The 105,379-nt window shown below is 37.0% G+C and overlaps 2 protein-coding genes, 1 long non-coding RNA gene and 1 other non-coding gene across 14 annotated transcripts; 2 read left to right on the top strand and 2 right to left on the bottom strand.

The window, feature by feature from the left end:
* Positions 1-2,869: 2,869 nt before the first annotated feature.
* MFSD8 (major facilitator superfamily domain containing 8) lies at positions 2,870-44,438 on the bottom strand. 9 transcript variants are annotated; one of them, XM_019927908.3, is made up of 13 exons: positions 44,283-44,435; positions 34,985-35,076; positions 30,598-30,641; positions 25,068-25,308; positions 24,132-24,245; positions 21,894-21,965; positions 21,673-21,817; positions 20,897-20,952; positions 17,306-17,414; positions 9,706-9,840; positions 6,430-6,533; positions 6,095-6,342; positions 2,870-4,324 (listed from the first exon to the last, which is right to left on the bottom strand). In XM_019927908.3, exons 1-13 carry the CDS (start codon positions 44,345-44,347, stop codon positions 4,118-4,120), a joined length of 1,632 nt encoding a protein of 543 aa, XP_019783467.1. In that variant the 5' UTR covers positions 44,348-44,435; the 3' UTR covers positions 2,870-4,117. The 9 variants fall into 9 exon arrangements, with proteins under 9 accessions (XP_019783467.1, XP_073660946.1, XP_019783472.1 ...); XM_073804845.1 differs by lacking the exon at positions 44,283-44,435 and adding an exon at positions 30,094-30,183 and having other exon boundaries at positions 25,068-29,009; XM_019927913.3 differs by lacking the exon at positions 44,283-44,435 and adding an exon at positions 30,094-30,183.
* Positions 44,439-44,561: 123 nt separating this feature from the next.
* Positions 44,562-79,462, top strand: ABHD18 (abhydrolase domain containing 18). Of its 3 annotated transcripts, XM_073804848.1 has the most exons (13): positions 44,562-44,835; positions 54,075-54,183; positions 54,827-54,911; positions 58,664-58,764; positions 60,339-60,417; positions 60,774-60,860; positions 62,410-62,435; positions 66,083-66,221; positions 68,350-68,439; positions 69,112-69,213; positions 73,214-73,592; positions 74,049-74,211; positions 77,072-79,462. In XM_073804848.1, exons 2-13 carry the CDS (start codon positions 54,092-54,094, stop codon positions 77,121-77,123), a joined length of 1,395 nt encoding a protein of 464 aa, XP_073660949.1. In that variant the 5' UTR covers positions 44,562-44,835; positions 54,075-54,091; the 3' UTR covers positions 77,124-79,462. The 3 variants fall into 3 exon arrangements, with proteins under 3 accessions (XP_073660949.1, XP_073660951.1, XP_073660950.1); XM_073804850.1 differs by lacking the exon at positions 54,827-54,911; XM_073804849.1 differs by lacking the exon at positions 69,112-69,213.
* On the top strand, positions 66,285-66,421 carry LOC117312485 (small nucleolar RNA SNORA42/SNORA80 family). The gene has a single exon (XR_004526813.1). It is a non-coding gene; the product is annotated as a small nucleolar RNA SNORA42/SNORA80 family (small nucleolar RNA).
* A 10,097-nt stretch (positions 79,463-89,559) lies between the features above and the next one.
* On the bottom strand, positions 89,560-105,158 carry LOC141278744 (uncharacterized). The gene is made up of 3 exons (XR_012331869.1): positions 101,924-105,158; positions 94,803-96,365; positions 89,560-94,679 (listed from the first exon to the last, which is right to left on the bottom strand). It is a non-coding gene; the product is annotated as an uncharacterized lncRNA (long non-coding RNA).
* Between the last annotated feature and the right edge of the window lie 221 nt (positions 105,159-105,379).

Below are 105,379 nucleotides of genomic sequence, written 5' to 3'. Positions count from 1 at the left end.
CAGGGTTTTTACTTGCAAACATCAAAATCTAACCTAGTTAGTTTACACAGAGAATATATTTATTAAAGGATATCAGCTCACAGACCCTCGAGGAGGGAAAGAGATTCAGGCTTTGCAGCTAAAAACACTGGCTGAATCATAATGTAGGAGCTTCCCCAGAAGAAGACATCCTAACAACGCTGCTCAGCACAGATCCCACAGCCATGCTGATGAAGCTAGGGGACTAGGTTCTGGGAGCTCTGACGGCTTTCTCGAGAATTTAGCCACTGACCTTGCTCCCTCACTAAAGTAAGTTTTGCTTACGTTGCTCACTTCCTCTTTTTGCTCAGTTCCTTAACGAAGTTTCACATTGGAGGAGTGTACTGGCAGAGCCAGAAACACAAGCTCATGGCCTGGCTGCAAAGGTAGAGAGAACGAATGCATTTTGGCTTCTATCTAAAAGGAGAGGCTCAATGTGAGAAATTCTCCAAATGTAGAAGGGTCTGCAGGAAGTGAAGAGTGGTCACATACATGATAAATGTCCTCCACATCCATTCCAATTCATACTTCACACTGCAGCCAGCTCATTCTAAAATACACAGCTGATTATGTTATTAACTTACGTTAAATTAATTGTGGAAATTTAAAAACAGAAGTACAGATATACCAGGATAAGGAACCTCCATGTGTCTCCCACCCAACTTCAACAAATATTTTGCCAATCCTGTTACATCTCTTTTACTGATATCCTTCCCCCACTGGAGTATTTTGAGGCAAATCCCAGAAATCATATAATTTCTATCATAAACTCTTTAGTACCTTTAACAGATAAGGAGCTTTTTAAAAGCATAACCAATAACACACATCTCAGAATTTACAGTAATTCCTTAATATTTAATGGTGAGTCCAGTTTCAAATTTCTCCAGTTACCTCAAAAATACCCTTTTACATTTGACTTAAAACAAGATCCAAAATAAGATCTATATAATGCATTTGACTTATATATCTGAAGTTTCTTTTCATCTATGACTGCTGATCTCTCAACTTTTATTTTTTCCACGGCATTTTTTTTTTTAATTTTAAGAAACTGGACCATTTGTCTATAGAATATATTATCTTCTGGGCTTAGATGATTACTTCCTAGAGGTGGCTTTTAGTTGTATCTTTCGTATTTCCTATAAACTGGTAGTTTACATCTACAGGCTTGATTAGATTCTGACTCAATGTTTTTTGGCAGGAACACTTACATAGGTGGTACTGAGTACTTGCTGCATCAAATCAGGAGGCACGTAACGCTTACCCACTTTTAATGATGTTAAGAGTGATCAGTGCGTTCAGGTGTTGGCTTCATCCAGCCTTTGGAAAGTTCCTCAATAATCTTCCACCTCACTAGTTTTATCATTCACTGATGAATGGTGCCCATATCTATAATATTATTTCACTAAAGGATGCTAGATGGGGGTTTTTCTAATTCTATTAGTCCCTTGTATTTATTAGCTTGGATTATTCTATAGGAGATAACTTTCCCTCATCAATAGTTTATTACCCTGAAGTTTAGATACAGGAAAGGCAGAAGAGAAGCTTAAGTCTTTATTTCCTGGTTTTTAGAGTAAAGAGTTAAAGCCCTAGCAACCTCCAAAGGTGACCAGTGTGTTTCTTACTTTTAGTATCATTATGAACTCACAGATTTTCACACATTTGATGTGTTTAAATTGGCTGCAGATATTATTCTTCTCAATGCTTTAATTGTCCCATTTTTGGCTAGTATAAGTCCCTTTATTTGATTCCTGGGTCCTTTTGGCAAGACAAGCCACAAAATGGAGAATGCCTAAAAATAAAGTCAAACAGAGGTACACGATGAAATATATCACCTCACGCTTGTTAAAATGGCTATCAAAAAGATACAAATAACAACTGTTTGCAAGTATGTAGAGAAAGGGAACCCTCATGTCCTGTTGATAGGAATGTAAATTGGTGTAGCCACCATGGAAAACAGTATAGAGGGTCCTCAAAAAATTAAGAACTACCATGTGATCCAGGAATTCCACTTCTGGGTATATATCCAAAGAAGATGAAGGCAGGATCTCAAAGAGATATCTGCACTCTCATGTTCATTGCAGCATTATTCACAACAGCCAAGATACGATGCACAACCTAGATGTCCATCAACAGATGAATGGATAAGGAAAATGTAAGTAAGTGTGTGTGTATGAATATTATTCAGCCATAAGAAAGGAGACCCTGCCATTTGTGACAAGATGGATGGACCCTGAGGGCATTATGCTAAGTGAAGTAAGTCAGAAAGAAAGGGACAAATACTATATGATATGACTTGTATGTGGAATCTAAAAGAGACAAACTATTAGAGGCAGAGAGTGGAATGACAGTTGCCAGTGGCTAGGCCGTGAAGGAAATGGGGAGATGTTGGTCAAAGAGTATAAACTTCCTGTTATAAGATGAATAAGTTCTAGGGATCTATTGTACAGCATGGTGACTATAGTTAATAACACTGTATTATATACTTAAAAGTTGCTAAGAGAGTAGATAGATCTTAAATGTTTGCACCACGAAAAAAGAAACAGTAATTATGTGATATGATGGAGGTGTTACCTAATGCTATGGTGGTAATCATTTTGCAATACGTAAGTATCAAATCAATATGTTGTACACCTTAAACGTATACAATGTCATATGTCAATTATATGTCGATAAAGCTGGAAAAAAACAAATGACAAAGGGAAAAGATAACCATCTACAAACCAAGGAGAGGCCTCAGAAAAAAACCAACCCTGCTGACAACTTGATCTCAAGCCTTCTAGCTTCCAGAACTATGAAAAATAAATTTTTGTTATTCAAGCCACCCCCCCAAAAAAAGGTACAACAAACAACATAAAGTGCAAATTATAGTGTTTACTCTTAGATTTGAAATATTTATAACTTAGAGTAGGAAACATTTGGAAAAGTATTTAGAAATATTTTTGCATTTTTGGATAATACTGATTATCCATATAGATAGTTCTGTACTAGTCCCTTTTAGCAGCATTCAACTTATGTGAGGTAGTAAAGTGTACATGATGTGATTTAGCCAATTTCTAGTAAACTCGGTAAACTGTTAGATTACAGCTATTTTACCTCAGATTTATTAGCCTGCCTATATTGGGGCTGTCGGGCTTATCCAAATTTAAAATTCTGCAGTTCTGAGTAGCTATGCAGACACAGATTGAAAACCGTTGGGTCTTCCCTACCACTACTGAGAGAGAAAAAATAAATAAGGTAATAGTTTTTCTCTAGAATTTAAGGGAATTAGAAAATGCCAATAATTTTAACAGTTTGCTGTTCAGTATATGTATACAATAACACATATCTGGCTTATGTTTCTAAAGTGAATTATTTATTAGGACTTGGAAAAAAAAGTAGTTATCTGTACTACAGGTAGCAAAATCCATCTTAATCTCTTAATCCTCTTTATTGCTCAAATATGAGCATTATTCATACACATCCATTAACTTAGGGGTTAATTAGTAAGATCCTGAACTAAAATAAGACGGAAAGTGTAGTATTAAAAATCATGACTTATAGAAGCTAAGGGAGGATGGCAGGCATGGTAAGTATAAAATTTAAGTCATGATTTTACTTCATAAGGAAAACTTTATAATAACAGAAAATGCATTTTTTAATAAATAAAAAGGAGATAGCTGTGAATAAAAGTACCTCTATTAGGTAAAAGATTTCTATAATTTCATTCTATTACAGGTAATTCATACAGAACTCTCCTTATGATTTCACTGCATATTCTCTTGTTATTTTAATGACGCCTCTGCAGTTTGACTTAAGAGTATAACTTCACATTTATAGACCACTGTCTATTCACTCATGACTTTATGCCACCCCCCAAAAAATGTCATATGAAGACTATTTCTTTTTTGAGATAAGGAAACTATGATCCAGAATTTTTATATTATCTTGCTATTCATAATTACACACAGAATTCCCTATTTTATTCAATATATGTTCTTGTTATTCAACATATGCAATATCTACAACCTGACTTTAGGAAACTGACTCTTAGCAATCATCTAGAAGCCTTAAAAGAGAAAGTTCCACACAGCAAGTACTTTCCACCACAGTCTTAGCTAGGTTATTCTTGAATCCTTCCATGCCTTACAGAAAAAGCAATGAGTCTTCTGTAAACCACACCCAGGAGTGTGATAGTGAGCACCACGATTCCACACACAAGGCTGAAAGCCCATCGTGGACCCCAGGCAGCGTACACTTGACTGATGAAGACAGGTCCAAGAATCCGTGCTGCACTTCCAGACGCTGTTAACCAGCCCATGTACATACCCTGTTGGGGGAGAAGCAAACTGATACTCAGGTGTAGTTATTTTAAAAGCAAGGATGATGCTAATATTACCAAACTATGACAAACACGAGAATCACTTCCTCCGTTATTTTTAAATTAAAGTACCTCTCTATAAATACAGCAAATAATGAGCAATAAACTTATTTGATATACTGTTTAGGAAAATAAAAGTGTAAAAGAACGAACACTGTCTGCTGAAACGATTTATAAATTTACTTTTTAAGGCTACCATTTATTCTGTACTTGCTATTTTCCAGACACTGTGTCAGGTGCTCTACATATATTGTTTCCAACGTTCACAAATTTCTATGATTGGTATTATCCCCACTTAACAAATGTGGAAGCTAAAGCTCAGAAAATTCAAGTAACTTATCCAAGAGATATGAAGCCCTGTTTGGCTGATTCCACTGTATTAATTTCCACTATACCACAATGTCACTGCTCCAACTACTGTATCCAAAACTATAGCCCATACAATATACCCAAGAACGTGCAATGCAGCATTACTTTTAATATCCTCCAATTGTAAATAACCTGTCAAGCGTGGATTAAGTAAATAAACTATGGTACATTTAATAAATGGAATGCTAAACAGGTGCTTAAAAGAATATGGTCTTATACAGAATAAAATCTTATAACAAGAATAACATCTCTATACACATTGACATGGAAAGAAGGCCACGGTATATTAAGGGGAAAAAAAATCCAAGATGTAAAAAAGGTTTATATACATGAGATATAATTCATTTTATCTTTTTTTAAAAAGGCATGAGGGTGGATATGTTTGAAAAGGCATAAAAAATATCATGACGTGTACAAATGAAGTAAACAGTGGTTGACTTTAGTGTGATGGAGGTAAGGAGAGCCTTCCTTTTCTGCTATATACATTTCAAATTACTTGAATTTTGTTACAACCATCATGTATTGTTTTTGTAATTAATATGCTTTTATTTTTGATTTTGAAAATGTGAAAATATAACTTTATAGATTAAAAAACCCAGAAATTACCAAAATGTTTTACCTATTATTATAGCTTTAATACACTGACGTTAAAATTTTTTCTTTGCTTTATTTCAATAAACATTAATTTCTACCTTGAAAATGTAAAACTATCAATTTAATTTTTATAAAGAACAAGATACTATTTTCATTTTGTTGTCATTTAAATAACTGCTACTAAAAAGAAAAGTCAGAAGTAAAACCTGGAAATAAGCTAAATATATAATAATAGGAAAATGACTAAATAAATGATGATACATACATAAGATGGAATATGTCTCCATTAAAAATAATTTCCTAAAAGAAAATTAAATGTCATGGGAGAATATTTACAGCGTATTGTTATATTTCTTTAAAAAAGCAGATTACAGGGACTTCCCTGGTAGCACAGTGGTTAAGAATCTGCCTGCCAATGCAGGGGACACGGGTTCGAGCCCTGGTCCCGGAAGATACTACGTGCCGCGGAGCAACTAAGCCCATGCGCTGCAACTACTGAGCCTGCGCTCTAAAGCCTGTGAGCCACAACTACTGAGCCCACGTGCCTAGATCCCGTGCTCCACAACAGGAGAAGCCACCCAGTGAGAAGCCTGCACACCACAACCAAGAGTAGCCCCCACTCTCAGCAACCAGAGAAAGCCCATGCAACAAAGACCCAACACAGCCAAAAACAAAACAAATACAGAATGGTCACAAAAAATGTGAGTGCTTACAAGTATACCTCACGCAATTGCAGTGTCATGCTAGCTGACTCACCTGAGGTTTTGGCCCCAGAATTTTTGAATATAATGTATATGACATAACATTGCAGGATGGATAGCCTATTCCAATTAGCACAGCTGATGTGAGGAACTGGGCCAGATGGATCATGGGGGTGTAGAGGCACCAGGCTTGTTCAACTGGGCAACCAGTTGGTCCTTCATTGTGATCTTCTCTTGGAATCTTCCAAAGAGTAATAATTATTTCTCCAAATGTGGTATTAGGGATTGAATTATTATGTAAATCTGTAAGAACAAAATCAGTACAGTGTATTACTTGTTAATTTAAATGAATAACAGGGGCTAACATTATAGAATTATGTATAGCTATACCTTCCCACTGTATTTTGGGAAACTGATGTCCCCAGGGTAACAAGATAAAGAAGCCAACCCATATAACAATGAGTCCTCCCAGCAGAATAGCACGCTCGCCAACCCTGTTAAAGGAGAGAAACTGTAATTAAAAAATGAAACATTGTATTATAACATAGCTTCCTTACTTTTAGAATTTTTAAGACTATAAATAAAATAATATCTTGATACTTTTAGTGATATACTAATTAAAATGAGTGCAAAATATAATTTCCCACTAAAAGGAACCAGGACTCCTCTGAAAACTGGCTGATGTCAGGTCTGGGACAGAAAATATATAAGATGAGCCTGGACACCTTATCATAACAGGAAGAACAGAAATTACCAGTGACTACTAGGTTATGATTACAAGGACTCAGAGGGAATTCCCTGGAGGTCCAGTGGTTAGGGCTGTGAGCTTCTACTGTAGGGGGCACGGGTTCAATCCCTGGTCGGGGAACTAAGATCCTGCAGACCTCACGGCCTGGCCCCCCACCAAAAAAAAGGCCTCAGAGCCAATTTGAGGAAGCTGGCTAAGAATATGACAACGTGAACACCAAAAAGAACAGTAATGACAATGGCTTGAAACACATCAAAATGTTATTTATAAATTCATACTATACTAAAATAAAATACTCTTGGTCATTTTTAGAGGATGTTAGGGAACCCACTCAGTATTTTAAAAATCAGTTAATAAAAGAAAAGGATCACCCTGTCTCTCCTACAAAAACTGTACCTCAGGATAACCAAATAGGTAGTGATGGAAAAGTTCTCTTTATAGAAAGTGTTCCAGCAAATAAATAAAGGAATGATAGAATTAAAATACCAGCATTTTGCACTGATCTATTAATAAATTAATGGATCTAAGGAATGGTCAATGGCCACTTACATCGTAAAAAGAGATAAACAAAACTTTACATTTCTCCTGATGTAAGCACATACCACCACCTATAAAACATTCTTGCCAAAAAACTGAACTCAAGTCTCATCAAGCTTCTAGATCTAAGTACCAATTTTCAAGAAATATAGTAAACACAGGAAAATATTAAAAAACAAACAAAGACACCACAGGGATTTATTCAACAAGATCCAAAATGTGGGAAACTATAGGGCAAACATCTTGGTTGCTTCAATTTGTAAGGGAGAAAAAGAGAGAGATGGAAGAGATGGTAAAGAAACTTATAGATTAAAAGAGACTTAAGAAACGTAAGAGCCTGAGTCAAGTGAGTAAGCTGTGAAATAAAACAATATAAAACAAAACAAATTTTTTTAAAAATTTGAGACAGTGGAGAAAATTTGAATACTCCCTGGATATCTGATGATATTTAGAAATCACTGTTAATTTTTTTAGATGTGATAAATGCTGTCATCATTAACTTTTAGAGATACATACTGAAATATTTATGGAAGACATGAAATGATGTCTAACATCAGCTTCAAAATAATCCAGATGTAGGGGATAGGCAGTGTGGAGTAGGCGGCGGTATAGATGAATCAAGATTGTCCAAGGTTATAATTGTTGAAGCTAGGCAATAGATACTAAACATTCAGTACATGATTCTCTCTGTACCTTTGTATATGTTTGAAATTTTCCATAACAAACAATGAAATATACAGGGACTTCCCTGGTGGCGCAGTGGTTGGGAATCCGCCTGCCAATGCAGGGGACGCAGGTTCAATCCCTGGTCCAGGAGGATCCCACATGATGTGGAGCAGCTGAACCCGTGAGCCACAACTGCTGAGCCTGCGTGCCACAACTACTGGAGCCCATGCGCCTGGAGCCCTTGCTCCGCAACGGGAGAGGCCACTGCAATGAGAGGACTACACACCATGGCAAGGAGTGGCCCCCACTCGCTGCAACTGGAGAGAGCCTGCATGCAGTGATGAGGACCCAACGCAGCCAAGAATGAATGGATTAATTAATAAATTAATTTTTAAAATAAAATATGCAAACAAGATCAAAGATTCCTAAAACAAAACAAACAAACCCAACACCTCCCATTACCCTCAGAATACCTACAAGGCTTCACATCTTTCCAACCTGATCTTCTCCCATTTGCCATTTCTCTCATTCTTCTCTGGCCAAAACGGCCTTTCTGCTTGTTCCTTAAACGTACGAAGCACAGTCTTCTGGGGCAAGAGAGTTCCAGGCCACTGCATGGCTGTTCTCTGACTTCACTGAGGTCTCTGCTTGGATGTAACTTCCGTTTGAGCTGCCCTCCATGAGCAGTCAATCAAAACAACACTTCCCCTCTCTCCCAACCCTGCCTTGCCACTTTTTATTCTCTTCCTCTGCTCTATTCTTCATAGTACTTCCCATGACCTGATTTCACATTTGTGTTTATTAGCTTTCCCCCCAGTAGAATACAAGCTCTTTGAAGGACATGAAATTGGATCATCTGTAAGAATGCCTATCAGCAGGACCACTCTACTTCTGTAGCAAGATGTAATGCATGTACTATTATTTAACTTTGAATATGAATCTATGTCTATGTCTATATCTTGGCCCCTCTACTTGGCTCTATAAGGATAGGAATCTTCGTAGTATTCCCCATAACACCTAACCCTACGCACTGACTCAATATTTGTTAATTGATTGTAGAACTTTATTAAAGTTCTAAAGTATTGTTAAAATATTTTAGGAATAATTAAATCATTAGAACTGTCTAAATTTATCAACTAATGTTCCACTCCAGACTATATGAATGAACTTAATTTTATACAAGTATTTTTTTTAGTGTGCTCTTTACAGTTATACTTTTACAAAATGCTTCTTTAAAAAAGTGTTCTGTGATCAAAGTTACAAAAAACTTTGCGAAATGCTACGTACTCTTGTCATGAAGGTGATATAGTATATATACTGAAGATTTAGAAGTTTTAGAGTAAAGAAGTTTGGTGATTTTAACCAGAATTTTCCACACTTAACCATTAATCTTTCACAGCAGAACAATGTTTTATGAAATACGCTTATAGAAATACTTTAAATAAAACATAATATACAAAAGATACATTAAAAGACAATTATTCACTTTGTAAAATATCTTGCTTTACCAAAGAATATACTACATGGTACAGAAATATGCTCCCTTAATAAATTTTAAATCTGTTTGCAAACATTCAAGGACTAAAACTCATGCATAATGACAGAAAAGCTTTATATTACTTTACTAATATATTCATTTACATCATTAGCTCTGTTTCATGTTTCACTTTAAAAAAAAAAAAGACTTGAAATAAAACCAAAGACAAATAACCTACTTTTTGGAAAGTAATTTTATCCCCATGAAAATAATAACTGCCTCAACTCCAAGAGCAGCAAGTATTATGCCATCATATAACACAGCTTGTTCTCTGGTCCAGGCATACATATCCATTGTTAATGGAGTAACAATGCTAAGAAAAATAAAAAAGAAATTATTCTTCTTTTATTTCAATCATAGGCATTGTTATTTAAAGTTGAAATAGTAAGATTTAATAATGATACCAACACATTCAAGAATCTGCATCCCTTTTAACAATGACACCAGATCTACAGAAACAGAAATTTTAAGACATTTTAAGTACATTTTGTTGTAACATGCACAAGCTACTAAGTTTGGCTGTTTGCATTTTTATTTTTTAATATTTACTGTAATTATATAAGTAACATGTCCAACACTGCAAAAAGTTTGAAAAACAGGAAAAGGAAACAAACCAACCATAATTCCTACCATTCTAATATAATTAAAAAATCATGGTTGTGTTTTGATTTAAACTGGTCTCTTTTCAATGAAATAATGTTATTATGATTAAGTTATTAACTTACTATGATTAAGTTATTAGAAACTTCTGGGATTTTTTTTCTCTTCCTCTGTCTCTTTCATACCTATCTTTGAATGTACATATTTTTCTCCCTACCTCCGAATGCTGCTCTTCCTTTATATGACTATCTGTCTCCTTCCTTGCCAAGCATCCTTTCCTACTTTCTGTCTCCTTCTGTTAACTGGCTAAAAAAGGAATTTAAAAATATTCAAAATATTCATTCTTTTAAAAAAAATCACCATCTTTAATTTTAAAAATCAGATGAGCTGCTTTGGAAGATAGTTCACTCATTTCTCAATAAGTGAAACATAGAATTATCATATGATCCACTTCCTGGTATATACCCAAAAGAACTGAAAGCAGGGACTCAGATACTTGTACACTAATGTTCATAGTAGCATTATTTACAATAGCCAAAAGATGGAAATAACCCACATTTCCACTGACGGATGAATGGATAAACAAAATTGGTATATAAATAACAGTGGAATATTATTCAGCCATAAAAAGGTATAAAATTCTGACACATGCTACAACATGGATGAACCTTGAAAACATCATGCCAAGTGAAACATACAAGACAAAAAATGACAAAAGATGCATGATTCCACTCATATGAAGTACCTAAAATAGGCAAATTCATAAAGAAAGAAAGGCGAATAGAGGAAACCAGGGTCTGGGTGAGGGGGAATGGGACTTAGTGATAAATGGGTGTAGCACTTCTGTTTGGGATGATAAAAAGGTTCTGGAAACGGGTGGTGGTAATGGTTGCACAACACTGTGAATGTATTTAATGCCACTGAATTGTGCAATTAAAAGTAATTAAAATGGTACACCTGAAACAAATACATTATTATATACAAATCTGGCCTCAATAAAAACAAAAGAAAATATGGCAGAAAAGCTCTAAGAATCATAGCAGACTACAAGTTTAATACATGTCCAATAACATGGTTCAAAAATGGGAAATAAATATACAAGAGAATAAATTATATCCTTTAAATTGAAAAAAGAAGTTAAAATAGTAAGTTTATGTTATGTATATTTACCATAATAAAATAAATACCCCCAAAATCAGATGAGCTAAAAATTCCATGTATCTCAATAATTAAAAAAAAAAAAAATCAAGTATATCTGGCATAAAATGTACTGGCATAAAAATGTTACAATATATCAAAAAGTGAAAAAAACAAGTTGTCAAATGATAATATCACATATTCTTGTTGGTTTAAAGACACACACACACACACACACACACCCCTTAATACTTACAGTTGTATAGAAAAAAATGTTTCAAAACAACACACACTGAAGTATTAGCAGTGGTTACCTCCAGGGAAAGAAGTGGATGTGGAAATACAGTTGTAGTGTTTGGAATATTTACAAGAATATACTATTTTAATAATGGAAAGGTATTTGAAAACTTAAAAAGCCATATGACAAGGGACGTCCCTGGTGGTCCAGTGGGTAGAACTCTGCATACCCAACGCAGGGGGCCCGGGTTCAATCCCTGGTTAGGGAACTAGATCCCACATGCATGCTGCAACTTTTAAGAGTTCGCATGCTGCAACTAAGAGTGCACATGTCGCAACTAAGAAGTCCGCATGCTGCATCTAAAAAGATCCCACATGCTGCAACTAAGACCCAGTATGACCAAAATAAATAAATAAATATTTAAAATAAATATATTTTTTTAAAAGCCATATGGTAACTAACAGTCAACAAAGCCTACATGAGGCAGAGATTTTGTAATATACTAGCTTTCTTCAGGATCAGAGCTTAAACAGTTAAAATTTCTAGACTGAACCCAACATATATAAGTAGGGTGCTGCAGGACAGAAGGGAGTGGCAGGATATATTTAAAGTGATGAAAGGGAAAAACTTACAACCAAGATTACTCTACCCAGCAAGGATCTCATTCAGATTCAACAGAGAAATCAAAAGCTTTACAGACAAGCAAAAGCTAAGAGAATTCAACACCACCAAACCAGCTCTACAACAAATTCTAAAGAAACTTCTCTAGGAGGGAAACACAAAAGGAGAAAAAGACCCACAAAAACAAACCCAAAACAATTAAGAAAATGGTAATAGGAGCATACATATCGATAATTACCTTGAATGTAAATGGATTAAATGCTCCAACCAAAAGACAAAGACTGGCTGAATGGATACAAAAACAAGACCCATATATAAGCTGTCTACAAGAGGCCCACTTCAGGTATTTTCCTGGTGGCACAATGGTTAAGAATCTGCCTGCCAACACAGGGGACAGGGGTTCGATCCCTGGTCTGGGAAGATCCCACATATTGCTAAGCAACTAAGCCCGTGACCCACAACTACTGAGCCTGCACTCTAAAGCCCGCAAGCCACAACTACTGAGCCCGCATGCCACAACTACTGAGGCCCGTGTGCCTAGAGCCCGTGCTCCACAACAAGAGAAGCCACTGCAATGAGAAGCCCACACACCACAATGAAGAATAGCCCTCACTCGCCACAACTAGAGAAAGCCCACGCGCAGCAACAAAGACCCAACACAGCCAAAAATAAATTAATTAATTAAAATAATAAAAAAGAGGAGACCCACTTCAGACCTAGGGACACATACAGACTGAAAATGAGGAGATAGAAAAAGATGTGCCATGCAAATGGAAATCAAAAGAAAGCTAGAGTAGCAATACTCATATCAGATAAAATAGACTTTAAAATAAAGACTGTTAAAGAGATAAGGAAGGACACTACATAATGATCAATGGATCAATCCAAGAAGAGGATATAACAATTAAAAATATTTATGCACCCAGCATAGGAGCACCTCAATACATAAGGCAAATGCTAACAGCCATAAAAGGGGAAATCGACAGTAACACAATAATAGTGGGGGACTTTAACACCCCACTTACACCAATAGACAGATCATCCAGACAGAAAATAAATAAGGAAATACAAGCTTTAAATGACACAACAGACCAGATAGATTTAATTGATATTTATAGGACAGTACACCCGAAAGTGGCAGAATACACTTTCTTCTCAAGTGCACATGGAACATTCTCCAGGATAGATCACATCTTGGATCACAAATCAAGCCTCGGAAAATTTAAGAAAACTGAAATCATATCAAGCATCTTTTCCAACCACAACGCTATGTGATTAGAAATCAATTACAGGAAAAAAAACTGTAAAAAACACAAACACATGGAGGGTAAACAATACACTACTAAATGACCAAGAGATCACTGAATAAATCAAAGAGGAAATTTTAAAAAATACATAGAAACAAATGACAATGAAAACATGACAACCCAAACCTCATGGGATGCAGCAAATGCAGTTCTAAGAGGGAAGTTTATAGTAATTCAATCTCACCTCAGGAAACAAGAAATATCTCAAATACACAATCTAAACTTACACCTAAAGCAACTAGAGAAAGAAGAACAAAAAACACCAAAGTTAGTAGAAAGAAAGAAATCATAAAGATCAGAATAGAAATAAATGAAATAGAAATGAAGAAAACAATAGCAAAGATCAATAAAACTAAAAGTTGGTTCTTTGAGAACAGAAACAAAATTGATAAACCTTTAGCCGGACTCAGCAAGAAAAAAGGGAGAGTATTCAAATCAGTAACATTAGAAATGAAAAAGGAGAAATTACAACTGACACCGCAGAAATACAACGGCTCAGAAGAGACTACTTCAAGCAACTATATGCCAATAAAATGGACAACCTGGAAGAAATGGACAAATTCATAGAAAGGTACAACATTCCAAGACTGATTCAAGAAGAATTAAAAAATATAAACAGATGAATCACAAATAATGAAATTCAAACTGTAATTATAAAGCTTGCAGCAAATAAAAGTCCAGAACCAGGAATCTTCACAGGCAAATTCTATCAAACATTTAGAGAAGAGCTAACACCTATCCTTCTCAAACTCTTCCAAAAAATTGCAGAGGAAGGAACACTCCCAAACTCGTTCTACAAGGCCACAATCACCCTGATACTGAAACCAGACAAAGATAACACCAAAAAAGGAAATTACAGACCAATATCACTGATGAACATAGACGCAAAAATCCTAAACAAAATTCTAGCAAACAGAAACCAACAACACATTAAAAGGATCACACACCATGATCAAGTGGGATTTACCCCAGGGATGCAGGGATTCTTCAATATATGAACTCAATCAATGTGATACACCATATTAACAAATTAAAGAATAAAAACCATATGATCATATCTCAATAGATGCAGAAAAAGCTTCTGACGAAATTCAACACCGATTTATGATAAAAACTCTCCAGAAAGTGGGCATAGAGGGAACCTACCTCAACATAATAAAGGCCATATATGACAAACCCACAGCAAACATCATTCTCAATGGTGAAAAACAAAGCATTTCCTCTAAGATCAGGAACAAGACAAGGATGTCCACTCTCACCACTAATATTCATCATAGTTTTGGAAGTCCTAGCCACGGCAATCAGAGAACAAAAAGAAATAAAAGCAATACAGATTGGAAAAGAAGTAAAACTGTCACCGTTTGCAGATGACATGATACTATACATAGGTAATCCTAAAGATTCCACCAGAAAACTACTAGAGCTAATCAATGAATTTGGTAAAGTTGCAGGATAAAAATTAAAGCAGAGAAATCTCTTACATTCCTATACACTAAGAACGAAAAATCAGAAAGAGAAATTAAGTAAACAATCTCATTTACCATTGCAACAAAAAAGAATAAGATACCGAGGAATCAACCTACCTAAGGAGGCAAAAGACCTGTACTCAGAAAACTATAAAACACTGATGAAAGAAATCAAAGATGACACAACAGATGGAGAGATATACCATGTTCTTGGATGTGAAGAATCAACCCTGTAAAAATGACTATACTACCCAAAGCAATCTACAGATTCAACACATTCCCTATCAAATTACCAATGGCATTTTTCAAAGAATTAGAACAAAAAATTTTACAATTTATATGGAAACATAAAAGACCCCGAATAGCCAAAGCAATCTTGAGAAAGAAAAATGGAGCTGGAGGAATCAGGCTCCCTGACTTCAGACTATACTACAAAGCGACAGTAATCAAGACAGTATGGTACTGGCACAAAAACAGAAAAATAGATCAATGGAACAGGATAGAAAGCCCAGAGATAAACCCACACACCTATGGTCACCTAATCTATGACAAATGAGGCAAGAATATACAAGGGTGAAAAGACAGTCTCTTCAATAAGTGGTGCTGGGTAAACGGGATCTCTACAAGTAAAAGAACAAAATTAGAACATTCTCTGACACTATACACAAAAATAAACTCAAAATGGATTAAAAACCTAAATATAAGACCAGACACTATAAAATTGTTAGAGGAAAACACAGAACACTCTCTGACATAAATCACAGCAATATCTTTTTGGATCCACCTCCTAGGGTAATGAAAATAAAAACAAAAATAAACAAATGAGACCTAATTAAATTTAAAAGGTTTTGCACAGCAAAGGAAACCATAAACAAAATGAAAAGACAACCCACGGAATGGGAGAAAATATTTGCAAACGAAGTGATGACCAACAAGGGATTAGTCTCCAAAATATACAAACAGCTCATGCAGCTCAATATCAAAAAAAAAAAAAAACCCAATCCAAAAATGGGAAGAAGATCTAAATAGACATTTCTCCAAAGAAGACATACAGATGGCCAAGAGGCACTTGAAAAGATGCTCAACATCACTAATCATTAGAGAAATGTATATCAAAACTACAATGAGGTATCACCTCACACTGGTCAGAATGGCCATCATCAAAAAATCTACAAACAATAAATGCTGGAGAGGGTGTGGAGAAAAGGGAACCCTCTTGCACTGTTGGTGGGAATGTAAATTGATACAGCCACTATGGAGAACAGTATGGACGTTCATTAAAAAACTAAAAATAGAGCTACCATATGACACTGCAGTCCCACTCCTGGGCATATATCTGGAGAAAACCATAATTCAAAGAGACACATGTACCCCAGTGTTCACTGCAGCACTATTTACAATAGCCAGGACATGGAAACAACCTAAATGTCCATCAACAGATGAAAGGATAAAGAAGATGTGGTACATATATACAATGGAATATTACTCAGCCATAAAAAATTGGGTCATTTGTAGAGATGTGGTTGGACCCAGAGTATGTCATACAGAGTAAAGTAAGTCAGAAAGGTAAAAACAAATAGAGTATATTAACGCATATATGTGGAATCTAGAAAAATGGTACAGATGAACGTATCTTCAGGGCAGGAATTGAGACGCAGATGTAGAGAACGGATATGTGGACACGGTGGGGAAGGGGAGGGTGGGATGAATTGGGAGATTAGGATTGACATATATATGCTACCGTGTGTAAAACAGATAGTTAGTGGAACCTGCTGTATATAGCACAGGGAGCTCAGCTCAATGCTCTGTGATGATCTAGGTGGGTGGGATCATGGGGGAAGTGGGAGGGACGCCCCAGAGGGAGGGGATGTATGCATACATACAGCTGATTCACTTCGTTATACAGCAAAAACTAACACAATACTGTAAAGCAACTATACTCCAATTAAAAAACAAAAAAAGCCATATGATAACTAATGGTCAACAAAGCCTACACAAGGCAGAGATTCTGCAATATACTAAGTTTTTTCAGGATCAGGGCTTAAACAGAGTTAAAATTTCTAGACTGAACCCAACATACATATGTAGGGAGCTATATAGCTTAAAGTAAATTAAATTAATACACAGAGTTTTATAAGCATATTTATTATAAAACTCAGAAGAAAGGGAGAAAGACTAGTGAAACAGACTCCCTTATAAGGAAGGAAGATAAGGCAGTAAGATTACAGGCAGAGAATTAACTACATTCAAGTTAAAGGCAAAAACTTTGTATATGCTTTTTACATCATGATAAGAAAAATATGCCTTACATAAGGATTTTGAGAACATCTATATTCCTGATTAATATTGCATTAAGAAATACAGGTTATTTACACAATCAGATTTAGATGAAAACAGAAAATAACTTACGTTTCAAAAAGGGCAAAGATAAACAGAATCACAAAAAACAGAACATTGGTGGCCACAACAGCAACTTGATCAATATTTCCTTGGGGAACCTGAACTTCATCTGTACTTGCTGTAGTAAACAGAAGAAAAATTATATTACCTACACAACTAATTTTTCTTATGACACTAAAACAGTGTAAAATTATACGTAGCAAATTCAATGACTAAACATTTAAAATCATTTTTTTAGGCTTTCAAAGCAATTTAAAAATTAACAATTTACATAACAGAAATAACTTTTAAATGACATTTAAAATTAAAGTGAATTTTCTTCCCAGGACATACACTTCAATTCTGTTACCTACAGGAAATACTCAGATTTTCTATTCGGCGTCTCTCAATCAAAAACAGAAATGAATGTCCATAGAATTCTATAAAATGATCTCATACTAAATACTAAATTTGCTTTAAATTTCAGTTGCAGATTTTTTTCTACCTTACCTAAATTTTAAAGTTACACAGATTTCATGAAGACCTCAAATAGTTTATTAAATAAGTTCTCAGTTCTATGATTCACCTCAATGGATATATATTTTGAATTTCAACAGTACGTAGAATTACTATTAGTAAATATCCTTATTTTTTAACCACAATTTTTTTTAAGTTCTTACGTTATCATTTATATGTTTTGCAAAGAACTACCAAGATTTGATGGTGGTTTTATAAATTAGGAAGGCAAATGAGTTAAGATGTTCACTTATCTTGAACTATATAGTTAAGTAACACACTCAATATAAGCTATATCTGATGTAATTGAGAAATGTGAAGCCATATATATTGATACATGTATGTATACACATCCATCATGCTACTTTATAATTTACCCACTTATTCAGAGTAAACCAGGTAAGTAATACAAGAATGTATTTATGTTATCTTTAAGTGTATGTGTGGCAGAAGTGGGGGCAGGGGGTGATTTTCCTAAGACACATAAATTTCTATAATTTTTTCATAATAGTGCCTGACTTTATATCTCAGGATTCCTGAGGAGGAGTTCTTCCTCCAATAATAAGTGAGATTTGAAAATAGTCTGCTATACTTGGGGGCAATTAAGCACCTTGGACACTTGACATAGGGTTATGACCTCCCTTTCACACAAAGAAAAGCAGTCACACCTTTGTCCAGTTCCTTTTCTGGGGTAGACTCTGGTCCCTGTGGGCCTCAAATTATTTTGGATAGACCTCCCTGATTCTCAATCACCATCTAGAAGCCAGTCTTTACTCCTTTGAATCAAATATCAACATTGCCCCAAGTTAGACTGGAGTTTACTTTTCTGCAGCCTCCAACCAGTGCTAGCTTTAGTGGGGAGACTCAGAAATGTTGCATCCTAAACTGTGGGAACTGACTAGGTATCCTAATTATAAGAATTTTAAGAAAACACTGCATATTGATTAAAAAACTGTAATTGGAAATTAAATCCTATCCCATGATAACATCTTTAATAATAGGAACAACTTGATGTTTTATCTAAACATTTATTGAAATTTAAAAACGATCTTTGTTTTATAAAAATTATTTTGAAGGACCTAGAAATCTTATGAAAGAAAATAGATCTCTCCTTTTTAAACTCCGATTTGTGCTTTAGAGCTGTGTTGTCCAATAGAACTCTGACGTGATGGAAATGTTCTTTCTCTCTACTGTCCAGTACAGCTGGCTGTTAGTCACATATACCCATTAACTAAGCACTTGACATGTAGCTAGTGTGGGAGTTCCCTGGAGGTCCGGTGGGTAGGACTCGGCGCTTTCACTGATGTGGCCCGGGTTCAATCCCTGGTTAGGGAACTAAGATCCTGCAAGCCATGCCACAGAGCCAAAAAAAAAAAAAAAAAAAAAAAATGTAGCTAGTGAGATAGTGAGAATGAAGAATTCCTTAAATGTAATTAAGTTTAAACAGCCAAATATGACTAGTGGCTACCACATCTGACAATGTACCTGTATGTCTTTGCTACTCAAAGTGTGGTTCATAGACCAGCAGCATCAGTTCCCATAGGAGCTTGTTATAAATGTAGATTCTTCCTCTCCAGGCCTACTGAAACAGACTCTGCATTTTAACAAGGTTCCCAGGTGTTTTCTAAGCATATTAAAGTCAATAAAGCAAGGATCTATATGGTTATCCCCTTCAACTTATGAAAGATTTCTTGTGCATCTTCCCTTTCTCAGCCCCTCAACCTCAACCTCTTTAACTTGCTCATTCTCTTTACCTTTAAAGAGGTAGAGAGATAGGTCCTTTAAGTTAGCATCCTATCTTACACCTTTTCAAAACAGTAGCTTAAACCCACTGCCGGCACTTCCTCACCACTCATTGTTTCTTTTTTTCTTTCTTTTTATTTTGAAAACTTTCAAACACATCCTTATCCATCTATGTCCTCGATTCAACAATATTTTGCCACACTTGATTCATCTACCTCTTCCTTTCCTCCTTTCTCTCACTCTCTCTTTGTTGCTGTAGTGTTTTTCACTAGATGATTCCCAAATTTCTATCTCTAGCTTTGATCTCTACTGCCAGAATTACAGATGCCTCTGGAATTTTTTAGTTGTTCTAGGGTAGCATTATATTTGGTTTGAACCAAATTGAAATCACCTTATCTTTTCAGTCAGTGTCCCTTCTTAAATTCTCCTTCTCTCATTCTTTCAATTATCTAGAATCAAAACCCAGCAGACATCTTCAACAACCCCCTCCATTCCTTAATATTCCCTATCCAACCTGTCAATCTTTTTTTTTTCTTCAAAAGCTCATATCTCATCCCTTCTCCATTCTCAGTTACTGTTGTAGTTCAGGCCTTTACATATCTGGATTAGCCTCACTTGCAATCTATCGTCATACTTCTCCTTTGTTCAAAATTTGCTATAGCTCCTCACCACTCTGCTCTCCACCCGACTACTTTTAACTTTATCTTCCACCAGTTTTGTTGTAAAAATTAAATAAAATGTCTATCAAAGAACTTGGTAAAATTAACAGGGTCTTTTCCAAAACTTTATAAACTCCTTGAGGACAAGGACTAAATTGCATTCTTTTGCATGGGGGGGACAATCCTCAAGGAGGACATAACTAGGAGTACTTAAACAATGGTTTATTTAGTAAAATATACCTACTTATCAGACTGGGTACCTATTTATAAGTCAGAGAAAGATATGAAGGATGAAAATGGGTATTTGTAGAGTATACCAAAAGAATAAAAATACAAAAGAGAAACCATACTTATTCCCATGATTAAGTGAATAAAGAAATACTTGAAACAGAAAGATACATTTGGTAGCAATAATACTGAAATCATTCCAAAGATCTCAAGGATTTTAGGATATTGGCTTTTTGAAAACAAGATGAAGTGATTTTTAGCAATGGTCTTAACCTTACCAATTGTGCACACCAAGTCACTGACATAGGCATGCCTTTAAAAAAAATCAACTTAGCTAACTTTCAACTTTGAAGATCTTCCCCAATTACCCATTGTACTGTCCTCAGAGACAAAATTCAAGTGAATATCAAAGAGACAGAATCATTAGGAACACTTTGTAATATTATAGTAATTTAGTCAAACAGGTCAATAGTACCTTCTTCAAAATTAATATTTTTACACTGTCGTCCTGAGTCATCCACACGATGTTCTCTTAAAAGAAAAACATAAATATTGTATCCATGAAAGGCTTAGTATAATAGATAATAATTTAAATTTATTACTAGCTTTCTATTTTTTCACATTCTGGTATAGTTTCTTTTACTGTCTTCTGAGTAATGAAATTATTATGACATATAACTGATAAAATTTTTAAAATACAAGGTACAATTATTATTATATTATCATATAAAATGAAAAAAACCCTCAATTCATCCAAAAGCACACATGAGCTGCCTTAATCAGTATTTGAAGTTTTCCAATGATTTTTAACATGAGTTATAAACATTTTGGACTCTTGGATAAAACACTCCAAAGAAATATAAAGTAACAAAACTTCTGCAGTTTTATAAAATTTTTTCTAATATATAAAAGATAAGAGATACACATTATGAGTAACTTTTGTATCTAAGGTTGAACCTAATCATTAATCTACTTAAAATGTTGCTTTCATGCCATTTCCCCTACTTAGAATCTATCATTAGTAGACCAAGACCAAACCTTGAATCTTTAAAGACCTTATAATCTGTTCTTATTCATCATCTATTATTTTAGTTGTCAGTACCACATGCGTTAGCTGATAAGAAAATATGAACACAACTAAACATCAAAAACCAAATAAAGACATCATAGAAATAATAATTCTCCAACAATGATAATGCTAATTTAATTTCACAATCTACAAGAGTAGTTTTATCATTTCTATCTAATTACCTTAATACAGTAAGAATCAGAATAATATTTAAAATTCCCAGGAAGGCGCCAAGTAAAACTGGTGCTGTGTACATGTTTATCTGCAGCTTAATGGTATCCCATGTCACGCCCTTTTCTCCAATGAGTGCGAAACAAGTCTGAAAAACTTATTAAAATAAAATGTATACAGATTAATTATTATATGGGAGGCACAGGCTAAAATAAATGTGAGAAATATTTACCATAGAATTGGAAGTAATATATGGAATCATCCATCTGCATCAGACATCTCAGCAGGGGCAAGAAAATTGGTTCTTGGTGGGGAGAGGCAAAACATTTACTCTTTTTCTGTATAAAGCACAGATATGCATACAGTACATAAAACACATACAATATAGGTCTGTGGTATTAAAATTTCATGGGATGGAGTGATTAGGAAAGAAATGTCTAAAAAGCCTCCTTAGGGAGACAATAACATAAAAAATGGGTGAGAAGCACTGATGTACAGGCATTCACAAGGGATTATACCTAACATAACTTGTCAGTATTTTCTTTTTTTAAAATACATCTCTGTATGAAATTTAAGTTATACAATTTCTTCCATAAGTAAATTATTAAAGTTTAATCAATTTCATTATAAGAAACTGTCACTTTTTTTTTTTTTTTTGCGGTACGCGGGCCTCTTACTGTTGTGGCCTCTCCCGTTGCGGAGCACAGGCTCCAGACACGCAGGCTCAGCAACCATGGCTCACGGGCCCAGCCGCTCCACGGCATGTGGGATCTTCTCAGACCGGGGCACGAACCCGTGTCCCCTGCATTGGCAGGCGGACTCTCAACCACTGCGCCATCAGGGAAGCCCGAAACTGTCACATTTTAACTCAATATTTTAAAATATTACTGTGTATATGGTACTTAAATTATATATATTTAATACCACTTTCAATTTGGATCTGTGGCAAAAATCAGATTGGGTAAGTATTGGTTTGCTCTCCTGATTTAGATTCTATATCTCGTTCTGCCAGGACTTTACATGTAACCTTAGAGTGAGGATTAAGTAAAATACTGCACCTAAAGCACTTAGAACAGCATCTAGCATATGGTTAGCACTCAATGTTTGTGCTTATTGATGTGGTTATTATTGGAAAAGTCATCTAATCTTTTCAGGCCTACATTTACTCATCTTTAATATAAAATGTTTTAGTGATAATCTTTTTTTAAAAATTTTATTTACTTATTTATTTATTTTTGGCTGCGTTGGGTCTTCATTGCTGCCAGCGGGCTTTCTCTAATTGAGGCGAGTGTGGGCTTCTCATTGCGGTGGCTTCTCTTGTTGAGGAGCACGGGCTCCAGGGGCGCAGGCTTCAGTAGTTGTAGCACACGGGCTTAGTTGCTCTGCAGCATGTGGGATCTTCCCAGACCAGGGCTCAAACCCGTGTCCCCTGCATTGGCAGGCAGATTCTTAACCACTGCACCACCAGGGAAGCCCCGTGAATAATCTTTAAAATAGATGGCCAAAATATTTACTGAGAACCTAAGCCTATACCAGGTACTGTGCTAGAAACTGAGGGTGGAGTGGTAAGCTTAAAAAGACCCAGACTATGCCCTCATGCATATAGTAAGGCAATAGGTTCAATTGTTCTAGATTTCTGCTTATATTTTATTCCAGAACACTGAACTAAAATACCAGATTCTGGTGAATGACGAATTAGGCTTTCTTCTGTTGAAGCAAAGTAATGGAAACTGGAGGTTGGGGTGTTAATGATGAAGTATACTGAGCTGGATTCAAATTGATTCTATTTATAACTGCAATATTAAAAGCATGGGCCAATTATATGGCTTTTCAAAGTTATGCTAGGCATAAAAAATTAATTTCTCTACTCATTTAGCAGAAAATTAATTGGGCTTAGGGAAATATTAAATCTCATTAATATATTTTTATATTCATTAAACTATGAAAGTTTTGGAAAGAAGAAGAGACTAGTAAATCTTTTTTGAACTCTTTCATTTTCTTCAACCTTAGAAAAGTCTTAAAGGTATGGGCAAAAAGGGGAAAAAAACTCCTATAACTTTCCTCAAATCCTTCAATTAAAAGAATTTTGTTTCTCATAAACAGGAAAAAAAAAGCAAACTCTTGCTGAGATGTCAAGCTAAATGATTATCTGACAGAATGTATACTTTGGAATCAGACAGTGAGGTTTGAATCTCATATTTCCCATTTAATATCAGGGTGACCCTGGATAAGTTACTTAGATTCTCTATGCCTTGGTGTCCTAATCTGTACAGTGGGACTAATAACATTTAATTTAGGGAACATGAGTTAACACATATAAAGAGCCTAGCCTCACTGCTAGATCAAAAAATATCAGTTTCCCTCCCTTTGCCTTCAGCTATGAGGTTTTATACTTGAATTGCATCTAACATTTGAACCTCAAAAGTTTTCCCAATTCAAATCCAAGTAATGATAAGTGAAGAACACCTACCTGGACCTAGAATAAAACCTAATGCTTGACATGCACTTGTGTTTGCCATGGAACTTGTTCTTTCCTGAAGAGAGGTAGCACCAGCAATATATGATCTAATAACAGCTACATTTCCTAAGAAAAGACACAATAATACAAAGTAAAAGAAAATATTCTCCAGTTTATAAAAATTCGACTTCATTTGGCTCTATACAGAAGAAGAAATATTAACCTACAACATAGTTACTGCTTCCTCTTTATGATTATACAAGGCATGTATAGTGAACAAATGTATCAATTAATGAAAATATTACTTTTAGTATTGTGAAAACACAGTTAAAGATGTGAATGAATGAGTGAAAAAATGGCATACAGGAAACTTAAACTTTTTTCATCATTAAATACCAAGAAAGCATTGAGTGAATGGAGTCCTACTAATTGCTACATTGTTTTAAAAGAAATATGCTACACACTCTGCATGTTTATAAAAAAAAATCCTAAAAATTTGAGTCAAAAAAATTTGCTGAGCATTTATGTTGAAGAGACTCTGCTAGGGGCTAGAGAATATTTTCAAAAGTCATAGATTGTCTCTAATTACACTAACTTTACTAGCTAGTTGATGATAAGGGATGAAAACAGTGCAAAACAGTATATAAGCAAATGCCAGAGACATGTTGGAGAAGCAGTAGTGTAGCCTAAGAAAGCTTCATGGAAGAGGTGGAACTTGAACTGAATCTTGAAGGATGAAGAATCATGGGAACAGAAGAGAGAAACTATAGGTAATGGGAACATCATGAGCAAAGGCAAAATGATAGGAAAGATATTTGCAATGAGACATCTGTATGTTGAATGTCGTATAGGAGATTGAGAAGAGGTGACCCTAGATGAGAGAAGGCCATAAATGTCAGGATGAATGTGAGTCCAACACAACCAAAAATATACATGCATGCATATTACCTGCTCCAAATCCCACCAATCCACGAGCAACCAACATGTAGTATTTATTATGAGAAGCTGGAACCTGGACATATGCATAGAGGCAGTTGGCTGCCACCGAAATGAAAATGGAAACAGTAAGAGGCTCTTTTCTTGGTCGATAGTTAGACCACAAACCAAATATAGGTGAAGCTACCATTTGGCCAAGGCTAAAAGAAGCAATAACCCAGCCCAAAAAACTTGCATCGGCAGTCTGATCAATCTGCAGAAAAAAGTACAATGCTTTAAGAATTGTTATCCAAGAAAAGTAAAGTTAAAAATCCAAATACATTTTTTCTGACCATGTAACATTTCTTATTAAAAAAATAAAAACAATAATTCTAACACATAAGTTTTATAACACCATTACTTACAGTAAGGAATTCAAACTTCTGACATTACAATTAAATGTGTTAACAATTCACTATACACAAGGAAAAATGTTTAGGAAACTTCATCTTTTAGAACAATTATAGAAATTCTGTCATAAAAATCTTGTTAAAAAAATCACATTATATACCTAACAATAACATCATAAAAATAATATGCCATTCTTTAATTCTTGTAAAGTAAATACAATTATTTACCTTATGCTACTCTATAAACTAAACAACCATTAGCACTGTGAATCTATTTTTTTTAACTGGGCACAATAATCAAATGCTTAAAGACAATAATAAAATTTCTCTCATTAAACCTACTACTAATTCTTCCTTTCAGCATAGACAATCCAGGATTCTACCAAAGAGGATTTATATATCATTAATACTGAGGTTAAAACCAAATGATTACAACTCAGAAAATACTTTCAGAAAACAGAAAATTTTAGCTTACAAAAGGGACTATGGAATAAATCAACAGATGGGGTTTTTAAAAATATGGTAGGTTATATAATAATTTGGAAAAATAAGAGCCATTAAATTTTAGGACATAAGTTTAAACATATATAGGTTAAGTGGTAGAACAACTTAATAAGGAAAACCATGGCCTTTTCTCTTCCAAAGATATTTTTAAAAAGCTTAAAATGAAGTTATTTAGGTACATTTCTGTTTGTGTGGCATGAGAAATAAGAGTGAATAAGTATAATGACTTCATGTCATATAAATTTAAAAATTAATTTTCAAAAAAGCAATGAAAACAATTTTAATATTAAATGTCTAGTGGTTTGAAAGCAAAAGGATAAAAGTGTCTTCTCAGGATATCAATTGATCATAATAGTCAAGTGTCCATTTCATGGACAGAAGTGAGCTGACTCTTGAAGATGGCTCTAACAATTTTAACATTTGCTATTTTTATTGGATACTATTCTTTACAATGACTGGAAAACTGGAATCTGCTAGAATTCTGCTAGAATTGTAACAGGAAAGTAAAATGGTTTGGAAGATACAGGTTCTATACTACAACAGAAGGTATCAGTTCAGTAATTGAACTGTTATCTGTGCTCCTGTGTGTTTCTCTCTCCCTTATAGTAATAACAGCATGTTGTTTCCAATCCTCTGGCCATCTCTTACTCCGTGGCCCAGACTGCCCCTTCTGGTGACCAGTTTCTGTAGGCCTTCCAAACTCAGCTCAGATATAACTGCTTTTGGGAAATCTTCCAGGATCTCTTTAGTCTGGATCAGCAACATCTCCCTAACCCCCATGTCTGTCTGTCTGTGTCAGTCTGTGTGTATGTCCCTCTCTCCCCCAGCCCCCACTCCTTCTGTCTCTCTCTGCCTCTCTGCCTCTCTCCCTCTCCCTCTAGCTCCCTCTCCCCTGTGAACACGCACACACACTCACACATCAAGCTCTTAAGACTTTTACCCACTCATATTGTATGGTAATTATCTGTAAACTTGCTTGGTTTTGCACACTTCAGTGAAAGTTAGATGCATCTCTTCTCTTAAAAAAAAGCCCACAGTGCGTAGTACTGAATTTCAAAACATTCTTCTCTAAACATGTTAATAATATTGACAAAGTCAAAGTTCTAGAACTCGTAATGCTTCGCTACGGGAGCTGAGATGTGTTCCAAGCCTCCTCAACTATTTACTTACAGATTATTGCTTATTCATCCAATTAACAGTCACTAAGGCCTTCTCTGTGACAAAACCTGTGCGAGGCTATATGAATACAAATTGAATAAACACAGTTCTTGCCATCAAGGAGTTTCCAAACCAGGTTCTACTTAACTGATTCTGAAAAATCCTACATTTTTGAGTAGCTGAGGAAAAAAACCAGCATGCTTTAATTCTTTATCTGTCAAATGGGGGTAACTTCACAGAGTTGTTATGAGAATTATTTAAGCCAAGACATGTATAGTGCCTAGGGACATGTCTGCCTATAGTATGCACTAAATGAATGTTACCTATATATAAAAAATTAATATTTCTTGGTATTTTGTTTTTACTGATATGTCAGTTTTATTATTATATTTTATTGTAACATGCATGAGTAGTCCCACTATGTCCCTGGGCCTACAGATAACCTATCATTCCAATTCAAAATCTGGGTTTAAGAATATGAGTTTTCCTGGAAATCAATCACAACTCTGGGCAACACAGGCTACGGAATCACTGGGCTGATAGCTGTCTATCAGCCAGGGTCAGAAGCACAAGTCAGCGATTCACAGCAGTGCCAAATTCCTTTCGGACAGATAACTTACTGTTTGGGGGTTTTAGAGGGGTGGTTGGGCCTAGCTTTTTATCTTTCTCACAGATGACTTTTAAGCTAAGTAATATTTGGTAACACATTATCGTAAAAGAGATAGTAGCCTTCAATTAAAAATGAAAATTTTGATAAACAGCAATGACCTACTGTATAGCACAGGGAACTATATTCAGTAGCTTGTAAAAACCTATAATGGAAACGAATCAGAAAAAGAATGTGTGTGTGTGTGTGTGTGTGTGTGTGTGTGTGTGTGTGTGTGCATAATTGAATCACTTTACTATACACCTGAAACATTGTAAATCAACTATACTTCAATAAAATAAATAAACAAATAACATTTTAAAAAAAGAATGAAAAATCTTAAGACAGTAGGTAACATAGCACTGTAGAGTCAGATTTTGGTTTCGGATAGGCTTGATTCTACCATTTTCTAGCTGTGTGATCTTGGGCAAGTTACCTAACTTCTCTAGTCTGAGTTTCTTTATCTGTTAAACAGGAGTGATAATGACCACCTCACAGAGTTGTTATGAAGATTAAAAGATGATTTAGATGAAAGATTTAGTATTGTGCCTGGCACACAATGAGCTATAATATTATTATGAAATAACTTGAGAAAATTAACTCACAAGGTTTTTGGTGAAAATGTTATGCTTGTATTGCCAAAGAACTACTGATATGTTCATGTGCTCTCAATAAATTTACCTTTGAAGAGATTACAAATATCTGGAGAAAGGAGTGTACCTTTTCAAAATTCAACTTATTATGCTGAGTAGACCTAATTTTGTAAATACCTTTCTTTTGAGAATTTTGAGGTTAAACAAACTAGATACAGGGACCATAGAAATCAAGTGTTTTTATACATGGAAATACATATTTTAGCACAGAAGATATTGCTCCAGAATTGTTAAATATTCTGTTCCAATTCTAATAATTCTGCCAGTATGGAAAGAATTTTTAGTGTCATGAGTAATGACTTCATGTAAAATAAATTTTTAATTACTTTAAATTAATTTTCAAAATGGCAGTGAAAATGTGGCACTAAATCACTAAAAAGTAAAATGTGTATTTTTTTCCTATATTTCTTTTAAAAGATAGCATAAGAAAATAGGATTTTTAAGTTAAAAATTATAAAAACTGGGCTTCCCTGGTGGCGCAGTGGTTGAGAGTCTGCCTGCCGATGCGGGGGACACGAGTTCGTGCCCCGGTCCGGGAAGATCCCACATGCCGCGGAGCAGCTGGGCCCATGAGCCATGGCCACTGAGCCTGTGCATCCGGAGCCTGTGCTCCGCAACGGGAGAGGCCACAACGGTGAGAGGCCCGCGTACCGCAAAAAAAAAAAAAAGAAAAAAAATTATAAAAACTAAAAAATCTATAATGAAATATAAGATATCAATAAATTTCTTATATAATAGGTATAATTTTTAAACGCTGTTACAACACTCAATGATAAGTATTAATGATAAAGGGATATGGAAGCACATAGGAAAACCTTCTAATGCAAACTGGGGTGAGGGACAGTAAGAAAAGGCTTTTCAGAGGAGGTGACATTGGATCAAAGCCTTGAAGAATTAATAAAAAATAGTGGAGAAGAAGGGGAGGAAGGGAATGGCAGAGGAAAGGAGAGATGGAGGGAAGGCAAGCACTCCAGAAAAAAAAGGAGGAAAAAGTGTAAAGATCTGAGGACCTTAGGTTCATCCAAGTACATGATATAATAAATTACTGGCTATAGATCTAATATTGGCCAAGGCTCAGGATCTAGGCTGAAACACACACACACACACACACACACACACACACACACACACACACACACTCTCTCTCTCTCACTCTCTCTCTCTCTCTCTTTCTCTCTGTCTCTTTCTCTCTCTCCTCTGGAGAAAACCAAAATATAAGGGGCAAGTTGATAAAGAAAAATACACAAAATAATTTAAGAATAAAGAGTTAAGAGTAATGTCATGGAAGCTAAGAGAGAGTTTCAAGAAGCAAAGAGAGGACAACAATGTCAAACACTACCCAAATGTCACCTAAAGTAAGGACTGAAAAGTATCTACTATTTGGTGAGCGATTAAGTCCTTGGAGACCTCATCAAGAGCAGTTGCAGGGTAGCAGAGGAGTTAATCAGATTGTAGCAGGTTAAGGAGTGAAGAGGAGTTAGGAAGCACAGAGGAACTCCTTCAAGAACCTTAACTGAAATATTATTATAGATTAATTATGTCTCTACCTTAAATACTGATTTTTAATAAATTCATTACTGGAATTTTAAGACAGAACTGACAGTTATATGTCACATATATTTTTTAAAAAGGTAGAATTGACAGGACTTGATCATCAACTGATGATCAACTGATGTTAGAGTACCCACCAAACTTGCATCTTCTTGTCACTCCCTCCTTCCCATGTAGTAACCACAGCATCAAAACACATGTATTGTCTATTCTTTTCACAATGTCACCTGACAACCCAAATTATTCTATCAGAAAGCACCAAGTTATTCCATAGCAATATCATTTATACATTATAGGAATTCAGACTATGTCTAGCTTAGTTTCCTTTTTATTAGGGAAGGGGTACGGATGGGATGGGAAAGTGGCTAATAAGTAGGTGACCATACATCTACATTTGCCTGTGATTGTCTGGATATAATCCTATTTTCCTGCTAAAGCACTCTTTTCACTTCAAGAGTGCTCTGGTTTGCACAATCAAGCATACAGTCACCTTACTTATAAGCCTCTTTTGAAGAATTATTATCTCAAGTTATTTTAGAAAAGATTAACTCTGAATACCAAAGAGATTCTCTAGAAAACTCTTAACTACATAAGAGTTATTACTACTACAGCTACATAAGAGATGAATAAAGTGCACAAACCTTTTGGAGATATGGCCATATTGACATTAACACAATAGAAAATCCTGTGAAGAGGCAAATTCTGTTATTTATACTTATAATAATTTCATCACTATAGATACAAATTTTTGAACTATAGCATGGATTTTAAAACATCATTATGAATTTACAAATTTATAACCACAATGTCTAATTTATTAAGCAATGGAGTTTTATTTATCAGAAGGAAAATAAATATTAAAGGCTGGAAAACATATATATAATTATAGCCCCTCACCACAATTAACATACTAAAAGCAGAGGACCTATTTCTCCTCATTCACGTGTCTTTACTGTAAATGAAAATTACTGGAACTTCCCTGGTGGCAGAGTGTTTAAGAATCTGCCTGCCAATGCAGGGGACACGGGTTTGCGTCCTGGTCTGGAAGGATCCCACATGCTGTGGAGCAACTAAGCCCGTGCGCCACAACTACTGAGCCTGCGCTCTAGAGCCCACGAGCCACAACTACTGAAACCTGTGCACCTAGAGCCCATGCTCTGCAGCAAGAGAAGCCACCGCAATGAGAAGCCCGCGCACTGCAACAAAGAGTAGCCCCTGCTCACCGCAACTAGAGAAAACCCATGCACAGAAACGAAGAACCAACGCAGCCAAAAATAAATAAATTTATTTTTTAAAAAAAAGAAAAGAAAATTACTGAGAGTTTTGTTAAGTTTTTATAGCAGAAATGAATGGAGGTAAGGCTACTTTGTTATAGAGGAATTGCTAGACTTCTAATCTGTGTTGTTTGGGAGAGATAATTCACTGTAGGGAGGACTAAGAAGAAGGAAAATTATCTTTAAAGGGGGCAGTGGCTATAAAGAACCAGAATTTCTCAAGATGGGCATACCTTAAAAGAAAATTATCTCTGCTAGCTTTTATTGCTTGAGAACTGTAATGATAAACTCCAATGTTATTTGTCGATTTTAAATATTAGGCACATCCAATCACAATTCTATCAAGGCTATTTTTTTAAAAAACAGCTCTATTAAGATATAATTCACAATGAATTCACCCATTTAAAGTGTACAATTCAATGGTTCTTAGCGTGCCAGATATGTGCAACCATGACTACAGTCAATTTTAGAATATTTTAGTCACCTCAAAAAGAAACCCTGGACCCTTTAGCTATACTCTTCTATCCTCTATCATTTCCCCAACAGCCCTAAGCAACCACTAATCTACTTTCTGTCTCTATAGATTTTCCTATTCTGGACTTTCATATGAATAGAACCACACAATACGTGGTCTTTTGTGTCTGGCTTCTTTCTTTGCATAATGCTTTCAAGGTTCATCTATGTTGTTGCAGTATCAGTACTACATCCCTTTTTAAAAGTCTGTTTTAAAAAATAATTTAATTATTAGTTTCATCTTAGTGTATTTTGAATTAACACATTGACTTGATGAAAAGAATCAACTAATGTTTGAAAATAAGACTACTATCTCACAATCAAGAAACTTGTAAACAGGTAAAATGTTTCACATGCCAATTAAAATCTAAAGTTAAAAAATTTTTTGCTGTTAAATTTGAAATTATTACTTATATTTTAGATAAATGAGTATAAAAATTAGAAATGCTTTAAATAAAAAAACAATCTGTTGCAGAGATTGTTACCTACACAACATTCATTTGCCCCCTTCCTCCTCTCCGATAGAATCCTGGTTGTATTGAGGTATGCATCACTCCTCCACAAAGCCACAGGCTTTAGAGGACACTGTGTCCACTCCAAATTCCAGAGGGTAGATCCTGATTAGATCTCACTATCCCAGCTGATGATGGGTTTAGAAATTAACAGGTAACCCAATTCTAACCAGTGAGAAATAAGGGGAGGTCTACTTTGGGACCTCCAAGAAAGGACTCCTTGTCTCTTTGGAGGTTTAAAAAATAAGTCCCTTTCAATCAATAAAAATTACTGTGGAAGGATGTGACACGTGGAACTGCTGCTGCATCCCTCCTATAGCCTAAGAATGAAGGCAATATGCAGAAGAGAGCAAAACCAAAAAACTTATTCAGAAGCAGAGCCAGTGAACTTCACCTGGAGTTGTCCCACTATGGATATCTTATAAGAAAATACAAATTACTGTTCAAGCCAATTTGAATCAACATTTTTTCCTGATATTTGTGGAAAGCATAATAATGGATATACAATCCAAAAAACTGTTGAAAATATCCTTTATTTTGTACTTTTCTTTAGTTTTAGCTTTATTTAAAGTCTATTTTTGCTCAATGTTGAATCATAAAGAAGACTGGCAAGAGAGAGAGAACAAGAGGGTGACCTGGGATAAATGGAAAGGATATGGAAAACAACTTAGTCAAATGACCTTCACTAAATCCATCTCAGGAAAGAAACCGTTTGTAAAATTATTGCCTATGGACTTAGAGTCCACGATTGGAAAAAAAATTGATTCCCTAAAACATTCCTTTATAAACTATCACAGTATTGAGAATTCCTATATATTTTCATTCCTTACCATTTTTAATATAATTACAGTTCTTAATATTAAAAATTTTTTTCCTCATAAAGGTTAACTTTTTCAGTAAATATATTTTCAGAAATAATGTTAATAGGTTAAAATAATCAAGCTATACAGATTAATATTCTTGGACTTTACTATTGGTATGTGTCAATATAAAAGTTAAATGAGGTTCACAGGCAACAAAAGTAAAAAGCAAATACATTAAACTACATCAAAATTTAAAACTTCTGTGAATAAAAGGGCACAATCAGCAGAGTGAATAAGAGTCACGGAATGGTTGAAAATATTTGCAAATCATATATCTGATCAGGGATTAATATTCAGAATATATAAAGAACTCCTACAACTCAACAACAAAAAACAACCTTATTTAAAAAATGGGCAAAGGACTTGAACAGACATTTCTTCAAAGAAAATATACAAATGGTCAATATGCATGTGAAAAGATGCCTAACGTGAGTAAGGAGAGTAAGTAAGTGAGTAAGGAGATACAAACCAAAGTCACAATAAGCTACTACCCGATTAGAATGACTAATGTCAAATAAACATAAAATAAGAGTTGGTGAGGATGTGGAAAAATCTGAACCCTGACTGTTGATTAGAATGTAAAATGCAGCAGCAGCTATGGAAAAAAGTATAGCAGTTCCTCAAAAAGTTAAAAATAGAATTATCATATGATATAGCAATTCCACTTCTGGATATATACCCAAAAGAACTGAAAGCAGGATGTTAAAGAGATATTTGCACACCCATGTTCACAGCAGCTATTTGTAAGAAACAAGATATGGAATCAACCCAAATGTTCATCAACCAATAAATGGATAAACAAAATGTGGTATATACTGAAGGGGATCAGAACATTCTACCCCAAAATATGCTGCTTTGGCATATTGATTATTTTGAGCTGAAGGCAACTAACAAACAGCAGACACAGAGGGCTTTCTGTCTTCCCCCTTTCTGCCTAAAAACTGGGCATAAATTTCCCCTGAGAAATGTGCTCTTCCAGTACCAGGAAGAAGAAAATATTCTTATCACTGCAGATGGAGCATCAATGCTGAGATGAGTCTGCACAAACAAACCTTACTCAAATAACCCTCATCCTCCATTAGTTTCCCCCATGTATTTCCTAGTCACTTTCCCACAATTTACCATCCCTAGAAAGCTAACCCCTTTTCTTTGTCTAGTCACCTCTCCACAATTAGAGACCCTTGTTAAAATAGTATATAAGTCCCTGAGTCTAACCCTTTCTTTGGGGTTTTCACTTTTCTATGAAGCCCCGTATCTCACATAAAAATATTAACATCAAATAAATTTTTATGCTTTTCTCCTGTTGATCTGCCTTTTGTCAGTTTAATTTGCAGGCCCCAAATTAAAAACCTTTCCTTTACTTTCTTAGCTATAAAATCTAAGAAAGTAAAGAAAAAGTTTTCCCTCTCCTACAATTTATACAACAGACTATTACTCAACCTTAAAAAGGAAGGAAATTCTGACACATGCTACAACATGGATGAACCTTGAGGACATTACGCTAAATGAAATAAATTAATCACAAAATTAAAAATACTGTATGATTTCATTTATATGAACTATCTAGAGTAGCCAGGTTCATAGAAACAGAAAGCAAAATGATGGTTAATGGTGGTTGAGGGAAGGGGAAATGAGTTGTTGTTTAATGGCTATAGAGTTTCAATTTTGCAAGATAAAAAAGTTCTGGAGATTGGTTATACAACCATGTAGGGATATTTAACAACTCTGATCTTAGAAATGGTTAAGATGGTACATTTTATGTTATGTGGTTTTTACCATAATAAAAAAATAATTTTTAATTAAATGACATTAAAATATGATATTTTATCTAAATTTTTTAAATTATGTATAATTTCAAATACTTACCTACACTGCTAAGAAACATAGTAAGATACAGAATCCTAATTGATCTCCATCGGCTCTTATAATGCTCCTCAGTTTCTATAATATCCCATTCTCTAGGTATAAAGAAGAAAAATGTAGTATAAAGTTATCTCAGTACATGCAAATCTTTCTGTGGCATAATTTTATTTTCTCTCTCCTAAAGTCATGAAAATGATATGATAGAGGTATAGTTTACTAATATTGGTTTTTACTATACTAATTCATCTATAAATAAGTATTATATCTTTTAATTTCCATGGATTATATTTATGGATCACTGTGCATAGGAAGTTGGGAGACATGAGGCAGCTTAAAAAGGCAAAACATTTTGTGATCCAATTATTTTGCTATTGTTGGCATGCTATAAACTTATGAATCAAGCATGTTTAAATTTGCTAAACTGACAAAATGAATAAAGTATATCAAAATAAACAAAATAAACTAGCTACAACCATTAGATCTCCTACAGGTGGGATATACAACTAGTAACTATTAAACGATAATAACTGTCATCATTATGACATGCTCTACTTGATGACAGCAAATTAACTTTGCTGTAGGAAGCTATTTTAGTTGTGTACTTTCAGCAAAATTAATATAAAAGTGACACCAGGAAGGTTTGATATGACCTAAGACATTCGTAGCCCTGGAACCTCCTGAAACATTTGCCTTTGCTCCAACACAGGTTACCAGACAAGCTCTGTTAGTGGACCAAAGAGAGACCAAGGCCCCTCCAGACTGGGTTGACCTTTCATTATCACCCTTGACCTGGATTAAGGGCAAGTATGTTAACCACGTAGCCTACCTGTCAGGTGATAACGTTAGCATGTGTACCCATTACATTTTCACATATGCACACAAAAAGAGTTAACAAATTTACCCTAATATAAGCATTATATGTTTTCAAATAATTAAAACAAGCACAACAGAAAAAATGCCACCTTATGTTCCAACATTATTTTCTAAAATAGACTTAGTACTGTTAGTCTTCAAAAAAGAAAGTATGTTTTTTTAAATGTGACATGACTGGGAATGTTAGAGAGGGAATGAAGAAGAGAAATAACATTTATTAGATCTATTATGTGCCAGATATATCAGTTCCTGATATAATATATATGAAGTGCTTAACACTGTATATGCTGTTCCACAAAAATACTTTAATGTCGCATACCTGAAAAATAGCAGGACCCCAGATGCTCGTATTTGCAAATCAATATATTGAAATTTGGAATACATAATGCAGATACAGGAAGTCCCCTACACACGAACCTTCAAGTTGCAAACTTTCAAAGATGCGAATACGCGTTCGCATGTCCAATCACATAAGTTAGTTCACGTGTCTGGCAAACATTGTCACATGTGTGCATCCTCTAAAAGTGGTTGTGCTTTTGTGTACTTTACTGTACAGTACTGTATAGAGTACAGTAGAACAGTATCTTTATTTCAAGCCCAGGATGTCCAGAAGCAAGCATAAAAGCAGCGGTGATGTGTCTGGTACCACTAAGAAGTGCCAAGTGATAACGACAGAAACAGAAGTGAATATAATTGAGAGAGTGGAGCGAGGCAAAAAGATGGTTGACGTCGCTCATTCTTATAACATGAATCGTTCAACCATCAGCACGATTCTAAGAACATGGATGAGATCATGGAATACATGAAGTCTGATGTGCCAATGATGTCGACAATAATATCAAAGAAGTGTGGGAAAATGACGGAGATGGAGAAAGTTCTCAGGGTGTAGATGCAGGATCAGTATCAGTGTTGAGTCCCACTCAGATTAATGCTGATTCAAGTGGAAGCCAAAAGACTTTATGAAGACTTGAAGAAGAAATACGGTGAAGAATCAAAGGGCGCATCTTTTAATGCCAGTCATGGCTGGTTTCATCAGTTCAATGCTACAGCCAACCTTGACAACGTAAAAGTAAGCGGCGAGGCAGCGAGTGCAGATACGGTAGCTGCCTGGTAATTTCCTGAAATGCTTTGAGAAATTATTGATGAAGGCACGTACTCACCCAAGCAGGTTTTTAATGTGGATGAGACAGGACTGTACTGGAAGAGGATGCCAGACCAAAGTTACATCAGTAAGGAGGAAAAGTCAATGGCAGGTTATAGAGCAGCAAAGGATAAGCTAACTCTGTTGTCTGGTGGCAATGCTTCCGGCGATATGAAGCTGAAGCCTCTCTTAGTTTATCATTCAGAGAACCCAAGAGCCCTTAAAAACATAGCCAAGGGCTCTCTTCCTGTTGTGTGGAAGAGTAACCCCAAAGCCTGGGTTACACAGGCCATTTTCCAGGATTGGTTTTTCCACCGCTTTATCCCGGAGGTAGAGAACTATTGCTTGGAACATTCTTTTGCTGCTCGATAATGCTCCAGACCACCCCCCATTCATGAACGACTTTCATCCCAACATCAAAGTAGCGCATCTGCCACCAAGTACTATGTTCCTCACCCAACTTATGGACCAGGGAGTTACAGCCACTTTCAAGAAATATTATTCACGTTACACTTTTAGTCAGGCAGTAAAGGTGACTGATGAATCAGGAACAACCTTGCAACAGTTTTGGAAGGACTAGAACATCTACAAGGCCACAAAAAACACTGACTGCTTGGCGTGAGGTTATGGCCACCACCATCAATGGGGTTTGGAAGAAACTTTGCCTGCAGTTTGTTCACGATTTTCATGGATTTGAGAACGTGGATGAGGAGTCCAAAGAGGTCTTCAGCAACTTAGTGACCCTCAGCGAGAAGCCGGAGCTAGATCTGCAAGAGGACGACTTCATCGAACTCCTTGCTGTGCAACACGAGGAGCTAACTAATGAAGACCTGATGAAACTGGAGACCCAGAGAAAGGACAAAGAGAGACAAGAGGAAGGAGAAGTAACTGAAGAACCGAAGAGATTCACGTAGCAGGAAATGGCAAGGGGATTCTCTTTATTTGAGGCGGCACTGTTAGCTTGTGAGGCACAGGGCCTGAACGTAGAACATTACATGAAGGTTGCAGCAGCCATTCAGAATGCAATCCAGTGCTACCGTGTCATCCATGACGAGAAAAAAAGAGCTACTATCCGAACATCATTGGATCGTTTTTTCCAAGGGGGTAGATAGAATTGAATCCAGCAAGGAACCAGAACCTGTGCCACCAACGTCACGCATGAGTGAAACTGCAGCTTGCCCTCTGTCTCCTATTGCTGTCGATCCTTCAGCTCTGCCATCTCCCACCTCCTCTCCCTCCTCCAGTCAGTAACTCTTCTGGCCTGTTCACTCGATGCCATTCCCTGTATGCCAGCTGTTGTACTGTACTACTGTACTTTTCAAGGTACTGTACTGTAAGATTAAAAATGTTGTATTTTTTTGTGTTTGTTTGTTTTTTATGTGTTATTTGTGTGAAAAGTATTATAAACCTATTACAGTACAGTACTACATAGCCGATTGTGTTATTGGGTACCTAGGGACTTACGAATGCGCTCTCAGAATGGAACTTGTTCGTATGTAGGGGACTTGCTATTATTACATATCAGCAAAAGGTATACACCATTCAATCCCACAGCACTGAATTCTTGTATCAGTTTAAAGTACTGGGTTACTATTATAGTTTTAATGAACTCATTATTATTTTCTGGAGATCAGAAATCTAACTGATAATCATGAATAAGAACTATCCCTAAAATAAGCCTGAACATTTTCAAATAACCAATTTGCTCATATCTTATCTAAGTTATGGAACTAAGAGAAGTAAATAATCTGATTCTGAAAAAAAAATGTAATAAAATTGTTTGTTTGAGTGACTTTGACTTGAAGGTCAGTCAAAAATCTTTCTTCTTTTAATGACAGCTATTAAATATTGAAGGGATGATAGAAAATCACCATTTACTCTCCATGTAATAATGGATGAAAGCAAAGATCATCAGTGAATCCTAAAATAACTGGTTGGAAGGTCAAAAGTCCTCAAAGTATCACTCTTTTGTCGATCCACTAATCAGAAAATGGAAAATGAGCCTTTATAATTGAGAGATATAACAGTCACCCTCTTAACCAAGTAGTCAAGCGTGGCATCCCCGACAGTGGGATGGCCTGGCATCCAATGCTTCCTGACAGAATACACTGGGATGTTCTCAACATAAGCCATGGGATTTTCTTGCCAGAAATGTTTGACCAGGATCTACCCAGAAATGGTTCACAAATTCAGAACGTGAGATGTTCCAAAGAAAACAGAAAACTAATCTAGACTTACCAGAGGATTCAATGTTAGTAAGAACAAAAGAGAAGGTCAGGGGATAGTTTTAGGTTGGAGGAGTCTAAAAATACATAAGGATCAATGCTTGAACATTAATCAGATCCTGTTTAAAAAAGAATAGCTGTAGAGTACATTTTTGGAACAACTGGAAAAATATGAGTATAGTCTGTATAGTACGTGATATTTTGAATTAGTAGTGTATTTCTAGCTCTGGTAACAGTGACATAGCTGTGTAAAAGAATGTCTATGTTTTGGGGAGATGGAGGCTGCAGACTAAAATGTTTAGGATAAAGTGCCATAGTGTCTGCAACCTACTTTTGGGTAGTCTGGCAAAAGAGGGGTGGTTGTGTGTGTGTGTGTAGAAAGATTTGAGCAGTGTGGAAAAGGCTAACAATGACAGGGTAATCAGGTATTTATTGCACTGTTTTTTCAATTTTTCTACGGATTTAAAATGTTTCAAAATAAAAATTTTACTTTTCCTTATTTTTTAAAATAAATTTATTTATCTATTCATGTATTTATTTATTTTTGGCTGTGTTGGGTCTTTGTTGCTGTGTGCGGGCTTTCTCTAGTTGCGGTGAGGGGGGGTTACTCTTTGTTGCAGTGCACGGGCTTCTCATTGTCGTGGCTTCTCTTGTTGCGGAGCACGGGCTCTAGGCATGCAGGCTTCAGTAGTTGTGGCACATGGGCTCAGTAGTTTTGGCTTGTGGGCTCTAGAGCTCAGGCTCAGTAGTTGTGGCACACAGGCTTAGTTGCTCCACGGCATGTGGGATCTTCCCAGGCCAGGGATCGAACCTGTGGAGGCTTCCCTGGTGGTGCAGTGGTTAAGAATCCACCTGCCAATGAAGGGGACACAGGTTCGATCCCTGGCCCGGGAAGATCCCACATGCCGTGGAGCAACCAAGCCCGTGCGCCACAACTACTGAGCCTGCATGCTGCAACTACTGAAGCCCGCGTGCCTAGAGCCCATGCTCTGCAACAAGAGAAGCCACTGCAATAAGAAGCCTGCACACTGCAATGAAGAGTAGCCCACGCTCTCCACAACTAGAGAAAGCCCATGCACAGCAATGAAGATCCAACGCAGCCAAAAAAAAATAAAAATTAAAAAAAAAAGTATAACTTTGGTGAAGAAATGTATCTTTCTTCCTTGTTGGAGATAGTAGGAACATAGGAGAATATAACTGTCCTTCAATCAAGTTACCATTTTTATTACATTCCAACGTGATTTGTTTAACATTTTGATTCCTTTCTATTATCATTGCTGTATTCTGGTATTAGTTCTCCATTTGAGATTCTCCTTCAAGTAAAGTTGCAATGCTAAAGGGTTTTGTCCTGTCCAAAATTTTCATTACAAACTATACCTCAAATGATAGCATGGGGCTTCCCTGGTGGCGCAGTGGTTGAGAATCTGCCTGCTAATGCAGGGGACACGGGTTCAAGCCCTGGTCTGGGAAGATCCCACATGCCGCAGAGCAACTAGGCCCGTGAGCCACAACTACTGAGCCTGCGCGTCTGGAGCCTGTGCTCCGCAACAAGAGAGGCCGCGATAGTGAGAGGCCCGCGCACCGCGATGAAGAGTGGCCCCCACTTGCCACAACTAGAGAAAGCCCTCGCACAGAAACGAAGACCCAACACAGCCAAAAATAAAATAAATAAATAAATAATAATTTTAAAAAAAATGATAGCATGTTTATCAAAGTTGCGACTCAAAAACTATGAGGAATACACATGGATTTACTGAGGGGAAAAATAAAATTGTACTTTTACCAGAGAGAGCATCTGTGAACTACTGAACAGCAAAAAAGAACCCATATTGAAAGAGGAAAAAGAAAGCAGTGTGTGGTCACTGACAAAATAGTGCAATGGTATAAAAGTTATAGAAATTAAAAGAAATAAATTGAGAATGTTCTATAAAAGTATCTTGTATACAACCATAAGTTCTAGTAATATTTGTTTTACAGAGACTAGGCTAACGTTGCAAAGAAAAATTTTAAGCACCTATAATACTTTAAGATATTCTAAGAGAGGGATCAGCAAACTACAGTCTAATAGGCCAAATCTGGTCTACCACATGTTTTTGTGTAGCCCATGAGCTAAGAATGGTTTTTACAGTTGAATATTTGTGATCAATTTCATGACAGAAAACATTAACTTTGACAATAACATTGACAATGAACAATAACATTCATTATTAGACTTGTATTACAAAAAATTGTACTCATTTATTATTACATTTTAAATTTCATTACTACAAAATTTTGTGGAAATTTATTTTCTTTCTTGTTATCTAAGTACCTATATAATAACTTTGATTTTGCCTCCTGGCCTGCAAAGCCTAAAATATTTACCATATGGGCCTTTACAGGAAAAGTCTGCCAACCCTGGTCTCTTAAATTCTATGGATAAGGTCAGTGGGGATTCCTGAGGACTTGATAAAAGGCTGAGGTTGGTGGTGAATTAGGCTCATCTTTTTGCAATTTACTCAAAGTGAACAGGGCTTGCCAGTTAGTTTTACATATGTTCCCTTTACTAGGGAATCTACGTTTTTAAAGACAGTACACTTATTGAATTATTCTCAAAATACCCTTTTTATTTTAAAAATGCTAAATCTAGAAATTAAATTCAGATAGGCAGAACATCTGAATTTAAATGGACCCTAATGAGCATCAATTACTTGAACAAAAGAGAAAGAAAAAAAAAATCCCCTTTTAAAGTAGGTTTATTTGGACAAAGTGACAGAATGTACCATAAGAATACATCTAACCATAACTCAAGGATCCTGAAATCTATCTGGAAAACAACCAAGAATTAGGAGGAAGCAAAAACAATGCTGAAAAATCCAGAAATCACAAAGTCCATGTACTCAAGCTCATGCACTTGATTAATACGAGAGACCTTTAGCTTTCAGTCAGAGCTTCCATGTTCTAACTCCCTACAATTCTATTAAGCTTAGATACATGATTTTCAAAGCCACAGCAAACTAGAAGTCCCAAAGAAAAGTTGGGAGAAGTTTGCAGACAGCAACAAAAACAGAGGTTGCCAACAGATAACAAAAACATGATGAGGAATAGTCTGCCAGAAACAGAATAGGCTGAAAAATGAAAAATAGATGTGAAAAGTATAGCACTGTAGAACAAATCAGTATAGCAGCACATAGTCCCAAATGCCTTATTAGGCCCGGAGGATGTCACTCTATCACAATATATTTCAGCAGTGACATTCATTTTAATGATCTCAAGATAAAATGTAAACAAAATTACATTCCATATATTCCATTTAGTAAATCAGGGACCTGACAAATACATTTTCCAAAGGGTTTCAAACAAAGTGATTTTTAAAAAAGGTTTGGTGCTCATACACAGAAATAAACTCAAAGGATTAAGGACCTAAATGTAAGGTTGGATACTATTGTATAAAACTCTTAGAGGAAAATATAGGCAGAATACTCTCTGACATAAATCACAGCAAGATCTTTTTCTACCATCTCCTAGAGTAATGAAAATAAAAACAAAAATAAACAAATGAGACCTAATTAACTTAAAAACTTTTGCACAACAAAAGAAACCATAAACAAAATGAAAAGACAGCCCTCAGAATGGGAGAAAATATTTGCAAACGAAGCATCTGACAAGGGAATAATCTCCAAAATATACCAACTGCACATGCAGCTCAATATCAAAAAACCCACAAACAACCCAATCAAAACCTGGGCAGAAGACCTAAACAGACATTTCTCCAAAGAAAACATACAGATGGCCAACAAATACATGAAAAGATGGTCAACATCATTAATTATTAGAGAAACTACAATGAGCTATCACCTCACACTGGTCAGAATGGCCATCAACAAAAATTCTACAAACGATAAATGCTGGAGAGAGCGTGGAGAAAAGAGAACCCTCCTACACGGTTGGTGGGAATGTAAATTGGTACAGCCATTATGGAGAACAGTATGGAGGTTCCTTAAAAAACTAAAAATAGAGCTACTACATGATCCAGCAATCCCACTCCTAGGCATACATCCAGAGAAAACCATAATTCGAAATGATGCATGCACTCCAATGTTCACTGCAGCACTATTTACAACAGCCAGGACATGGAAGCAACCTCAATGTCCATCGACAGAGAAATGGATAAAGAAGATGTGGAACATATATACAATGGAATATTACTCAGCCATAAAAAGAAGGAAACAGTACCACTTGCAGAGACGTGGACAGATCTAGAGATTGTCATACAGAGTGAAGTAAGTCAGAAAAAGAAAAACAAATATCATGATATCACTTATATGTGGAATCTAGAAAAATGGTAGAGATGAACTTATTTGCAAAGCAGAAATAGAGTCTCAGATGTAGAGAACAAACTTATGGTTGGGGGGGCAGTGGGATGAATTGGGATGTTGGGACTGACATATCTCCACATATAGACAGCTGAAGTTTACCTGTGAATTTAGTTACTTTACTGTAATAATTATATATGTTTAAAATAATACTTAACTTCGTTTTCCTAAAGGTTTAAATACATAACTGCAGAGTAAGAAACAAACTCTAACAACTCCAGGGTCAAAATAACCAGAATAATAAGGGTCAAAATACACTTCATCCCTTAAATGCTTAAAAATTAGTCTTTATACATTTGACATAGGAGAAAGGGGAGGTCATCTTAGGTTTACTTGCAAAAAAGTATCAAGAAGTTATCAGGCAATTAGTTAAGTGAATACTGAGACCGGTATCTTCAAGTCTCGAATAAAACTGTGTGAAACGTATAATCAGTTCTGTAAAGGGCCAAATGCAGAGGCTTGGTTGCTGCATCAGCGTTGGTGTAAAGGTACAAGAGGCAGTTTGCGTTTCTTCAACACCTTCAACAGAACCCGCCGGCTCAAGGCGCCCCGCGGAAGTGAAAGCGCATCTCCAAGTCTCGCGCAACCTGCCGCCGGCTCCCGCCACCCTGACACCCCTCCTTCGGCCCACAAAGCCTGATGCAGGGAAAGGGACCAGTCCCAATAGCGCAGGAGGGTCAGAAGGCCTTCCCCCAACATCCGCTCACCTGCTTCCGGGTATGCTGTGGCCTAAAAGCGGCTCCTGCTCAGCCTCTACCCCCAAGCTCGCCATAATTACTGTTCCCACAAGGCTTGGGGCCAACTCTCGCGATACCTCCTGCTCCCTCCCATTCCAGGCGGCCTGAAGCTGTCAAAACAGGCCAGCAAGTGCGCGTGCACGCCCAGAGACCAGAGTGGGCGGAGCACCCCAGGTCAGAGGCGGGGGCCCCCGGGAGGAGGGGCGGTGCCGAGAGGATGATGAGTGTTAAGGGCGGGGCCCTAAGTCCTTATCCTCCTCCAGGGTACGGGCCTCTCCGCCTCCAGGAACAAGACGCGGAAGAGCCGGGGAGGGTTCGGGGGCGTGTCCAAACAGCCACCCCGCCCAGGGTTCGTCCTCCTCCCCAGCTTCCCTGTCAGCTCCCCGTCGCTTCTCAGTTCCTGGAGAGGTTGCTGTAGCTGCGGTTGGGCCTCAGAAAGGAGGCGAGTCCCGAGAGGCTAGAGAGCCGCGGTGTTCGGAGTCTCGGCCAGCTGGACAGCAGGCGCCCACCAAGCGGCCATTGAGTAAGTAGACGGTCCCAGCCGCGCTTCCCAAGCCTCTTGCCGCGCTTGCCTACGTGCCAGTAGGCAGGACTGAGAGCGCAAGGCTTGGCGGGAGATGCGGGGGTCCCGGGCCGAGTGAGGTGGGCAGGCGGGCTGTCCCTTCTCCCTGTGGAAGGTGGAGGTGGTTACGCGCTGTGGTTTTCTTGCTCGGCTAACTACAAAGGCACCTTACCCGTAGTGCCTTATTAGGACCTGGGATGAAGATGATCCTCAAATTCGAACCCACCGCCGCCTGCGTGGACTGAGAGCTTCCGCCGTGCAAGATGCCACTCAGCAGAGCCTGCTGCTGTAATCTGGGGGTTAGAAAAGCCACAGCACCAGTTTGACAATGACCAGATCTTTTCATCACAAGGAAAATGACATTTTTAGAAAATATGTTCTGGGTTGTTTTTGTTTGTTTTCAGTAGATCTTGGTGCTGCTCCTTTCCTGGTGCTTACATATTAACGTCTTACCCCTACAAGCAGGCTTGTAAGCTAATTGGTAGCAGTAGTCATGTGTGTCACAATTACTATTTTATTAGCACTAGATACATTCTTATGTGATTTCATTTGATCACAACTGTTCTATGACAGGTAAAGCAGACACGTTTCTATTTTACAGAGAACTAAGGCTTAGAAAAGTTAATAACTTACCCAAAATCACTCAGTGTGAAAGTATCAGAGTTGAGACTCAAATTCAGTTGTTTTCGATCAATATTTAGGAGCACTTATCCTATGCCAGGCACTATACTGGTTATGTGTTGTATGGTATATGACATCACTCTGATCTTTGTCTTGTTTGTGACCTTGTGTGTATCCTGTTTGACACATTCCACTGGTGAACAGCTAAACTTGAAATGTGTTTTCTACTAGTTCAGAATTATCTTCTGAATCCAGACCTGACATTGTATACTTGGATTCAGTCTTGCAAATTTGTTTGTAACAGCTCACAAAAGCATATCAGATTCCTGTGATTGTTTCCAAGAAGGTACATGGGTAAAATTAGTATTTTTTTGTCATAATGTTGCTTTACTATATCTTCAGCTTCTTTTAAATCTCTGGAGCCTAGCACAGAGTATGGCATATATATATATATATGTATATTTGATAAAGGAACTTTTAACCAGTATTGCACCAAGCAGAATGGTTACTAAATAAATATATGTTGAATGAACACTTATTGAATTACCTCATTTCATCCCTACAACAATCCTCTGAGGTGGGATTGTCTCAAGCATACAAGGAAATTGAAAGTATGGAGATTAAGTAATTTGCCTAGGGTCACACCTCCAATTAGCAACAGAGCTAGAATCCAAGAAACACAGGACTCCTGACTATAAAACCTGTGCTTTTCACCACCAGCCTTCCTATGAAAAGAAGGTCAAGATTCTTTTCCCATATCTCTTAAAATATTTCAAAACAAGTAATCAATTTTTATATAAATGAAATAATTTGCTATTATGTATTAGGCCAGCTATTATTCCCTCTTTATAGTTTAAGGTGGCTTATTCAAGCCACCTTCACACTGCTAGTGAAGAACCCAGGTCTTCTGACACTGCTATTTTCCATTGTTGCCTCCAAGTGATGACTTCAGATGGCAGAAGTACATGGGATGAATGCATGTACAACTGGTGAAATCTAAATAAGCTCTGTGTATTGTACCAATAAAAAAAAAAAGGAACAAATCATTTCTTAGAAACATACAACATCCACAGTAAACATTAAAAAAATTTGTTTAAAAACCTAATTATTTCTTTCAAAGCCCATGGAAAAGAAGAACTAAATTTGAAAAGAGATTCGATTATTTGCTAAATGTTTCACATAAGCATATGATACAGTCCACCTGTTGTATTTCCTTAGGTGACTGCTTAGAATAGAATAGACAGCTAGAATAGATACCTCTCCAAACAAATAAACAAAGTTCCTGTTTTCTTATTCTTCTCCAAATTAAGATGGAAAGGAATTAAATTTGTCGAGGTAGCGTAATAGATTTTAATAGTGGATATTGGTGTATCTAAACCCTACTGTAAGTTGCTACTTAAACTTGCATTGAAAATAAGTGATTTTAAAGTGAAGTTATAAGATAAAAATTAGGTCTGCATTTTTGTGGAGTAAAGTTCTTGTACATGGTGGTATTTTTTTTTATTTCATATATGCCTTTGAGATATGTATCAACTATATGAGGATAAAAGTCCAGAAACAATTAGTGTTGCACTTAAATGCTTAAGTACTTGAGTGATAGGCGGTAAAAGTACTAGATGGCGTAAATAGACATTGAGTGTCATTTTAGCAATAGAGCTCATTTCCAAGAAAGACTTTTCATTCCTTGGCACTATACTAGAACTTCTATATTTGTTTCACTTTGTTTTTCTTTTTTGCATTGTCTATATAAAAGTATAGATGACAATTGTGTCAGTTTGGCTTGATACACACTGCAAAAGTGGGTCCTGTTTCTGCACAAGCTCACTGGTGTCAGTTCAGCTTAATGTGGGGACTTTAAAAAGTATCTGATGTGGCTCCAGATGGGGCCTCCTCTTGGTATATTGGAGTTATCTTTACCCTGGGCTTGGATTATTATCTGTTCATGGTGGCACTGGATAGCAGTTAGCCCTGCCTAGAAAGACCTACATGTTTAGAGCATCCCAGAAAACCTGGTATTTTATATCATTCTTGGGGCTGAAATGGGATTTAAGAAGATCTGTGTAACCCCAGACTCCCAGAACGAAGATTATCATAAGCCATGTGTGTGTTTGATTTGCTTTCTGTTCATGATTGGTCAGTTGTTTACTGTCAGGTAAATGTAGCAAGGAAAATGCTGGCTCTAGATTTGGAGTGCTGACCCTTATGGCCTATGTTACATGAAATTAAAGTGATTCAGCATCTTTCCTAGTATAGGGTTGAAAATTAGAAATGCCTAAACAATTTAGGCACCTAATAAATATAGAACGTTACAAAATACTTGAAGAGTTCATTTTTCTCAGGTCTTTTCCTGTTCTCTGGCAACTTTGTACTTTTGCATGTTTGTCTTAGCTTGTTTATCTATTACCACCCCAGAAGAATACTGTGTAGAAAAATGGGTTGTCTCATGAATAGTTTAGTACTTTTCTTCTTACTGTAAAACATGAGTGTTAGAATTTTGTTGTTTTTTACACTAACATGGAATATGCATATTGCTTTTGAAGCTGTGGATGTTACAAGGGAAGATATTGGCCCCCCATTCTTTTCCTACCACTGTAGAGAAAATAAGTAGTCTATAATACTTGCAAAAGATAATGAAGTCCTGTCTTGTAATGACATGCCGTTGTTCTCCTGCAGTTTAATAAATGTACATGAAAATGTATCAGTGCTATTTTTTGAACAATTCCAGAAAGACCCAAGTGAAACAGGAGGGAAGGGGGCAGGGCACAACCTTTAAAAGAATGACAGAGCCTGAGGACAGGACATAAACTGATTAGAACCAAATAGGTCCAAGATGGCAGACTAGTCGACTTCCGCTAGACCTTAAACCTCAGGATACGCTCATTTTAACACATCAGCAAGCTAAATGACACACCCACAGGCACCATGACAGTTCCAAGGCCGACCATAAAGGTCAAAAAGTAGGTAGTGGCCCACTTTCTGGAAATTCCCACCCCTTCCCCAAAATAGCTGGAATACTCCTCCCACTCACTAGCCTATGGAATTACCTACCCTTATAAAAACTGACAAGCCGGTACCCTGGTGCCTTTCTCACCTTCTGAGATGGCCCACACTCTGTGGATTGTGTTTCTCTCTAAATAAATCCACTTTTTACCTTTCACTTTGTCTCTCCCTGAATTCTTTCTGCAATGAGACATCAAGAACCTGAGCTTCATTAAGTCCTGAGACCAGGTGTGTGATCTCAGTTAAAAGACTGTGGGTTCGAGTCCCAGTCTGGGTTTTGGCTGGGTTCAAGCCCTGGCCCATGAGTTCAAGTCCCAATCTGAGTTGCACAGTTTCACAAAGAGTAAAAAATTAAAATCATCATTCATCACTCGGAATTTTTTCCTTATGCTCTAGAAACCCCCTGAATAGAGTTGCATATCTTAATATATAAAAAGAGTTGGTCTCTTATTTGAAATACAGAACACTAATTAAGAATTTTGCTATTTGGGTAAAGAATAAACTGTTCCATTTCTACCACAGCTGGGTATACTCACTTGAACTCTATTGAGTTAATCTATGGGTGATATTAATCACCCATAGATTAACACTACAGGAGTCAGTGCAGATCCCACCAGTTAAAGGTTCAGTTCTCCAGATGCCATTGCTTCTGATGCCAGCCAGACTTTTGACTGACTTGGCTACAGATTTGGGGCTTCCTGTAACCCCCTTGGATCAATAATTTGCTAGAACAACTCAGAAGAACTAAGTAGGGCTTCCCTGGTGGCGCAGTGGTTGAGAGTCCGCCTGCCAATGCAGCGGACACGGGTTCGTGCCCTGGTCCGGGAGGATCCCACATGCCGCAGAGCGGCTGGGCCCGTGAGCCCAGCGCGTCCGGAGCCTGTGCTCCGCGGCGGGAGAGGCCACATCAGTGAGGGGCCCGCGTACCGCAAAAAAAATATATATATATATTGATCACGCTTTGTGCCAGGCTGACGGAATGGTGGGGCAGGTACTTGGTGCAGTTGGAGCTTTACCTGAGGTCTTCACAGAATTGGAAATTTCCTGTTTCCTGCTTAGACGGCTTCTAGGTGTACTCACTGAAGGAGACAAGAAAGCAGCAAAAGTGCAAAAGCTGTCTAAGAATGAAGTACTTATGGTGAACATAGGATCCCTGTCGACAGAAGGAAGAGTTAGTGCAGTCAAGGCTGATTTGGGCAAAATCGTTTTGACCAATCCTGTGTGCACAGAATCAGGAGAAAAAATTGCCCTTAGCCGAAGAGTTGAGAAACACTGGCGTTTAATTGGTTGGGGTCAAATAAGAAGAGGAGTGACAATCAAGCCAACAGTAGATGATGACTGAAGAATTAAATAACAGATTTGGATGAAGTCGGAATTTCTCTTAACAACCTAGGGGTATATTTTCAAAGCAATAGTGAGGAATTAATTTCACAGCTCATTACCTTAGAAGTAGCTGTAAGGATATTCTCATTTTTTGGTGATGAAAATTTAACCTCTAGTACTAAAATAGGGTCTACAATAAATGTAAAAATTGGTGTAATGTTGGATTAAATCTACATTTTACCAGAAATTAATCATTCCCAAATAATGTCTAATTTATACATCAGTGCAGGTTTGAAAGGAAACTGCTACAATCAGCCTTTGCTGTAGCACACATACCACTGAACCTGTTTGAAATAAAATTTTTCTTCTTAAAAAAAAAAGTATACAGATTTCCTCAGCTTTCACAATCAGTTATAGAGCTATCATTTAAGGATTAGAGATATTAGTATACTTAAAGTTATAAAGATAAGCAGTAAAAAAATATCAACTAAAATTGGGTGGTGGGGAGAAGGGATCAAATATATCTTTCATTAGTTATCATCAGGAGTTAATAAATATTATATAGAACATGGAAATACAGGTTTGAGTATTAAATAGTTATAAGGATAATCAATAATAATGTTGCTATTATTAGTTAGTATAGCACTTAAATTTGCAAAGTGCTGTTTAAGTGCTTCAAGTATAGTAACTCATTTATTTCTCACACCAATCTGAGGTAAGTACTGTCATTATCCCTGTTTTACAGATGGGTTACAGAAAGGATAAGTGACTTGCTCAAAGTCACATAGTAAAGGATTCAACCAAGGGAGTTTGCCTCTAGAGTATATGCTTTTAGCTGTTATGATATATTGCATCTTAAATGTATCACTTTCAAATGTACATACACTCAAATGTAAAACAAATATGAATAATTAAAAAATACTGAAGTCAATAAAACAAAAAAATAGAAAAATTATCATCATAATAAAAATATATAAATAGGTTAAACTCACCCATTAATAGAAAAAATGAGGTAGGCCTGTATATCCTGAAATTGAAAGGGCTTTGCAGATATTTATAAATAATCAGGGTGAGGAAGAAATGTCAAAAAATACAAATACTGTAGTTGATCTATTCTGTGTTTAAAGAAACACACCAGGCCTTCCCTGGTGGTCCAGTGGTAAAGAATCCATCTTGCAATGCAGGGGGCGTGGGTTCGATCCCTGGTCAGGGAACTAAGATCCCACGTGCCTCAGGGCAACTAAGCCCAGGTGCCACAACTACTGAGCTCGCACGCCTCAACTACTGCTTGCATGCTGCAAACTACAGAACCCACGTGCCCTGGAACCTGTGTGCCACAACTAGAGAAGAGAAAACCCCAAACCCGCATGCTGCAACGAGAGAGAAACCCGCACACCACAATGAAGACCCTGCACGCTTCAACAAAGATCCCGCGTGCTGCAAATAAGACCCAACACAGCCAAAAATAAATTAAATAAATAATAAATAAATCTTTTTAAAAATAAAATCACTAAAGAAAAACCACACACACACACCAAAATCCCTAAAATATGTGTATGTATATAAATGGATAGAACAAGTGGTCACAAGAGTACAGCATTAATAGCAGTTACCTTTTGGAAGGAGAGGAAGCTTAGCAGAAATGAAGAGACACTTCTTAACTTTACTCTGTATTTTTTTTTTTTTCCCTGTGGTACGCGGGCCTCTCACTGTTGTGGCCTCTCCCGTTGCGGAGCACAGGCTCCGGATGCTCAGACTCAGCGGCCAAGACTCACGGGCCCAGCCGCTCCGTGGCATGTGGGATCTTCCCGGACCGGGGCAGGAACCTGTGTCCCCTGCATCGGCAGGCGGACTCTCAACCACTGCGCCACCAGGGAAGCCCATACAGTGAATATTTTTCAACTAGAAAATGAAGAAGAGAATATGTGATCACTGTCACTTGCCTTTCTTCTTGTATAAATTATCTGTTCCTGTGCCTTATTCACTAACTAGATAGTTTTTAACAAATTTCATTGGAACATAGTACATGAATAGACTTCAGAACTTATATGATTTTAATGAGATTTGCAGTTTAAATGTTTGGCAGCTCTTTTTCGTCATGTAGGTCTTGGTTTAAATGTTACCTCTTTGGTTAAGTGAGGCTTTTTTTGACCATCAAAGGAGCCCTCTGGTCTTTATCATGTTGTCTTGTTATATTATGATAATAATGTTGTCATCATCTAGTCTTGCTTACTTTTTTTCCTAAAAATAATTTGTTTTCTTTCCCTGAAGTATAAGATCCATGAGAGGAAGAACGTGCCTTGATCATCTTGTAGCACAGGACCTAAAATAATTCTTGGCATATAGTAAGCACTTAATAAATACTGTTGCATGAATGAAAAAAGTAATACTCATTCTTAAAAATTCAGAAACTTACATTTAGGCCATCCAATAATGGCTGAGCTATGGTGAACTGATTAATGATAATTCATAGGAATCTAGTAATCAGAATACCAGTTTGTTTACTTATAGTAGTAGATATGAATAGTGTAATAAACAGAGATGGATATGCATTATGGGTTTTTTCCTAGCATTATTATGCAAAAAGCAAATTTAATCAAGAATAAAAAATGAATAACACGTGGAAATTGGGGAAAAAGAGAGGTGGGCAGTTTCAAAAAATACTAGATACTATACTCTGGCTATTGATTGTATTGCCTAACACAGGGGTCCCCAACGCCTGGGCTGCGAACCGGTACTGGTCTGAAGCCTGTTAGGAACCAGGCCGCACAGCAGGAGGTGAGCGGCGGGCCAGCAAGCAAAGCTTCATCTGCCGCTCCCCATGGCTCACAGTACCGCCTGAACCCTTTCTCCCGCTGTCCGTGCGTGGAGAAACTCTTCCACGAACCCGGTCGCTGGTGCCAAAAAGGTTGGGGACCGCTGGCCTGACAAGTATATTATCTAGTAAATGTTTATTCTTGGTCCTGAGAATCGTAAGAGGCAGTATGAATGATTTGGTTTTGCTGGTCCAGTCATAAAAATAATAAAGTGCCAGTCCGATTGATGGTGGATTAGATCGTACACTTATGCAAACAAAGAAGAGCATTAAGTTAAAGTTGTAGTTTGTTACAAATCAAAGAGTAAAAATATGACATAAATGGTGGTTCCCCAAAAAGCATTCAAAGTAATAGATAAGCCCTTATTAAAGCTCACTGATGGAGCTGCAAATTTCCATTTTCCATTTTTCTAAGTAGAATAAACCCTGAACCTGAATCAGGTTTTGCCTGGAAATCAAAACTACACCATTCAGTTTGAAAAGACGGAGGCAGATTTTCTTTAAAACTTTAGAAATGTTTGGGAAAGGTAGATAAGTGGTACGTAAGTAGTAGTAGCACTGATTAATTACTACTAAAATTACTGATTAATTTTCATGCACTGTAGAGTAGAAGACAGGCAGTGTAGTATAGCAGATCTTCAGCCATGTGCCTGAGATTCAGTCTTAGGTCTGCCCCCCACTTGTTGTGTGACCTTAAGTAAATCATATCCTCTCTGTGCCTCAGTTTCCTTGTCTTGGGGTACTATATCTTCATAAGATTGTTGGGATGTTTAAGCAAGAACGTACGTGTGTGTGTGTGTGTGTGTGTATGTGTGTGTGTAGTTTTTAAATGGTGTCTGGCAGATAAAATAGTACTACATAGGTATTAGCCACTCCTATTCAACAAATATTGAATATTTACTGTCAGTCACTGTACTGAGGATGGGAAGGTCCTGCCCTAGAGGAATTCAGAGTTTACTGTAGCTCAGGGCTCTAATTCTTCTCTACTTTCATCCGAGTGCTTTTTCCTGTATCTTGTATCTTATTTCCAAGAGAATACATTCAAAGTTCTAGTTTAATCTCATTTTTAAATTTTCCCCCAGTTTTATTGAGATATAATTGATAATGTTGTATTATTTTAAAGTATATCACATAATGACCTGATATATGTGTATACTGTGATGTGTTTACCAGAATGAGTTTAGTTAACATCCATCACCTCTCATAGTTACAGTTTTTTTTCTTGTAATGAGTACTTTTAAGATCTCTAAGATAAATAAGTCGTGGGGATATAATGTACAGCATGGTAATTATAGTTAACAATACTGTGTTGTGTATTTAAAAGTTGCCAAGAGAGTAGATCAACGTTTAATTTTTACCTGATATTTGTAGAGGTGGTTAGAAAGTTGACCTGCCGAGTAAAATAAAATGTTTTAAAGTCATTTAAATTTTTGTTTTATAGATGTTTGTTTGCTGCTAATGGGTGTGAGCAAGTTAGATATTCTATATCGGAGACTTCTCCTTACAAAACTTTTTATCAGAGGATGGGGAAGGCCAGAGGATCTCAAAAGGTAAGCCTTTTTTTCTGAATGCCTCTTCTAAATTTGTTGTTTTAGTAAACATTTGAAACTTCATTTCAGTTACAAAGTCCTTTACTATAAATATAAAGTGATTGGTAAATTAAGCATTAACTACTATATAAGAAAGAAATTATTTCCTTTTCTCTTTTATCTAATTATTGCTCTTAAGTTTTAACCCATATAATCATAAATTGAACTATTTTAAAAGTAATTCAGACTTAAAAATAAAGAGTTCTCAGACACAGATTTTTAACTTTGGTAATTTTTTATCCATTACAGATTTCAGGGACTAAACTTTCTTGGGTAACTTGAATTTGTAACGACTGTGAAACTGTGATATAGTGTAGCTCATGGAAGTATTTGAACTTGTGAAAAATAATTTTAGGGATTTGTGCCTTTAATTTTGAGTCTTGAATATGTTAATTACTTTTGGAGCAATGATATTTCTCATGTTTTTTCTGAGACAAAATGTCAAGCTTGAAAAAAATCAAAGCCTAATTTTTTCTTTAATTATTAAAATTAAATTTTAACATAGTTTATGAACTGGACTTGCTAATTTTTAATTACTTTTCATCAGTCTCAATATAATGGGAATACTGAAGTTTTTTCTTTTTTCCCCCCCTTCCCATAATAGACTCTTTGAATTCAGAAAGATTATTGGAAATCGAGAAAGATGTCAGAATCTGGTTTCAAGTGATTATCCAATATACATCGATAAGGTATTCAGATGAAAGAAATGCAATTATAGAAATTCAGGTTTTATATAACTGTGTGGCAAGAGTGGGCTGAATGTTGGAGTATAATAATAAACTCTAAAACATGAGTACAATATAGATTTTTCATTTAATATTTTTTAAATGCTATTATGTACCCTAACTGAATGCTTATAGTAACTATATGCATGTTTATATGGGAGCATATGTTTAATACTTAACTAAATACAAGAAAATATTTAGGGATGGATCTTTTTGAGCCTCATCTTTTATCTTTAGGCTCAAGAGAGTTAAATTATTCAACATTCAGAAGAATTACAAGTAATACAGGGAAGTACTCTACTGAGAGAATCAGCACATGAGAAGTTACTAGCAAAACAACTGTTAAATAACATCAGGGAAATGTTATGGGATATAGTTAATTGCTGAGAGAAGGGTAGAAAGAAAATGCTATAAAATTAGAGAATATGAGAAAATATATTTGAAATAATTTTGTTTTTAAGCAGCCATGTTTTCCTGTAAAACACTTCTAGGCTTATGTAATTGGATACTTGAAGCGCTGTAGGGGAGGGCCTGCAGCTGGGTAGGCTTCACATCCCTCATGGCCTTCAACCACAGTAACTCTACTTTTGTTGCATTTATATATTGGATGTCTTTAGCAGATTTATTTTTCAAAAGACTTTCACTGCTAAAAACAGGATCTTATAAATTGGAAATCCCTCCTCTATACCACATAGCTGTTCCTTTTGTATCTTCTGGATTTAGAACATTTCTCCCTCAAATTTTCCTAAATATTTCCATTTTCTCTGTTTTTTTCCTATTAAAAAATCGTAGGCTTGAACAAATTTAAAACATACCAAGTAAAGATCAAAACTGTAATTTATGCCACTTTCCACCTCCTAATTCCATTTTCCTCCCAAGGAGGAATTACTGTTAGGATTTTAGAATGCTTTCTTACAGATATCCTTCCTCTCCCCACCTTCTCTCTCTTGCTCTCTCACTCTCGGTTTTTAAAGATTGAGATATAATTCAAATACAGAAAAATTAACCTTTTAAAATGTACAATTCAGTGTTGTTGTTTTTTATTATTACATTTCCAAGATGTGCAACTATCACTATCTAATTCCAGAACATTTTTATTGCCCCCAAAAGAAACCCTGTACCCATTAGCTGTTACCTCCCACTTCCCCAGCCTCCGACCTGCTGATAATCACTCATCTGTTGTCTCTGTGGATTCACCCATTCTGGAAATTTCATATAAATGGAATCATCCAACATGTGGCCTTTTGTTTCTGGCTTATTTCACTTAGCAAATTTTTAAGGTTCATCCATGTTGTACCATGTACCACTGCTTCATTCTTTTTTATGGCTAAATAATATCCCATTGTGTATATGTACAACATTTTGTTTATCCATTATTCAGTTGATGGGCATTTGAGTTTCTACTTTTTTTTTTGGCTCCATCAGGTCTTAGTTGCGGCACATGGGATCTTCGTTGAGGCATGTGGGATCTTTTGTTGTGGCACGAGGGCTTCTCTCTAGTTGTGGCGTACGGGTTTTCCCTTCTCTAGTTGTGACACGCAGGCTCCAGGGTGCATGGGCTCTGTAGTTGTGGCTCCAGAGTGTGTGGACTCTGTAGTTTGCGGCACCCGGGCTTCTCTCTAGTTGAGGTGTGCAAACTTAGTAGTTGTGGTGCGCAAGTTTAGTTGCCCCGCGGCATGCGGGATCTTAGTTCCCTGACCAGGGATCAAATCTGCATCCCCTGCATTGCAAGGCGGATTCTTTACCACTGGACCACTAGGGAAGTCCTGAGTTGTTTCTACTTTTTAACTGTTATGAATAATAATGCTATGAATATTCATGTACTAGTGTTCTTGTGGATATATTTTTTTCAGTTCCCTTGGGTATATATCTAGGAGTGGAATTGCTCAGTCACATGGTAACTGTATGCTTAAATTTTTAACAAACTGTCAACTGTTTTCCAAAGTGCACCATTTTACTTTTCCACAAGCGGTGTATAATGCTTTCAATTTCTCCACGTTCTTACTAATATTTCTACTTGCCCTAGCCTTCCTAGTGGGTGTGAAGTATAATTTTATTGTGATTTTGATATGTCTTTCCCTAATGACTGTGATGTTGAGCATCCTTTCATGTACTTATTGGCCATTTGTATATCTTCTTTTGAGAAATATCTGTGAAACCTTGCCCATTTTTAATTGGGTTATTCCTCTTTTTAGTGTTGAGTTGTAGCTTGATTAATTTTTAAATCTGTCTTATATATGGCTCTGAAAGTGTTTTTTTCTTACCAAATTGCCATTTATCCCAACACTATTTGTTGAATTATTATTCCCTTTCACATTAGTTTGTGCTGCCTGCTTTGTCAAATAATTCTTCTAAAATAGATAAAAGAAAACTTTAAAACTGTAGGAGGGGGCTTCCCTGGTGGCGCAGTGGTTGAGAGTCCGCCTACCGATGCAGGGGACGCAGGTTCGTGCCCCGGTCTGGGAAGATCCCACATGCCGCAGAGCGGCTGGGCCCGTGAGCCATGGCCGCTGAGCCTGCACGTCCAGAGCCTGTTCTCTGCAACAGGAGAGGCCACAACAGTGAGAGGCCCGCATACCGCAAAAAAAAAAAAAAAAAAACTGTAGGAGGCACAAAGATGTCTAAAATGTAAACACTTCCTGGATTAAAAATTTCGTATTATACACGTTAGGTCTCCTTACCATTAAAATGCAATGCAATCCCAATTAAAATCTTCAGTTTAGTGCTAAGATCCATAAAAGGATCCTAAAATTATTTTGGGAAGAACTCAAATATATATTTGGGAAGTACAGCCAGATCAGGAATACTTGAAAAGGAAGAGTGGTAAGTAAAAACTATGTCAGTCATATATCAATGGGTATTGTAAGGCACAGTATGATCAGCACAGCCTGACACTGGTTTAGAAATAAATGATATGCTAATGAGACCTGATAAATGATTGAAAATAATTTGTAAAATTATTTTCCAAAAAATAATTTTACAAAAAAATTTATGGAAAGTTACTTCATGATAAAGTAGTATTTTAAGTCATTTGCAAAGAAAGTGTGGATTATTTAATAAATGATGCTGAAACAACTGGTTAGTATTTGTGTTTTTTAAAGAGGTTGATATATTTAGCTTCTAAAAATACAGTTTTTTGTTTCTGGTTTTAATGAAAATATGTGATGCTTTACTGCTAATTTAATTTTGACTATTGGCCTGATAAAGATTTTTTTATTTAAAAAAAATAACTATTTGAGGTGGAAGAAAAAACTTAGGTGTTGAATATTAGTAAATGCCTTTGCTACATATGTAACTGTCACATTTCTCCTTATTTAATGTGTTGACGTGACTCATTTCATCAATAGGTTACCTGAAAACAAGCCATTCTAACATATATAATGTCAACCCTTATTTGATTGTGGTAAATTATAATTTGTTTGTAAATTGTTTTTATATTGTTGAATTCTTGTAACAAATATTTTATTTTGTTATTGTATATCATTGTACAAATAAGGTTTACTTATAGTTTGTTTTCCCAAGTAGGCTCAAGTAGAGAACATAGAAGGAAATGAAATGTGTGTAGGAGCCTTTAGAAAGCAGAATGGGGCAAAAGGATACATAGTAGGCACTAAAAAAAAAGTTACAATTGAATAGAACTTTTTAACAGAAAACATCTATGATAGACCTAGATACCACTGTCCTTGTGTATGCATCTTCGTTTTGCTTTTTTTTAGATTGAAGAGCAGTCAGACTGTAAGATCCTAGATGGACACTTTGTTTCCCCCATGGCCCACTATGTGCCTGATATCATGCCAGTTGAATCTGTTATTGCAAGGTAAGTATTTTTATTCAGAAAGTTAAAGCAGTAGGTTGTTTACGTTCACTTATACAATTACAATAATATCAATGCCATAATATTTCAAATTACTTATTATTAATTGCAATAATTATTTAGCATTTTTCCATTAAATGTGGGGTGGGACGGAGTAAAAATACAGAGTTTTAGTATACATTTGAACTTAAGTTATCAGCTTAATCTTCAAAATTTCAAGAAGCAGCACAGTGCTGGGAATGCTAAATGAAGCAGAGTTGTTAACGTTGGTAGTTTTGATTATGAGACTGAAAATTAAGAGTTAGTTTTCATGAGCACAAAACAGATATAATCATTAAACCATCCTAAATTTTCTTGTCTATGTTCTATTCAACAATTTATTGACAATAGATAAGTAGTGATATTTTCCCTTGCCCAGGCAAAGTAAGCTCAGAATTCAGGTTTATGTTGCCTGAGAACACAACCGCCTAAGGTCAAACCTTGAGCTGACAGAGTGCAGTGTTCTACTGTGATAATAATTCCAAAATGTCAACTGCTAAGGAAATTGAAAGGAGAAGTAAATCAGTTTGGGAAGATAAAAAAGTTCTGAAGATGGATGGTGGTAGTGATTGCATAACAATGTAAGTGTACTTAATGTCACTGAACTGTACACTTAAAAATGGTAAAAATGGTAAATTTTATGTTATATACATTTTACTACAATGATAAAAAAAAGAAGAAGTCATATAGGAAAAAACATTAAATGAGAGGACCAAGATACTATGATAAGAAGACGACAAATAGAGAAGACTGTGTTTTTTCTGGTGTGGTTTGCTTTTACCTGCAAACATAAAAGTTTTAATAAATCAAATCCTGTTATATACTGCAAGTTGAAAAAAAGATAACATGAACTATGTTATTGATATCAACAGCTTGTACAGCCAAGCATTATTCCTGCAAGGAAAAGAAGTGGAGCTATCTAAAGAATTGTTTTTCTAGGACTTAATCATATATATTGATGTCTTTAAAAATAAGAAAATTTCATTATGCATATATAAAGTTGTGGTATTGAATAAGGTAAAAATGATTGCAATAAATTCTGTGCTTATATTGTAATTGAATTTTTAATACCGTAACACCAAGCAAATTTACAGTATCTTTGTTGCCAGTTGGGCAAACATTAGTTTAGTCAGTCAATTACAGGTTTTTTTTCCTACCAAAACATATGTTTATGTTTATTACATTCCCATAACCATTATAACAGAATTTTAATGCATTTTAATAAATAAATGATAATGAAAATTCATCAGTGCCTGAAAACTCAGATTTTTTTAAACTACTAAATGATCATGATATTTTAAATACACAGTTCTACATTGCTACTATCTATTGAAATAGAATTTATAGATGAATAATCATGCCATAAAGCACCTGTACTTTCATCCAACAGGACATGGAAAACAGCAAGTCAATTACAGTTTGAATGTCAAAATTCTGAATGACCTTTTGTCCCAGATAATTTAATTATGAAACTTTTAATAATTCAAAGTTTGTATTAAAAGGCTTTTAGTTTCACTGATGTGTTTTATTTTAAATAGGTTCCAATTTATTGTGCCTAAAGAATGGAACAGCAAATATAGACCCGTATGCATTCATCTTGCTGGAACAGGAGATCATGTAAGACTTTATTATAACATCTTAATCCCTAACTTGTTAAGCTACTCTCCTTAACAGATGTGGTTATTATATTTTTTAATTTAATTTTAATTTTATATTAGACTACAGTTGATTTACAATATTGTGTTCGTTTCAGGTGTACAGCAAAGTGATTCAGTTATACTTGTACATATATCCATTCTTTTGTAGATTCTTTTCCCATATAGGTTATTACAGAATATTGAGTAGAATTCCCGATGCTATACAGCAGGTCCTTGTTGTTTACCTATTTTATATATAGTAGTGTGTATATGTTAATCCCACACTCCTAGTTTATTTATTATATTCTTTAAGTACATCATCTTTTCTTTCCTCAGCATTACTGGAGACGACGAACACTAATGGCTCGTCCTATGATTAAAGAAGCCCGAATGGCTTCTTTGCTGTTAGAAAACCCTTATTATATCCTTTTGTGATACCTAGAAATCTTTTCTCTTATTTATTTATTTATAGATTTAGTCATCAAAAGGAATGATAGTAACCAGCTTTTCTAAACCAGTTAAATTTAGTCAGTTCAGAAAATGCTTAAGAATTAAGGAGCAAGAATGAAAAGAAGTGAAAAATTGTTTCATGCCTTTTTAAAAGGCAATTTAAGGATTTTGCTTCTGTTGTATAATGAAGATAAACCGCTCTTCTGTTTCTTTTGAGATTTATACTGGATTTTAATATTAATAAGTCAAGTGTTTGACTTATTAAGGAAACCCTCATGTTTTAAATACATTTACATTTAAGTATCAGTTGAGGTTTAGAACAGTTCTTAACTTAATTTTCAAGATTATGTCAGACTATTCCCAGAAGAAGAAATGAAACTGATGCGCAGATATAAAGAAATGTTCAGCGTTGCTGGTAATAAGAGAAATGTAAAGTTAAAAGAGCAGTTACAAAAGATTTAAAAAATAAAACACAGTAGTCATAAGGCTATTGTGAAATGGGCACTCTTATTACTGATGACTGTGAAAAGCAGTTCAACCCTTTGGGAAAGCATTTTTACTATATGCATCAGAAACCTTTAAAAATCTCACATCCCTTGACATTTTGATTCTGGGAAGTTTATTCTAAGGATAAAATATTAAGAAAAGAGAAAATGATAGAAAAGAGGAAAGATATTTAATAGCTTATAACTTATAATAGTAAAACATTAGAAATAGCTTAAATGTCTAACAGTAGAAAAATGGTTAAGTAAATTGTGGTTCATAGCATTGGAATGTTGTACAGTTGGTTGTGTTATGTTTATTACTTTACTACCTGTATGACCTTGAACCTGTTAGTTAACCTTTTAGTACCTCAACTTTTCCTTGGTAAATGGGAATAATCTCTTAGGTTATTCAGAGTATTAGAATAGTTAATACTGGTAAATAATAAGGATGCAGTAAATTTTAACAGTTAGTTATTATTTAAAAAGTTTACAGTAATGAATGAAAAGTATTTATAATGCAAAAAGAGAATATAAAACTCTATGGTATGGCATAGGTATGCAAAAAACCTAAAATAGAAAATCCATTATTTTCTATTTAGAAACTGTGCCTAAGGGAAAATTTTGGAAAGAAATACAAAAAAATATTAATATGGTTGTCTGTAGATAAAATAGTTTTTCTTCTAACATGATTTTCTGAATTTTCTAGATTTTTTTATAAGTGAAAAAAGAGACCAATAAACTTCATTTTAATATTAAGTTGGGGATTACACAACCCTGCTGAATTACTAAAATATTGAATTGTACACTTTAGATGGGTGAATTGTATGGTATGTGATTATGTCTCAATGAAGCTTTTTAAAAAAAGAAAAATAATTAAGTTGAAAAACCTGAGAACTCCTTAACAGCCTATTTGGAAAATAGTTATTTCAGCATTAAATTGTCTTCAAGTTTAACTATTTTGCTTAAGTTAATGTGTTTTGAGACACAGAGTGTGTTTAATTATTTAAAAACTTTCTCTTTGACCCACATTCTTAAATGGCTGCAGGAAACCCAAGGACCAAATGTAAGTATGTGTTATCTTCATTTTCCAGTCTTTATACTGAATTTTCAGCCATCTTAAAATTTTTGATAGCCTAACCATTTTTTCTGAAAAACAGAATTCTGGGCCCCTTGCATTCTTGTGGTACCTGGATCTTTGCATATAATTATTCTACATGGTTGTATAATAAATAACCATTGACAAAATGAATTTTTGTACATTTTGGCAAGGTTTCATATAGGAGCTAATTATGTATGTCTTTATATGAATTAAATTTAAAAAAATAGATTATAGGGACTTCCCTGGCAGTTCAGTGGTTAAGACTTTGCCTTCCAATGCAGGGGGTGTGGGTTCGATCCCTGGTCAAGGAGCTAAGATCCCACATGCCTCGCAGCCAAAAAAAACCAAAACAAAACATAAAACAGAAGCAATATTGTAACAAATTCAATAAAGACTTAAAAAAATAGATTGTAACTTGGTCACTTTAGTAATAAAATCATATTTTTTATAATTATATAAGAATAGTTCCGGATTCTAAAAATATATATTTAAGTGCTTCTTATAAAGAAATGTACTTAGGTAAAATCAGTTTCTAAAACAGAAAGTTTCAATTGAATTGGTGTGTATTTAAATTAATCAAAACATGTATTATAAAAATGTTCTAACATTATATTCATAAATTACGTATTTTGTGAAAATAAGCAACATTTAAGATTTTGGTAATACATGAGCCTAGTATTATTTGAATTCTTTTACATTGCTATTTATTTTATTTTTTGTTGTTGTTGCCTTGTTCCTTTTTTTAAGATTTTAATTTTATTTGAGTATAATTATTTACAACGTTGTTTTAGTTTCTGCTGTACAGCAAAGTGAGTCAGTTATACAAATACATCTATTCACTATTTTTTAGATTCTCTTCTCACATAGGTTATCACAGAATATTGAGTAGAGTTTGCTGTGCTATACAGTAAGTCCTTGTTGGTTATCTATCTTTTTTTCTTAATTTAAATTTATTTATTTTTTTATTTTTGGCTGCGTTGGGTCTTCGTTGCTGCACACGGGCTTCCTCTAGTTGTGGCAAGAGGGGGCTGCTCTTCGTTGCAGTACAAGGGCTTCTCATTGCGGTGGCTTCTCTTGTTGCGGAGCACGGGCTCTAGGCTCGCGGGCTCTAGAGTGCAGGCTCAGTAGTTGTGGCACATGGGCCTAGTTGCTCCGTGGCATGTGGGATCTTCCCAGACCAGGGCTCAAACCCGTGTCCCCTGCATTGGCAGGTGGATTCTTAACCTCTACACCACCAGGGAAGCCCTGGCAGGCTGATTTTTAACCACTGCACCATCAAGGAAGTCCCGGTTATCTATCTTATATATAATAGTATGTGTATGTTCATCCCAAGCTCCTGATTTATCCCTCCCCCGCCACATTTCCCCTTTGGTAACTCTAAGTGTGTTTTTGATATCTGTAAGTCTGTTTCTGTTTTGTAAATAAGTTTATTTGTATCTTTTTTAAAATTAGATTCCACATATGATTGATATCATATGCTATTTGTCTTTCTCAGTATGACTTACTTCACTTAGTATGATAATCTTGAGGTCCATCCATGTTGCTGCAAATGGCATTATTTCATTTTTATGGCTGAGTAATATTCCATTGTATAGATAGATAGATAGATAGATATACCACATCTTCTTTATCCACTCCTCTGTTGATGGACATTTAGGTTGCTTCCATGTCTTAGCTATTGTAAATAGTGCTGCAATGAACATTGGGGTGCATGTATCCTTTCAGATTATGGTTTTCTCTGGATATGCCCAGGAGTGGGATTGCTGGATCATATGGTAGTTCTATTTTAAGTTTTTTAAGGAAGCTCCATACTGTTCTCCATAGAGGTTGTACCAATTTACATTCCCACCAACAGTGTAGGTGGGTTCCCTTTTCTCCACACCCTCTCCAGCATTTATTGTTCGTAGACTTTTTGCTGATGGCCATTCTGACTGGTGCGAGGTGATACCTCACTGCAGGTTTGATTTGCATTTTTCTAATTATTAGTGATGTTGAGCATCTTATCATGTGCTTTTTGGCCATCTGTATGTCTTCTTTGGAGGAATGACTATTTAGATCTTTTGCCCATTTTTTGATTGGGTTGTTTGTTTGTTTTTTTTGACACAGAGCTGTAAGAGCTGTTTCTGTATTCTGGAGATTAATCCCTTGTCGGTTGCTTTGTTTGCAAATATTATCTCCCATTCTGTGGGTTGTCTTTTTGTTTTGTTTATGGTTTCCTTTGCTGTGGAAAAGCTTTTGAGTTTAATTAGATCCCATTTGTTTATTTTTGTTTTTATTTCCATTACTCTAGGAGGTGATAGAAAAAGATATTGCTGTGATTTATGTCAGAATGTTCTGCCTATGTTTTCCTCCAAGAGTTTTATAGTACCTGGTCTTACATTTAGGTCTTTAATCCATTTTGAGTTTATTTTTGTGTATGGTGTTAGAGAATGTTCTAATTTCATTCTTTTACATGTAGCTGTCCAGTTTTTCCAGCACCACTTATTGAAGAGACTGTCTTTTCTCCATTGTATATTCTTGCCTCCCTTGTCATAGATTAAATGACCATAGGTGCATGAGTTTATTTCTGGGCTTTCTATCCTATTCCATTGATCTATATTTCTGGTTTTGTGCCAGTACCATACTGTTTTGATTACTGTAGCTTTGTAGTATAGCTACAGTATACTACAGGAATCAGCTGGAGTCTGCTTCCTCCAGCTCCATTTTTCTTTCTCAAGATTGCTTTAGCTATTCGGGGTCTTTTGTGTTTCCATATAAGTTAAAAAAAATTTTGCTCTAGTTCTGTGAAAAATGCCTAGAATTAGGTGAATTATTTTACACTGCTTTAAAAAAAATGTGCTTTATGTTCTATTGTAATTATTTTTTTCTTAGAAGGGACAACTATAAATTTGTTTTTCCTTATATCAATCGTGGTAATTTAATGAAAAATTGACAGTATAGAAATATTATTTTCTCATACATATTTTAACAGTTTTAAGTTATATCAAGTAAATAAGACATTCTTTTCTGGACTTCAAAATAGTTTGGTAGTTGAAACTCAATGAAAATTATATGTTGTAGAGCAGATACAGCTTTTTTTTTTTTTAAATTTATTTTTGGCTGCGTTGGGTCTTCCTTGATGTGTGCAGGCTTTCTCTAGTTGCAGCAAGCGGGGGCTACTCTTCGTTGTGGTGTGTGGGCTTCTCATTGCGGTGGCTTCTCTTGTTGTGGAGCACAGGCTCTAGGCACGCAGGCTTCAGTAGTTGTGGCTCACGGGCTCTAGAGCGCAGGCTCAGTAGTTGTGGCGCACGGGCTTAGTTGCTCCGCAGCATGTGGGATCTTCCTGGACCAGGGCTCGAACCCATGTCCCCTGCATTGGCAGGCAGATTATTAACCACTGTACCACCAGAGAAGTCCCTAGATACAGCTTTTTTAAAAAATAAGTTTTAGGTGATTAATATGCAGAACAATGTTAGCAGCATTCCAATTCCATCCATTTATTCCATTGTTTTACTTAGCTATCTGGTCCTTTAAAGGAAAAACATGTATTCTGGCTGCCTGTTTTCAATTTGCATATATTATCATGTAAATACATAAAATAAATAATTTTCTCTTTTGTTTTGTGAGGCTAGAAGGTCCAGCTTAAAAAACGTGTCTGATCTTTTTGTGATGGGAGGAGCTCTTGTTTTAGAATCTGCAGCTCTCTTGCACTGGCTAGAGAGGGAGGGTTATGGACCTCTAGGAATGACCGGAATATCCATGGGAGGACACGTAAGCATTTTCATTTTAACTGATATTTAATTGTGGTTATGTTTATAAAATCTAGGGAATCAAGCAAGGTAATGGATTTATGACACATCCTCCTCTGTGGGAGTCTCATACTGTACGCATGCCGGAGAAAATTGCAGCCTTGAACGATTGCCCAGTCTCCTTGCCTGTGGGCTGTGAGCACTGAAAGGGGTTGTATAGTGTGGGAGGTGGGGGGAAGATCTAGGGAATCTATTTATTTAAAAATTCACTTTAGGTATAGAATTAATTTTAGTTTTGGTGAAAGCAGAAACAGATTCTAAATTTTCATTCCAATTATGAAGTAACGATATTTTTTGTATGATTCATGTAGACACTGATTATACTACTTATTCCACAGCTATATCTCAGGTGTTAGATTTAATATTTTATTAAAAGTTGATTATAAACTTAACTTCAAGTGTCAACTATAAATGCCTTATTTTGCTGTTAAATTGGTGAAGATAGGTAATTTGGAAAACACTTTTCCTTTATCTCTTCTCTCCATCAACCTGTTTTACCTTTGCTTTCTAGAGTGTACTAAAACGGCCTCCTAATTGGTTTCTCTGTCTAGTCTTTTCACTCCTTAACCTTATTCTTAAGGCTTTTTCTCCACACTGTTAACTAGAGTGGTCTTCCTAAATCTGATCTCTGCTCTCTCCTGCTTAAAACCTTCCACAGGTTTTGCTATTGAACTGGGCACTAGCAATGCCAGGTGCTGGCACCCATCTAGTGCCCCCTCATTCCCTTTCACCTGGCCGAATAAGAGCTTGTCCTTTCGCTTCCAGAGTAGAGCTTACTTCCTGTGAGAAACTCTTCCGGATTCCCAGCCTTATCCTAGACTATACTTCGTTTCTCAATAACACGTACTTATTTCATTATACTGTGATTACTTGTCTAGCAGTCTGTTTTCTCTATAAAGCAATTGATTCAGTGAGGGCCAGGAACATGCTCTGGTTCATTTTCTGGACATATTAGTCATACAGTACATTAAAATATATATATATATTGTGTAAGTCATTTGAATTATAAAATTAAGTGTAAAACCTTACTCAAATTCAAAACAACTACCAAAGAGTGAAACTGATAAAATTAGCTTCAAAAACTCAAATTCAAAACAACTAAAGACAGTGAAACTGAAGAGTGGGAAAGGATTTCTTTTCCTAACTAGTAGTGTTTCCATTGTTATGACCCAGGTCAGGGTGTTATAACGGTCAGCTGGACTACTACCTATAAACTGGTTTCCCTACCTCAAATCTCACCCTCTCTAATCAATGTTATAAAATACTATTTAGCTTCATTGAATCACTTGACAGTAACACTCCTTTGCTCAGGTCTCTTTATTAATTCCCCATTATCTACAGAACAAAGCGACCTCTAATCTGATCCTGATCGATCTTTCTAGCCCTACCTATCTCCCCTACCCCATTGGTCACATGTGCCCTACTGACCAGCGTAACTGAAATATATTGGCTGTTTCCCTACCAGACCCTGTGTTTCTCACCATCTTGCCTTTGATTATACTGTCTCCTTTATATGGAAGACCACACCCCATCTTTCATTTCACCTAAAAGACTCAACCATTTCATGAAGCCTTCTCTGATTCCTCTAGCCAAAAATAACATTTCCCTTCTCTAAACATACTACATCATTTTATATCAGTTTATATCAGTTATAATCTGCTTTGTAGTTCACCAAATTCTTGACATCTTTCAGTCAACCTCGAAAGCCTGAGATTTTATGGTTGAGATTTTGCTCTTTCTGAGCAGGTCACTTACATAATGAGTGTGCTTAGCCTACTGCCCAGCATCTACATCCTAGCATGTTTGCTCTATATTTATCAGTAGAAAGTAGCTTTCTGTGATGGGTCTTAAGGTACTTAAAATTTCCTAATACATTTTATTGCTTTTTTAGAGGGCAGTTATATGTCATTGTTGAGTTTTATGGTTTGGGGAATTTGGAGAGTTTGCTAGACATTCTAATGAGTGTTTAAGAGACTTTGTGTTCATGTCTTATCTCATCAGCTACTATACAAAGTACTTCTTAATATTAAATATTTTTCATTTTGGTGAATGTAAACTTTAAACTGAATCTCTCTGTTATCATGTTACAGATGGCTTCCTTAGCAGTATCCAGCTGGCCTAAGCCCATGCCACTGATTCCATGTCTGTCTTGGTCCACAGCATCTGGGGTCTTCACTACGGTAATTTAATTGCAATTAATGTTTAGATAATTATATATAATTAACGGTAATTGTTTGCAGGGTTCCAAAATCACCCCCAGGCTTGGTGATTCACTGGAAGGAATCGCAGGACTCAGTATATAGCCGTACTCACAACTAAAACTTACTGCAGCAAAATGATACACTACAAAATCAATCAAGGGAAAAGGCACACAAGGCAAAGTCCAGAGGAAACCAGGCATAACCTTCCAGTGGAGTCTCTCATGTTGTGTTTAATTCCCTCAGCAATGAGTTATGACAATATGTGCAAAGTGTTGTCCATCAGTGAAGCTCATTTGAACCTAGGAGTCCAGGGTTTATATCAGGGGTCAGTCGCTTAGGCACCCTCTGCCTAGCATGTACTAAATTCCAGAAGGAAATCAGGTGTTCAGTAGAAACTACATTGTTTGTATAAGCAGTTTAGGCACAGTGACCCACTTTATCATGTTGGAAGTTTTATATCAGGGTAAAGAACTGTTCACTGTCAAGTTACCAGACTCTAGGCAAGGGCCAACCTCACAAGCAGGCTTGTTTAAAGATAGGAAATCTCAAGTCTGCTTTGTTAATTTTTTTCTGCACAGTAATAATAATAAAAACTATTGGACAACGTGCTTTATACGTGTGATTTGATCTTAATTTAGTTTGTTATTTCAGGGCGTGCTAAGTAAATCGATTAATTGGAGGGAGCTAGAAAAGCAGTATTATACACAGACAGTTTATGAAGAAGAAATTATTCACATGCTTGAATATTGTGGAGTAAGTATTTTTAACTTCTGCAGAACATTGTGGGGGAAATGTTGATCATGTTTAATGATTCAGATTTTTTAAAAGAATTGCAGTTTTGTTTTGTTTTTTTAACATATATAACTTTTTTGTGTGTGACCGCTCCACGTGACTTGTGAGATTTTAGTTCCCCAGCCAGGGATTGAACCCAGCCCTCAGCAATGAGAGCACGGAGTCCTAACCACTGGACTGCCAGGGAATTCCCTGAATTGCAGATTTTTAAAAAGCAGTACTATTTTTTACTTAATAAAATTCTTCATTTAAAAATAAAATATAGAAAATCATGCAAAGCAAGTGCATAGCTTACTACATTTATTAAATGGCTAACACATTTGAATAGAACTTGACCACCCAGCTCAGAACTTAGCACCCAACCCACAAACCACTTTCATGTGTCCTAATCAGAAGACCTTTCTCCTCCTACTATTTAGTTATCATTATCCTGATTTTTATAGTGATTACTTCCTTCTGTCAAATATGCATCCCTGGACACTTCAGTTCTTTTATTTTATGGGTCTTTTAAGTGTCTTTTAATCTATAAGTTCCCTTTCATCCTTTTCGTTTCCTTATAATTTATCTATTGAAGAACTTGGGCTGTTTACCTGTAGAGTTTCTCACAGTCTAGATTTTTGTTTGCATTCTCATGGTACACGTTAGCATATTCCTCCATGCTCTCTATTGCCTGCAAATTGGCAACTAGGTCTAGAGGCTTGATTAAACTCAGTTTATCATTCTTTAGTAAGAGTATAGGAAGCAGATAATGTCTGGCTGCTCATTTTGTGGTGTAAGCAGCTGTTGATGCTTAATGTCTGTGTCTATTATATTGAGTGTTGCAAAATGCTGATACTCTAATTCTATCCTCTTTTTTCATTTATTAATTGGAATACTTTGATTTTAAAAAAAGCCACTTCCCTTATCAATTATTTGGTTACCTCATAGTTCATTACATATACCTTAATTTACCAAGTATCAGGGAAATGAGTTGGTTCTCTATTATTCTCCTAAGGTGACCAATTCTTTTCAGAAATGTTTTTTTCTTTTCATGAATTTTAAAATTTTGCACATTCAGTTTAAAAGTTACAGAGAACCTCAAGAAACCTCAGGGAAAAAGACTCTTTCTACTATCAACGAGGACTTTTTATTTGTAATTCCATCAAAATAAAACTCACTTTTGTAGGGGACTTCTCTGGCAGTCCAGCGGTTAGGACTCTGCACGCCCACTGCAGGCGCACGGGTTTGACCCCTGGTCTGGAAGAAGATCCAGCCTGCAGTGCAGCTTGGTCGGGGAAGGGGGAGAGGGAGGCGGCGGTGGGGGGGGGAGGGGAGGGGGGAAGGGAGGCGGGGGAGGGGGGAGGGGGGAGGGGGAGGGAGGCGGGGGGGAGGGGGGCTCACTCTTGTAAAATAGGTCTATTTTGCGGAGCCTCAAAGGGCAGTTAATTACTTGCCTAAGAACTTTATTACAAAATAGCTCTCCCTGTTAGCTAGTTCCTGTGTCCCACTATACATATAATCAGAAAGATACTTATATTTGAGAGCTTATGAGAAAACCTAACATGCATTTTTTAAGGGAGGTTCATAAATTTTGCCTGTCTGAAATGACAGTGTATTCTTCACCAGCCCTTTCTCTCTGTGACTCTTGGTGATTGTATACAAGAGTCCTTTTGTCTTAGTTAGAACTAGTTCACAGTTATGAATATTCAAGAAATATCAAGCCAGCTTCCTTTTTTTTTATTTTAAAAACTGTGTTTTCCCAATCAAAAGAAATTAAATTTGTTGATGTACTGCTCTGAATAATTCTAGGATGCTTTGATCTTCCATTTCCTGATGTTACTAAACCTCCTTTCCTTCCTTTTTATATTTCTGTGACCTGGATAGCTTTAGTGATTTGTTCTGCTAACCAGGTTGTTGTGGTTTGTTTGTTTTCCCTTGCCTTCAACCCATTTTTCTTTCTTTTATTTTTTAAATAGGTTGTATGGTCATATAGTTCAAGTATCAAAAAGCATAAAAAGAAATATAGTAAAACGATTCCTACCCTTGTTCCCAGTTTGCCTAGGTCCTATCTCTGTCAACAAATAACCCACTATATTATTTAGTATTTCAAGGAATTTTTCAAACTGAAAGAAATCTCAGCTTTTCTCTCTTCCCTTTTCTTATGGACAATACACAAATGTTTCCTTTTTCTTTTTCACTGCTGCATAACAGCCTATTATATGGACGGATGTACCATGATTTATTAACCAGTATCCTGTTGATGGGCATTTATGTTGCTTCTCATCCTTCACTATTAACAAACAGTTCTGCAATAAGTAACATTGTACATACATCAGTTCACAAGTGCAAATTCCTAGAAATGTTGTTGCTGAGTAGAAGGGTATAAGCAGTTGTAATCTTAGATTTTGTCTAATTCTAGTTGTGTGAATTTACACTACCAGCAGGAACATGTGTGTCTGTTTCCCCATAAGTTCACAAATTCAGTGTGTTATCAGACTTACATGGCTTTTTGGTCAACCAGACAGGGAAATTTGGTATAGTTTTTATTTAATTTACTTAAGTAGGGACTTCCCTGGCGGTGCCGTCCAGTAGTTAGGACTCCACGCTTCTACTGCAAGGGGCATGGGTTCAATCCCTGGTCACGGAACTAAGATCCTGCATCCCTCAGCAAAAAAAAAATTTACTTAAGGATAAGTGAAATTGAACATGTTTATAAGTTTTTTGTTTTTAATTAATTAATTAATTTATTTATGGCTGCATTGGGTCTTCGTTGCTGTGCGCGGGCTTTCTCTAGTTGCGGCGAGTGGGGGCTACTCTTTACTGTGGTGCACGGACGGGCTTCTCATTGCAGTGGCTTCTCTTTGGGGGATCTTGGGCTCTAGGCGCACGGGCTTCAGTAGTTGTAGCACACGGGCTCAGTAGTTGTGGCTCTTGGTCTCTAGAGCGCAGGCTCAGTAGTTGTGGTGGCGCACGGGCTTAGTTGCTCTGCGGCATGTGGAGTCCTCCCGGACCAGGGCTCGAACCCGTATCCCCTGCATTGGCAGGTGGATTCTTAACCACTGCACCACCAGGGATGTCCAACCTTGATAATTTTTAATTTTTCTTAGTTCAGCCTGAGAAAGGGATTTGGGGTGGCTGGTGTATTACTGCCAGGATGCACTCATAAGAATTTTAGAAGTTCTAAGGTTAAAGCAAATCATGGATTTCAAAACTTTGGCAATAAAAAACATGACACAGGTGGGAATTCCCTGGAGGTCCAGTGGTTAGGACTCCATGCTTCCACTGCTGGGGACCCAGGTTCAATCCCTGGTCAGGGAATTGAGATCCTGCAAGCCGCAAGGTGCAGCCAAAACAAAACAAAACACATGTCACAGGCTAAATGGTAGTCTTTACTATTTAGTAAGAAACATTCAGCAATAAAGTATCATTTATCTTCATTCTCAGTTAAATTTTGACATCTCTTTTCTCTTTTTGTTTTTATTATGGTAAAATATACACAATATAAAATTTACCATTTTAACCATTTTTAAGTGTACAGTTCAGTAGTATTAAGTACATTTACATTGTTGTGCAACCATCACCACCATCCATCTCCAGAACTTTTTCATCTTCCTAAACTGAAACTCTGTACCCATTAAACAAAACTCTATTCACCCCTCTTCCCATCCCCTGGCAACTACCATTCTACTTTCTATCTGTATGAATTTGAGTACTCTAGGTACCGCATAAAAATGGAATCATTACAATATTGTCCTTTTGTGTCTGGCTTATTCATTTTGCATAATGTCTTCGAAGTTCATCCATGTTGTAGCATGTGTCAGAATTTCATTCCCTTTTAAGACTGAATAATAATCTATTGTATGTATATACTACATTTTGTTTATCCATTGATGGACGTTTGTGTTTTCTCTGTTTTAACAAGGTTGTTAAATAAAATCCTATTTTATATTAAATGACATTTTCTTTTCTTTCATATAATCAGACAGATTCTTTCAAAATGGGACAAGAGTTCCTGAAACACTTCCCTAGCAGTGCAGACAAGCTAACTAACCTTAACCTGGTTTCTAGAACTTTAAATTTAGATATGGCGGACCAAGTTGTGTCCCAAAAAGCTGCTGAGTGCCATAAATCTAGTAAAACATCTATCAGTGCCACATCAGAAGGACTCTTGTTGCAAGATACCTCTAGGATGGGGTGCTTCAATCAAACACTTTCAACCAACAAAAGTAGTTATACGCGCTGTAATCCTCAGTCATACCACCTACTCAGTAAAGAACAAAGAAGAAACACTCTTCAGAAAGAACCTTTAATATTTATGAAAGGAGTTATGGATGAATGTACTCATGTAGCAAATTTCTCAGGTATTAATTTTTATATGAAATTGAGAATATTTGCTGATGATATGTGATAATCATGCTGATGATATGTAAAATATGTGAAATATTTTTAAGGATGCTTTACAAGATAATTTCATATTTTCAAGAATATATTTATTGTTGGCTCCACATTGTTTTTTCTAAGATAAGTTGGTTATGTAAATGTATCATATTTAAATTTTATCCATGAAAATCTAAGACCATTTTATTAGTTCTTTAAAAACATTGGGTTTTGTATCTTCTTTAGAATATTCATCTCAATTTTGTATTAGATAATAATAATCAGAAGTTTAATAATCAAAAGTTTTAGTTCGGCAAATGTTTTACTTACTGCATTGTATGGTGTATTTTATTTTCCAATATGATTACTAGTATTTATATAAAATTCTTAGAGCTTCTTAAAAGTATATATGTTGCATCTTAAAAAAATCCTGTACCTAGTTCCAGTTGACCCAAGCCTCATCATAGTGGTTCAAGCCAAAGAAGATGCCTATATTCCACGAACAGGAGTTCGAAGTCTACAAGAAATTTGGCCTGGTTGTGAAATCCGATATCTAGAAGGGGGTCATATTAGTGCTTATCTTTTTAAACAAGGACTCTTCAGGTAAGATGATTGGTCTAACAGGTGTCTATTTATTTGTTGTTTGTTTTGGGGACTTTTTTGGCTCAACAAATATAAAGATAGGGTATTTTTATTATACATTTTAGCCCTCTTATTTCCTTCCTGCCTCTCTCAATTCTCACACTGTGATACTCTTTCCTATCTTTTCTTTTTATTTTCTTTTCCTTCTAGAGAACTAGGAAATAGCATATGATAGGCATGCTTTGTTGTGTGGTTTTACCCTCTTCAAATATTAATAGCCAGGTGTTTTAGGGTGTAGGGAGGAACATTAGCGTTTGCAAAACTCGCTTTAGGGCATCATGAACTTTTCACTCCACTCTGATGTTCTTCTCTCAGAATGACCTGAGTATCTGTGGAATAATGTAGCAATGTTTTTCAGTAGCAGGTGAATATTGAACCCTAAAAGAGAAGTGAAATACTGGTTTTATTGTTAATAACCTTGTACGACTCTGGTATTTGATAAAATTTATAAAGACTTTTTGCTATTATTCTAGTTTTTTGATAATGCTGTTTTATTTCTACTTCTATTCAGATTTGATTGTTAACAGGTATCATTGGAATATTTATCATTAATGGTTAAATTAGTTCACATAAAGTGCTTAGACCAGTGCCCTGTGCAGTGTTCCAAAACTGCCAGCTGGATAGTGGGATAATAGAAGAATGCGTGTGCTGTATGTTTGACAGTTTTAGTTCTTTTTAACCTAAGGAATAATTCTTTGTATGTTGTTGCTTATGTAGTTCAGTTTATAGATATCACCTTTTTGAGGTACAGTCTAATTCTCCAAGTCTGTAATGTCCTCAAGAATATAGTAACCCTTTCTTTTTATAGTATGATCTTTTAAAAAATACTCATGTATCAAGCATTTGAGTCCCTGTTAGTTGGTGAGTGAGCAGACTGCTTATCCAGTACTCAAGTGACCCTCTGGCACAGCAAAACTAAGACAAAAACAAACGAAAATTGTGAGTACTTAGTGTTGCTAGGGTTGCTCAAGAGTCTAAAGTTCTGTTATACATGTGAATGCAGGGAACGCACATGCTTGTTTTAGTAAATCGTTGTCAAATTTCTTTTACGCTTTTATGTATCTATGTGGGAGTGTGGCTGAGAGGCATTAGGAAGAATAGAAGTCAGCAGTAAAAACTCATAAGTGCTAATCTGAAGGCTTCATTTGAGAAAGAGATAAATGTTAGCTATCAACATGTGCTAGGTACTAGAGCAATTGCTTCATATGTTATTTTTAATATCACCTTTACACAGAAACACAGGAAACAAAAAAGATTAAATAACATGCTCTGGTGGAGTAACTGCTAAGCCATTTGGCTTCTCCTACTCCCCACTAGTCACTTCAAAACCTAACAAAGTTTAGGGCTTCCCTGGTGGCGCAGTGGTTGAGAGTCTGCCTGCCGATGCAGGGGACACGGGTTCATGCCCCAGTCCGGGAAGATCCCACGTGCTACAGAGCGGCTGGGCCTGTGACATGGCCGCTGAGCCTGCGTGTCCGGAGCCTGTGCTCCGCAACGGGAGAGGCCACACACAGTGAGAGGTCCGCGTACCGCAAAAAAAAAAAAAATGACATTGGAGTAGTAGAATTTTACAAATTCAGGCTTTTCATTCCCCAGATTTAAAAATAAAACAAGCCAATCCTTTATGTGCTCTAATAATTTGGGTTAAGTTATTTAGAACTGATTGATAATACAAATGAATAAGAGACTATTCAAATGATTTAAAATGCATATGTATATCTTTACTAACTCTCCTCATACCATGTACACAAGCCCAGATTGCAACCTTAGACCTCATTTTATAGATTTTTGAGCCAAATACACACAAACATTATACAAAGCTTTGTCTTTCCAACAAATTGGAAATCACAGTCTGTAGCAGGTGCTAGTTTTAAAGTTAATCTTAATATCTTTTTAAGGATGTGGGGAAATGCTTAGTCAAACAAGTATAACACAGGATTAATATGATCTCAGTTATCATTTAAACTGGGTGAAAATACAGACATAAGCATTTTTTAAAAAAAGCTTGTAGGAGAAGATTAAATGTAGATATCTTAGAGTGATGGGATTATGACTTTTTTCCCTTTTTCTGAATTTTCTACAATGAAAATGTATTTGACAATAGGAAAAAAAAAATAAGCCTTAAAAATAATATCTTATGAACCTGGGCCAGATCAGTTTGACTCTTCCTTTCCAATTAAAATACTACAATGCCTAGTGGCTCACTGTTGTGGCCTCTTCCGTTGCGGAGCACAGGCTCTGGACGCGCAGGCTCAGCGGCCATAGCTCATGGGCCCAGCCGCTTCGCGGCATGTGGGATCCTCCCGGACCGGGGCACGACCCCGTGTTCCCTGCATCGGCAGGCGGACTCTCAACCATTGCGTCACCAGGGAAGCCCCGGAAACTAAGGCTTTTAAGTTCAGTTGCTATATCATAATCTATGCAGTAGATTGAATATTACATTTGAAAAGTTCTATAGCCAGTTAATTTTCAACAAGTAACAGAATAAAAAGAAACCAGTTCCTTTTCATTTTATCATTTCATATTTTATACATAAATGTATACATATATAAATTTAAAGGCACAAAAAAGTGCTTCATGGGAAAAGTTGGCATTTATGAACCATCGGTTGGAAGTACATTTGAAGTTTTCCAGTGCTGGTGAAGTTACATGGATCCAAACACTCAGCCTCACGTACCTGCCTCTTCCACAGCTATTGATATTTGGAGAGGAGGTCAGCTTGCAAGACACCGGTTATTTGCAAATAACTTATAGTAAAAACACTGTCTGTCCCCCGTTTTTTGCGAATTACTTGTAGTTTTTCTTTCATATTTAATTTTAGGCGCGCCATCTATGATGCATTTGAACGCTTCCTCCGTAAATACGCTAACTAATGGGATCACGTATGTAACCAGTGCAGCCATCATGTTTCTTATGGAAGGAGTTTGATCCTTTGATGATGTGAAGAACAAGCAGACAGCACTATATATCTAATTGCTGTCAATTTAGTCTGGAATTCAGTGTTACAGATCAGTCAACTATAATCTTTAAATACATCTGAATAATTGTAAACCAATATTTGGATGAAATAATGCTGAACTATTTTGTACTATTTGTGGGAATCCCATAAAATCAATATCTAGTCTGTTGTTACTATTTATGTAAACTTTACATTTTAAATTATGAATAATTTATTAATTTAAAACAAATTTATTCATAGAAACCCTATTGGTTTTTAAAGAACTGCTAAGTCAAACTTAGTTTGTAATATGTCACCCTATATTGTATATATGACCTTACATGACATTTCTATTATTGATTTGATTCGAGAAGCATGTTTATTTCTTTTACGGATCTACAGTGAATTTATAATCTTATTTTCAACTTTAATTTTCTGCCATGGATACTTACCATGTGTAAAATCAGTTTTAACTTTGAATACTAAAAAATCCTTTTTGCTTTCTACTTAAGTACTTTTAATAATTAAATTGAATGTGAGAATGCAGATAAGATGCATAAGACTTGGCTAAACTTTAAAACTTTGCCAAATATTAGGTTAGAAAAAAGTGCCAAACATTTTTCCCCTACTTGAAAAGATTCAATTCATGAACACTGAAATAATGAAAGACCTATTGCGTTAATTAATAACTGTTTCTTAACATTTTCTTGTATACATACTCTGAATTTGCTAAACATCTAACTTTAGGCCAAGTACTTAACAGCTTTGGTTTTTTAATTTCAGAAATTAATGGCCACATATGAAATTGATCTGTCCGTATAAACTTTATTTTACGGAAAAGATATAATAACTAGTACTTTTTAAAAATATTATATGGCTACACTTGGTGCTTTCTTTTTATTTTATTTTACTTTTAAACTTTTTTGGCTGCACCGCACGGCCTGTGGGATCTTAGTTCCCCAACCAGGGATTGAACCCGGGCCCTCAGCGAGAGTGCAGAGTCCTAACCACTGGACCGCCAGGGAATTCCTGGTGCTTTCTTTTTATGTTAAACTTCTCAAGCCAAGAACTAAAATGTTTTTAAAAGTAGAAAATATTTGGGGTTTAGAAAAAATATATTTGAGTTTTAATTTTTTGAAATATGTGTTGTCTGTGGGTTATTTTAAAATATGTATTCCTAGTCTAGTAAGGATATTTGAATTATAAGATGCCTTTGTAGCTTTTTAAAGGAGATTTTATTTGGCCCTCTAATGCCTCCATCACCTTAATTTTTAAAAACTATTTTTAAATGATTAATGTGAAGTCACTGATGGCATACATTGTTGTAAATTCTGTAAAACTACTTTGACATAACAAACAAACATAGTTACAGCCATTTGAGCTATAGCAATTTTACATGTTCAGATTAGAACCTTTACTTTTCACTAAAAGTATGAAATCTACTAAAGTTCTCCAACAAAATACCCTTTAAAGATAAAGTAAACCTTGTTGTTAACTGAATTACAAGTATTTTCTTATGTATATAGTGAGGTGATTGCTTTCTGAGCAATGGCTTTAGTGAAACCAGTACTTTATTTTTCACATAAATATTTCCTACTAAGCAATAATGTACTATGGTATGTAACTTTCTATTGGTAAAAGAATGAAATTTCATTTCAGTTTAATTAATTCTTAGGCATAACTAATTTCTCCCAAATAAATGTGAAATAGGTGTTTTTAAAATTTCTTCTCTTATCCAGATGTTCTAAGAATATATGCACACAACTACCTAAAGAAGTGCTGTCTGCCATTTTGAAGATTGGGTACATAAATTGCTAGAAATTCATTTAGCCCAGAGTTGCAAACTGGCAATCAGTACAGGACAGCTTGTCCCACAGTTGTTTTATTCAGTGTGCATAATACCTCCAGCAAAATTTTTGAATTCGAGAAGTCTTTAGACTGTGTATGCATTCCCCAGTTTGCCATAATCCACCAGACTCCAAGCTCTTGTATTAGACTACTTCACTACTTTGTGTTTCCCACTTAGCCCTGAAGACATCTGAGCCTGACACCCCGACTTAGATCTGTGGTTAAAAAACATTTCTGAATTTCATGATTTGATAATGTTGTAAGTACTATTAAATCATTTTAGCATATGCATTTTAGATTGTTTCTTATGAATGTAAATTTTAAGGTGGTGCTTTCTTTTATAAAGATCATTGAATTATTGACTCTAACTGAAATTTTAAAAATAATTTCCAAATATTTTTTACTTCACAATAAAAGTCTTAAAAATTACTTGTTATGTTCAAGACGTATTATTCTAAACGCAGAAAACCCATGTCACATTTGATTAATATAGCCAAACTTGAAATAAGTGTATGTTCCTTCTTAGTAATATTATGACCCAAACAACGTAAGGCAAATATAAGCAAAGGAGTCTCTAGCAAAACAGTATTCAGTATCTACAACAAGAGCCAAATTTCCCCCCAAAATGTGTGATGTCAGGGAAACCAGCATTCTGACAGACCAATCTAAATGTTGTGTAACTCACTATTAGATATTATTACATTTACACTAGTAAATGTACTGCAAACAATTAAAATCTAGAGATAAGAACTATAGGACTGGGAATAGGGGTCCTGAGCAGAGGCTGCTGTAGAAACTCGGTTTGGAAATAAAAGAAAGGTTATGGCAGATTAGACAAAGGGAAAAGAGGTACATTTTGACCATTTTGCAGGAGCAGAGTAACCTAATTCTAGGAATACTGTTATAGGCAGAATCCTAAGAAACCAATGACTGTGTGAAGGACTTTGAAAACAGTTTTAACTAGAAAATGTTGGACCAAAAATCCAAGGATTTTCCTCAGGACTAAAAGAGCTAATAGGCAGAGTCACCAGATTGTGTTAATTAAGAAAAACTGTATAAACAACTGTAAAAAGTTTAATCTGTATATAAACTAGCTGGGATAAAAGTTTTCCCATATACAGTACCTGGATAAAGTACCTACCTAAAGTACGTACCACTTTACTGCTCTAAGTGTGGTCAGTAGATTTGCAGCATCCTCTGGGAGTTTGTTAGACACTTAGAATCTCAGGTGCCATCCCAAACTTCCTGAGTCAGAATCTGCATTTGAATAAGATCTCCAGATGGTTCAAATACACATTACGTTTTGAAAAACACCCTTCTAAGGTCAGTGGTTCTCAAATTTTTGCCTGCATAGGAATCACCTGGAGACCTGTTAAAAAGATTTCTGGGCCCCAGTGCCCAGAGTTTCTGATTCAGTGAGTCTGGGGCAGGGCTGGGGAATTTGTAATTCTAACAAGTTTCCTAGGACACTGATGCTGTTATCTAAGGGGTTACACTTGAAGAACCTAAGAGCCATGGCTCTAATTGGATCTCAGGCCTTGGCTGCACATTAGAATCACCTGATGGGGAGTTCCCTGGTGGTCCAGTGGGTAAGACTCTGAGCTCCCAATGCAGAGGGCCCGGGTTGGATCCCTGGTCAGGGAACTAGATCCCACATGCATGCCACAAGTAAGTCCACATGCTACCACTAAAAACATGCCGCAAACGAAGATATCACATGCTGCGACTAAGACCTGGCACAGCCAAAATAATATAAATAAATAAAAATAAGTCACGTGGGGGAGTTTTAAAAACATAGGTAAGAATGCTCAGACCTCACCCCAAAGATTCAGATTTAGTCGCCTTGAGGTACCCAAGCTCCCTGGGCAATTCTAATGTGCAGCCAGGCTTAAGAACCATGTGCTTCAGCAAAGGAAAACATAAACAAGACGAAAAGTCAAACCTCAGAATGGGAGAAAATATTTGCAAACGAAGCAACTGACGAAGGATTAATCTCCAAAATATACAAGCAGTTCATGCAGCTCAATATCAAAGAAAACAAACAACCCAGGCTTCCCTGGTGGCGCAGTGGTTGAGAGTCCGCCTGCCGATGCAGGGTACACGGGTTCGTGCCGCGGTCCGGGAAGATCCTACATGCCACGGAGCGGCTAGGCCCATGAGCCATGGCCGCTGAGCCTGCGCGTCCGGAGCCTGTTGCTCCACAACGGGAGAGGCCACAGCAGTGAGAGGCCCGTGTACCATAAAAAAAACAAAAAAACAAACAAACAAACAAAAAAACCCAATCCAAAAATGGGCTGAAGACCTAAATAGACATTTCTCCAAGGAAGATATACAGATTGCCAACAAACACATGAAAAGATGCTCAACATCACTAATCATTAGAGAAATGCAAATCAAAACTACAATTAGATATCACCTCACACCAGTCAGAATGGCCATCATCAAAAAATCTACAAACAATAAATGCTGGAGAGGGTGTGGAAAAAAGGGAACCCTCTTGCACTGTTAAAATTAATATAGCCACTATGGAGAACAGTAGGGAGGTTCCTTAAAAATCTAAAAATAGAACTACCATACGACCCAGCAACTCCACTACTGGGCATATACCCTGAGAAAACCATAATTCAAAAAGAGTCATGTACCACAATGTTCATTGCAGCTCTATTTACCATAGCCAGGACATGGAAGCAACCTAAGTGTCCATCAACAGATGAATGGATAAAGAAGATGTGGCACATATATACAATGGAATATTACTCAGCCATAAAAAGAAATGAAATTGAGCTATTTGTAGTGAGGTGGATGGACTTGGAGTCTGTCATACAGAATGAAGTATGTCAGAAAGAGAAAAACAAATACTGTATGCTAACACATATATATGGAATCTTAAAAAAAAAAAAAAGGTTCTGAAGAACCTAGCGGCAGGACAGGAATAAAGATGCAGATGTAGAGAATGGACTTGAGGGGAGAGGGAAGGGTAAGCTGGGACGAAGTGAGAGAGTGGCATGGACAGATATACACTACCAAATGTAAAATAGATAGCTAGTGGGAAGCAGCCGCATAACACAGGGAGATCAGCTCGGTGCTTTGTGACCACCTAGAGGGGTGGGATAGGGAAGATGGGAGGGAGACACAAGAGGGAGGAGATATGGGGATATATGTTTATGTATGGCTGATTCACTTTGTTATAAAGCAGAAACTAACACACCATTGTAAAGCAATTATACTCCAATAAAGATGTTAAAAAAGAACAATGTGCTTTCAAGGACTCAAGGGAAGAGGAATAGCTGCTGAAGGAAAGGATATAAAGTCATTAAATCAACATAGATTTTGGAAAAGAATTCCCAATTTCTGGGTGTTATCAGCACCCAAGAGATATTAAAGTAGCCAAGAGGGCCTGTGTCCCTTTTGCTTCTATATTGTTAAGGGTAGATGTGTATTAGAACAGAATGAGCTGAGGGTGCATTTATGCACTTACGTGCAGCAAAGCTTCTGTAAACCTTAAACATAAAGCAGAGACAAGTATGAGCAAGGAAGAAATGCTACCCCTTTTGCTTTGTTTTCTTCAACCATAAAGATTACATCTTCCCTTCTTTTTTAAAAAAAATTTATTATTTATTCATTTAATTTATTTTTGACTGCGTCGGGTCTTCGTTGCTGCACGCGGACTCTCTAGTTGAGGCGCGTGGGCTTAGCTGCCCTGAAGCATGTGGAATCCTAGTTCCCTGACCAGGGATCGAACCCACGTCCCCTACATTGGAAGGTGGATTCTTTACCACTGGACCACCAGGGAAGTTCCACATATTCCCTTCTTAACCACATGAAATTGCTTTTTAAAATGCAAATATGGGTTATCCTGGTGGCGCAGTGGTTGGGAGTCCGCCTGCCGATGCAGCGGGCGCGGGTTCGTGCCCGGCCCGGGAGGGTCCCACGTGCCGCGGAGCGGCTGGGCCCGTGAGCCGTGGCCGCTGGGCCTGCGCGTCCGGAGCCTGTGCTCCGCGGCAGGAAAGGCCGCGGCGGATGCCCGTGTACCACCAAAAAAAAAAAAAAAAAAAAGGTAGATATATTGGCTCTTTGAAAAGTTAAAGCATTTCTTTAGAAAATTTTTGCTTTCACTTCTAGAGCAGTTACTCCTCAAGATTTTTCCATCCATATCAGTCACCAAAATAGATGCCTTTGCTATTGTATGTTTTAGAGACACTTGTCACGAACTCATAGACCTTTGATCCACTTCCCTTGCCCTGTAGATAACAACTGACTTTAAGTCCTTACACTCAGGCAAAAGGCAATCACTGATCCTGGTCTGCGTTTTTACTCAAGCTCAACTGTAATCCTATACCAACAGCGTCGCCTGCTAAGCATTCAGTCCTGAACTAATTCCCCAACCTGCAACTCCTCTACAGAACACCAATTGGCTAGTTGATACACAATGATAACATGGAACTGAAGATATTTTCTACTTGGAAATATAAATATGCTTGTACATTTATTATTTCATTGTCTTCCTTCTAGATGTCATTTATATGTCTTAGGCTGTAAAGTGGGAGAAAATAAATTGGTAATCTGAGAGATGCATTGGGAAGACCTTCTGAGTAATAAAATCTACTTGAGAGGAGATAGGTTTGCTGTCACTTGCAGAACTGTACCGACAGGACTATCTGGGGTTTGCTCTTATTTCTACTTTAGGGTCATATCTTTAATTCACTCTTTGGTATCTCCAAAATGGATGAAGATTCTATGCAGCTGGTCTGGTAATGTGCTCTGTGTCCTGATACCTGCCAGGTCTTCAGGGTTTTTTTATATCAGAAAGTAATCATGACACTTCTGGGAACAAATTCCTCCAGAGAATAGAGCTAAGCCTCTTGCAGCAGTGAGCCAACTTGTGAATTCAAAGGAAAAGTTCTTGAAAGAAACTAAAAGTGCAACTCCAGTGAACACACAAGTGATAAGAAATTGAAACAGTCTTATTGCTGATATGGAGAAAGTCTTGGTGGTCTGGATAGAGGACCAAACCAACTACAATATTCCCTTAAGCCAAAGCCTAATTCAGAGCAAGCCCCTGACTCTTCAATTCTATGAGACAGAGAGGTGAGGAAGCTGCAAAAGAAAAGGTTGAAACTAGCAGAAATTGGTTCCTAAGATTTAAGGAAAGAAGCTATCTTCAAAACATAAAAGTGCAAGGGGAAGCAGTGAGTGCTCATGCAGAAACTGCAGCAATTTATCCAGATGACCTAGCTAAGATAATTAATGCAGGTGGCTTCATTAAATAACATCAGATTTTCAATGTAAATGAAACATTCTTCCATTGGAATAAGATGCCATCTAGGACTTTTATAGCTAGAGAGAAGAAGTCAATGCCTGCCTGAAAAGCTTCAAAGGACAGGCTGGCTCTCTTGTTAGGGGCTAACGCAGCTGGTGACTTTAAGTTGAAGCCAATGCTCATTTACCATTCCAAAAAGTCCTAGGGCCCTTAAGAATAATGCTAAATCTACTCTGCCTGTGTGTTATAAATGGAAAAAACAAAGCCTGGGTGACAGCACATCTCTTTATAACATGGTTTACTGAATATTTTAAACCCACTGTTGAGACCTACTGCTCAGAAAAAAAGATTCTCTTCAAAATATTATTCTCACCAACAATGCACCTGGTCACCCAAGAGATCTGATGAGGATGTACAATGAGATTGTTGTTTTCATGCCTGCTAATACAACATCCATTCTGAAGTCCGAGAATCAAGGAGTCATTTCCACTTTCAGTCTTATTATTTAAGAAATAGCTTTTGTAAGGCTATAGCTGCCATAGATAGTGATTTATCTGATGGATCTAGGCGAAGTCAATTGAAAACCTTCTGGAAAGGATTCGCCATTCTAGATGCCATTAAGATAATTTGTGATTGATGGAAAGAGGTCAAAATATCAACATTAACAGGAATTTGGAAGAAGTTGATTCCAACCCTCATGGATGTCTTTTAAGTGTTCAAGACTTCAGTGGAGGAAGGAACTGCAGATATGGTAGAATAGCAAGAGAACTGGAATTAGAAGTGGAGCCTGAAGATGTGACTGAATTGCTTCAATCTCATGATAAAACCTGAATGGATACGGAGTTACTTTTTTTTTTTTTCCAGCCGCACCACGAGGCATGCGGGGATCTTCACCGACATGGGATTGAACCCGTGCCCCCTGCATTGGGAGTGCAGAGTCATAACCACTGGACCACCAGGGAAGTCCAGGAATTGCTTCTTATGGATAAGCAAAGAAAGTGGTTTCATGAGATGGAATCTACTCCTAGTGAAGACGCCATGAAGATTGTTGAAATAACAATAAAGGATTTAGAATATTACACAAACTTAGTTGGTAAAGCAGCGGTAGGGTTTAACAAGAGGATTGATTCCAATTTTGAAAAAAGTTCTACTGGGGTAAAATGCGATCAAACAGCATTGCATGCTATAGAGAAATTGTTTGTGAAAGGAAGCAGTCAGTTAATGCGGCAACTTCATGGTTGTCTTATTTTAAGAAATGGCCACGCCCACCCCAGCCTTTAGCATCCACCACCCTGATCAGTCAACAACCATCAATATTAAGGCAAGACTTCCAACAGCAGAAAGATTATGACTCACTGAAGGCTCAGATGATGGTTAGCATTTTTTAGCAATAAAATATTTTTTACTTTATGTACTCTTTTAAAAGACATAATGCGGGCTTCCCTGGTGGCACAGTGGTTGGGAGTCCGCCTGCCGATGCAGGGGACACGGGTTCGTGCCCCAGCCTGGGAGGATCCCACATGCCACAGAGCGGCTGGGCCCGTGAGTCATGGGCGCTGAGCCTGCGCGTCCAGAGCCTGTGCTCCGCAACGGGAGAGGCCACAGCAGTGAGACGCCCGCGTACCGCAAAAAAAAAAAAAAAAAAAAAAAAAAGTACATGAAAAGATCAGTAGGGAAATGCAAATCAAAACTACAGTGAGATTCTACTTTACAGCCCTTAGGATGGCTATTAACCAAAAATGGAAAGTAACAACTGTTGGCAAGGACATTGAGAAATTGGAACATTTGTGCATTGATGGTATAGATGTAAAATAGTGCAGCCACTGTGAAAAGCAGTATGGTAGTTCCTCAAAAGGTAAACACAGAATTACCATACAATCTGGCCATTCTGAGACAGGAAGAGGGCAGGGCACAACCTTTAAAAGAATGACATAGCCTAAGGATACGACATAAACTGATTAGCACCAACTAGGTCCAAGATGGAGGATGAGTCGACTTCCACTAGACCTTGAGCCTCAGTATACACTCTTTGTAACACATCAGCAAGGTAAATGACACAACCACAGGTGCCATGACAGTTCCAAGGCCGACCATAAAGGTCAAAAGTGGGGGGGTGGCCCAATTCCTGGAAATCCCCAACCCTTCCCCAAAATAGCCAGAATATTCCTCCCACTCATTAGCCTATGAAATTACCCACTCCTTTAAAAACTGACAACCTCATACACTGATGCCCTTCTCACCTTCTGAGATGGCCCACACTCTGTCAATGGAGTGTGTTTCTCCCTGAATAAGACTTCTTTCTTTTTACTATGGCTTGCTCTTGAATTCTTTCTAGTGGGAAGCCAAGAACCCACACTCAGAGGCTGTCCCAGGGATGTGACTTGGGACGTGACCATCCTCTTGTGCCCCACTCTCTTTCCTGCAACAATTCCACTTTTAAATATCTATTCAAAATAATTGAAAGCAGGAACTCAAACTGATATTTATACATCAATGTTCATAGCAGCATTATTCACGATAGGTAAAAGATGGAAACAACCCAAATGACCATCAACAGATGGATAAACAAAATGTTGTATTTTTCAGCCCTAAAAAGGAATGAAATGTTGACATATGCTACAACACGGATGCACCTTGGAAAAAATTAAGCTAAGTGAAATAAGCCAGACACAAAAGGACAAATAATGTATTACTCCATTTACAGGAGCTACCTTGAGCAGTCAGATTCAGAGACAGAAAGTAGAATGTTGGTTATCAGGGGCTGGGAGGAGGGGGGAATGGGATACTATTGATTGATGAGTATAGAATTTCAGTTTGAGAAGATTAAAAATTTCTAGAAATGGATGGTGATGATGGTGGCACATTGTGAATATATTAATGCCCCTAAACAATACATTTAAAAATAGTTAAAGGGTAATTTCCCTGGTGGTCCAGAGGTTAGGACTCTATCCTTTCACTGCTGAGGGTGCTGCACAGCGAGGCCAAAAATATGTATAAATAAAAATAGTTAAAATGGTAAATTTCATCACAATTTTTAAAACAAGAGTGAATAGGGGAAGGGAGGGAGATGCAAGAGGGAAAAGATATATGTATATGTATAACTGATTCACTTTGTTATAAAGCAGAAACTAAAACACCATTGTAGAGCAATTATACTCCAATAAAGGTGTTAAAAAAAAAGAAGAGTGAATGGGGGAGGGGCTAGGATGTGAAGATAGCAACTATAAGCTTCTCTTTGGAAAGGTATGCTAGAAAGACCAGCAGTGACTGGAGGGGGAAATGATTTCAAATTAGATTTTGTTTGTTTGATAGTGAACACTAAAGTTTGTCTATATGTTGATGAAAATGATCCAGGAGAGAAGAGACTGTTGTTGATTCAAGAAAGGGGTAATGAGCAAACCAATTCCTTGAATAAGAAAGAATTTCAGATCATATTGTAAAACCAAAAGTTTCCATAACTGACTGTCTTTAATTTGTCTGATTGATAACTGCATGTTGTTCGAACACTATTAAACAAGAAAACAGGAATATTTTGATTATTTTGTTGTTGAATTATCCATCTTGGAATTATATTTTTAAAATTAGGCATTAAATGTTCTAGGCAGTTTATCTTCTTAAGACATAGATGTCAACATAACACATAGCCTTCTATGAAGTACATATTTTTCCAAGTGTCCAGTTATAGTACAGTAATGTCATATGTTATAGTAAATCCTTATACTGTCACCCAGGTTTTAAAATTAACTTGGACAAAGTTCTCAAATTAACTACATTATCTAATCATATATACTTAAAGAGATACTCTAAAATATAGTGAGTATGATTTCACTTCCTATTTATTTCTCAAAATGACTAAGGACTTTTATCTGATCTTCCCATATTTCTTACTTAGATTTAACTGACAAACGGTTGAAATCTTAAAACTTTATATCTAAATTGTTTGAAACAAAAGGAAATTTTTAAAAATGAGTTTTCACACTATTATTCAACAAAAATAGCTAAGAAAAATTTCCCTCAAGATTTCCTAAGATTTTTGAGAAAAGATTGAACCTGAAAATTTCAAGTGAGGAGGTAGAGATTATATCAGTAAGTAAATAACCAAGAAACAGGAGATAATGGAAAATGTCTAGAGACCTATATATTTACTCCTATGAATATCATTCATTCTCATTAAACTCCAGGTACTACAAGGCAAATAATAGATTGACGTTAATTACATTATAAAAACAATTTTGTAATGGTTTTGTGAGTCACCAAAAGAAGTATTTTTATTTACTATTTTTAAATGAACAAAATTTTTACAATTTTGATTGACTTATGAACAGTACCCATTTGTCAATTTTTTTTTGTTTTTTTTTTAGTAGTTCGTTCCTTTTTATTGCTAAATAGTATTACATTGTACAGATATACCATAGTTTGTTTATCCATTTACCTATTGATGGACATTTGGATTGTTTCCAGTTTTTGACTATTACTAATAAAGCTGTTGTGAACATTTGCATACAAGTCTTTGCATGGACACAAGTTTTCATTTCTTTTGAGTAAACACCTAAGTATAGAATGGCTGGGTCATATGGGAAGTGCTTGTTAAGAAACTGCCAAACTGCTTTCCAAAGAGGCTGCACCATTTTACATTCCCACCATTTGCCCTACATTCTGATGATACTTGGTTTGGTCTGTCTTTTTGATTTTAGCCAATTTAGTGGATGTGGCTTTAAGTTGCATTCCCCTGATGAGTAATGATGTTGAGCGTCTTTTCATGTGCTTATTGATCATTTGCGTACCTTCTTTGGAGAAATAGCTTATCAAATCTTTAGCCCTTTTTTTTTTCACACACACACTGTATTTTATTTTTACAAGAGATAAATACACTGACACCAAGCATTGTAAATGGATGACGTTTGTCAATTTCTAAATGATCCGACTGCTACAGAAGAACCATAGCATGGAGACTTCCCTGGTGGTCCAGTGGGTAAGACTCCACGATCCCAATGCAGGGGGCTCAGGTTCAATCCCTGGTCGGGGAACTAGATCCCACATGCATGCCACAACTAAGAAGTCTGCATGCTGCAATGAAGATACTGAGTGCTGCAACTAAGACCAGGTGCAGCCAAAAAAAAAAAAAAAAGAAAAAAAAGGAACCATAGCGTGATCTACATACTCCCTTGATCACAGATGTTATATTAGGTCAACAATAATAAAGTTGAGCAATGGCACTAATAGAACAAATTATTCTTACTGGGAATGTGTTTTGGTACTTCCATCTGGATACATATGAATTCACCTCACAAAAAATGAGGGAGGAACTCAGATTCAAAACCACTTAGTAGGGTCTAGAAATCTTTAGTTTTTTATTAGTAGTTTTATCTTTACACTGATATGTAAAGATATCCAAGAGTTATTGAAATAATATACAGTATGCAAAGAAAAAGGATATATAAACATGCATAGAAAAAATTGGAAGGATATAATCTACAGGGAACTATGACTATTTCTGAGGAGTGAATAGAAGGGAAAACTTAAACTTTTCAATTAATGACATTGTTGTTTAAAAATTTTACCATTGCATGTATGATTTCAAACATAAACAGACACAGTCATTTTTTTAATTTTCTTTGAGATTAATGGCTTATTATAAATTTCTAGCAGTGGAATAATTAGGCTGAAATACCTAAGAATTTCTATGGTGCAAATCTTGTGCCAAATTGGAAAAAATGCTTCAAATGTTGCAGGTACAGCACATCTTAAAGTGTTTATTATTTCAGCACATAGTCTGGAATTCTGATAAACATTCTTCCTATAAAAAAGTGGCGGAGCCCTTTTTCACAATATAGTTGATCTGCCCTGTTTTCAGTCACCTACCTTCTTATAGCAGGTGAAACTCAGATGTATTAGAAAATGCATTAAATAGAGAAATAAACTGATGTACCCATTTTAAAAAGCTTCCTTAAAGCCATGACAAACCAATCTATAATTTAAGATTAAAAAAATAAGCAAGTTGCAGATATGGTTTTATAGTATTATATAATATTAAGAAAAATCTTAGAAAAGAATATATATTTACAAAGCAAAATGTTATGACGCTGAGAATGTTCTTATACCCTCAAGGAATTGAAAGAATTTTGAGAGTGGTAAAGGAGTTTGATAATAGGACAATCCTGAGCTACATAAAGGGGACAGCTCATTAGTTAAAGAATAAATACTAATCATCTGTAAATAAATTACTTATAGAAATAAACAACAGAAAACAAAACTAAGGATAGGTACAGTCATACAGGTCAAATATAGATGAAGAATCATATTTTCTTGATAATACTTTTAGTGCAAATTAACCAAGGAAATATCAGATTATACAGAAATAACTAATCACTCTAAAGTCAAACACAGCTAAAGTGAAAAAAGTTTATGAATGTATCAAAATTTCTTGACAAAATTTAGAACTGCAAATTTGACCTAGGAAACTCAGTCAAAACAAAGGTCTTCAGAGAGTTCCCTGGCAGCCTAGTGGTTAGGATTTCAGGCTTTCACTGGCATGGCCTGGGTTCAATCCCTGGTTGGGAAACTGAGATCCCGCAAGCACTTGGCACAGCCAGAAAGAAAATGAAAGAGAAAGAAAGGAAAAAAAAAGTCTTCAAAGAACATTCACAATATAAAATTAAGAGGGACAAGAATTGGCCTCACATTATTTTAGTTAAAAATTAGCATAAAAATGAAACTAGCTTAACTGCTCTATAGAAAAATTGATCAAAGAGTCAATTTTGTTTAGTGGAATTTGCTCCTGAAAATATTTTATAAGTGTTATGACTAGGGCATGCATTGTCCTGAAGGTTAGGTTAAGGATTTTGGTGTTTATGCAAAACTACAGGAAGGCATTAAGGGTTTTTTTCAGGTGGCGCAGGTGGGGATGGTGTGGGGAGATGTGGAGTTGTGGGAGATTGAATATGATTTAATGCATTTTAAACAGCTCATTCACTCTGGCTGCAGTGAAAAGAACTAGTTGTAGGGGGCCAGCAGTCTATGCAAAGAGATCAACTGGCAGGCTATCAGAGTGGTCCAGGTGAGGGATGATGATAGCTAAAATTATGATGGCAGTGGATACAGAGAGAGTTGGATGGATTCCAGAGATGGATTTCAGGTGATGGATTGGTGATGAGTTGGAATAGAAGACAAGCGAGTGGTGCCTTTTCAAAGAAATAGACAACCCTGGAAGAAGACCAGTGTGAGGGAATGCATCTAGAGTCTAGTCTGGCATGTACAGATTTTTGATGTCTAAAAAGAGACAGTAGCATATATGAATCTAAGGCTCAGAGAAGACGTTTGGGTAAAAGAAAAAAAACTTGCAATCACTGGTGCTTATAGGGTAACTGATATTATAGGTACAGTGAAGATTTTGAGGAGCCTAGGGAAGAAAGAGAACAACGGTTCTCAAACTTCTTGGCCTCAGGAATCATTTATACTCTTAAAACTTGGAGACCCTAAGGAGCTTTTGTTTATGTAGATTACATTTATCAATATTACTACATTACAAATTAAAACTAAGAAATATACATATATTATAAATTTATTTATTTTATTTATATTATTTATTTTATTTTTGGCTGCATTGGGTCTTCGTTTCTGTGCTCAGGCTTTTCTCTAGTTGCGGCGAGCGGGGGCTACTCTTCATTGTGGCGTGCGGGCTTCTCATTGCAGTGGTTTCTCTTGTTGCAGAGCACGGGCTCTAGGTGCGCGGGCTTCAGTAGTTGTGGCTCGCGGGCTCTAGAGTGCAGGCTCAGTAGTTGTGGCGCACGGGCTTAGTTGCTCCGTGGCATGTGGGATCGTCCTGGATCAGGGCTCGATCTTGTGTCCCCTGCATTGGCAAGCAGATTCCTAACCACGGCACCACCAGGGAAGACCAAGAAATCTTTTAAAATATTGATTAATGTTAAAATAACAATAATAAACTCATTACATGTTGTATTAGATTTCTAAGGTTGCTGTGAAAAAGTAACACAGACTGAGTGGCCTTAAACAACAGAAATTCTCTTGCAGTTCTGGAGGTTAGAAGGCCAAAATCAAGGTGTCCACAGGACCATGCTCCTTCTGAAGGTGTTCCAGTGAAAGATGTGTTCCATGCCCCTCTCCTAGCTCCTGGTGGTTGAAGGCAATCTTTGTCATGCTTTGGCTTATAGATGCATGATTCCAATCTCTGCCTCCTTCCTCACACGGCATTCTCATTCCTGTGATCAAATTACTCTCTTCTTATAAGGACACCAGTCACTGGATTAGGGCCCACTCTAATCCAGTATGGCCTAATTTTAACTTGATTACATCTGCAAAGACCTATTTCCAAAGATCACATTCACTGGTACTGGTGGTTAAGACTTGAGTGTATCTTTTGGCAGACACAATTCAACCCACAAATGCTAACGTTTATTACGTTTTTAATAAAAATAACTTTGTTTTCCAATACACCCCCCCAATTTTTTTAGTGAGTAGTGTAGCATTACTTCAGTTTTGTAAAACTTTTAAATATCTAACTTCATGGAAGACAGCTGGACTGCCATATCTGCTTCCCCGCATTTAATCTGTTCTGAAAGATTAAAGTATACGAAGAAAATCTGGCTGGAAAGAGGAAAAGTGTTTTCCTTTTCAGAAAATTGAGGATATTCTTCCTTGATACAACACCCAAATACTACAAGTGATAGTTTCTTAAACGTTGCAGTGTGGTATCTCAAACCATATTAACTTCTCATTCTTTGATTCATTAAAAACCATTGTTCTGTATCCTGGAACAGAAAGAGGATATTAGTAGAAAAAGTGGTGCAATCTGAACAAAGTCTGTAGTTTAGTTAATAGTGTTGCACCAATGTTAATTTCTTAGTTTTGACAAATTTACCACAGTTATGTAAGATTTTAGGGGTAGCTCAGTGAAGGTCATATGGGAAATCTTGCTACTGTCTTTGCAACTCTTCTATAAATTTCAGATTGTTTTGCATTAAAAAGTTTTTTAATGGATGCTCATATTAACATGTTTATTAATGTTTTGCAATTAAAAAAATATTTTCACCTCTTATCTTGCTTTATCATAACAAACGGGTTGGCAGTAATGGCTGGAATTACTATGGCCCTTTTATAAAAGAAAAAACAGTGAAAGAAGTTCAGATACTTGATAAGATTCTCACTGTTGAATGGTAGAGCCAGAACTCTTCCCCTTCCTCTCCTTCTGTCTCAGTCTTCCAGAGAGAGTCCCCTTAGCCTGGGCTAAGGACTCTAATCTTTTATTTCTGTAACTTTTATCGTAGCCCTCATCTCATTATATTTATTTATTTTTTATGTGGACCATTTTTTTAAGTCTTTATTTAATTTATTACAATATTGCTTCTGTTTTATGTGTTGGTTTCCTGGCCCCAAGGCATGTGGGATCTTAGCTCCCCGACCAGGGATCGAACCCGCACCCCCTGCATTGGAAGGCGAAGTCTTAACCACTGGACCACCAGGGAAGTCCCTCATTATACTTAAATAGTCAACTATCTGTGCCCCACCCTTTCCAAACCCAGTCTGTGAAAGAAGCAGGTCTGATTCATTTTTATGCATGCATAGTTCAAGGACTACCAGATGGTCCATTAAAGTTTGCAGAATGATTCCAAGGGCAGTGCTCTTTCCACTATACCAGGTTATAGTTTTAAACTACAGTTGACCCTTGAAAATCAGGGGTTAGGTTAGGAACGCTGACCCTCTGCGCAGTAGAATTCCTCCTGTAATTTATAGTCAGCCCGGCACTGCGTATACTTGGTTCCTCCATATCGTCTGTTCTGCATCCCCATATTCAACCAACCCTGCTTGATCCTGTACTGCTGTAGTATTTATTATTTTAAAAAATCCGGGTGGGGCTTCCCTGGTGGCGCAGTGGTTGAGAATCTGCCTGCTAATGCAGGGGACACGGGTTCGAGCCCTGGTCTGGGAAGGTCCCACATGCCGTGGAGCAACTAGGCCCGTGAGCCACAACTACTGAGCCAGTGCGTCTGGATCCTGTGCTCCGCAACAAGAGAGGCCGCGATAGTGAGAGGCCCGCGCACAGCGATGAAGAGTGGCCCCCGCTTGCCGCAACTGGAGAAAGCCCTCACACAGAAACGAAGACTCAACACAGCTAAGAATAAATAAATTAATTAATAAACTCCTACCCCCAACATCTTCTTTAAAAAAAAAAAATCCGGGTGTAGTTGGACTCAAGCAGTTCAAACCCCTGTTGTTCAAGGATGACTGTATATTATTTAGATTCAGCAGCTGAGGAAAGCAGGAGGCGGTCGCCTTGGTGGAAGATCCTGTTCTTCGGGGTAAACTGCAATCTGCTAGGGATACTTTTGCAGGTTCCAGTTAGAAGTGAGACGTCCAAGGATCACTCTAAAGATAAAGTAGTCCCCAGGGAGTAAAGTGAGAAGCACCGTGACAGGGGTAAAATTCAGAATAGGCACCGCGCTTCCAAGGATAGCAGCAGCGCTGGTCTTCGTGCAGCTCTACGCTCACCTCGGCAGCAGCCCCGGCTCGGGCGCTCGGTAAGTTCCAGCACGTCAGGCACCTCCGGCTCCAGCAGCTCCTCTGCTGGTCAAGTCCTTCTCCACACAGATATGACAAGAGGCGGTGCTCCTCCTCCCAGTCAAACCACCCAAGAGAGATGGAAGAGGAAAGAAAGGGAGGAGGCGTTCCCCCTGTCCCCACCCCAAAGGGTGCCAAGCATGGGAAAGCTCACCAAAACTGTGACCAAGGATCATGGCATGGAGATACTCTCCACCTGTGGGAAAATTAAGATGATTGACACACCTGTAGAAGGGAAGCACCCTGATCTATTTGAAGGCCAAACATAGTAGAGTTTGAGAATTCATTTCGAGGTGAGAAGGCCCTGAAGCACATGGACAGAGGATACATTGATGACCAGGGGACCAACGCCACCGGTGTGCTGGCCCCCGGCCTAGGCAGCCCCCCAGGTGAACTAGCCCTCCTGGGAGAAAGCTGCTACTGGTTCCCCAGTGGCGCAGGTCATGCCCCCCCCGCCCCGAGGCTCAGGTCTCTGTGTGCCAGTGACGCCCTTCGCCAGCCACGCCACAGTTCCAATTCCTCTGGGTAAGCGGGGCCACTGAAGTTCATGTCCCCTGTAATCTATATCCCACGCAACTCGGTTTTGTCACTGGTCTACAATGGAAGATAGGAAAGAAATCATCTCAGAGGCAGGCTTCTAATGCAGCAACTGAGACTCTTCCTGTGAAGGCTGAGCTCTGGCTGCAGGAGTGCTGTTGGTCTGGGATGGACCTCCAGGCTCCTGGCTAGAAAGCTCACGCATTTCCAGCTCCTGTGACAGAGTCGGTTCAGTGGCAAAGCCAGCAGGGACAAACAAGGCTCCAGGTGGCAGTGTGGCCCCTGCTTGGGTGCACATTTTTCCTTTCCACAGATGACCTGGGGCCACACTGGTGGCCTGGTCATACTCTTGCTTGTTACCCTGAGAGATCCTTCAGGAAAAGGGGGGAAGCTTTGCTGCAGCTGCCTTTTCTGTTAGGCCTGGCCCCTTGCTCCCCGGCTTGAATCCTTTTCTGACCTCTAGGGTCAAAACATCCAAAGAGCCTCTCTCTGTTATCCCATGTTAGTTGACATAAATGGTTGTTTTTACACGTACTCATGCACATATACGTACACCCTACATCTGCCTTTCTCTCTCTGAAATAGGTGAACAGGTCAAGAACAGCTCTGCAGAGTCATCACGGACCCCCCTGTGGCTGGTATACATGGTGGTCCTGCAGGTTACCTTGGCAGCATCTACATTGTTTTGGCTTTTATTGTATAGTCAGTATAATGGGGGAGAGGGGCTGGAGGTTGAATTAATCACCAATGGCCAATGATTTAATCAATCATGCTTAAGTGATGAAACTTCCAGAAAAATCCATAAGCAGTGGGATTCGGAGAGCTTCTGGGTTGGTGAACACATCAAGGTGCTGGGAAGGGGGGGTGACATGCTGGGAGAGAGCCTGGAAGCTCTGAGTTCCTCCTCCCCCTTACCTTGCCCTGTGCATCTTCATCTGGCTGTTCCTGAGTTGTATGCTTTAAAACCAAGTAGTAAATGTTAATAATGTGCTTCCCTGAGTTCTATGAGCCATTCGTTCAAATTATCAAACCTAAAGAGGGGCTTGTGGGAACCTCTGATTTGTAATTGGCTGGGCAAAAGTGTGGGTGGCCTGAGTATCATGTTTGTTGCTGCTGTCTAATGTGAGGGCAGGGACTTCCCTGGTGGTCCAGTGGTTAAGAATCCAACTTCCAATGCAGGGGACATGGGTTTGATCCCTGGTTGGGGAACTAAGATCCCACATGCCACAGGGCAACTAAGTCCGTGCACCACAACTGGAGAAGCCTGCACGCAGCAACGAGGGACCAGCACAGCCATGCCCCCTACCAAAAAAAAAAAAAAAAAATGAGGGCAGACTTGTGGGACTGGGTATTTTAACTTGTGAGGTAGTTAGTGTCAGAATTGAATTGAGGGACTTCCCTGATGGTCCAGTGGTTAAGACTCGGCGCTCCCAATGCAGGGGTCCTGGGTTTGATCCCTGGTCAGGAAACTAGATCCCACATGCCACAACTAAGACCCGGCGCAACCAAATAAGTAAATAAATACATGTTAAAAAAAAGAAAAAGAAGAATTGAATTGAATTGTTGGACACCCAGGTGGTGTAGGAGAATCAGAAAACTGGAGAATTGGTGGCTGGTATCAGAAAACACTCCAGATCTATCATCAAAATCTGTTCCAAATATTCACCTATAAATGCTGATCTGTAATGAAATTTTACATATTTCAACTTCAAAAACGACTTTTCATGTAGATAGGTACTGCCAAATAACTAATATCAATTTAAAGCAAATGCTTTTAATTCAACATATTTACCATCCTTTGCAAGGCAGTTATAGCATTTTATTAGATTCTTCTCTCTTATTATCTATCTGGCTTTTATCTGTACAAAGTGATGACAACACCACATATGGTCTCTGTCACAACTACTCAATTCTGCCATTGTAGTGCGAAAATGGCCACAGAAAATACATAAATGAAAGAGTATGCTGTGTTCCAATAAAATTTATTTATGGAACTGGAATTTAAATTTCATATAGTTTTCATGTATCACAAAATATTCTTGTTCCTTTTCCTTTTAACCATTAAAAGATGTAATAACCAAGTTAAGAGGAAAATTAACTAAGATTCAGGCCTTTGGGCTGGAAGATCTGGTTAGAAAAGATGTATAGGCCAGAGGGAATTGTACTTTTATTCTGAAAAGCTGCTCAATTATACAATTGGCTTTATGGCTTTGGTTTTCTTGGAGGGGAAACCTGAAAAGATGTCTAGGGTCCACCATTTTTAAAGCTTGTATCAAATATATTCTAGACTTCTAAATTTTTGTGCAATATGCTATTATCAAGTTGATGGAGGTCAAATTTTAAGCTAATAGCTATTGACTTCAGCCATTATCATATTCGTGCTGCAACTAAAAAAGATCCTGCATGCCGCAACTAAGACTTGATGCAGCCAAATAAATAAATAAATATTAAAAAAAGAAAAAGTGAATGTTGAAAAGTGTTTTAAAAGTTAGGCTTGGGGCTTCCCTGGTGGCACAGTGGTTGAGAGTCCGCCTGCCGATGCAGGGGACACGGGTTCGTGCCCCGGTCCGGGAAGATCCCACATGCCGCAGAGCGGCTGGGCCCGTGAGCCATGGCCGCTGAGCCTGCGTGTCCGGAGCCTGTGCTCCGCAACGGGAGAGGCCACAACAGTGAGAGGCTTCCGTACCGCAAAAAAAAAAAAAAAAAAAAAAGTTAGGTTTATAAGTCTAGGGATCTAATATACAGCATGATGACAATAGTTAATAACACTGTATCAAATACTGCAAATTCACTAAGAGGGTAGATTTCAAGTGCTGTCATCACAAAAAATATATGGTAACTATGTGAAGAAAAGATATGTTAATTAGCTTGACTACAGTGTCATTTTGCTATGTATAGCAAACCGTCATCTTGTACACCTTAAATATGTGAAATTTTTATGTTTATAAAATACCCAAAAATAAATAAAAAAGCTAAAAAGTGTAAAAACCACTGAATATTCTGTAATAACCTATATGGGAAAAGAATCTGAAAAAGAATGGAGCTATATATATATGTATAAATATAACTGAATAGCTTTGGTGTTCACCTGAAACTAACATCACATTGTTAAACAACTATACTCCAATATAAAATAAAAATTAAATTAAATTTAAAAAATATTCTTAGCTTGCACCTGTATAAAGTAAGTGGTGGACAGGATTTGACTGATGCGCTATAGTTTGCCAAGTCCTGATCCAGAAAATCCATATAACCCTGAATCATTTTCTTTTTTTTAATGGAAGGTGGGGTCTCTTTTTAAAAAATATTTATTTATTTATCTGTTTTTGGTTGCGTCAGGTCTTAGTGGCATGTGGGATCTTTTCTTGCGGCACTGGGCTCCAGAGCGTGCAGGCTCTGTAGTTGCAGTTTGTGGGCTCTCTAGTTGTGCGTGGGCTGCAGAGTGTGTGGGCTCTGTAGTTGCAGCACTGGAGCTTAGCTGCCCCTCGGCATGTGTGATATTAGCTCGCCAACTGGGGAGCGAACCTGCGTCCCCTGCATTGGAGGGCAGATTCTTAACCACTGGACCACCAGGGAAGTCCCAATTTTCTAAGTAATATATTTTCACTAATGCTTATGATTGCCTTGGAAACAAGAAGTTTTGGAGTAATAAATATGTTGTTCTTATTTAAGGAACATGTAATAATAATAACAACATTTTAAGTCAGAAAAAGAAAGCCAATGGTCTTACGTTTTGTCTTACCAATGTATGATTTTGTAACATTTTTAGTCATTTGAAAAATATTGGCTCACTGAGTTATGCAGACCTTCCAAACGTTGACACACTTGATTACACAACATTTAAAAAATTACATTCATTAATGTGAATACGGTCTCTAGATTACACAACAGTATGGCATCAATGTCAATGTTCTGTCTTCTATAATTTTACTGTGGCTATGTGAAATGTTAACATTTGAGAAATCTGGGTGAAGAGGATACGAAAATTCGTTGTACTATTCTTGCAACATTTTGTAAGTCTGAAATTATTTCAAAATTAAGCATTAAAAAATAAAGTGTTTATAATGGCAAAAAAAATTACATTAAAATCACTACTGATCTCATCAGAAATAATCTTTAAGCATTGGGAAGCTATTGAACTCATGGTGGTAGTTACAAGTTTTTCAAACTTCTAATTTTCTCCTGATAGCCTGAATTTTATCACTGGCAACAAATATCGTCAGTTGTTTCCATTGACATGAAAGGCTCACTTGATTTTTGAGAAAATGTCTGCCAAATTACCTAAATATGAACAAACCTAGTTTGTTGTCAGGTGTTCTTTCCAGTAGAAATGAATTCCATGAGAAACATAGCTAGTCCACTTAAAACTCAACCAATCTCAGCACTTATCCTCAAGACAATCACCATACTTTGATATACAGCAGAAATGATTTTTATATACTTCGTATTTCATCACATGGAATATTAAAAACACATGCACAGTTAAGTTTTAATCAAATTAATAATTTTTACTGCTCCATCAAGGACATTCTAAGGGGAAGCTTACAATTAAAAAAACAAACAAACTGTGAATGTGTGACAGTGAAGAACACAATGACGGCTAGTACAGTTTGGTGCCACTGCCTCGATTCATATGCTAAGTAGGCATAGATTTACCTACCATTGCTTTTGTGCCATCAGTGCAAGTGTCAACACAGGGAAAAAGGCAAATAATGTCTTAATATTGTTATGAAAATAGTTTTGACCTCATAGACTCCCTGAAAGTGTGCCCAAGGCCTAGGGTTTTGGGGAGCACATTTTGAAGATCTGCTATCCTAGGACATAGCCTTGGACACCTATACCAACAATTAACGTTTAGGCAAAGAAAGATTAAAACAGTAGACTGAGAGGAAGCTAGAAAGACAGAAGGAAAACAGTGAGAAAGTGGTATCGTGGAAGTAGGGAAAAGAGGAACAATCAGGAACTCATGGAAAAACAAAAACTGTACCAGAAAAATCAATAACCATATATATATGACTTTAACTAAGATGTAGTAAAGGGCTTCCCTGGTGGTGCAGTGGTTAAGAATCCGCCTGCCATTGCAGGGGAAATGGTTTTGAGCCCTGGTCTGGGAAGATTCCACATGCCGTGGAGCAACTAAGCCTGTGCTCCACAACTACAGAGCCTGCATGCCTAGAGCCCGTGCTCCGCTACAAGAGAAGCCACTGCAATGAGAAGCCCACGCACCGCAAGGAAGAGTAGCCCTTGCTCGCCGCAACTAGAGGAAGCCCACACATAGCAACGAAGACCCAGCGCAGCCAAATAAATAAATTAAATAAATAAATAAATTTATTTTAAAAAAATGAAATGTAGTAAAAATTTGTTGATTATCTTATACTGATGGAATATAAGATATGAATCCATTTGATCTTGTTTCTAGGGGATCCTGACATTGACAACACAGAGAAGGAAATGCAATCTTGGCACACTACATTGTTCTGCAGTGAGGAATCTCTACATACTCATAAGAAAATATAAATCTGTTTATGGATTCTTAAATTTTAGAACCAATCTATGAATAAAGCATAAAGAAGTGCATTATGGCTACACAATAGAATATAAACAATTAAGCTTGACAATGTAAATGAAAGGAAGAAATGTTGTACAGGATGTGGCAAATTCTCAAACAGTGACAGTGGGAGTATAAATTGATACCAGAGTATGGAAAATGGTTTGGCAATATCCACAACAGATGAGATATGCATACCCTATGACTCAGAAATTCTATTCTTAAAATTATACCCTAGAGAAATTGGCACATGCACACCAGAAAAGAAAAATTTTACCATAGCAATATTTATAATAATAGCCCCAAACTGAAAACAATCCAAATGTCCATGAACAATAGAATAAATAAAAAACTGTGGTAGAGTCATACAATGGAATATACAAACTATAACAAAATGAATGACTTACAGCTGCTTTAAACAACTTGTATGAATCTTAAAAACAATATTGAATGAAAGATGACACAGGGACTTCCCTGGTGGCACAGTGGTTAAGAATCCGCCTGCCAATGCAGGGGACACAGGTTCGATCCCTAGTCCAGGAAGATCCCACATGCTGCGGAGCAACTAAGCCCGGGCGCTACAACTACTGAGCTTGCGCTGTAGAGCCCACAAGCCACAACTATTGGGACCGCATGCCGCAAATACTGAAGCCCGTGAGCCACAACTACTGAGCTTGCGCTCTAGAGCCCACAAGCCACAACTATTGGGACCGCATGCCGCAAATACTGAAGCCCGTGCGCCTAGAGCCCGTGCTCTGAAACAAAGAGAAGCCACCACAATGAGAAGCCCACGCACCGCAACAAAGAGTAGCCCCTGCTCGCCGCAACGAGAGAAAGCCCCGCTCAGCAACGAAGACCCAACGCAGCCAAAAATAAATAAATAAATTAATTAATTAAAAAAAATAGGCAAACCTATGGGATACATACTTCAGTGATAGGCCACAAAGAAAAACAAGGAAATGATTACCTCTTAAGGGGGAGAAAGTGCTGTGAATGGGAAAGGATACACGCAGGTTCTAATTCTTGACCTGGTTAGCTGTTCACTTTATCCATTCATTTGTATATTTGTTGGTTTTGATTTTGGGGAGGCACTTTTCTGTGTATGCTATATTTCACAATAAAGAAGGTTAAAATGTTAAAAATAAAAACAAACAAAAATTGAAAGAACATGGGGTAGGGTGATATATTCTCATTTTACAGAGTGAGGATCTAAGAGATTCTGTCTAAAATTGATGGAGGGAATTTCCTGGCAGCCCAGTGGTTAAGACTCCGTATTTTCACTGAGGAAGTCCCAGGTTCAATCCCTGGTCGGGGATCAAAGATCCCATAAGCCGTGAGGCATGGCCAAGTAAATAAATATAATGAAAAGTGTTTTTTTTGGTTTTTTTTTTTTTTGCGGTACGTGGGCCTCTCACCGCTGTGGCCTCTCCCGCTGCGGAGCCCAGGCTCCGGACGCGCAGGCCCAGTGGCCACGGCCCACGGGCGCAGCCACTCCGCGGCACGTGGGATCTTCCCGGACCAGGGCTCGAACTTGTGTCCCCAGCATCGGCAGGCGGACTCTCAACCACTAATGAAAAGTTTTTTTTAAACTTTTTGAAAGGGCTTCCCTGGTGGCGCAGTGGTTAAGAATCCACCTGCCAATGCAGGGGACACAAGTTCGAGCCCTGGTCCGGGAAAATCCCACATGCCGTGGAGCAACTAAGCCCGTGCGCCACAACTACTGAGCCTGCGCTCTAGAGCCCGCGAGCCACAACTACTGAAGGCCGCACGTCTACAGCCTGTGCTCTGCAACAAGAGAAGCCACTGGAATGAGAAGCCCGCACACTGCAACGAAGAGTAGCCCCTGCTTGCCGCAACTAGAGGGAAGCCGGCCTGCAGCAACGAAGACCCAACACAGCCAAAAATAAAATAAATTTAAAAAAATAATAAATTTATTTAAAAAATTAAAAAAATAAAATTGATGGAGTAGTAAGTAAACATTCAAATATGTTCCTTAAAGTAAACAGATAAACGATAAATATCAAAAATAGGGAGGAAAGGGAGGATGGGCTAATGTAAGTGTGCTCAATCCTCATGTTTTACAGCGGCAAGTCAAAATTTGAGAGATGGTGACTTTGGGGACTAGGACTCAGTGAGGTAGAATATTTTTTCCCATTATAAACACTATAAACAATATTGTACCATTTGGTTTTACCACATGATAGAGTAATTGGATTTAAGAAACAAAATAAATCACCGCAAGATATTTTTTTTAATATTTCTGAACAAGCTTAAGGAAAAAGAAAGGCAATATAGTGTAGTATATTGTTAAGCGTATGAATTATGGAGAAAATTGGGGCCAGATGGCTTGGGCTCAAATCTTTGCCTTGGCACTTTCTTAACTGTATGATCCTGGGCAAGCCATTTATCCACTTGGTTTCCTTGTCTGAAAATGGAGGCAATAATCATTTCTATTTTATATGGTTGTTTTGAGGATTAACACATGCAAAGCACTTAGAATAGTGTTAAGTATATGTGTGTTAATTATTAGCTATCATTGAGTATTTAATTCTAATAAATGAAAGATGAAGGCTGAAAATTAGTCAGTGGACTTATTAACATGTAGGTCATTGGTGATTTTAATGATATGATTGAGTGTGGAGTCAGAAACTGGACTGAAGATGAAGCAGAAAAGACATAGAGATACATACTGAAGTGTCTATAGGCAAAATTGTCTCAGATTTATTTTAAAATACTGCAGGAGAAAACGACTGTGTGTGTGTGTGTGTGTGTGTGTGTGTGTGTGTAAGTTGTAGCAGGCAGAATAATGATCCTGTACAGATGTTCTAATCCTTGGAACCTGTGAACAGGTTACCTTATCTGGCAAAAGGGCTTTTGCAGATGTGATTACATTAAGGATCTTGAGATGGGGAGATTATCCTGGATTATACAGATGGGCCCAATGTAATCTTTTTTTTTTTTAATAAATTTAATTAATTAATTAATTTATTTTTGGCTGCATTGGGTCTTTGTTTGAGCGGGGGCTACTCTTCATTGTGGTGCGTGGGCTTCTCATTGCGGTGGCTTCTCTTGTTGAGGAGCACGGGCTCTAGGCATGCGGGCTCAGCAGTTGTGGCTCGTGGGCGCTAGAGTGCAGGTTCAGTAGTTGTGGTGCACGGGCTTAGTTGCTCCGCGGCATGTGGATCCTCCTGGACCAGGGCTCGAACCCGTGTCCCCTGCATTGGTAGGTGGATTCTGAACTACTGCGCCACTAGGGAAGCCCCAATCTAATCTTATGAATCCTTAAAAGTAGAAGAGGGAGGCAGAACAGAGGCGCAAAGGGAGATTTGACTACATTACAGAGGAGGTTGGAGAGATGTGATGTGAGAAGGACTCAACCAATAACTGCTGGTTTTGAAGATGGAGAAAGGGACCCCTGAGCCAAGGAATGTGTAGGCAGCCTCTAGAAGCTAGAAAAAACTAGCACCTACATAAAGGAACGAAGCTCTGACAACACCTTGATTTTATCCTGGTGAGTCCCCAGTTGGACTTCTAACCTACGAACCACAAGATAATAAATTTTTGTTGTTTAAAGCCACTAAATTTTTGGTAATTTGTTATGACTGCAATAGAAAACTAATACAGGGGTATACATAAATGAAACAAAAGTGGCAAAATGTGGTTAATTGTTAAAGTTGGATGATGGGTAAATGAGAGTTCCCTATATCATTCTTTCTATTTCTGTTTATATTTCAAAATGAAAAGAAATAATAAAAGAGATCTGCTTTGATGCACTTGGAGAAGTTGATGTATTAAATACCAAATATAGGGACTTCCCTGGCGGTCCAGTGGCTAAGACACCATGCTTCCACTGCAGGGGGCATGGGTTCCATCCTTGGTGGGGAACTAAGATCCCGCATGCTGCGCCTCAGGCTAAAAAATAGAAAAAACAAAAAACAAATATAAGTTATTATTTTTCAATGAATAATGTTACTATTAAATTAATTAGACTCTGATCTTCACTGATCTACATATCCCTTCTCTAATAGGCAAATATTGGTGGGAAGCCAGGTTTGGCTATCACAGAATCAAGAGCAATGGGGAGCAAGTACAGTTAGTAGCTATCTTCATGCCTGTGTACTTTATGATGGACAGATATGTCCATCACTACTTTGAGATGTTCAAATTCAGAAGACAGGACACTCTAATTTCAAGAAAATACTAGCGGGAATTACCTGGCGGTCCAGAGGTCATGACTCCTGCTTCCACTGCAGGGGACACAGGTTAGATCCCTAGTGGGGGAAGTAAGATCCTGCATGCCACACAGTGTGGCCAAAAGAAAAAATACTAGCAACACATTAATATATATCATATCCAATTATTTAGTAAATTTCTTAAAACACTCTCTTTTTAAATTAATTAATTAATTAATTTTTGGCTGTGT

This window comes from Tursiops truncatus, chromosome 5 (assembly GCF_011762595.2).
Source record: "Tursiops truncatus isolate mTurTru1 chromosome 5, mTurTru1.mat.Y, whole genome shotgun sequence".
Taxonomy (NCBI): Eukaryota; Metazoa; Chordata; class Mammalia; order Artiodactyla; family Delphinidae; genus Tursiops; species Tursiops truncatus.
Note: the sequence above shows the minus strand (reverse complement) of the source record. Positions and strands in the feature narration are given on the sequence as shown.

What these genes read in the sequence shown, in the direction of transcription:
- MFSD8 (XM_019927908.3), bottom strand. Translation starts at nt 44,347, where the DNA reads ATGGCGAGCTTGGGGGTAGAGGCTGAGCAGGAGCCGCTTTTAGGCCAC. An exon ending in TCCCAAAATACAGTGGGAAG is followed by an intron (nt 6,343 to 6,429) that starts GTATAGCTATAC and finishes TTGTTCTTACAG; the next exon opens with ATTTACATAATAATTCAATC. An exon ending in TTCTGGGGCCAAAACCTCAG is followed by an intron (nt 4,325 to 6,094) that starts GTGAGTCAGCTA and finishes CTCCCCCAACAG; the next exon opens with GGTATGTACATGGGCTGGTT.
- ABHD18 (XM_073804848.1), top strand. Translation starts at nt 54,092, where the DNA reads ATGGGTGTGAGCAAGTTAGATATTCTATATCGGAGACTTCTCCTTACA. An exon ending in ATCCAATATACATCGATAAG is followed by an intron (nt 54,912 to 58,663) that starts GTATTCAGATGA and finishes GCTTTTTTTTAG; the next exon opens with ATTGAAGAGCAGTCAGACTG. An exon ending in CATCTGGGGTCTTCACTACG is followed by an intron (nt 68,440 to 69,111) that starts GTAATTTAATTG and finishes TTGTTATTTCAG; the next exon opens with GGCGTGCTAAGTAAATCGAT.